The 144,179-nt window shown below is 42.8% G+C and overlaps 2 protein-coding genes across 2 annotated transcripts; one reads left to right on the forward strand and one right to left on the reverse strand.

Annotated features, from left to right (window-relative positions):
* The first annotated feature begins 1,044 nt into the window (after nucleotides 1-1,044).
* Nucleotides 1,045-39,750, forward strand: LOC137380405 (interactor of HORMAD1 protein 1). The gene is made up of 8 exons (XM_068052336.1): nucleotides 1,045-1,307; nucleotides 5,896-5,965; nucleotides 9,546-9,714; nucleotides 11,477-11,637; nucleotides 11,732-11,780; nucleotides 15,469-15,556; nucleotides 19,179-19,279; nucleotides 38,368-39,750. The coding sequence occupies exons 1-8, from the start codon at nucleotides 1,298-1,300 to the stop codon at nucleotides 39,706-39,708; spliced, it is 1,989 nt and encodes a 662-aa protein (XP_067908437.1). The 5' UTR covers nucleotides 1,045-1,297; the 3' UTR covers nucleotides 39,709-39,750.
* Nucleotides 39,751-52,874: 13,124 nt separating this feature from the next.
* LOC137380180 (NUAK family SNF1-like kinase 1) lies at nucleotides 52,875-85,994 on the reverse strand. The gene is made up of 7 exons (XM_068051944.1): nucleotides 85,106-85,994; nucleotides 64,818-64,938; nucleotides 63,177-63,328; nucleotides 61,088-61,153; nucleotides 57,874-57,993; nucleotides 57,174-57,306; nucleotides 52,875-55,345 (listed from the first exon to the last, which is right to left on the reverse strand). The coding sequence occupies exons 1-7, from the start codon at nucleotides 85,358-85,360 to the stop codon at nucleotides 54,207-54,209; spliced, it is 1,986 nt and encodes a 661-aa protein (XP_067908045.1). The 5' UTR covers nucleotides 85,361-85,994; the 3' UTR covers nucleotides 52,875-54,206.
* Between the last annotated feature and the right edge of the window lie 58,185 nt (nucleotides 85,995-144,179).

A 144,179-nucleotide genomic window follows, 5' to 3' on the forward strand; every position in this document is an offset into this window, starting at 1 on the left:
TGAAGCCATGTAAAAAATGGGACCTTTAATAAATGATACTTCTCAGAGTAATATAGAATTCTTATAGAAACAGTAGGCATAAAACAGACTCACAGAAAAGCTGTTTTCTCTCTCTCTCAAAAGGGAAAAGAATGATTAAATCTGATCATTGAAATTGATAATTTAAATCTTTATATTTTATGTTTGGGGAGCGTGTATATTGTGGCAAACACAGTATTGTAATTGGTGAACCAGGTTGGATGGACCAGAGGGTCTTTATCTGTCAGTTATTGTCCATATGTTTGTATTCATGGCCACTGTCATATTTTGAATAACTCAGATTTGTTGGTGATAATATTTACTCCCCTGATCTACTTTTAATGTACGAATGCACATGGGACATATTGGTTAGGTTTCATCCTAGAAAAGGGGCAGCTGTTTCAGCCGATAGTGTCTGTGATGGGAGGGTGAATCCTTCTTTAACACATCAGGGGACCACAGGAAGGATTTTGTCCAGACGTTTTTTTGAAAAGCGTTTGAGATGCAGTTTCTTTGTTGTAAAGAGCTCTGACCTGTTAGAGGTTAAATAACCCACTGTACCAAATGTCTTGATCTTAGGAGTTTGTCTCTTGGTTTATGAGACAGTGAGGTTGGCACGTCTGGCACAGTTATGCAAGAACGTAGTCAGACTTGTAGAAAAACACCAAAGCATGGGAAATAATGGCAGATGGCAAAGTATACACGTGGAAAAGCCTTTTCCTCCTTGCACACCCGGGGAGCTGCAGCTCACCGTTGCAGAAGGTGAGCAACACCATCTCCATTCAGAAAAGACGGCACGTCCACACGCAGCACCCGTGCGCCTGCCTATCACACGCACCGCGCACGCGCAGCCTCCCCCCACCACCCACTGGGGGGCTCGCGCTGAGGACCAGTTCCCGCCGTTGCCGGGGCAGCGCGGTGTCGTTGCAGCTGATTTCCCGCCTCATCACTTGTGAGCAGCGATTGGTAAAATATTGCAGGCGAAAGGACGCTAAACTTGCAGCTTCGAACACAGGCCGCGTCAGACCAGAAGAAATAGTACAGATGGAAGCTAAATATTAAATCGGCTTCGAGTGCGGCTGGGGCGGAGATTACCTCAGAGCCGCCAGCCTGCCGGGGGAGAGGAGGCTGTAAACTCATTAAACACACGTGCTTGGTTCTAACACATACACCCGGGAACAGGTTACCTCTTTAAAGCAAAGTAGGTGACTTGTGAAGAGTGGCACTTGTCAATTCTGAGAGAAGAGGCATAACAGTCAGTATTCTGAGGCACCATGTTATGGTGGAAGGTAATTGGCACCTCGTGATTCCCAACAGTTCCAGCTCTCATTTTGCTATTCTGGTGAAATATGAGAGGAGATGAAGGAGAAGGGCAAGGATCTCTGGATGACCCATTACCCTGCCTTGTGTGTACTCCCTAACCAAGGCTGGGTAAAAATAACCATGGGCAGAGGTTTGGGGGGAGGTCACTTGTTCATTCTCAGTCAGGAAATGGTGTCCCAGAACCAAGAAGTAAGTTCTTTTTTAAAAATCAGCCTTCTGCACATGTTAATAACATTCTCTGGATATTGTTTCATGGGAAACTGGCTAAAATGAAAGGGAAACGATTAAAATATTGAAAATTGAGCAGCTAAGATGGTAGGTAGTTTCGGGAATGATGGACATTTGGGAGTGTTTAAAAAAAACAGCAATCAAGGGGATGTGGAATTTAAAAATTATGTGTGATGATCATATAGCCCTGAAATTCCTCTAGGAGCTTTATTACTTAGAATAGTACTGTTAACGTTTAATGAGGGTGTTTACTCCATTTTGTCCAGTTTAGTGTACCTGTGGCAGCCGTCAGTGCAAATACCACCAGTCAGCATTTTCTGATTTTCTTGTTAAATTTAGACAAGAGAGTTACCAATTGTAAAGTTATTACTGTACATTTATTAAGATATAACCTGCAATGGATTGTGGTAAAATTGCATGTCCAATATAGATTATGTGTAAACATAATGAAGGAGATGGAGAATATATAAATAATTTCTGTACCAGTGTTAGCTCAGGGAGAAAAAAAAGAGATAACTTTTATTTTTATCGTGCCTTTCATGACCTCCAGCAATCCCAATGTGCTTTACAGCCATTAAATACTTTTGAAGCGTTTTGTAAGGAAACATGGCAGTTAGTTTCCACATAATAAGGTCCTGCTAACAGCAGTGAGATAAATGACCATTTAATCAGTTCTGGTGGCATTGATTGACTGGCACAACAAGACCTTTCTCTTTGAAGATGTGCCATGGGATTTTTCAGATCCAGCTGAGCAGACAAATGTGGCCTTATCAAAAGACAGCATCTTCAACATTGCAACGTTCCCTCGGTACTACACAGAAGCATAAAACTAGTTTTTGTGGTCAGGTTCTGCAGCAGAACTTGAACCCACAGTCTTGCTTTCGAGGTGAGTGTGCTACCATCACTGAGCCAAGCTGACATTTAATATTACCTAATATCAGTATAAACAAACACAGTAACTATAGTGCTGTGTGAAAAAATTACTTTTGAAAGTGAAACAAGACAAATGAGAAATAAATTTCAAGAAAATATCAATAAATATTGCTGAAAAGATAGTGACCTTTTGTTATTTCATACTTTTTATGTTCTTATAAGCCTAGAAGTTACCATGAGTCATGCTATTGTACAGACACTTCATAAGCTCATATCAAATTTTTGTATCCACTGTCTTAATAGAGGCATTAACTCATTTAAAATAAAAAGGTTAATGCCTCCATTAAAATATTGGAGAGAAGAATTTAATATAAGCATGTTTGACATTCATAGACTACTATCAATCACAGTAATTTCCACACTATAGAACAGATTGTATGTGGTAGGGCACTTAACCTGTCCCCTGGTTGACATGCAGTCTCTAAACACTGGTAATGTGACTCTCAATACTATATTGTGCGTTACGTGGGCCTGGAGGTTTCAAAAAGGCTGCTTGAAACATCATCTCTCAACCCCTCACTGCTTCTGTATTGTCAAACTGTTTACTTGACATCCAATCTTGGATGAGGCACAATTTCTTCCAGTTAGACGTTGGGAAGGCCAATGCCATTGTCTTTGGCTTCAGCTACAAACTTCAGCTGATTCCAGATCCCATCTTGCCTCCTATCTGTGACTGATCCATATTGTTCGCAACATCAGCATCCTATTTGATCCTGAGTTGAAGTTCTGACCCGACACAATATCCTACCGATGATAAAGACTGCCCCTTTCACCTCTGTAACATTGCTTGCCCCTTCCCTTGCCTTAACTCGTCTGCTGTTGAAAACCATATCCATACCTTTGTCCAAACTTAACTATTCCACTGTTCCCCTGGCTGGCGCCTCATACACCGTTCTGTAAACATTAGCTCATCCAAAACTCTGCTTCTCATATCCTATTCTACACTTGGTCCCACTCACCTATCTGACCTACATTGGTTCCTGGTCCCCAATGCCTCAATTTAAAATTCTCATCTTGATGTTTAAATCCATTCATAATTTTGCCTCTCTCTATCTTTAAACATCTTCAAGCCTACATTCCCTTGAACTCTCTGTTTTTTCCGACTCTGGCCTTTTGTACGTCCCTCCTTCCCTTCATTCCACCATTGGTGATTGTGCCTTTAGTAGCCCTGATTCCGATGCTCTGGAGTTTTCTGCTTAAACCCTTCCACCTTTCTCTTCTGCTTTAAGAAGGCAATGGCAAAGAGCTATTTAAAGTTCTGTGCTTTTCATATCTGTAAAAATATCAGCCTGGAAGCAACTTGGACTACTAAGGCCCCAATACAACAGGAGAAAAGAATTTGTATTTATGCAGCACCTTTCAGGACATCAGGATGTCTTAAAGTGCTTCACAGCCATGTTGTCTGAAGTGTACATACATTTCTGGCTGTTCGGGTGTCGCCTGACACATTGGATAAGATATCCTGGCATTAGGCGCTTTTGTTACGACTGAGGTGGAAAGAGTGCACTGTTAATTCAGTCCCACTTCTCCACAGGTCGCAGCATATCAATAAATTTTCCCACATACTGAAACAGCCAATTAGATACTCTTGTTTGTCCCCAGGATAAAGTACACCAAACAGGTCTTTAATAAACAACAAAATTATCTGTTTATTATAAACCAGTTCTTAACCAATAATGAAGTAAATATATATATAAATTGAGATAGTAAAGCCTTGTATTTTTATCCTAGCCCTCATGCACATGCACATACATCCAAAAACTAGTTAACTGGGAAAAAAGGGATTTTTGTTTACAGCTTTTACAAAGGAATAGAAGGAATAAAAAAAAACTTAGACTGCAAAGATTTGGAAGGAAGTCCTTTGTTTTGGCGAGGTGTTCCAAAGTTGAATAGTTGGTTGCCATTAGGAACCTTTCCAGATGAGGTGATTGATCAGTTTGTTTGGGTAGGCGTTCAAAGAAATTCAACTGCAGAAGGCTTCATATAGGTTTTGCAGCAGGTGTGCAGCAACAGAGGTTTCTGTACTTACTCAATGCAAAGTTCTTTTTAAAGATGCAAGGTTTCTGCAAATATTCAGGGTTGCTTCAAAATGCAGGAGGCAACAGTACAACTTCATACACGCTTTTGCTTTTCAATAGCAGGGATTTTTCAAAGAGAGGTAACAGTGTCCTGGAGATTCTTCTGATCTCCAACAACTCCCTGTAGTCCAAAAAAGAAGCTGGCTTCTTAGAGAACAAAGTGAAACCAAAACTGTTCCCAGGTTCAGTCCCATGATAATCATAAATTCTGTCTTGTCACAACTCAGAATAGCTCTTATGTCAAACCCCTTGTGGTGTTTACTTGAAATCACCTGTTTTCCAGTACTTGTTTACTAGCCAAAACCAGAAACCTCTTGTTAATCTTCCTTTTTATTTAAAAGCATCCATAAAGTTCAGCTATCTCCAGATGTTTCAATATCCATGAAATCCTTTTCAGTTTTTAAAAATATAGATTCTCGTGTTTTAACACAAAAATGGAAACTCTTGTAACACTTCACATATGTAAGTAAAGGATCTAAAGCCTGCTTGAGGCCCACTCTCAGTGATTGGTTTTCCCTGAGGGCACCATCACTGGCTGTACTCAAGGAAACCTACTAGGACCAATCAAGAAGGTAAGTAAGTTACCTGAATATGAAACTGCTCCTTCCGGCCCCACATCAGAGAACTGATCAACGCTACCCATCACCCACTCCCCACCAAATCAGTGTATGCAAAGGGCCCCGGATGCCTGAAAATTGTCTATAACCAATATAGCCTTGGACATTTTCAGTCGCCCTTGTAAAGTAGGTGCAACAATGACCAATTTATACTCCATAACGTCTGTTACAGGAAGATAAAATATATTAACAAAATCATAATTCTGCAGCGTTAATCAGAGGGGTGAGTAAGGTCTTTATTTTTTCATAATAATATTGAATAAGGATGAATAAAATTTTTAGTGCCACTCTAATCTAAGAACGGGAGTTCGGAAGGGTAGAAATTTGGCTCGGGCAGTGGTGCAAAATGGGGGGTATCAGATCGACCGTCCATTATACCCAGTGCCTGAAATGCAGTTCCATTGCAGTCAAGAGAATGTCAAAATAGAATACCGCAGTGCAGCAGAAGCTTTAATAATGTAAATTAGAGTCAGAAACAAAGATGAGATAGAAATAAATGCAAATTTGAAGTTATAACATCTCTCAGAGCCAAGATAAGAATGTGAAGCCATGAGATATGTTTCAGATTCACTGTTATGGTTCATATGTGTCATCTTAACTTGATTCACAAATGCTGTATAACACCACTTAACTGTGAGCATTCAAACGCATAAGCAACAGTAGTATAGGAGCATTTATTCAGTTTTATTCTCTTCCAGCAAATATTGCAGAGATGAACTCAAACCTATGGAATATTAGAGAGATGCTAAGCATCCCCACAGGACCTGGGTATGTAGCAATTATAGAATAAAATTGTCACTTTAGGTACTTTTTATATTAGTACTGGGCTGATAATTCTGGATACATCACTGTCGCGGAGTGAATGGTAGTGTACAAGAATTGGCAGCCGAGTGCAGTGAAAATCCAGTTTTTGCTGCATTCCCAAATCTATTGATAGTGCTGCCTTCCACCCTGCATTCGTAAATATGAATCGCCAGATCAATATTCTTCTATTGTAGCGTAAAAGTATATCCGAAGGCAAGCTACACTAGACCATCTTAGATCTTTATACTTGCCATGGTTCTTCTCATTAAATTTTTTAATAGTTCTTGCCCTCCAATGGACCTGTCAAAAGAGGTTGATTTGCAAAAAACTTGGTCCTAGATTCTCGTCTGAATTACCATCCATTTTGCAGTGGATTTAGGTTGGTAATCAGACAAAATTGTTCTTCAAGGCAACACACCATCTGCAATTCCCTTCTGAATAAGTATGCTAGTTCCCTCTATGGTCTTCCAGAAATTAAGTAGAGTCAAGGCATCCCAGTCTCCTTCATTTTCACTCCAAATAATAACTGTCACGATATCAATAGTGGTGCGAACTGTAGCAATATTACTTCAAGGAGGCCATTTTCTGTGCTGCTCCTGCAAATTGATTTACTTTGCATGCGTAGTGATCATTTTTGTACTTCGGGTATTCAGTCAGGACCTTTACTGCTATTTTTGCTCAGCTGTGCTTGAAATACTGTTTTACATTCTGGATTTGGACTTATTAAAAATCATTCATTCATAGGTTGTGGGCATCGCTGGCAAGGCCAGCATTTATTGTTTAACCCTAATTGTCATTGAGAATATGGTGGTGAGCTGCTTTCATGAAATGCTGCAGTCTGTGTGATGTAGTAACTCCAGGATTTTGATCTAGTGAGAAAGAAGGAATGGCAATATGCTTCTAAGTCATGATGGTGTGTGACATGAAGGGGGGACTTGCAGCTGGCAGTGTTCCCATGAGCTTGCTGCCCTTGCTTTCTAGGCAGTAGAGGTCATGAAAGTGCTGTTGAAGAAGCCTTGATGAGTTGCTGCAATGCATCTTGTAGATGGTACACACTACTGCCACTGTGTGCAGGTGGTGGAGGAAGTGAATGTTTAAGGTGTTGAATGTGCTTCTTTGTCCTGGATGGTGTTGAGTTTCTTGAGTGTTGGAGTTGCACTCAGCCAGGCAAGTGGGGAGTATTCCATCACACTCTTGACGTGCCCTGTAGATGATGGAAATGCTTTGGGGAATAAGAAGCATTGGCTTCTCTAGATTTTTTTTGATGTGGTTCGCCTGTTCATTTCAATGCATGGTATCTTGGCAGCAACTGCGCCTATGCAACATCTTAAAGGGGACAACATGTGAGCAGCCTGCATTGTAGCTTCCAGTTTCTGCGCGTGCATGCAGCTTAGAGAGAACATTGGTCAGGAGGTGAGTTATTCGCTGCATAATACCCAGCCTCTGACCTGTAGCCACAGTATTTATGTGACTTATTCAGTTAAGTTTCTGATTAATGGTGAGCCCCAGGATATTGATGGTGGGGGATTTAGTGATGGTAATACTATTGGATATAAAGGGGAGGTGGTTAGACTTTCTTTTGTTGGAGATAGTTACTGCCCGGCACTTGTGTGGTGCAGATGTTACTTGCCACTTATCATCCCAAGCCTGAATGTTGTTCAGGTCTTGCTGCATGCAGGCACAAATTGCTTCATTATATTTGTTTTGATATGATGATGTTATGGAGGTGAGCCAGGTATCATGAAAGGTATCTCTTCTCTACATGTAGATTCTCACTCACCAGGGTCTATTTGCTAAGCAGGAAGTGGAGCCAAAGCAAGGAAAGCACAACTGACAGCCAAGAACTCATTAAATAAAGATTGACTCACCAAATAAAGTCACTTCATGCATGTCTTTCCCCTCCCCCACATACCCCCACAAAGTCCCTCATTTACCAAGTCCTGTGCCAAGGTTCCCTCACGAGATAGAAGTCTGCATTTCCCCAACCACCATCGAACATCCAAAAGTCCAAAGCATACACAGGAATGAAGTCACAACTCTATGATTAATTTGTTTTTGCTTTAAAAAAACATTCACCAGAAAATGCTAACAAAAAGAAATCTTCCTTTCTACAATTACTACTTAACACAATGGCTATCCTTCGTGCTGGGTAACTATTTCCAGCTATTTCCTCAACCCACTCACAAATCATTAATGGGAAACTAGATGAGAGGGAAAGAAATAGCAGGTTATGCTGATGGGATTAGATGGAGAGTTGAGAGGAGGCTTGTGTGAAGCATAAACACCAGCTTAGACCTGTTGGGCCAAATGGCTTGTTTCTGTGCTCTACATTCTATGTAATTCTATAGGCTGTACAAATCAAGAATTGAACATTTTAAGGGAAACTCACCTGCTTTCAGCCAAAAAGGTTTAAGAAGTATTTTGCTTTCATTGATAATTTTTTGTTAGATTAATAAATGCTTGTGGTAGATGTACAATCTTCTGAACTTTTAAGGGGCATCTGATATTGCACATTTTTCTACATTGGTGGCAATCTGATAACTCCACTTGGGTTAGAGCAATAAGAGGAAGAGCAGCCACAACAACAGGTGGAAGGAAGCAATAGAGCTGCAGATCAGGTCAGATAGAAGAAGGCTTGCTCACAAAAATCTTCCCAACAGAATGTATAGGCCCAGGACCACATAGCTGCACTTATCTAAGGATAAGTGCATAAGGAGGCTGGATTTCTCTAGGGAGGCTGTTACAGAGTTGTGTTGCCTCATGCAACAAGATCTGTAACCAACTGCCACAGCTAGCACGGAATTGCTTGTTTAGCTCAAGGTCATGGTAGCATCAACACTTTTGTCTCCAGCTCCTTCCAACCAGCCGCAGAGGATATCAGTAACGAGTGAGTCTGCAGTTCATGCTTGCTTTAAGACTGATGTCATGTTTGTTCAAGTGAGCAATTTACCACTTCTCTCATGGACAATCAAAAACAGCAGAATAGGATTCTGGGTTTGCACAGATTGCAGACTTATTGCCTTATGAGCTCCTTCGGGTGGCTCCTTTTATGAATTGAAAGGCCCTCCACTGCAGTAATGTGGTGTGATCATTAGTTGCACCTCCTGTAGGTTTGTGTTTACTTTCCTAGCAGATGCCATGACACATTTATATTGCAGCAACGCTCCAACCCCTCACTCATTGCCCTGCACAGAAAGCTGTCTCATTGGGGACAAGGGCTATTCCTTTCACAGTTGGCTTATGACTCTTCTCTGGAACCTACTCATGACTCAAACTATAGTATGGTCAGATCCATGTCTCAGTTAGAGCCTTCATTGAGCAGACAATTGGACTTTTCAAGCAATGATTCTGCTGCCTGGACAGGTCTGTTAGTTTCCTCCAATACAGCCCAGAAAGCATATCCCATATGATAATTTGCTGTAAGCTGCATAATATTACATTGCAACGGTGGCACATGATCACAGAATTATCCTCATATTAATGGATTTCCACTCATCTTGGTTATCTATGTAATGTTTGATTATTGCGGATTCTTTCGATACAGGATGACTAAAGCTTCTACTCGGAATAGTGCTCCCAGTGACTACTCCAGCTTGACCGATTCTCAATTTCTTTTTGGATCACAATTCTGTCCTGACAATTCAGAGTCGCAGGATTTAAACTTGCCTTCAAGAACGCAGAAGAATTCCCTGCAGAACTCACAACAGACTGATGTAAGACCACTCTGGACTGTTAAAGTTGGTGTCTGAATCTTGTTCTTCTGATTTATGAGGTGTAATTAAAATAAAACTCATAGCATTCACACACAGTCATTATCGAACAAGAATATAACATTTTGGTTGGAAATTTTATGTCTGTGCAACATGAGTTGTGTTAAGAAAAGTAACAGGAGAGAATCTCAAGTGGCTCCCTAATCAACAACACATTGAAATTAAAATCCTTGTTCATGTCTTCAAATCCTTACACAGTCTCATCCATCATACAACTGCAACCTTCTCTAGCCTTCTATCTGCCTTCTGCATCCTTGGATCCTCCTTCACCTGCCTGCCTCTGGAACTCCCTCCCTCAACTCTTCTGCCTCTCCAGTTCTCTCTTCACCTATTAAAATCAAAAATCTTCTCCAGAACCATCTTTTAAGCCAAGCTTTCAGTCATTTCCAATTCTGTCACCAACTCTCGGCATCAGTTCCTTCATTCCTTTCATTTTTTCTCTCCACTTTTCTGTATTGAATTGCTTTTTTGTCATGATGGCACAAATAATGCACTTCACTGAAATTTGAGGATTAAGTTAAATCGGAAATTTACTAATTGAGTAACAAGATACTGGGTGAGGGTATATAGGAAAGTCCTATTGCTGGGTTCAAAAAAAGAACTCTGACTTTAAGTATATTATCAGACTATTCCGACTCTGCCCTTATTTATCTGTCTAATACGGTACTTAACTTTTGGAAATTGGTTTTAGCTATGGTTTAATGTGTTGGAGCTCCCATACATTCTGCATTGATAGAACACAAGCTTTGCATCTGATGTCCTGTAAAATGAGATTTCGGTCTGCACTGAGTGCTGCTGGAGGGCACAGAGTGTTAAAGGAACAAAAACAAAAAGTGCTGGGAATACTCAGCAGGTCTGGCAGCATCTGGAAAGAGAAGCAAAGTTAACGTTTCAGGTCTGTGACCTTTCATCAGAACTGGCAAAGGTTAGAAAAGAATTAAGTTTTAAGCAAGTGAAGGAGAGGGGGGTGGGGGAGAGAATAAAGGGGAAGGTGTTTGATAAGGCAGGAGAGATTAAATAACAAAGCTGTCCTGGGACAAAGGCAAAGCATGTGTTAATGCTTGTGAAATCAAAGCATTTCCGCTTTTAACAGTCTCTCTGGATTTATGCTTTGTCTTTCACCATTTATAACACAGGAAGATCATAGAAAGGAAAGAGAAGGAATTAATCAATAACTTAATTTTTTATCAATAGATGGAAAATAGATTGTGTAGTTCAGAAATGTCCTCAGATACTTAAACGGCAAATAAACAATTTGATAGCAGCTGCGAAGCAAGACATTTGATGATCGTATACAATTTTTACACAACAAATTTATGAAAAGCACGGAATGGAATTTGGCACATCAATAGTAAATGATTTTTCATGTTAGAAGATAAATATTTCATAGTTGAGTAAAATAAACAGACTTCAAAGCAAGGATGCATTCCAAAATGTAAGGATATGAGCCAGGATTGCTCATGTAATTCATAAGTGCCAATATCCATAATTTGAACATATGACAAATCTGCTGGAATTTCAGAGTAAAGATTTTGTCACTTGTTGCTGAGTGCCCATTTCACAAGAGTTTATATGATTTAGATAGTGATTCGAGGTTTTGGGACTTACAAGAGCAAGCTGTATTCATTTGTTTTGGTTTAGAGAGAAAAATTAAAATCCATGAGAAATACCAAGCTAAGCTTTATTTATTTCTGTTACCTTATAGAGTGAATTGAAGTTCTATGAGAAATATCAGGCTAAGCCATACTTATTTGCTGCAGAAAGCAAAGAGACTCGCTCAGTGACTCAATTTTGTGCTGGGAAACCCAAAGGCTTTCTGGAGCAGTTTGAGATTAGCAGGAGAAAAGCGAAAGACAAAGAAGAGAGGTAGTTATTGCAGGAAAAATGGCTAACATACATTTTGATTTTTCCTGATAATATGTTTGATTACAAAATTGTGTTTGGTTTCCTATTGTTTTAGTGAGCTCTTTAATAACTGGATTTCTAAGCTCCAGGACAGCATTGAAGGGGTATGTATTTGTCAAATCATTACATTTTCTCTGAATACTAATTTTATGCTTTCAAAATTCACTCCAACTGTATCAGTCATATGTAGATACCATGGTGTAATAAGCAGTAGATCTGGCTATCATTCTAATCACTTTGGGATTGGATCCATTACAATGTATTTTAAATCTGGAGGAAAAATAAAGGCTGATTTTCCTGTTGGGTAGCTGCCCAATGTGACGCAGCTCAGTTCGGCTACACTTATAAAAGAGCAGCATGGAACCTTCTTGCTTCAGGCCATTTTCCTGACTGGGCCCTGCGCCAGTAAATCAGGCAGGACATAGGAGTGCAGCTATAGGACTGAGAGACCTATAATTGCATTTCTGGTTGCACCATTGGGAAGTAACAGCTAGAAGGCTTAAAAGTCATTCTAATAGGATGCGAGGAAGTAGTGGGGCGGAGGCTCGTGTGGATCATAAACACTGGCGTAGACCTGTTGGGTGGACTTGCCTGTTTCTGTGCTAAGAGCATATCAGAAATAGGAGCAGTAGTAGGCCATTCGGCCCCTCGAGCCTGCTCCGCCATTCAGTAAGGTCATGGCTGATCTAATCATGGCCTTAACTCCACTATCTTGCCTGCCCGCCATAACCCTTGACTTCCTTGTCAGTCAAAAATCTGTCTAATTCAGCCTTGAATATATTCAATGACTCAGCCTCCACTGCTCACTGGAGAAGAGAATTCCAAACATTAATGACCCTCTGAGAGAAGAAATTTCTCCTCATCTCTGTCTTATATAGGAGACCCCTTAATTTGAAACTGTGCCCCTTAGTTCTAGATTCCCCCATGAGTGGAAACATCCTCCCAGTATCTACCCTGTCAAGCCCCCTCAGAATCTTAAATGTTTCAATAATATTGCCTCTCAATCTTCTAACTCCAATGAGTATAGGCCCAACCTGCTCATCCTTTCCTCATAAGGCAAACCCCCTTATCTCAGGAATCAGCCTAGTGAACTTTCTCTGAACTGCTCCCAATGCAAGTATGTCCCTCCTTAAATAAGGTGACCAAAACTGTACACAGTACTCTAGATGTGGTCTCAACAATGCCCTGTATAGTTGTAGCAAGACTTCCCTACTTTTATACTCCATCCCCCTTGCAATAAATGCCAACATTTGCCTTCCTAATTACTTGCTGTACCTGCATGCTGACTTTTTGTGATTCATGTACGAGGACACCCAGGTCCCTCTGTATTGCAGCATTCGGCAGTCTCTCTCCGTTTAAATAATCTTCTGCTTTTCTATTCTTCCTCCCAAAGTGGACAACCTTGCATTTTCCCATATTATACTCCATCTGCCACATTTTTGCCCGCTCACTTGACCTATCTATATCCCTTTGCAGACTCTTTGTATCCTCCTCACAACTTGCTTTCTTATCTTTGTATCATCAGCAAATTTGGCTACAATCCAGTCGGTCCCTTCATTCAAGTCATTAATATAGATCATAAATAGTTGAGGTCCCAGCACTGATCCATGCTATAAAATATTTATAATTCTAGGGAGTGGAGAAAGGTATCCCCTCATTATTCCTCCAGACTTTGGCCGTCTCCAGGAGTCCCCCAGAACCTCTGGTCCCCAGGAGACTCAGCGCAAGCCCTTTTGGCAGGATTCTCCAGGCATCCTCCTACTGGTACTCAAAACAAAATGAAGAGGGAGACCGTGAATGCTTCCTCTCATCTTACTAACATTATTAGACTGATCCAGTCCCTCCTACAATTGTTATCCCATTGGCATACCAGGAAATCCCAAGACAGCACCTTGGAGGCAGAGATCTAATGTTATAGGTTTCTGTCTTGTTGTCCCCTTCAGTATGGCTGGGAAACACCAATTCCTATAGCACAGCAAAGAGGAAAATCTTCCCTATAGTATCAAGTGATTTTTCAGGTAGTAAAAGATTTTTAAAACTCATGAGGCTGATTTTCTTGTATCCCTCCAAGGCACCTGGCAAAAAAGGAAAACCGGGTTGGAGACCAATTACACTGACTCTCTGACCCCATTATCTTGATTTCCAAAGCCTCCTTTAAGGAGCAAATCAAAACATGCATTTGCTCTAGGCACAGACCAAATGCTGTCATGGTAATGAGCCAGAGGGGGCATTCCATGCTCTTCGGCCTCAATTTCCTCTGGTTACATTCAAAGTGCGCCCATTTCCAGTGGAACCCCAAGATTCTGGTGCCTTTTCTCCAGACTCCCTCACATTGCAGAGTCTGAGGGGACTGAGCAGCAAAGCAAGACTGACAGCATAAGCCGCCTACATTTTTTTTCAGGAACCCAACAGATTTTTGGCCCCGAGGCTTTCTAGTTGCTGTTGGAGAACAGCAGCCAGAAATCCCTATGGCAAGTAGCCAGGCCCATACTTCCTTTGAACATAACACCCCACTCGGAACATAAAATTGGTGAATTTACAGTAAAGTAACAATCTTTGTTTTTTTAAAAATCTGTTTTCTCTTCAGACACCAGTAATAAATATTGGTTGTTAAAGTGCCCTCTTTCCCCAAAATAGAATTTCCAATTAAGCATAATAGCAGGTTTAAGGAAGATGTCCTTCAAAAAAAAAGCCTGTTGAACCTGAATTGTTTCATGTCATGCTGCTCTGCTTCTGTTGCCTCCTTATTATCCTTCTGTGTTATGGATTGATTGTTGATGCTCCTTGTCTATAGCTGGGCATGCACCTCTCTCAGTAGGTGTATGGTGTAGCATGCAGCACACCATACCATATTATGCCAACTGTTTTTAGGGCATATAGTTGTAAACTCTTTCCCCCTGTTTCAACAGCAACATTATTATTTTAACAGAAAAAAAGCCTGCCTGATAAGGTTCTTACCCCTCACATGTACCTAGTTATAGGCTGTTTGCTGAGGGATGCAAGAGTTGCATATTGGCATTAAGGACCATGGTTCAAGTTGGTTAAAAAGTCTGAAAAGTCAATTGTGTGCACTCACTAGGAACCCTGCATTGATATGCAGAAATCTTTGCTAGTGATTGTAGAACATTCGGGCTTCCATAGAGCATAATTCTTTTCTGTTGGTGAGCAGATACTCAGGGTTGTACAAATGCTCAGTGGGCCACAAATTCTGGATGATGGTGCCTTATGAATGCCATATCTTTTGTGCAGGTCTGACATTTCTCCTGCTGCATCCTTGGGCTGAGCTTAATGTCACCAATATGTCAAAACGGGGCATTTGTGCCTAGGGTAATGTTTGTCCAAATTGCATATTATACCTTGCTAGTGGTCAATGGGTGCCAATCATTTGAAGAATGACTGAGTTTACTACTATAGTTGTGGAACACATATAACATGGAATTTACTCACTCAGCCATAATATTGACTGTGGTAACGTGCAACTGTCTTGATAATTTGGTTATGACCTGATTGTTGCATTTATAAATGCCACTATTTGCATGTAACATTTAGAATGTGATCGAGAACTTAATATTGGTGCTAATAGCAGACAATTGTTCAATGCATTTTGTGCACTATTTAAGCAAGGAAATTTTAATGGGTTAACTAACAGGATAATGCCTACATTATAAGATTGGACAGATGAAAGTCAAATTAAATTGTTCTGCATTTATCTGCTAATATTGCCAATAGCAATTTCTTGCTAATGCATTCAAGAGGTAGTCTATGCCCATTAATTACTTTTTTATTTTAAAGATTAAACTATGTTTTAATAATCTTGAAAAGAAAGCAGAACTACACAACAGATCGGTTCTGGAGGGATTGGAAAGTATGTCAAAAACAAGTAAGTTTGCTCTGTTAAAAGGTTTTTCAAATAACAGTTTGTAGACAGTGCTGAGAAGAATGATCACCACTAAGACAAACATAGATCCCCTGACATGTAATAAACACAACAGCATAATCCAGGATGAGTATTTCAAAATCACTAGGCTGGGTGGAATGGCCACCCCTCATTAATCTCAGGAGTAATTTTTAACTTGGTCAGTAATCTGATGAAATTAATCATCTCATTGTCGAACCTGTCTGGTTTTCATTACATTGAAATTTAAAACAAATGGAAAGCACCAATGAAACCCCAAACAAGCCAATTTAAAAAAAATAGCTAGACTAACACAAATCAGAAACTGAAGTCATGGGCTGAATTTTATGTTTGCGGCGCGGTCCTGATGACGGACCGGAAAGCCAGTGGCGACCACGCCTCAGCTGTTTGTGTGACCCCTGGCCACATTTTAAAGGATGGTCACCTGCTCCCAGGAGCTGCCAATCAATCGGAGAACCAGCAGCTCAACATTGCCACTGGGAATGGTGGTCACTGCTGGAACTGCATGTCGAAGAATAGGAAGCCATGGAAGGATGGCGTAGCCCCCAGCCAGATAAGTGGGGTCTGGGGGTGCTAGGGCCAGTCAGGCAGACCTTGGCGGTGGGGTTGGGAGTGCTGGTGAGGACAGGCAGTGCCGTTGCTGCGGGGGCAGCCATTACCGCCAGGGTGCTCCTCTGTGGGCCTAGGAGGGACCCGTCTCCTGACCCCCACTCCCACCCTGAACCCTCAAGGAGGCTGCCAAAGTTCACTTGGCAGTCTCCCCAAATGGTGGAGGACCCACCTGCTGCTGGTAAAATGCCAGCAGCGAAGCGAGGAGGCCTTTAATTGGCCACTTAAGTGGCTCAGTTGGCCTCTGGGTGGGAGGGCCGTCCTCGACGTTCCCTGCCGCTGGCAAAATGACATAGTGGGAGGCCACCAACAGCATTCCACCCTCCCCCACCTTCCCTCGCAATTGTGCAGGCACCCAACCTCCCAGCCCATCCCCAGGGCCCTATAAGTCACATAGATAGTGTTTAAATAAGCACAGTATACTGGATTTTAAAGTCCTGGTTCTGACGAACCATACATCAAATGTAGCCTTTAAATAAGGCACAACCATAGCAATAGAGTATGGAAGACAGACAGATTTGATTGTAATCCCTGTTGTAACAAACAAACCACCTTTTCAAAGACAAGCACAACCGAGTTTTTATTTAATGCCAACTGACATGTTATATGTTCCAAACATGCAACACTTTTCTAACTAACCATAGAAACTAACACCTGACACTCAGGTGAATTTTTTGGTGTCAAATTCTATCGAAGGAAAATCATCAGGGAACCATTCATCTGCTACCATCCACTTTACTGCTGAAGGTGAAAATTTGTGATCTATTTAGAGTTAAAATATGTAAACAGATGACGCAAAAAGCAACAAATGAATTCTATATGTCTCTAAAATAGGAATAGGGAGGGCTGTAACTCATTGGCCCACTCATTGCACTAAAATTAGTTTCCAGTTTGTTTTATGCTTATATGGGATATTGACTTCCAAAAGTTAAATTCAAAAATGCCGAACAAAATAATTATTTTATGAAAATTTAATCTGTTTTTATCAAAAAAAATACCAACAATTTAGGTAAATTTTCAGGAATGGCTTATTTGGTTGATTGTAGTTGAGTTTTACTTATGATTACATAGCCACTAGGTGGAGCTCTGTACAGTCAACAAAGTCATAGAGTTGTGCAGCATAGAAATAGGCCCTTCGGCCCACCGCGCTCATGCCAACCATAATGCCTATCTATACTAATCCCACCTGCCTGCATTAATTCCATATCCCTCTATGCCTTGCTCATTCAAGTACTTGTCCAGATGCCTTTTAAATGTTGCTACTGTTCCTGCCTCCACCACCTCCTCAGGCAGCTCATTCCAGATACCCACTATTCTTTGTGTGAAAAATTTACCGCTTTGATCCCCTTTAAACCTCCTCCCTCTCACCATAAATCTATGCCCTCTAGTTTTAGTCACCCCTACCATGGGAAACAGACTCTGGCTATCTACCCTATCTATGCCTCTCATAATTTTATATACCTCTATCATGTCCCCTCTCAGCCTCCTTCGCTCCAGGGAAAACATACCCAGCCTATCCAATCTCTCTTTATAACTCAAGCCCTCCAAACCAGGCAACATCCTTGTGAATCTTTTCTGCACCCTCTCTAGCTTAATCACATCTTTCCTGTAGTGCGGCGACCAGAACTGCACACAGTACTCCAAATGCGGCCTAACCAACGTTATGTACAACTGTAACATGACGTCCCAACTCTTGTACTCAATGCCTCGGCTGATGAAGGCAAGCATGCCATACGCCTTCTTCACCACCCTGTCTACCTGTGTTGCCACTTTCAGGAAACTATTTATTGCCTGTACAGGTTAAATAAAACAAGTCAGTTAATGAACAATAATATAGCCGTTTACAAATACAGAACTTGAGTGTTGCTGAAAATAGAGATGTTGTTGAAGCTTTTCGTCTTGCACTCATCAGGGCAATCGCAAGAATAACCAATGTAAGGGAAAACAACTTATACTGCATGAGAAAAGAGTGCTGATTGGTTGGCAAGTGAACTCTGGTAGAGGCGTTGCCATGGCGAATGCACCAGTATATGGTGACTGACAGTTAACTGCCAAGTTTTGTTTGAAATTTAAACCAGACAGCTTGACTCTGATTGGTCAAGGCATTATGAACCAGCGAATGACTGTCACTTATTTTGTTCAGCTGAAACAGGCACAATGTTTGTACATATTCTTTCTGTCTGCAAAGAACAGGGCCCTGTGTATTAATATATGTAGCTTCCAGTACATGCAAATACGCCACACTGCGAGTCCTACTGACAATCTTAAATTGGTTGTTAGCTTAATTCTTTGCACACTGTGGATTATTTAGCAAATGTTGTCCAATCGCAGAAGCACATCTGTTGTTGGACACTGTGTTTTGCGTTTTGCAAGCACGGGCTGGTTGGGTACGGCCCGTACTTGCCCGTTGCGAACAGCAGAAGGGAGACCTTGTTTGATACGATCTGCCAGTCTTTGGGATGTACAGCCTATATACCTAGCATCACACTGGCATTGAAATTCATATATCACATTACTCATTTGTGTGATAGGAAGGACGTCTTTTTACTTGACGGCAGCATCCTGTTAGTGGCGAACACCACACGTGTTGCTACTGCATAGTAGCAGCGTGAAACAGCCAGCTTTACCTGTTGCTCAAATTTTTGGGATACATTGGACAACATTTGCTAAATTCCTGTAATATTTTCTTGCTGCTTCTAACATATATTGATACATAGAAAGATGATCACATTATTCAGAGAAATATTTTCTTGGCAACACTTGAAATCCTACTTAGATTGCATTAACCCAACAGTATTTTCCCACTCTCAGTAACCCAGAACTGATGGTCATTTCCAACATCTCCCCCTCATCAACTCAGCATGTATTTCCAAGTTCTAATACCTCACCCCCAGAATATCTTACCTAAAGAATTATGACTATTCCACAATTTTATGCATTGTTACACATTCACAGAATATTTTTCCCCTTTGTTCAGTGCAGGAGAACATAAACACACACTATGAATCAATAGTGAGTGCTTTGGAGGCTCAAAGCAGTACTGAACAAATTCTAGAAATGGACAAGAGACTTGTAGCTGTAAGTTAATTTTTTATTCATAATGTAAAGAAATATACTGTGGATTAAAACAAATGAAGTTTTTTTTATCTCTTACACATTATTTTATGTTCAGTGGATATTCTTGGTATGCAATTCTAAATTGAACTAATGACTTTCCACTATTCTTTAAAATCCAATTAGTGTTTTTTCTGTGTTTGAGCCTTGTCTTTAACATTGCCTTTTGAGAATTGGAGAACAGCAAGATTTATTTCTGCTGCCAACAGAAGAATCCAGCCATACTTATTGTGACAAACGTGCATCTGTCAAAAATTAAATAGACCAAAGAAACTAATTTATGTGACATTTTTGTGATCATTTTGTTCTTGTAAAAAGTATGCGTAATTATTTAAATAAATTGGGAATGTTTATAATTACGCAGCTTAAATTGTATATGAAGGGGTAATTGCCTATTGTTCTAATCATGTTTTGAGTATTTTTTTTTCTTTCTATGTTAAGGCCATAAATTTCAGCCAAAGCTTGATGTAAATGAGGGGACCTGGCACAATATGCATCAAACACTTTATTCATATTTTAGTTCAACAAAGACAATCCTCAGAATTACTAATTAGAATGAAAAGGAATTGAAAATATATTGCTGACTTGTGATATCCACTTTTATAGATCTATGGTATATTTAATTTATCTGTTTTATTTTTTATTCATAAAAAGTAATCATTTTCATTCTCATTTCATTGTTGGCACACTATTCACCAACTAAGAGTAGGCAATACCTTTATTTGTGAACCTTTACTAATCCCTCTGATAGTCAGCAATTAACAAGTGCAGTACAGTGTACTAGATTGACTTGTCCTTCATTATTCCATCCTTTTTGCGGATCAGGTTGTTTGGATTTGCCACTTTATCTCTAAAGCCTTGGAAGAGATCAGAACTGGTGTATTGGGGACAGCTGGAATAAACCTACCAGTCTGTGATTTAGAAATTGGTGTGTGCCCAGCACACAGAGCAATACAGGGGGCTGAATTTTACCAGCTCCTCGATGCCATGGGTTACGGTGGGGGTGGGGTGGTGGCCCGTAAAATTCAGTGGGGAAAGGCCCACCTCAAGCCCCGACGTCGAGAAGGACCTGCCGCATATTACCGGCGGCGGGGGAGTTTTGACGCGGCCCACTGCCAAGCGGCGGGGCATTCATCTCAATATGTAAAAGATTTAAATTAATTTACCTGCCGGCAGTGGTCGTATGGAGTTCCGAGGCGAGAACCTTGTGGGAAGGCGGGAAAGAATAAGATTTTTAGGGTGGGAGGGGTGGGGGAGCGGGGAAGACAATTTTTATTGGCTGTGGGGATGGTGGGAAGGAGTTGAAGGGCAAATGTTAAAAAGGTTGGAGTGGAAGGTTCGGGTAGGGAATAAAGTAAGTTTTGTTAATAACAGGCAACGAAAAGACCATGGGGGTGGGGGGGGTGTGGTTGGGGAATTGCCTCCATATTCAAATTTTTTTAAAATCACTACTGTAACTTAAAAAACTTAAAAGCAAAATACTGCAGATGCTGGAAATCTGAAATAAAAACAAGAAATAATGGAAATACTCAGCAGGTCTGGCAGTATCTGTAGAGAGAGAAGCAGAGTTAATGTTTCAGGTCATTGACCCTTCATCAGAACAGTTCTGATGAAGGGTCACTGACCTGAAACGTTAACTCTGCTTCTCTCGCCACAGATGCTGCCAAACCTGCTCAGTATTTCCAGCATTTCTTCTTTTCATTTAAAAATTTAAATCTCTGCTAAGGGCTTAAAGCCTTTTAAAAATGGCACCGGCGCTTCTGCATTTGTGCTGGACGCCATTACTGGGGACATGGCAGCAGCCCCCTCTACGTCATCCGGGGCAGCCACCCGCCCCCTCTATTTAAATTAGCCCCCGCACGTATTATCCATGTTGGAAGGCCACCGCTCTCACAGCGTGCTGCCGCAGAGCGTGGCGCGCTAATAAAATCCAGCTCAGGGTGTTACGACCACGCCAGGAGCAACGCTCCTGTCACTCCACAGGTCGCAGCATATTATTTAAAGTTCTTTTTTCCACCCAACTGGAAAACAGTCAAATTAAACACTCCAGTAACTACTTAATGGAGCAGCCACAGTACTAAAATTCCGTACAAATTTCCTGTAAAAAAAACCCCACATCCCTAAAAACCTCATTATTTCCCATTTAGATTTAGGGATAGGGAACTCTACTAAGGCTTGTACCTTTTGTTGTTTTTGGCAATACCTGTCCTTGCCCCACAATGTGTCCAAGGTAGGTTACTCTTGCTTTTCCGAATTTCCTTTTTTCCAGTTTTATCACTAAGTCCACAGCTTGTAACTTTTAAAGAGAATTTTTAGCTGGTTTAAGTGTTCTTGCCAAGTGTTACTGTATATTAGTACATCACTGAGATACACTACATAGTTGGGAACACTGGCTACCATCTGACTCATTAATCTTTGAAAAGTGGCTGGGGCATTTTTTAGCCCGAATGGCATCACCCGGCATGATAAAGACCATCAGGTGTTACAAAAACTGATATCTGTTTGGCTCAAGGAGTCAAAGGAACTTGCCAGTATCCCTTTAACAAGTCGATCTTGGTAAGAAACCTAGCACTGCCCACATTGTCGATGCAGTTTTCTAAACGCAGAATTGGGCAGGAGTCTGCCTTTGATACTGCATTGACTTTATACAAAACCGGGTTAACCCTTCAAGTTTAGGTACTAGAACTATTGGTGAACTGCAGCTACTTTGACTAGGTTAGGTCTTCACGTTGTTTTGCCTCAAGTGCAAAAGCATGTTGTCCAATTTTCCTAGACATTCTGTATTCTCTATTCTGATAGTTGGAGGTTCAATCTGAGAATTTTCTAGGCCTCCTTTTGCCTTATCCTCACTATCATTTTCCTTATCAACAATCCCGATTACCTGACGTACCTGTACTGGCTTATCCTCCTCCCTGTGATAATATTGCTTTTAATATATTGATGTGACACAACCGGTTCTTCTTCAGGAAGTCAGGGAAGTCAAGCAATCTACCTTGCCCACTCTTCTCATCACTCTATGCAGGCCACTTTTAATGGTTCTCCCTGTAACGGTAACAACACCAATGATTCATACCCTGGTTGAAAATCACGGGCTTTTGCATTCTTGTCTGCCCATTTTTTTATATTGGCTTGGGATGCTTGGGAGCCCTACAAAATTGCTTTATGTCCTTTGTAAGGCCTGGCCAGTAATAATGTTGGCTTATATGTGATTTGGTGTTCTGAATTCCCCTATGTCCTGCAAAAGGAGTGTCACATGCTAACCTTAATAATCCCTGGCGATATTTAGGTGGTACCACTAACTGTTCAACAACTGCCCAGTCTTCGTCCGCAGGTCTATGAGACGGTCTCCGTTTCCACCTCTAAACCCAGTTTGTCATTTAATAGCCTTCCGGAACTCCTTTCGCCTTAGTTTCTGTCAGAGCCATCTCTGCTATTCGGTATATCTCTGGATCAGCTTGCTGTGCTGCAATGAAAGAAGATCTGTTAAACATCTCATTTGGATTACCTAAAACCCCAAATAAGGTTTCAGATACTTGGCTATCTGTAGTGTCACTTTTACCTCCAACAATGAATCCTGTTTAGCCATTGCTTGGGTAAGTACACACGCAGGAAAATTCCTGGAACTTGTTCCTGTAATTGCTTTGGTTCCTCTGTAATTATGGGAAAAACTGATACTTTTGATCTTGCCAAATTATTTCCTCGGAGTAGATCAATTCCCTCCACTGGCAAACTGGACAACTCCTACAGTTACCATCCCAGATACTAAGTCACTCTCTAGGTGTACTTTATGTAAAGGTACGGGTATATACTCCCTGCCAATTCCATTAACTAAAATCTAGCGTTCAAGTCGCTCTCTGGAAATGTTATATCTTTCCCCAGCAAGAGTGTTTGGGTTGCGCCTCTATCCCTGAGTATAATAGGTTTTCCTGCCTCACTTAAAGGATATGGAGTTACTTTCCCCTTTGACAAAAATTCATTATAACTTTTGGGTATCTTATTCTTAACCGCTACACTCTAGTTTTTGTAGCTGGTTTAACAGCTGCCGTTAAAGCCATAGCCTGGTCTGCTATACTCTAAGTCAGAGTCTCTTCCTCTGCATTAGCTTTGCATGCCCCAATAAGTCATATGGGTTTACCTCGCAATTTCCAGCATTCTGAACGAAGATGACAAGTTTTGTGGCAATGATAACACTTCGGCTTGCGAACCTCACTTCTACCCTCAGCACCTTCCTCTCTGGCCTGAGGAGGTGATCCTGGGGCATTCCCTGCTGTTACTTTTTGTCCTCGTTTACTTGCCTTCCTATCATTCTCCCACTTTCTATCCTTCTTGGGTTTATGGGGGTGAAGGACAAAAAGTTTTGGCTTATTCACAAGCTCAAAATCATCATCTTTAATGCCCATATCCATTGGTCAAAATTAATTTGCTTCACCCTTTCAAATTCCACATACATCTGCCCAGCCAATCTCTAAGTTCCGAAACTTCTGACGGTAAGCTTCAGGGACTAACTCATACACAGCGAGAATAGCCTTTTTAACCATCTCATAATTTGCAGAAGCCTCTTCAGGAAGCATGGCATAAACTTCATGAGCTCTGTCTACCAACCTGCTTTGCGTAAGCAGTATCCCTTTCCTCAAACTTAGGAAGAGCTTGCATAAATTTAAACAACTTTTTGCTGGGTCCTGGGCTGAATTCAGATTCTTCCTGACCCGAATTTTCCCTGGAGTCAAGACCACCCCTTTGTCTTAGTTCCATCTCTTTTAGCCTAAATTCCCTCTCTTCTCTTTCACTTTCTCACTGAAGTTCATGTTTTCTTATTGCTATTGCTTTTTTCTTTTTCCCTTTCCTGTTTCCCCAATTCAAGTTTTTTTTCATTTCTAACTGAATTTTGGCTAATTCCACTGCATCACTCTCTGACTGACTACCGTCTTGATCCTTGTCTTCTAATTCCAGATGTTGGGCTATTGGGTCCATTATCATTGCTTTTTTGGCACCTGATTTCAATTCTAACCCCAATTTTGCTGCCAATTAAAGAACAAAGAACAGTACAGCACAGGAACAGGCCCTTCGGCCCTCCAAGCCTGCGCCGATCTTGATGCCTGCCTAAACTAACACCTTCTGCACTTCCGGGGTCCGTATTCCTCTATTCCCATTCTATTCATGTATTTGTCAAGATGCCTCTTATGGTACCCGCTTCCACCACCTCCCCCGGCAACAAGTTCCAGGCACTCACCACCCTCTGTGTAAAGAACTTGCCTCGCACATCCCCTCTAAACTTTGCCCCTCTCACCTTAAACCTATGTCCCCTAGTAACTGACTCTTCCACCCTGGGAAAAAGCTTCTGACTATCCACTCTGTCCATGCCGCTTATAACTTTGTAAACCTCTATCATGTCGCCCCTCCACCTCCGTCGTTCCAGTGAAAACAACCCGAGTTTATCCAACCTCTCCTCATAGCTAATGCCCTCCAGACCAGGCAACATCCTGGTAACCCTCTTCTGTACCCTCTCCAAAGCCTCCACGTCCTTCTGGTAGTGTGGCGACCAGAATTGCACGCAATATTCTAAGTGTTACCTAACTAAGGTTCTGTACAGCTGCAGCATGGCTTGCCTATTTTTATACTCTGTGCCCCGACGGATGAAGGCAAGCATGCCGTATGCCTTCTTGACTACCTTATCCACCTGCATTGCCACTTTCAGTGACCTGTGGACCTGTACGCCCAGATCTCTCTGCCTGTCAATACTCCTAAGGGTTCTGCCATTTACTGTATACTTCCCACCTGCATTAGACCTTCCAAAATGCATTACCTCACATTTGTCCGAATTAAACTCCATCTGCCATTTCTCCGCCCGTCTCCAACCGATCTATATCCTGCTGTATCCTCTGACAATCTTCATCACTGTCCGCAACTCCACCAACCTTTGTGTCGTCCGCAAACTTACTAATCAGACCAGCTACATTTTCCTCCAAATCATTTATATATACTACAAACAGCAAAGGTCCCAGCACTGGTCCCTGCGGAACAGCACTAGTCCCATCCCTCCATTCAGAAAAACACCCTTCCACTGCTACCCTCTGTCTTCTATGACCGAGCCAGTTCTGTATCCATCTTGCCAGCTCCCCTCTGATCCCATGTGACTTCACCTTTTGTATCAGTCTGCCATGAGGGACCTTGTCAAAGGCTTTACTAAAGTCCATATAGATAACATCCACTGCCCTTCCTTCATCAATCATCTTTGTCACTTCCTCAAAAAACTCAATCAAATTAGTGAGATACGACCTCCCCTTCACAAAACCATGCTGCCTCTTGCTAATAAGTCCATTTGTTTCCAAATGGGAGTAAATCCTGTCCCGAAGAATCCTCTCTAATAATTTCCCTACCACTGACGTAAGGCTCACCGGCCTATAATTTCCTGGATTATCCTTGCTACCCTTCTTAAACAAAGGAACAACATTGGCTATTCTCCAGTCCTCTGGGACCTCGCCTGTAGCCAATGAGGATGCAAAGATTTCTGTCAAGGCCCCAGCAATTTCTTCCCTTGCCTCCCTCAGTATTCTAGGGTAGATCCCATCAGACCCTGGGGGCTTGTCTACCTTAATGCTTTGCAAGACACCCAATACCTCCTCCTTTTTGATACTGAGATGATTGAGACTATCTACACTCCCTTCCCTATGCTCATCATCCACCAAGTCCTTCTCCTTGGTGAATACTGATGCAAAGTACTCATTTAGTACCTCGCCCATTTCCTGTGGCTCCACACATAGATTCCCTTCTCTGTCCTTGAGTGGGCCAACCCTTTCCCTGGTTACCCTCTTGCTCTTTATATTCGTATAAAAAGCCTTGGGATTTTCCTTAATCCTGTTTGCTAATTACTTCTCATAACCCCTTTTGGCCCTCCTGACTCCTTTCTTAAGTTCCTTCCTACTGTCTTTATATTCCTCAAGGGATTCGTCTGTTCCTCGCCTTCCAGCCCTTACGAATGCTTGCGTTTTCTTTTTGACGAGGCTCACAATATCCCGCGTTATCCAAGGTTCCCGAAACTTGCCAAACTTATCCTTCTTCCTCACAGGAACATGCTGGTCCTGGATGCTAATCAACTGACATTTGATAGACTCCCACATGTCAGATGTTGATTTACCCTTAAACAGCCGTCCCCAATCCAAATTCTTCAGTACCTGCCTAATATTGTTATAATTAGCCTTCCCCCAATTTAGCACCTTCACCCGAGGACTACTCTTATCCTTATCCACAAGTACCTTAAAACTTATGGAATTATGGTCACTGTTCCCGAAATGCACCCCTACTGAAACTTCGACCACCTGCCCGGGCTCATTCCCCAATACCAGGTCCAGTACGGCCCCATCCCTAGTTGGCCTATCTACGTATTGTTTCAAGAAGCCCACCTGGATGCTCCTTACAAATTCTGTCCCATCCAAGCCCCTAGCACTAAGTGAGTCCCAGTCAATATAGGGGAAGTTAAAATCACCCACCACTACAACCCTGTTACCTTTACATCTTTCCAAAATCTGTCTACATATCTGCTCCTCTACCTCCCGCTGGCTGTTGGGAGGCCTGTAGTAAACCCCCAACATCGTGACTGCACCCTTCCTATTCCTGAGCTCCACCCATATTGCCTCGCTGCATGACCCCTCCGAGGTGTCCTCCCGCAGTACAGCTGTGATATTCTCCTTAACCAGTAATGCAACTCCCCCACCTCTTTTACATCTCCCTCTATCCCGCCTGAAGTTTCTAAATCCTGGAACATTTAGCTGCCAATCCTGTCCTTCCCTCAACCAAGTCTCTGTAATAGCAACAACATCATAGTTCCAAGTACTAATCCAAGCTCTAAGTTCATCTGCCTTACCTGTTATACTTCTTGCATTGAAACAAATGCACTTCAGACCACCAGTCCCGCTGTTCTCCACAACATCTCCCTGCCTGCTCTCCCTCTTAGTCTTACTGGCCTTATTTACTAGTTCCCCTTCATTTATTTCACTTGCTGTCCTACTGCTCTGGTTCCCACCCCCCTGCCACACTAGTTTAAACCCTCCCAAGTGACGCTAGCAAACCTCGCAGCCAGGATATTTGTGCCCCTCCAGTTTAGATGCAACCCGTCCTTCTTGTACAGGTCCCATCTGGCCCTGAAGAGGTCCCAATGGTCCAGATATCTGAAACCCTCCCTTCTACACCAGCTGTTCAGCCACGTGTTTAGCTGCATTATCTTCCTATTTCTAGCCTCACTGGCACGTGGCACAGGGAGTAATCCCGAGATTACAACCCTAGAGGTCCTGTTTTTTTAACTTTCTACCTAACTCCCTAAATTCCCCCTGCAGGACGTCATCACTCTTCCTGCCTATGTCGTTGGTACTGATGTGTACCACAACCTCTGGCTGTTCACCCTCCCCCTTCAGAATGCCCCCTGTCCGTTCAGAGACATCCTTGACGCTGGCACCAGGGTGGCAACATACCATCCTGGAGTCTCTTTTATGTCCACAGAAGCGCCTATCTGTGCCCCTGACTATAGAGTCCCCTATAACTATTGCTCTTCTGCGCTTTGTCCCTCCCTGCTGAACAACAGTGCCAGCCGTGGTGCCACTGCTCTGGCTGCTGCTGTTTTTCACTGATAGGCCATCCCCCCCCAACAGTATCCAAAACGGTATACCAATTAGAGAGGGGAATAGCCACAAGGGATTCCTGCACTGACTGCCTGCCCCTTCTAGCGGTCACCCATCTATCTGCCTGCACCTTGGGTGTAACCACGTCTCTCAAACTCCTGTCTGTGACGCTTTCTGCCACCTGCCTGCTCCAAAGTGCATCCAGTTGCCGCTCCAACCGCTCCATGCGGTCTGTGAGGAGCTGCAACTGGGTACACTTCCTGCAGATGTAGTCCTCTGGAACGCTGGAAGCGTCACGGACTTCCCACATCTCACAGGTGAAGCACTTTATCCCTCTAACTGTCATTTCTAGCACTAATTAGTTAATTAATATAAAATAAATAAATACTTATTAAATCCTTACTAAATTGTTATAATTAACTATATGGTCCCTGGTGCTAGATTTCTACTATCAATATTAAATGCTAACTAAATACAGTAATCTCCTCCCTCTGGTTTAGTTACTCTACTTATTAATTAGTTAATTAGTGTTTTAATCAATTTTTATCAGTTTTATTTTCAAATTCGGTACGGATTCCCTACCAGCCAATCAGGTCATAGCTTTCCTGTGACGTCACTTTTTCAGTTTATTTTTCCCACCCGAGGTAACTTACCGCTCTGGAACTCCGCCCTCCGAGTCTGCTCCGAGAATACCCCAGGTAAGTTTTTTATACTGACAGGTCTGGAACTCCGCCCTCCGAGTCTGCTCCGAGAATCCTCGTGGTAAGTTTTTTACACTTACCAGTCCGGAACTCCGCCCTCCGAGTCTGCTCCGAGAATCCCCGAGGTAAGTTTTTTTTATACTTACCGCTCTGGAACTCCGCCCTCCGAGTCTGCCTTTTAGTTTATTCTTAGTTAAAGTTATCAAGTCACTGAGGGAAACATTCTCCTTTCCCAGAAACTCTGCTGCAACTGCTAATGTCATTCTGATGGTATAGACTGTACCTTATTACACAAGAAATCTGGTTCCTTTTTTTTTATAATTGACGTTAGATTTGGATCCCGCCAATCGAGTTTCCAATTAATATAAGCCCAGACGCAAGAGCAATTAATATGATGCCAGACGCAAGACCCTAATTTATATGTTATCCCAGAGACGAGTAATTAATATGATTCCAAATGCGAGGGCCCCAATTAATCTGATTCTGATCCCCGGATGAGCTGCCCAATTAAATATGTTACAATCGCGGCAGGAGAAAAGCACTGTCATTTCAGTCCCGTCACTCCACAGGTCGCAACATATGATTTAAAGTCCTTTTTCTCCACCCAACCGCAAAACAGTCAAATTAAACAGTCTAGTAACCTCCGGAATAAAACAGACCAAACCAGGTATCTTTGGACAACAACAAATTAACTATTTATTAAATATCTAAATCTTAAACACTTGTCATACAGGCGCCCACCTGCCAAGAATGAGGCATATTAATTTTGTCATATGAACATTGATTTTAAACTGTTGCTGGAGAGAAGAAAGGATTTGTTAAAAAAAAATCACCAGACACTTGGCTGGAAGGACATTTGCATACTAATAGACAGTGCTTGTGGAGACAAAGGGCTATTCCCTGGTCCACTTAACCCACAATGAATTTTGATCACCAGACATTGAAGGTGTAGTTTAGTTTAGTTTAGTTTAGAGATACAGCACTTTAACAGGCCCTTCGGCCCACCGAGTCTGTGCCGAACATCAACCACCCATTTATACTAATCCTACACTAATCCCGTATTCCTATCACATCCCCACCTGTCCCTATATATTTCCCTACCACCTACCTATACTAGGGGCAATTTATGATGGCCAATTAACCTATCAACCTGCAAGTCTTTGGCATGTGGGAGGAAACCGGAGCACCCGGAGGAAACCCACGCAGACACAGGGAGAACTTGCAAACTCCGCACAGGCAGTACCCAGAATCGAACCCGGGTCCCTGGAGCTGTGAGGCTGCAGTGCTAACCACTGCGCCACTGTGCAGAGCATTCCAGAGACTGCTAAGGTGATACAATCCACAAAAGCCAGGACTAGTTAAACCAGCTGGTCACATGACTGACTGACTGACTGATCCAGGGTTTTTTGAACTAGCCACAGAGAGTTTGAACGCAGTTAGACTGTTTGCTCCTAGACTGAGAAGACCTTTCCTGTCTGCTCCATCTTTTTCTTACGGAACTCCAAATTCACTGAAGACACATGAACTCCAAGAGAGAAACGTCTCCTATATCGAACAAGGTTTAAGAAGAATACTGGGCCCCAACGAAAAGCAATATCTACCTACAATCAAGGACTCTACAGCGAGCTTGAAGAACAGTAACCAAAACCATCTTCAGATATTACCTCAAACTTTTCCACTTTATTTCTTCTGCTCTTTTCTGTCTCTATCTGCATGTGTGTTTATCGCGTATGCATGCTAGCGTGGGCGTGTTGTGTATCCATAGACATTAACTGAATTAGAAATTTAATAAAGTTCAACCTTTCTTCTTTAAACCTAATAAAACCTGTTTGGCTGGTTTCTTTGCCTTATAATTGGAAAGCAGTGAACAAGGATTCACCAAGTGGAAGCTAAAAACACGGTGTGTTTAAAATTAAACCATGTTACGGTAAGACCAAGTGAAGGCCGAGAGGGAACCCTAGACCCTTCCTTACCTGGTTGTAACAAGCTATTAAGATAAACATATGTCTAAAGACCTTATAACTTCTTATTTTAATCAAACTCCCCCGTTCACACACATACACTCAAAAATAACAGCAGTTAACTGGTTTTTAAAAGTGGAGTTTTTAAAATTAGCTGTCTCTTAAGAATAAATAGAATAAGTAAGCCTTTGTGGATTACGTTCCTGGTGGGTGAAGTATTCTAATGTGGAAATAATCAGAGGCCACTCGAAGTCTTCACATGGATTTGATGCAGTAGTCGATTCTTAATAGGCATTCAACTCTTCGGCTGCAGTAGGCATCAACAGTTTCTTAGCAATACAAACGGTCTCTTAAAAAAGAAGGCTTTTCTTCTTTAGGCAATTAAATCTGCCCTGTAGCTCCCTGTAGAATTTCTGCTGAGAGAGAATAACAGCTCCTTTCGCTTCAGAACACCTCGCTGGTGAGTCTGGTTTCAGCCGTTTTTTGCCAGTTTTACACAGTCAAGTGGAAACATACCATGTGACCTCTCTCTCTCCTGCTGTTGCCCAGGGTAACAAAAATGCAGCTGAGGCACTCTGTCTCCAGAAACTTCTCTTCCTGTTTTAAAGGTGCACTGTTTAACAGAGTCTTAAAGACACACACTTTTTAATCCGAGGAGAAAAAAGATACAAGTCCTTGACAAGGATGCAATAGAAAGAAACATCAGATGTCTAAAAGCACTTTACAGCCAATGTAGTACTTTTGAAGGATAGTCACTATTGTAATGTAGAAAATGCAGTAGCCAATTTGTGCACAGCAAGCTCCCACAAACATCTTTGTGATAATGACCAGCTAATCTGTTTTTTGTGATGTTGACTGAGGGATAAATATTGGCTGAGACACTGGGGATAACTGCACTGCTGTTCTTCAAAATAGTGCCATGAAATCTTTTATATTCACTTGAGCAGGCAGTTGGGGCCTCGGTTTAATGTCTCATCCAAAAGACGACATTTACAACAGTGCAGCACTCCCCCAATACTGCATTGGATTAGCAGTCTTGATTTTTGTGCTCAAGCGCTGGAGTGGGACTTTAACCTGGCGACTCGGAGGCGAGAGTGCTACTAACTGAGCCATGGCTGATATTTGACACAATCCCTACACCTGAATGGTGAGGCCTGTGGTGCCCTCGATATAGGGCCTCTGGCCTCATTACCATGAAGGGGGTAAGCTTCGATGATTTTTAAAAAATTCATTCATGGGATGTGGGCGTCGCTGGCTAGGCCAGCATTTATTGCCCATCCCTAATTGCCCTTGAGAAGGTGGTGGTGAGCTGCCTTCTTGAACCGCTGCAGTCCATGTGAGTTAGGTACACCCACAGTGCTGTTAGGAAGGGAATTTCAGGATTTTGACCCAGCGACAGTGAAGGAACGGCATTATAGTTCCAAGTCGGGATGGTGTGTGACTTGGAGGGGAACTTGCAGGTGGTGGTGTTCCCATGCATTTGCTGCCCTTGTCCTTCTAGTTGGTAGAGGTCGTGGGTTTGGAAGGTGCTGTCTAGGGACCCTTGGTGCATTGCTGCAGTGCATCTTGTAGATGGTACACACTGCTGCCACTATGCATCGATGGTGGAGGGAGTGAATGTTTGTGGATGGGGTGCCAATCAAGCAGGCTGCTTTTTCCTGGATGCTGTCGAGCTTCTTGAGTGTTGTTGGAACGGCAGCCAGCCAGGCAAGTGGAGAATATTCCATCACACTCCTGACTTGAGCCTTGTAGATGGTGGACAGGCTTTGGGGAGTCAGGAAGTGAGTTACTCGCCGCAGGATTCCTAACCTCTGACCTGCTCTTGTAGCCAAGGTATTTATATGGCTGCTCCAGTTCAGTTTCTGGTCAATGGTAGCCCCTAGGCTGTTGATAGTGGGGGATTCAGCGATGATAATGCCATTGAATGTCAAAGGGAGATCGTTTGATTCTCTCTTGTTGGAGATGGTCATTGCCTGGCACTTGTGTGGCGCGAATGTTACTTGCCACTTATCAGCCCAAGCCTGGATTATGAGGCAGCTTGCCAGCAAAGCGTTGTTGAAGAGCAGGCTGTTGTGACACTAACAGCGGTTGTTGTAAGTAAGGAAGAGGGACCATCGGTGGCCAGGTCCGGGCAATCAAAAACTGGCGGGGGAGGAAGTGCTTCCCATGTTATTTTAGTATGCCTTTGGAGCTTATGCTCCTTCTGGCTTCATATTCAGGGGACCTTCATACCTGCTGTGCGAGTTCAGCCTATGGCCCCTCAGCGCTGGGCATTTAAAAAATTGAGAATGGGTTTTGCAAGAAGCGCAGGACCCAATCTAAATAAATTATTTCCATCTTCAAATGTTCCTGATATGCACTCTTACCATCTTAACCAATATGGAAGCTTAGGAGGCTGCACTGACCCAAAAAAGCAGAAGTTTCTGGGAGTGTGATGCAGTGTATTGATACATCAATACAGTAATTGTATCAAATTTTTCATATTGTGTGAATTATGAAAAAATTTTGATAGAAAATATGATCTTTCACACGTCTGCTAGCAGTCAGCCTGAATGTTATTGGTGGAGGCTTGGAAGTGGGAACAGACATATTGTTGGCCAAAAATGATGTGTGTTACAAAGTATTTCATAATTTTGTGGTGAACCATCGAAGTCAGTCTTTACTAATAGGCAGATTTATGTTCTATTTCCTTAATGTTACATTGTTTTTCCTGCTATTCTCAGGAGTTATTCTCAATAGTTAATTTCTCTAATGACCAAACAATGTGAAAATTACACAACATAAATTCTAGAAGGCTTATTACACATTCATTGTACTTCGTAGTTTGCATAGATGTCGAATGTATCATCTATTATTCACTCTGCTTCTCATTTCCTCTTTTGGGACTCAGACTGACAGCAAGTCAAGGGATATGGATTAACTGTCTATAAAACGATAATGCTTTAAAGTCACAGTTTTGTGATCATATTTTTTGAGTGTGAAAGCCAGCATTTCTCAAAGTTGCTGTACTTCGAACAGTTTCAGTACAAATGATGGGACTAGTGTGATGTATCTTACTTATAGTCCAAACAGATTTAATTGTGTTGGTTAGGGATTTTTTTTCAGTTTTGCATGTCTAATAAGAGGTAGACATGGTTATGCTAGTGCACATAAAATAGCCATCTATCTGCAGCCTATGACATGGTTGACCACACCATCCTCCCTGAATGCTGCTCCAATGTCGTCCAGCTGGATGGGACTGCACTGGCCTGGTTCCATTCTTTCTGTCTATTCATAGCCAGAGTATTACTTGCAGTAGCTTCTCTTCCCGCTCTTGCACTGTTACCTCTGATGTGCCCCAAGAATCTACCCTTGGCCCACTCCTATTTCTCATCTACATGTTACCCTGGGCGACATTTCTAAAAATATATTGTTAGTTTTCACATGTATGAGCTGACGACACCCAGCTCAACCTCACCACCGCCTCTCTTGTCTCCTCCACTATTGCTAAATTATCTTCGGTCCTTGCCACAAACTCTCTTCCCTGGTTACTGACTCCATCCCTCTCCCTGGCAACTGTCTGAGGCTGAACCAGACAGTTCATAATCTTGGTACCATATTTGACATCGAGATGAGCTTCTGACCACATACGCCATCACTAAGACCACCTACTTCTATCTCAGTAACATTGGCCAACTATCTCAGCTCATTTGCTGCTGAAACCCTCATCCATGCGGTTGTTACTTCTAGACTTGACTATTCTGACGCACTTCTGACCCATCTCCCACTTCCTACCCTCGGTAAACTTGAGGTCATCCAAAACTCTGCTGCTCATGTCCTAACTCGCACCAAGTCCCATTCGACCATCAGCCCTATACTCACTGACCTACATTGGCATCCACTCAAACAACTTCTCAATTTTAAAATTCTCATCCCTGTTTTCAAATCCCTCCTTGGGCTCACCCTCCTATCTCTGTAATCTCCTTCAGCCCCACAACTCGCCGAGATATCTGTATTCATCTATTTCTGACTCTTTGAGCATCCCCAATTTTAATTGTTCCACAATTGGTGGCTGTGCCTTCAGCTGCCTAGGCCCTAAGCTCTGGAATTCCCTCCATAAACCTCTCCACCTCTCTTTCCTCCTTTAAGATGCTGCTTAAAAGCTGTCCCTTTGAGCAAGCTTTTGGCCATCTGCCCTAATATTGCCTTATGTGACTTGGTGTCAAATTTTGCTTTATAGTGATCCTGTGACATGTTATTGCATTAATAGTGCTATGTAAATACAAATTCTTGTAAATTGTGATAATTTTGAATTAGACTACTTTGGTGGTTTCTGTAGCAAGGAGAATGATTGAACTTGGTTTAGTGGCTCTTACTCATAAGATGAGCTGTGCTTTTATGGAGAAGAACTTCACAGAATGCTTGTGCTGACTCTTTGGAAGAGCTATTCATTAGTCCCATTTCCTTGTTCTTTCCCCATAGTCTCGGAATTTTTTCCACTCAAGTATTTGTCCAATTCCTTTTTAAAATGTTGCTCCCTTTCAGGCAGTGCATTCCAGATCATAACAATTCTCTGCGTAAAATTTATTTTCCTAATGTCACCTCTGGTACTTATGCCCATTACCTTAAATCTGTGTCATCTGGTCATCGACTCTTCTGCCACTGGAAAGAGTTTCTCCTTATTTATTCTATCAAAACCGTTCATGATTTTGAACACCTCTATCAAATCTCCCTTAGCCTTCTTTGCTCTAAGACGAACAATCCTAGTTTCTCTGGTCTCTCCATTTAACTAAACTCTTTAATTTCTGATACCATATTTGTAAATCTCCTCTGAACCTTCTTCCCTTGACATCCTTCCTAAAGTGTGTGCCGGAATTGTCCATAATACTCCTGCAAAGGCCTAACAAGTGTTTTATAAAGGTTCAGCATAACGTCCTTGCCTTTGTACTCTATGCCTTTATTTATAGAGCCAAGTTGCCTTTTTAACAACCTTCGCGACTTGTCCTGTCACCTTCCAAAACTGGTGTACGTACACCCCCTGGTCTCTGTTCTTGCACTGTCTTTAAAATTGTACCAAAATGAATCATTTCCACAGGAAAAAGGGGAAAAACTGAAGAGTAGCTTACCTTGGACTACTCTCACACATCTAGAATTCAGCCCCAGTGGTATTGATGGTGATTTGAAAGTGGGTAACAAATACAAAAAAATGGCAGCAGTCCACCCTGATAAAGTGGCAAGTTGCCACTCTGAAATTCCTGATCCGCACTTGGCATGCAGCCAGGGAATGTTGGAATATTTATTCAAATGGCCCCTGAATTTCCAGAAGCACAGAAAGGCTCCAGGAACTTCAGGTCCAGTATGTCTAGCACACACAGTCTCATATTTATGATTTCAGTTACAGATGCAAAACAGTCTTAAAATGCTGAATATTTCTGAGCTGTAATCTGAAACTGCAATTTGCAAAGTTGCAAAAAATAATTAAAACTTGATTTCAGCCCTTAATCAACAAAGGTAAGAATCTTTTGGCTTGATAGGAACAATAGTAGCTTAGCAGAACAATACTAAATTATCAGACTGCTTGTCCGATATCCAGTACAGGCTGAGCAGAAATTTCCTCCAATTATATATTGGGAAGCCATTTTCACAGAATTACAGAATCGTTACAGTGCAGAAGGAGGCCATTCGGCCCATCGTGTCCGCATTGACTCTACGAAAGAGCAATTCCCTCAGTTCCATTCCCCTGTCTTCTCCCCATAACCCTGCACATTCTTCCGTTTCATATAACTGTCTAATTCCCTTTTGAATGCTTCAATTGAACCTGCCTCCACCACATAGTCAGGCAGCGCATTCCAGACCTTATTTACTCACTGTCACTTTTGCTTCTCTTACCAAATATTTTAAATCTGTGCCCTCTCGTTCTCGATCTTTTCACGAGTGGGAACAGTTTCTCTCTATCTACTCTGTCCAGATCCCTCATGATCTTGAATACCTCTATCAAATCACCTCTCAACCTTCTCTTCTCCAAGGAAAACACTTCTCCAATCTATCTTCATAACTGAAATTCTTCATCCCTGAAACCATTCTCATGAATCTTTTCTGTACTCTTTCCAATGCCCTCACGTCTTTCCTAAAGTGCAGTGCCCAGAACTGAACGCAATACTCCAGCTGAGGCCGAACTAGTGTCTTATACAAGTTCAACATAACTTCCTTCCTGTTGTACTCAATGCCCCTATTAATAAAGATCAGGATACTGTATGCTTTATTAACTGCTCTCTCAACCTGTCCTGCCACCTTCATTGACTTATGCACACATACATCTAGGTCCCTCTGCTCCTGCACGCCCTTTAGAATAGTACCCCTTATTCTATATTGTCTCTCCATGTTCTTCCTACCAAAATGAATCACTTCACATTTTCTTTGGTCCCCACTCAGTTCTCTAGTTATCAACTCTATCCCTCTCCCTGGCAACCGTCTGCGGCTAGAATAGACTGTTTGCAACCTTGGTGTCATATTTGACCTCAAGATGAGCTTCCAAACACACATCTGCGGCATCATCAAGACCGCCCATTTCCATCTTTGTAACATTGAACTCCAGCCTGTCTCAGCGCATTTTGTATGGAGGTAGTTTTTCAGAAGCTTCTGAAAGGAGGAAAGAAAGGTAGAGAAGCAGAGAAGTTTAGGGAGGGAATTCCAGAGCTTGAGGCTTAAACAGCTGAAGGCATGGCCTGCAATGGCGGAACAATTAAAATTGGTGATGCTCTAGAGGCTAGAATTAGATGAGCACAGGTATCTTGGAGAGTTGTGGGGCTGGAGGAGATTACAGAGGTGGGGAGGGGCAAGGCTAAGGAAGGATTTGAAAACAAGGATGAGAATTTTAAAATGGAGGTATTGTTTGAGCGGTAGCCATTGTAGGTTAGAGAGCACAAGGGTGATGGTTGAACGGGATGGAAGAGTCGAGAGTGGTGCTCTGGTACAGCTGGATGTCAGCAGATGTGTGAAAACTAACATTATGTTTTCAGATGATTTTGCTGAGGAGTAACATGTAGATGAGAAATAGGAAAGGCCAAGGATAGATTCTTGGGGGACACCAGAGGTAACAGTGTGGGAGTGGAAAGATAAGCCATTGCAAATGATACTCTGGCTATAATTATATAAATATTATTTATTACCTTTAATATTTTTTTCCTATTGTAGACACTACCGTGTGTCTGCCTTCACCCAAGTATAAAAATTATCCTTGTTGTTTTCAATTTATTTTCCATCACTTAGCAAAGATAATGTGAATGCCCAGTGCTAGTTGAAATACAGGAAGTTAGGAATTGTACCTATGACATCTATGAGTTAGTACACAGATAGTCACAGTAGAATTTTATTGTTTGAAAACTAATTTATCATCTGAAGGATTTGACTGGGTGGAGCAGTGGTTAGCACCGCAGCCTCACAGCTTCAGCGACCCGGGTTTGGTTCTGGGTACTGCAAGTTCTCCCTGTGACCGTGTGGGTTTCCTCCGGGTGCTCTGGTTTCCTCCCACATGCCAAAGACTTGCGGGTTGATAGGTAAATTGGCCATTGTAAAAATTGCTCCTTGTGTAGGTAGGTGGTAGGAGAATTGAGGAAAGGTGGGGATGTGAGAGGGAAAAATGGGATTAATGTAGGATTAGCATAAATGGGTGGTTGATGGTCCGTGCGGACTCGGTGGGCTGAAGGGCCTGTTTCGGTGCTGTATCTCTCTCTGTATTGAGCTTTTAGGATTGTGAAGAGCATAGTTTCATGAGCACCATGGGTTGTTTTCTCTTACAGAAGGAGATGGAAGTGAGTAATCTTAGAGCTCAATTACAGATAATGCAGGAATGCCTGGATGGGATAAAACATTCACAATGTCAACAGCATGAGAAAATGAGTGAACAGCTCAGTTGGTTTAAAGACCACTTTCAGGTTACAGAAATCCTGTCAGAACTCCATAAACTCACTTCTAATACAAGCCCCATCATCCAGGTGCAGAACAATATGACACAAACAACTCCCAGTTCAAATGAAGATCTCTGCATTGTTAGTAAGAAGGCTTATTATGAAAGTACAAAAGTTTGCAGAACATCATTCCAGCCTCAACCAGCACCAGTGGACAACTGCCAGCTTTGTGACACCAAAGCTGTAGATACAGAAATATTACCTAATGATAGTAGCAGTATTCATCTGAATGTTTACCAGAAAACTTTACCAGAGGCTGCCAGGACCGGACAGCATGCTCCCATTCATGAAAATAATGCCATGTCTTCATGTTGTAGAGGAAAGACTGAAGACACATCTTCCTGTTCGACTGCGACAAACTCAAACCACATAAGTAGGTTATTTTCTCGAGCACTTTCCCATGGTGATGTCAAGTTGGCTGAATGCCAGAATGGCTCAAAGAGTAAATCTCCCTGTGCTTTCAATGCACCTGAACAGTATGGTATTCAGAAAATACACCACAATAACAAAGAAAACAAATGGGGTCCTGTTCCCTTCAATCCAAGTGTAAAATATAACTTTGGTCAGAATATGTGGCAAGACACAAGTATGAAGAATAACAATATGAGGAGAGGTTGTAGTGCACGCAGAAAGATGGCAACCAGAAGATGCTGCACTAATAGAAGAACCACCAACACTACACACAGTAAGAAAAAGGAAAGCGTCACCAAAGCACCAGATAAATCAAAGACCATTAATGTCAGCATGAAACAAATTGCTTTGGCTAAACCGAAGATTAAGGCAGTCACCCAGAGACAAACAAATATTAGTGAGAAGAAAGTATTTGGCAATCCTTCTTGTGAAAGGCGAAGGCACCCTCTTGAAGGACTGTATGTGAGAGATGGGAGCTGGCAGGGCCACGTAAAGAAGAGAAATCACCCTCAACAGCAGAGTGGCAGGAAAGAGATTCCTAAAGCGGCTAAGAGAAATCTTTCACAGCAGCCTCTTAACTCTTTACAAGAGAATTATTTTCAGAATGGTTTGGAATCTGAACATCTGCTTCAATCATGGTTTAGTCCTTTAACTCTAACTCAAGAGAGCTCCTATGATAATCTACCAAACCCTTCACTTGGAAAGGAAGCCCAAAACAAAACGCAGCTTAACTTTTTTGACAGCAGTGATGACTCTGATTAGGATGCATATAGCTTTTACTACATCTAATCTCCTTTTTCAAAATATTAGGTAAGAATGAATGACAAATATTAAATAAATTCATTTTACTGTGAAATTTACATTATTTTACAGATCATATTTTGTTCACATTAATTTATGCTAAATATACTGCATCCCTGCAATTTAACATCTGCATTAGCTTCTTATTGTAACTAATATAAATTGTTTGTCGTTGGGAACAGCTGTAACTTTAATAACATTCAAAGTGTTTTTAGTTTCTTTAAAATACTGATAGTTAATGAAATCCTGTGCATTACAAGCAAATTATTTTTCTGAATTTTGTCATCTAAGTGGTTTGACTTTTAAGACAACAGCACTTTTTTGTATTCAGTGTTTTATTTATTAGCTATCACAATTTGCCAGTGTCTTCTTGACCTGTGCAGTTCTGCACCAACCACTTGGTTCATTGCTGGTCTGTACTGTGGCCTTTATATTGCACAGGTACTTAGATATTTTACAATTGTCAAACTACTGCTGAAAACTACTTTCATTATAACCAGTAATAGTCCATTAAAGGAAGACAAAGGCTATTATTTTCTACTCTTGTACATGAAATGTAAACAAATGTATATGTATGTGATCATTTTATGTTTAAATCATAATAAACTTCAACCTGTATTAAGCAAAGGAATTAGGGAAATTGGGTTATCTGATACATCAAATAGCTGATAGACTTCTTTAGTCAAAAGTTATTCTTACTGCCTGGGACAGGGTCTGTTTTTTCTTTTCTGATCACAGTTTTAGCTACTATATAACCTTGTCCTGACAACCTTTTTCAGCTTTCAAAAATTGTTCCCTGGGCATAGAGAATAGTTAATAATGCTCCATCGTTGCAAATGCACTGGAGGATAAAGTGCATGATAGATTAAATTTTACATGGCCTGTAGAAAGCTTAATGGAATGAATAGTGTTTTCTCCTTCCAAGCTTTCCTATGTAAATAAAATATGTCTGCCAAAGGAAAAGAACTGTCAAGCAATATAGAAGGTAGAGTATGCTGGACATGAATCAAGAAAAAGGTTAATTAATATCAAAGGTTCACACAAGCACAGATGAGTGGGCAGAGGTTCCCTCAAACCTTGGCCGCCTTCCTGTTTCTCATTTACATGTTGCCCCTCGGTGACGTTATCTGAAAACACAATATCGGTTTTTACATGTATACTGACGACACCCAGCTCTACCTCACCACCACACCTCTTGACTCCTCTACTGTTGCTAAATTACCAGACTGCTTGTCCAACATTCAGTACTGTATAAGCAGACATTTTCTCCAGTTAAATCTTGGGAAGATCAAAGTCATTGACCAGGATTTTATGAGTCCTGCAAGGTTTGAGATGGCGGAACTGGAAGTTGGCGGAACTTCCGCTTCCGCCCTTTTTCCTGTTTCGCAGGCAATTTTACATGCAAGTTAATGGTGCAGCAGTGGGCACGGGAGACACGTACAATCAGCTGCGGGACAAACTTTCATTGGTGGCACCTGCTGTTACATGAGCCATACGTCAATAAATCATTCTGTGTTGCATGCCATGAGGATCAGCAGCCTACGGAAGCATATGCTGATTGCAGCCACAGAATAAGCTTACTATAATTTGGACTTGGTTTACCTTCATTTTCAGTTTGTACCCAAGCACCACCTCCCCCTCATAATATTGTTTTACTTGATCAACCAACATTATGTCAGGCAATAGGCAGTGTCCCACCCACGGTTCAGTGATACTTCCCTGCAGGTTTTCCTCCAGGCAGTCAGGGAAAGGCGGGAGCTTCTCTTCCCTGCTGAAAGCATCAGAAGACCCTCCCGCCTAACCAAGGCATCCTGGATGGAGGTGGCAGAGGAGGTGTCAAACTGTGGTATGATACGCAGAACCTGGGTACAGTGTCGGAAATGTATAAATGACCTGCTCAGATCAGCTTGAGTAAGTGATGTTCCCAAAGCTTTCTCCTTGGTTCCGTGTGCGTAACACTGTGGACAGACAATGCTTGATCAGCCTTGGTGCCAGACGCCAAATGATTGTGCAGAATCTTGACGTCTGGATTTTGGATGTATGGTGTCAAAGCCACTCTAGAATGAAGGAATGATGCCAATGCATGTGTACAATGTGTGTGATGCATCTTTTGACATGTCATTGAATCTTCACTGTATACTGCAGGATAAACGCCCCCATAACCAGCAGGAGCAGGCAAGGACAGGTGGAGGAGTGCCAGATATCAGACCCCTGTCAATAGCTGAGGAGGAAGCTGCTGAAATTGCATGAGAGCAGCCTTGTAATGCTCTTCAGCTGCGCTTTGGGGACGCCGCACTGGTGTCATGTACTAAGGGGGTCATCCTTGTCACTCAGTGCCCAGCCATCGACGTCAGCTGATTCGTCCAAAATTCCTGGCAGCTGTGAGTTCCACAAAATGTATGAGTCGTGGCAGCTTCCTGGGAAACAAACGCAAACCTGCAGGATTCTTCTGTGATTGCATAGCAGTTGTACGTTCAAAAAATGGAAGCCTTTGTGATTCACAAATGCTGCAGGCTGGTCCCAGGGAGCTCTAATGGCCATGAGTGCAGACGATCACCCCTTGCGCTCTAGGGAAGCCAACGATGCCGCTGAAGGCTGCAGAGCTTGCTGTTTGGCAATCATCATCTACATGGAGGTAGATTAAATTATTGGCACGACAAAATAGGGCATTGGTCACCTCTTTGATGCACCTATGGGTTGCAGACTGTGATATGGTACATATGTCGACTGTTGAACCCTGGAAGGCACCGCTAGCAAAAAAAAGTGACTGCAGCAGTAACCTTGAGGGCAACTGGCATGGGATTCCCACCAAGCCCATGCGGTTGTAGGTCATGCTAACTAGAAATATCAAGGTAGATAGTTAAGAGTTTCATTAGATATTTAAAAAAGAAAAGAGTTAACAAAGTGAGTGTTGGTCCTATAAAAAGTGAGTCTGGGGAATTAATAATGGGTAATAAGGAGATGGCAGATGAATTGAACACATATTTTGCGTCGCTCTTTACTATTGACTATACAAATAATATCCCAGTATTAGCTGTAAGTCAGGAAATGGAAGGGAGGGAGGAACTCAAGAAAATTACAATCACCAGGGAAGTGGTACTGAACAAATTGTTGGAGCTGAGGGCTGACAAGTCCCCGGGTCCTGATGGACTTCATCTTAGGGTGTTAAAAGAAGTGGCTAGTGGGATAGTTGATGCGTTAGTTTTAATTTTCCAAAATTCCCTAGATTCAGGGAGGGTTCCGTTAGATTGGAAAATAGTGAATGTAGCTCCTTTATTCAAAAAGGGAGGGAGACAGAAAGCAGGAAACTACAGGCCAATTAACATCGGTCTTGGGGAAAATGTTAGAAGCTATTATTAATGATGTCATAGCAGGGCATTTAGAAAAATTCAAGGTAATCAGGTAGAGCCAACATGGTTTTGTGAAAGGGAAATCATGTTTAGCCAATTTATTGGAGTCCTTTGAGGGAGTTACATGTGCTATGGATAAAGGGGAACTGGTGGATGTACTGTACTTAGATTTCCAAGAGGCATTTGGTAAGTGCCACATCAAAGGTTATTGCAGACAATAAAAGCTCATGGTGTACGGGGTAACATATTGGCACGGATAGAAGATTGGCTAGCTAACAGGAAACAGAGAGTGGCCGTAAATGGATCATTTTCTGGTTGGCAAGATGTAACGAGTGGTGTGCCACAGGGATCTGTCGCTGGTGCCTCAACTTTTTACAATTTTTATAAATGATTTAGATGAAGGGACTGAAGGTAAGGTTGCTAAATTTGCTGATGCCACAAAGATAGGCAGGAAAGTAACTTGTGAAGAGGACATAAGGGGGCTACAAAGGGATGTAGATAGATTTGAGTGGGCAAAGATCTGACGAATGGAGTATAATGTGGGAAAATGTGAAATTGTCTACTTTGGCAAGAAGAATAAAAAAGCATATTATCTAAATGGTGAGAGATTGCAGAGCTCTGAGATGCAGAGGGATCTGGGCATCCTAGTGCATGAATTGCAAAAGGTTAGTATGCAGGTAGAGCACATAATTAGGAAAGCTAATAGAATGTTATCATTTATTGCGAGGGGAATTGAATACAAAAGTAGAGAGGTTCAGCTATACAGGGCATTGGTGAGACCACATCTGGAATACCGTGTACAATACTGGTCTCCTTATTTAGGAAGGATATAAATGCGTTGGAGACAGTACAGAGAAGGTTTACTAGACTAATACCTGGAATGGGCAGGCTGTCTTACGAGGAAAGATTGGACAAGCTAGGTTTGTATCCGCTGAAATTTAGAAGAGGTGGCTTGATTGAAACACATAAGATCCTGAGGGGTCTTGACAGGTTGGATGTGGAAAGGATGTTTCCCCTTGTAGGAGAATCTAGAACTAGGGGTCACTGATAAAAATAAGGGGTCACCCATTTAAGACAGAAATGAGGAGAAATATTTTCTCTCAGAGCATCGTGAGGCTTTGGAATTCTCTTCTTCAAAAGGTGGAGGAAGCAGAGTCTTTGAATATTTTTAAGGCAGAGGTAGATAGATTCTTGATAAGCAAGGAGCTGAAAGGTAATTGGAGGTAGGTGGAAATGTGGAGTAATCAGTTCAGCCATGAACTTATTGAATGGCGAAGCAGGCTTGAAGGGCCAAGTGGCCTACTCCTCCTAATTCGTATGTTTGTATTATGTATCTTTAGGCATCTCTGACATTTGAAGGTACTTTGTCCTTATCCTGAGGATGTGATGACACGCCATCGCCCATCTTCAATAATGTATTTTCTGGATGGCATAATTCTGTGCATCCTCACCTTGCTCTGCCTGCTGCTGCCATTCAGGCATCACCTGTTGAGGGAATAGAGCCCTAATCATTCGCTCCCTCTGCTCTTCTTCCCGTGGTGGGAAACAAGTTGGGTGTATGAGACCCATGTCTTTGCAGCTTTGCTAATATTGAAATGAGCAGAGTGTTCCAATTCAGCCTTCTGTTACCAGCAAGCTGAACCATTGAGATAATAGGCAGATTGCTTTTATGTGCCTTAAAAATGCACCCAGCAGGAAATCGCACCCACCATCATTGGCCTGCTCCCACTCGACTTGCAATCCTTGAGTAGCTATATGGTTAGTATTATCCTCCGAGGAAATGTTGCATTTGTGCTACCAGGCAAGTTTCCCCACCTTCCATCATCCTCCTGCCACCTTGCATCCAAAGTAACGTTACACCTTCCCTCTGTTATTATTGAACCTCCCCCCCATTACCTTGGAACGGATCATCATCAATTTATTCATGTCATCCCTCCCCACTGTTCCGTGACCATCCAACTGCCAACTCTGACCCTTGTCCTCCTAAAATCCACCTTGATGTAGTTGCTGAATCCCATTTCCCTCCTCTATGATGCCATAGAATACCCAAGCCTAAGTCTCGACCTTCCCCCCCCCCACCAATGAAATCTGATTTCCCCCTGTGACTGTGACCGTTCCCTCTGCTAGCCAGTACCCTGATTTTGCCTCACCGGACCCCGACGCTAACAACACTCATTTCTCCCTTTAGGCCCCATCTGTTTACTGTCATGCACACATCAACCCACCATCCCTTGCAACTGCCCACAGCCAGTTTCAGCATCAATAATAACCACTACACACCTTGAACACTGCCCTCCTCCCTCGTCTGCTCCTCCATGCATCCGAGACCACACCCAGCCCTGCCCGAGTACCCTCCCCTGCTCCTTCATGCACCCGATAATCCCACCCTGTGCCTCCATAAAGCCCCCCCCCCCCCCCCCATGCCTTCCCCGCCATCGCCTGAGAAGAATCACTCCTGCTAATGCCGAGCCTGGAGCAATGTATCCATTCCAATGTTGGCCTTCTTTATGCCAATGAGTGCAAGGCTTGAAACCACTGACCTCAGACACAACAGTACAAAGCCGACTGGTGTATGCCACCTTTAAACAAACATGAACCGGGTGGCACAAAAATACCATTGGCTGCCAGCCTAATCTGGCAGGTAGGACATGATTTGAAATAAGTGTAGGTTAATGAGTATTCATGGTATGGAAATGCAGGCAAAACTGCAATCCACCAGGGTGTGGGGGGAGCCCCGGACCACTGCAAACACGCCACTGACTTAATTGCAATATGAAATCTCGCCGTCGGAAATCCAAAAAAACAAATCAAGCCTAATTATCTCACCCCACCTGCCACCAAAGCCCCTTTTACAATGCCCATATAATTCCCCCCATTGTCTTCAGTCCCTATTACAAACTCTGTTCGTTAGCCACTGACTCCATTCGTCTACCTGGCAACTGTCTGAGCCTGAATCAAACTGTTCGCAACTTAGGTGTCATATTTGACCCTGAGATGAGCTTCTGACCACTTAAACAGTGCCATCACGAAGACTGCCTATTTCCAACTCCGTAACATCGCCCGACTCCATCCCTGCCTCTGCTCATCTGCTGGCAAAACCCTCATCAATGCCTTTGCTACCTCTACATTGAACTATTCTAATGCACTCCTGGCTGGTCTCTCATATTCTACCCTTTGTAAACTTGACGTCGTCCTAAACTTTGCTGCCTATGTCCTTACTTAGAATCATCGAGTTATACAGCACAGAAACAGACCCTTTGGCCCATCGTGTCCGTGCCGGCCATCAAGCACCTATCTAATCCCATTTTCTAGCACTTGGCCCATAGCCTTGTATGCTGTGGCATTTCAAGTGCTCTTCTAAATACTTCTTAAATGTTGTGAGGGTTCCTGCCTCTACTACCCCTTCAGGCAGTGCGTTCCAGATTCCAACCACCCTGTGGGTGAAGTTTTTTTTCCTCAAATCCCCACTAAACCTCCTGCCCCTTATCTTAAATCTATGCCCTCTGGTTATTGACACCTCCGCTAAGGGAAAAAGTTTCTTCCCATCTACCCTATCTTTGTCCCTCATAATTTTGAATACCTCAATCAGGTCCCCCCTCAGCCTTCTTTGCTCTAAGGAAAACCACCCTAGCCTATCCAGTCTCTCTTCATAGCTGAAATGCTCCAGCCCAGGCAACATCCAGGTAAATCTCTGCACCCTCCAGTGCAATCACATCCTTCCTATAGTGTGATGCCCAGAACTGTACACAGTATTCCAGCTGTGGCCTAACTATCGTTTTATACAGCTCCAACATAACCTCCCTGCTGTTAAATTCTATGCCTTGGCTAATAAAGGCAAGTATCCCATATGCCTTCCTAACCATCTTATCTACCTATGCTGCTGCCTTCAGTCATCTTTGGACAAGTGCACCAAGGTCCCTCTGACCCTCTGTACTTCCTCAGGTCCAACCATCCATTGTATATTCCCTTGCCTTGTTAGTCGTCCCAAAATGCATCACCTCACACTTCTCAGGATTATATTCCATTTGCCACTGCTCTGCCCATCTTACCAGCCCATCTATATCGTCCTGTAATCTAAGACTTTCTTCCTCACTATTTACGACACCATCAATTTTTGTGTCATCTGCGAACTTACTGATCATACCTCCTATATTCACGTCTAAATCATTACTGTACACTACAAACAAGCACTGGTCCCAGCACCAATCCCTGTGGTACACCACTGGTCACAGGCTTCCAATCGCAAAAACAACCCTCGACCATTACCCTCTGCATGCTGCCACTAAGCCAATTTTGGATCCAATTTTCCAAATTGCCCTGGATCCCATGGGTTCTTACCTTCTTGACCAATCTCCCATGCGGGACCTTATCAAAAGTCTTACTGATGTCCATGTAGACTACATCAACTGCTTTACCCTCATCTACACACCTAGTCACCTAATCGAAAAATTCAATCAAATTTGTTAGACATGATCTCCCCCTGACAAAGCCATGTTGACTATCTTTGATTAATCCCTGCCTCTCCAAGTGGAGATTAATCCTGTCCCTCAGAATTTTTTCCAATAATTTCCATACCACTGCGTTAGACTCACTGGCCTATAATTACCTGGTTTATCCCTACTACCCTTCTTCAATAATGGTACCACATTCGCTGTCCTCCAGTCCTCTGGCACCTCTCCTGTGGCCAGAGAGGATTTGAAAATTTGTGTCAAGAGCCCCTGCAATCTCCTTCCTTTCCTCACATAGCAGCCTGGGATACAGCTCATCTGGGCCTGGGGATTTATCCACTTTTAAACCCACTAATACCTCCTCCTTTTCAATGCTAATTTGTTCAAGTATATCATAATCCCCCTCCCTGATCTCTACACCTACATTGCCCTTCTCCATAGTGAACACAGATTGCACCAAGTCCCGTTCACCCATCAGCCCTGGGCTCATTGACCTAAATTAGCTTGCAGTTAAGCAACGCCTCAATTTTAAAATTCTCATCCTTGTTTTCAAATCCTTTCATAGCCTCTCCCCTATTTCTAATCTCCTCCAGTCCCACAATCCTCTGAGATATCAATGCTGCTCTAATTCTGGTCTCTTGAGCATGCCCGATTTTAATTGTCCACCACTGCTAGCTTTGCCTTCAGCTGCCAAAGCCCTAAGCTCTGGAATTCCCTCCCTAAACCTCTGCGCTTCTCTACCTCTATTTCCTCCTTTAAGACGCTCCTTAAAACCTACTCTTTGAGCAAGCTTTTGGCCATCTTCTCTAATATTGTCTTATGTGGCTTGGTACCAAATTTTGATTTATAACACCCTTGTAATGTTCCTTGGGACATTTTATTACACTAAAAGTGCTTTATAAATACAGATTTTTGTAGTTGAATATCTGATGCCAGCTGAAGAGACTACTGCCCAGGTTAACCGCTTAGAGATTATTTTGAGTAATGAGGATTTGAACAGTTTTACACCTGGGGCATCTTAGGGAGATTTTCTGCTTCAGTGCCTGCGTGCCATGATTTTGATCCATTAATCTGAGCAGACAAAAAAAAATTCACAGGCTGAAGTGTGCAATTTCCCACTGATGCTGGAAGTATCAAAGTGGAAAATCTCCCCTCCAGAGTCAACATTAAGTAGTCCTCTGGCAATGTATGGTATTGTCTCTCAACTTCTCTCCTCCTTTAAGACAGTCCTTAAAATCTCCCTCTTTGACTAAGCTTTTGGTCATCTGCCCTAATATCTCCTTATGTGGCTCGGTGTTGAATTTTGTTTGATAATGCTCCTTTGAAGCACCTTGGAATGTTTTACTACAGTAAAGACACTATATAAATACAAATTATTGTTGTTGTAAGGCCATGCTCATGTTTTGAGGTTCTGGTGAAGGCACCACCAAATTGTTTGTCAGGTAAGTTTCTCAAATAAGTTTCTCAAATTAAGCAGAAATAGACCACGCAGCAGCATTTTGTTTATAAGTATGTCATGCCAACTAGACATCCAACACAGCAGCTTTTGGAGCTTTACAGAAACCATTATGTTCTTTGGATTCCTCAGGAAATTAAGATGATGTTCTCTATAGTTTGAAAGAACATCCTTCAATCAATTCATTGTGATTTTTTCAAAGCTGAAAAGGAATTTTGCCACAGGTTTCGCCGAAGCTCATGATGCTACTGTGGAAGATGCCTGATAGTTAAGAAAAAAAACACAATCTTACTACTCCCTTATGCTTTTTATTCCATAATATTGACAGATCTGGGGAGCAAACATAATCATTGACTTGTGAATAGATTGTCATAACCAAATAAAGATATCTATGATCACTGTAGACTGACTTGTGAAGAGAAAGTTCTCATAAGTAAATAAAAGATGGAGTAATACAGTGATTTTTTTTTACAAACATTTGTCAGTCACAATTCCAAAATTTGCCAGTTAATTTTACGATTTTATGATCTTTGTTGTTTTTGTCATTAGGCACACAGCATTGAAAGTAATCAATAATTTCCTATTTTTCTCCCCATAAAAAAGAAAGACTTACATTTACATAGGACCTTTCATGACCACTGGATGTCTCAAAGCAATTTGCAGCTAATGAAGTATTTTTGAAGTGTAGTCACTGTTGTAATGTCAGAAATGCAGCAGCCAATCTGCACACACAAGCTTCCACAAACAACAATGCGATAATGACCTGATAATTTGTTTTCTTGTGATGCCAGGACACCAGAGATAACTGGTGATGCTGCTGGGCCTGCTGAGTATTACCAGCACTTTTTGTTTTTGCACCAGAGATAACTCCTCTGGTCTTCTTTGAAAAAGCGCCATGGGATCTTTTATGCCCACCTGAGGGAGCAGATGCGGCCTCAACTTAACATCCCATCCAAAAGACAGCATCTCCGGCAATGCAGCATTCCCCCACTACTGCACTGGAGTGTCAGCCTTGACATTTTGTGCTCCAGTCCTGGAGTGGGACTTGAACCTCGGATCTTCTAACTCATAGGTAAGAGAGCTACCAACTCAGCCACAGCTGACACTTCAATGTACTTCCATTTCCAAAGCATTCAGATTTTTTTAATGGATTTGTTTCTGTTTTAAATTACAAAATCATTAGCTACAGATGTGGTGCAAACATTCTATCATTAGTTACTAAGATTTATCATCCAAGAGATGGCTATGTTGAAACAAATAGAATTCACTGAATGTCTAACTGATGAGGACACCATAAAACTAAAAGGGTGTTGGTATTTATTTACCTTTGGGATAATAACCATGCTCAGCAGTTTGCACCAGCTAAAACATGCTAAGTAATGGTACATGGAAACAGTCACTAATTAAATTACACATAATAGTTAGACAATTGACTATTACATAGTGTGGGAGTCATTCTTAGTATCTTTCCTTACCAAAAATATATATCTACTGGAGTTATAACTAACTCCATTTTGTTCATCATACAAATATAAAAAATCATAAAAAGCAGGGAATTGTAACACTCAGAAAAATGTGTGTGCAAAAATGGTGTTCATTTGATTATTGAGAAATCAGTCCTGACTACAAATAAAATAACAGCACAGCAATAATAGTAACAATTATAGTAGAAATTGTTCGGACAATTGAGGTGCAATTAATTCTAATTTATGAACATATTTCTTATACATCTGAGCCTCATAAAATTGTCAGATTAGTGTTGCAAAGGTTCCCTCCCACACAGTGGTCAACAACTGCCATGAATAAAGCAGCTAACGGATGATTAATTACTTTGAAATGTAATTGTTTTGTTGGCAGTTTGCGCACAGGAAGTTTTGCAAGCTGCAAAGAACATAAACGAATTGATAATTTTTAGTGGTGGGGGTGGTGTTGCACAGAACATCAGGAGAATTCCCAGCTCTTTAAATACTGTCTTGCGTTTTGTTATGTCTGAAAAGGCAAACAGGGTATTAGTTTAACATCTCATCAGGATGGTATCTCTGACAATGCAGTACTCCATCAGTCAACCTAGATCATGTACTCACAGGTAATAACTTTTTCTGGAACCATTCTCCTAGCCGTCCCAAACTTGGTAAACATGAGTTGAAAATGTGATTCATTTGTTTGTGAAATGTAATTGACTACTTGCAGACATCATGTTATAGAATATAACAATCCAACATCACATCAGTTGATAATCAGTTATTGGTGTAAGAACCCTATCTCCCTGGTCTAAATCTGTAACTATACTCTTGATACTGGAACTGCTACGGCAAATATAATTTGAACATTAATTGATTTTCAGTGACTATTCTGAGTATAATGCAAATAGAGTCTATAATAAGCTCAGCGAATGTTTTATTGCTCTATTTATGTAGGACAGCTTTCTGCTTACTCCTTTGGGAATTGGCCATTATTCTTCCAATTTTGCAAGCCATGATTCAGTTTGGAAAGTGGTCAAGTATTTTTTTATTCATTCATGGGATGTGGGCGTCGCTGGCTAGGCCAACTTTTATTGCCCATCCCTAATTGCCCTTGAGAAGGGCGATGAAGGTGGTGAGCTGCCTTCTTGAACTGCTGCAGTCCGTGTTGGGGTAGGTACACCAACAGTGCTGTTAGGAAGGGAGCTCCAGGATTTTGACCCAGCGACAGTGAAGGAACAGCGATATAGTTCCAAGTCAGGATGGTGTGTGACTTGGAGGGGAACTTGCAGGTGGTGGTGTTCCCATGCATCGGCTGCCCTTGTCCTAGGTGGTAGAGGGCGCAGGTTTGGAAAGTGCTGTTGAAGAAGCCTGGTGAATTGCTGCGGTGCATCTTGTAGATGGTACACACTGCTGCCACTGTGCGTCAGTGGTGGAAGGAGTGAATGTTTGTGGATGGGGTGCCAATCAAGCGGGCTGCTTTGTCCTGGATGCTTTCGAGCTTCTTGAGTGTTGTTGGAACTGCACCCATCCAGGCAAGTGGAGGGTATTCCATCACGCTCCTGATTTTTGCCTTGTAGATGGTGGACAGGCTTTGGGGATGTGAGTTACTCGCCACAGGATTCCTAGCCTCTGACCTGCTGTTGCAGCCACAGTATTTATATGGCTACTCCAGTTCAGTTTCTGGTCAGTGATAACCTCCAGGATGTTGATAGTGGGGGATTCCGTGATCGTAATGCCATTGAATGCCAAGGGGAGATGGTTAGATTCTCTCTTGTTGGAGATGGTCATTGCCTGGCATTTTTGTGGCGTGAATGCTATTTGCCACTTATTAGTCCAAGTTTGGATACTGTCCAGGTCTTGCTGCATTTCGACACAGACTGCTTCAGTATCTGAGGAGTCGCGAATGGTGCTGAACATTGTGCAATCATCAGCAAACATCCCCACTTCTGACTTTATTATTGAAGGAAGGTCATTGATGAAACAGCTGAAGATGGTTGGGCCTAGGACACTACCCTGAGGAACTCCTGCAGTGATGTCCTGGAGATGAGATGATTGACCTCCAACAACCATAACCATCTTCCTTTGTGCTAGATATGACTGCAGCCTGCGGAGAGTTTTCCCTGATTCCCATTGCCTCCAGTTTTGCTAAGGCTCCATACTCAGTCAAATGCTGCCTTGATGTCAAGGGCAGTCATTCACCTCACCGCTGGAGTTCAGCTCTTTTGTCCATGTTTGGACCAAGGCTGTAATGAGGTCAGGAGCTGAATGGCCCTGGCAGAACCCAAACTGAGCATCACTGAGCAGGTTATTGCTAAGTAAGTGCCGCTTGATAGCACTATTGATGACACCTTCCATCTCTTTACTGTATAGCCTACAAAATATTGTATTTTAATAATTTTTCACAGGTCTATTTAAAATTTCAAGCTCCACAATTTATTGGTACACACCATAGCTTTACAGGTAAGCACGGGTGAAAGTGGTATGTTTTGTATTCATTTTCTGCGTTCACTTTTTTCCATGGCATATGTGAGGAACTTGTGAGTAGTGCTTTACATTTGTGCATATTAAATTTCATAAACTATAGTGTCTGCCCACTTACATATTTTGCCCAATTCATTAGCTGAATTATGAGAATCAGTTGTTTCTCCTAGTTTGGTCAAACTTTCAAAAGATACCAATTTCTCTTTGAGTTTCTGAGTGCAGATGATTAATGCAAATGAGAAACAGGAGGCGTCCCAGCACTGATCCCCGAAGTATCCCACTCCACACACTTCCCACCCCTCCCCTGCCTTTAACAAATAATCCAGTACTTTCTAGCCTTCAGCCAATATTTTATCTATTCCCAAATTCTCAATCATCACTGCTTTGACTTTGACTCGCAGTGCTTCAAGTACAACTTTATCAAATCTTTTTAGAAGCCTAGATGCACCAAATTATAGGGCTTTCTACAGTCCGCTTGGAATGTTACTTTGCTAAAAAAAAAATCAAGGAGTTTGTTGGTAGGCTCTTCCCATTCTGAATCTATGTTTGCTCCTGCTTACTAGGTTATTATCATGGAGGTAATGCCCCAGTTTACTCTTGAAAATGAGTCCATTATATGACCCAGTATTGAAGTGAGAATAATGGATTAATAGTTGCCTCCTTCTGCTTTGTTACCTGTCATACCTGGCCAGTTGTTAGAATGCAGTCAGGCTCCATGCTACATTGCTAAATCATATCCAGGCCTAATAGTCCTATTTTGAAGCCCAATAATAGAGTTTCTTGTTCCACTGTTACAAGACGGCTATATTTTATGTGCAGGTAATCCTTGCCAATTTCTCAGTCTGATCATTTGTATCTCGGATTCTCTGCTGTAGCACTGACTCAGGCACATATATGTAAATTATGAGCCAGCTTATGTAATACAATTGTATACTCAGCACTTTGCTATGGTTTTGGAAAATCGCTGATTTGGTCTGATTCTCAAAATTTACGAACCAACCCCTCCCTTCCATTCAGTGAATAATAACAGCCAGCATTGTGAATCCAATTTTAGAAAAATATGCATGTAAATGACTCACAGAACTATTTAACATTTTAACCTTGTCACGAATATAAACAGGTTTCTGGTAGCAAATCCCCTTATTCTCAAGGCATAGTGACAATACATTACTTTGAACCTCATGGATGACATCTTCCATAAGTTGGTTCAGTAGAAATAATTTTTGGCTACAGTTTATGGAGAGTTATATCCACATCCCATTCATTTTTCCTTTACATTATTACAGATCTCTTGGGCCTTATAAACATCTTGTGTATCTTCAAGTTCCATTATTGAGAAAATTCTCCCTATATTATCTTTTCCAGAGTTTCCATTCCTTCTGGCAGTTTGTGATTCTACTTCTGTCTTATTAAGCTCCAACAAGTCTTCCTCTGAAGCTGACCTATAAATGCTACCATGTTTACTTTGAGTGAAGAATCTCTTTTTGCCCTCTGCTGTGAGATCTAGAATGTCAAATGAGTCACTAGAAAGTATACTGTCATCACTAATTACACTAGAGGGGCGGCTCACACTTCTCTGATGTTTCCCATTGGATAAGATCAGGTCCTTCAAAGAAGCAGAAAGTTTTAGTGAAGAACAATCATCAGGCAGATCTAGACTAATGGAAAACTTTCCATTGCGTTTTAGAATTCCCTTTTTCCGGTATATAACCTCTCCTGATGATGGCATTTCTGACAGTTGGCCACATATTTTGGAGGAAATGGCAGCTGTATCCTTGCCTATAGATTCACTGCGTTCTGGAGAAGAAGAATAGCCAGACTCTCTTTGGTAAGAGTTCTTTAGGATCCCTTTCTTTGGTGTGCTAATGAAGACTGTAGTTTGCAGTGTGTGCACTTTGTGAAAGGTGTTTCCAGGTTTTGTAATGGTTGTGTTGGTTTCAGTCCAATGTGATTGCATATCCATGACTGCAGATGAAAGAAGATCATTGTCAAAGCTGCTCCTGGTTTTTAGAATTCCCTTTGGTTTTCTCTTTGTGTCTTTGGAAGTTGTTTTCTGCAGTCTCACATCTTGTTGTGGTTGTGTCATATCATTTCCTTTCTTTGACTTCTTTAAACAAGCCTTTTGCCTGTCCTCTGATATATGGGTAGGAATCTCATGTCCCGAATTCTCCACTCCTTCTACATTTTCAGTTTCTTTCATCCCTTGATTTGCATACCCTGCCCTATTTTGCCAGTCAATATAACGGGCCAGTAGTGGTGAGTGACAGTCCTTATCAGAATTACAGTCACAAATTGGTGTATCATAACCCCAGTTGATCCACCAATGGTTTGCAATGTCTTCAATTGTTGCACGTTTCTCTGAGTTCACTGATAACATCCAGTCAATGAGGCCACAGGCATCTATTGGTGAAAACATGCCATCATTTTATAATGAATCAACAAAAGATTTTCCAGTTCTTACATTTTTAACTAGGAAAATGAAAAAAAAAGTAGCCATCGGTATCCATCAGTAAAAGCATTCCTTGTATCAGAATGAATCGCATATTTTCTCCCAATTCTTCCATTGTCTATTTAGGAAAATCTAAGCAGACTAGAATGACCTCCTTCTGTCCTGTAAACACTCTTATGATTCTATGACAATAGGGACAAGAGCTTTAAGGGAAGGCAAGCACAATGATGTTTATTTTAATTGTTCAGTGTTTTATTATATCACATTTCTTAAGTCTTTTTCTTTCTCCCTATCGCTTTCTTTTCCCCTCCAACGTCAGTATATTGTAACTAATCTACTATAAAATTCACAAACCATAGGCTATAATCAATTTAACTGCCAGCAAAAACATTTGCATGTAATTCTACTCCCTAAGTGAACTTGGCCCTAGTTATACAGAAAACAAATAGTAACATCAGCTGTGATTAAAACAACTGATCTGTAGATCTGGTGTATTTGTTCTTGCACAAAACAGTTAAATGTCAGCTTGGCTCAGCAGATACATTTGAGATAGAGGATTCTGAGTTCAAACCCAATCCAGGCCTTGAGCACATAATCTAAATTGACACTTTAATACAGTAAAGGATGTGAAACCAAGGTTTCAACTGGCAAATGAGATTGAAGTTAAAAATCCCATGATGTTCTTCAAAAAGAGTGGCATTCTCATGGTGTCTAAGCTGACATTCCTCTCTCAACCAATACCATCATAAGCAGATTAGTTGGCCATTTATTTAATTTGCTGTTTGTGGAACCTTGCTGTATGCAAATTGGCTGTTGTTATGTTGACTACATAACAAAATGTGGTTACACTTCAAAAGTAATGCATTGGTTGTGAAGTGTTTTGGGATATCCTATATCCCATAAATATCCTATATTGTTATATAAATGCAAGTTCATTATCACTCCAGAGCTTGATATATATATTTTTTTTAATTTCATTTGCCCAGTTAAGATTTGAACTCAAGGGTTCCAGTTTACAATGCAGAAATCTGCAGATACTTTGAGAAATGCGGGGCTGAATTTTCACAACGGAGTCGGGAATCTGACGCCTGAATGATTTCAAGGTCCTGAGCCCGCACCTGAACTGCATCGCTAACGCAGCACGATCTTCAAATGTTAATGCTCCAATTGGGCAGGGGGTGAGCTCAGAGCCCAGTTAGTGATGCCGAGCATCTTGCAGGAACTGCCTGCATAGCGTGAGGGGCAAAGGCAGGCGGCAGCCGTGATCAGGCCTGCCACTGCTTTGCAGATGAAAGCAGCAAGCTTTGTGGAGGGCAGCAGGATAAAGAAGTGAGGCAGCGCTACCAGAATTTTTAAAAAAATGTCCTGTGTTTGACCAATTGCAAGATCCCCATGGGCCCAAAAACATTTCATTGTGCAACAATAAAAAGTTTGCCCCCTGTCCGCTGTGAGCCCGACAGCTGTGCACAATCGTGCACCAGACTGGTCGGACTCACCGGAATTGTAATTGAAAATTACAGTGTGGACCAGTGACTCCCCACCCGGGCCTTTAATATGTTCCTCTATGAGCTTAATGGGCCCCTAATTGGAGGGCAGCGGCTTCCCCGTTCCCTCACCTCTCCTCCCCCACCCCACCCCCTGCATTGCAAATTGCAGATTGTCCCCAGAGGCAACGGGTCCGAGAGATGATCTTCAACACTGCAATTTTCAAATCGCGTCCGCACCGCAGCCCTTTGAAGATCCGGCCCGTCGATTTACTGAAATCTCTATAATTCATACCAGAAGTCTGGGGAGGTTTCCTGTATTCTCCACGACTGATCTGCTGTGTTAAAGTTTTGTAACTCCTACTATCAAATGGCATTGTTCCATACACCAGTGTGTATAGCAGAACTCCCAAGGCCCAGCAATCAACCTAACACACAACAAAATATGTGATAATCAATCAAATGAACAGAGTAAACAGAAGATTGTCTAAAATACTACCAGTTAATTTCACTTCAGCGAGAATCTGACATGTGTTCCTTCATGTTAACTAAACAACATTAATGGATTCAGTTTTTAATTAAATAAGTGTTAAAGTTTAAATCGCCTGCCATTTTTCAATACTGTCAACTTTTTAGCTGACTTATGCTGTGGTTGCACAGTAAACCCCCTCTCCCCATCTGAGACAGGTGCCCTGCTGTACTGTAAAAAAAAATCCCAGTGCCAAGCCAAAATATTAAATCCCCCTAACCCAGGGAAGTGTAATGGGAACAGACAATAAAAAGCCAGGAGACTTGACTTACCACACTTACCCACAAAAAGTGGGTCCAGTAGAAATATATGGATATATTCTGTTCTGAGACTGCATTCAGTCATAATTAGAACTGTTTTCTGGAGTTGTGTAGTGTTGTGTTTTGTAGCATCTTTGGGTTGTGAAAAAAGCTTGTTAAATAGCTGATTATTCGTACCTAATTGACAGCCCAGTCATCTTTCTTACCTCAGGTCCCTTGTATGGCAATCCATTCACTATTTCAGGTGAGGCATAAAGAGGGCTTCCACAGTATGTCTCCAGCAGCCCATCTTTGTGATACAAATTCGACAAGCCAAAGTCAGCAAGCTGAAAAATTACCCACAAGAAATGAGGAAATAAGATTATGTGATGGGCCTGTGCTGCTCAACTGCTCATTCACATTTGAGGTTCACAGAGAAGGGGTTGTTTGATATCTTATTGACTGTCCAAAGAAAGATTCTATACTATGACCAAATTTTAATATATTTTGCAGTGTGTACCTTGAATTCGAGGTTCCATGATTATGAAGCCGACTGTCACGCTGATCAAACTGCATCAGGTTTCTACAGAGCTTTAGTGAAAATGCAGCTGTATAAACCTGAGGTGCAGTACATAATGAAAAAGTCTGCAATATTTCCAGCAACGTTCCATCACTTCTATTTAAGACTCATGAACAATGCTGTACAGTATTTGCACCAGTGAGTTAGGATTTGTCTAACATCCAAGTAACATTCAAAATGGCATGGAATTTGAGGGCCAGTTTATAAAAATGTTTTACTCATCTCTCATCTGGGTATCACAGGGACACTTAAATGTTTTTGTATAAGTGAATGAGACTGTTGTGTAAGTAAAGTTAGAAACATTCTTATTGATGAGGTGCACATTGTGAATTTTAATAGGAGAAAGGATATTTGCAAGATTGGCATTCTTTGAATTCCACTTACTTATTTTAGTCCCAAAGTTCTTGCCAAATAAGGCAGTGTGTACTTAGCTATTTTCAAATTATTTAGAGAAGTCTAGAAGCTAACTTACAATTTTTTGTACATGTTTCAATCAGTTAAACTCATTGAAGAAAATTAGAGATTAAATATTGGCCAAATTTGAATTGAATCCTCTTCCAAATACCTTCTATGCAGAAATACATTAAACATTCTCCCACCATTTACAATTTAAATAAAATGTTTATTCTTCAAGGTAAAATACCAATATTGTGTATAACATATGCTTATATTTTCCAACAATTATTGTTTGCATCCTTTGGACTGCCCTCAAAATATTAAGGATTAATCTTCCAGTTTGTGTAGATTTTCACCCAGTTTTGAGTATTAAATTCACTTGGTGTTCTTTTGCGAATTATCCATCTTTTTTTATGATAGAAATTTTATGTCAGTGGAAATTTTTTTCTGCCATCCGCATTTAAAATATATAATCATATAATAGTATCATTCATTGTATTTGACTTTCACTGCGATTTGCAAGTTATATCCTGGTCTCTCCCTCCCCTCCATAGAGATTCCTAAAAGATCTCCACTAGTAATCTGGTTGGAAAATTGGATTGAAATATTAAACAATGAAACCATGGGCTGAATTTTATAAGCCATCGGCGGCAGGCGAGAGAAATGGCTGCCCGCATGCCAAAGAGCTGCCGCGATTACAGGCGCGGCGGCTCATTTAAATAGACGGTGCGGGCCACACCCTGAACACGTGGAGGGGGCGGATTCTCCATTCCTAGCAATGGCAGCAGCTGTCTGTGCGCAGGCGCTGACACCATTTTTAAACGGCTGTCAGCCCTACCGAGACATTTAAATATTTAAAGTGACATTGAATTAAAATAAATAAATACAATTCTTCTGCCCCCTCCCATCCCCAATATCAATTAAATTAATTATTAGCCCTTTCCCCCTGCAAAACACTTATCTTCATAATCTGACCTTCCCCCTGCCAAACTGCACAAACTTTAAACTATAACCCTTCCCACCATCCCCTACACTCATGACACTAATTTGACCCCGTGCCCCCTCCCTCCACACTAATAAACTTACCTCCTCCCCCCTCCCCACCAGTGATGCACCGAATTTCCCCGGACAAGGATCCGAAGGCGCGGGAGTGCCTGCCACCAGGGTGAAGATCGCGGCGGGACTTCAGGAGGTGATGGGAGACTCATTTATTCAGGTAAGTTAATTTTTTAAAATATTTAAATGGCGGTCCCATCTCCAAGTGGTGGGGGGAGGGGGGCCGCCACGTGGCCTCGCTGCCGCTGGCAATATCGAGCCGGGCCCTGCCAGCGTTGAGGTCCGTGGCGGGCCTCATCCGGGGCAATATTCATGCCCCCCACCCGCCACAGATCCCGACATGAGGGCTCTATAAATGCCAGCCCCACATCTTACAGAAAGGGAACTGAATGCACTCACGGAGGAGGCAGCAAATGGTAGCCAGAAAGTCAGTAATAATTTGATCAACCTATTCGTATAAATAGGATAAACATATAAGAGGCAATAGCTCAATGATTAAATGCTATAACCTCCTCTAAAAAGATCCTGCCAAAATTACCTACAAATGTTTTAATTATCTCAAAGAACTGAAGCAAAGAATTAATTTCAGTGAACAGATTCAAAGTGGTTTGATAAACAACTATAGACCAAAAAATATCAACAATGAAAGAAGCCAAAATCATCCAATTCTTTGCTGCTGAAACCATACAAGATTTTGGAACATTTAGATAGCAATTAGCTGGTATATATTTAACAGTGAGAGTGAAAACTAGATTTGCCAGATGCAGTGACTACACTAGGGAAGCATTTACTTATTATTGATCAATGCACAATTTAATTTTCTGTGGTTTGTGAAGAGTCTGTGACCGTGTATTTAACCCATTAGATTTTTTTACTGCTGACAGTTATGGCTATATGAAGTCACTGTGACCTCACAGCTCTCCTCCTCTTGTGGCTTTGTCTTTATTTAACGTTGAAACTGAACTCATGGAGAGTGTATTTGCAATGGTGCTGTATGGCTTCAATGACATGGTAGTATCCATGATTATTTCTCAGGAAGCTGGTTCAGTGAGAGTTAGTTAATGCTAGATAGATATTAACTTGCTAGGGTCCCTGATTAGAATATTGCCATTCAAAACTTAGAATTTCAAATTACTTTAGGCAACAGGAATGAATTAATCTACTTATTGCTCTTTCTGCAATGTGCTGCAACATTGTCCTTTCACTTGGATTCAAAATCAGCCTGGACACAGGAATAAAGTCTCCTCTATAATAAGAGATTTGTACAGTGTCATAGGTGTCTTCACCTCTGAGAGTAAAAGTCAATAATTCTCTGTAATGAATACTGGCAAGTCACAATCCAATACATGTACAAAAATGTGTTTTGAAGGGTTTTCAATCAACAACACAAAAAGGGAAAAAAATCCAACCTTCACATTAAAGTCCTCATCCAGGAGAATGTTCTCTAGTTTCAAGTCACGGTGCACAATTCCTTTCTGTGTGGAAAAAGACAAACGTCCGAGTCAATGAATAGAAATGAGTTGGTTTGGGTTGCGTTGGACATAAATATTCTCAAGATCTCAAACCCGAACACAACTCACCTCAAAGCCGGCCCTTCCAATTTTAACAGAAAGGAAGGGGCTGGGCAACCAACCCACTCTCAGGAATTGGGCTGGTCATTTAAATATTATAATGAGGTTGCATGTCTCAGATTTTATCTGCCTTCCAGGTTTAACCCTGGCCGGCCGCGTTTACTGGGCCTTGGAAAACCCAGCAGCTGAAAGGAGGCGGAAACTTGCGTGGAACAGGTATGTGCCTTTCCAGCACTGCTTGTGCTTCAGGAGGAGCTGGAGTGCTTCCGGAAGCTTATCCGCTTCCCGCCCCCCTCCAGATTCGTCAACCTGCCCCCCAGGATCAGACACCCCTCCAAGAACCTGACCTGTTTTTGTATCCAAAAAAAGAAACAGAACCTTAAGGATATAAGGAAGCGCAAAATGTGACAGAACACCCTCAAACCAAAAGTGGTGGGCACAGTCCTTTGTGTAAATTGTACAAAATCAGAAATTCATTTTAGTAAAATTTCTGAGATTTTTTCTGAGGAATGGTCATATAGATCAGAGTTTAATAATCTTAAATCATATTTATTTCCATATTGTCTATTTAAATTCAGGATATTGGTCTGAAAACAACACTTTTTAAAAGTGAAATAAAGAGCTTCAGTGATCACAGTAATTTTGTTAAACCAATACCTGACTTCTTTGAGACAAATTTGTTATCCAATAAAGCTCTTCCATGTGGAACAATGATTTTTAATGTAAATCCAACGTTAGTCAATCTGTGAAACTTTATTTTCTAATGCAGTTGAACACCTCTATGTATCTATGTAGGTATCTGTTATAAAACATTTGGAAGAGCACTGCAGAGAAACAAATGGCAAGCACAAATATAGGGACAATTTTATGAATGTTCACCGCTGTCAAGAAGCTTCAACTATTGGCTGCACGTATTGGAAGGTCACAGACACAGTGCCCACAATTAGCTTACATAGATTTAGTTGCATAACTTCACAAGTGCTTCCTTGCTGTGAAATGCTTTGCAAGGTCCTGAGGATGGTAAAGCACCATCTAAATGCAAGTTTTTTTTTCATTATCATTAATAATACCAGCAGCAGGTATTCAGAAAACTGGCACCGCAGTGTCAATGTATTGTAGTAAAAATAGTTTGAGCACAGGAGCATAGTAAATAAATGGTGCCGTCACTGCTGTTTGATCAGAGTTTTTGCAGTTTCAAGAGTCTGATCAGTATTCGTATCACTGACATTTAGAGCAGTTGCAGCTTCAAACCTTTGATCAACACTAATGTTACTGACATTTTCACATTCTGATTGGAAATCTTGTTTATTTCTGTTGCTGTATTTACAATTTACAGTGCTGTGTGTATGTGTTTATAATTCTACATATTACTATGTGCATTTATTATACAATTGCAGTGTGTATTGACAATTTATACTGCTCTGTGTGTGTGTTTATGGTTGTATGCATTGCTGTGTGCTGTTTACGGCTGTACACACTGCTGCTGAAGGATCTGATAGCTGTATGTATTGCTATGGGTGTAATTACATTGTTGTGTTGAACACTACACCCATTGCTGTTTATGGTGACTGCAGAATTTGATGTGGGTGTGTTAATTGTTGCCCAGATTGCAGTGTCTGTATTTATGGCTGTACATAAAGACCAAGGTGTGCTTGTATGTATAGGTGGGATGCTATTATGTGGAACACTGTGTAGATGCCTCTGTTCTGGAGATGAGAGGGGAGGGAACTATTGCTACTGAGTAATCCTATAGCAATTTAGAATTTATATACAGTCAGTTTCCATCACCCCCAGCTCTCATCAATCCTTCGTGGCAGCAATATTATTAATATGTAATGATTTATTAATATGGTGGCATTGGTAAGTGATATGTGCGGGCACGACACCCAGAAAGTTCCTACCAAAGATAGGGTTAATTTTTTTTTACCTTATGACAGTAGTGAATTGCTGAGACGATTTGCCTGAAAGCTTTGCGTGCTTCATGCTCAGACAGCCTATGATGTTCGTTCACATAATCATACAGTTCACCATTACTGCAGTAGTCCATTACAATGATAATCTTATCCTTATTTTCAAACACTGCAGAAAAAAACGCACAAAATGATCACTAAATTTGGAACATATTACCTAATTTATCACCTATTATTACTAATCATAGGAAGAAAAGCCGTGGGCTAGATCTTGAATTTGAGCTTTGTGTTCATTTCTACAGGCATGCGCAATAAGCACAACAAAAGGATTTAAGCTCATAACTGTGAACCAAGAAATTATTTCTTCAAGAAGAAAATCAACATGTTCTAATTCCCATAGGTCGAGAGTTACACAGTATCTCTCCATGCCATACAGTAAGAATTATTTATCTACCTCACAAGTAGAAATAATGTTATAGCTCTCCATCCCATTAGTATAGAGAAATACTATGGGCTGGATTTTACCTTAGGTGAACGGGAATTCGCCACCGACATAAAAGTTGGTGGCGAACCCGCTTCCGCCTAGTCCGGGGATCCGTCACGCATTTTACGGGTCCCCGGGCTTTAATTGTCCCGAGGTGGGACTTCCACTGCTTGAGGGAGGAGATCCTGCCTCAGTGAGCTGCCGCCCAATCAGCGGGCCAGCAGCACTTAGTCCCAGCAGTGGCACTGAGAGCGGTGGCCACTGCTGGAACTGCAGCCCAGCCAACGATATGGAGCCAGGAGGGAAGGTAAGTTCCCTGTTGAGGCTAGGGTGGTCGTTTGGGGGGAGGGAGGGGGCATCTTGGGTCCCGGGGGTGGCCCTCAATCGGGCACACTGTGCCCCACTGCCATGGCCCCACCTGGCGCGCAGAAAGGCCGGCAGCTATCGCTGGGCGGCCTTTCACGTCCCCAGCACACCCACCTGCCACGGGTAAAATATCCGTGGATACGGGCGAGGGCCCTTAAGTGGCCGTTAAGTGGCCTGACCGCCGTAAATTTGACCAGAGGTGAGAACGGGGCGGGAATGCCTCCCAGAGCCTCGCGCTGAATTTTACACCACCCTCATCCGCCCCCACGCCACCATCCAACCCGCTGGGGCGGCATAAAGTTCAGCCCTTTATCTCTACACCCACAGGTATAGAGTAATACTGTATCTCCCTAGTTCCTAGGTAGAGGGTAACATTGCATCTTTCAGTCTCATAGGTAGAGAGTAATGATGTGGCGCAGCCCACATGTTGACAGTAATATCTCTCAGTCCTGCAGACATGTGCTAACACTATGAGGCTAATTTTAACTCTTGATGGTGTGGAAGATGGGCAGTGGGCAGAATAGCTGCCCATCATTCACTTTGCCTGTGATTTTCTGTTCTGAGGTCTATAACAAGCAGTCGACCTGCCACCATCTGTTTTGCATACCAGCCAATAGTTAAAATTTACACTGTTATTTCTTTCAGGCCCACTGACAGATGCTCATACTCAGGGAATAATGATCCCTTTCACAGCCTGGGTGGTAATATTTCAGACTATAGGTTGAATAATACCCATTGTGTATAATATGTTGCCTTTGAGCACATGTGTGGCACTTTCATCACCTTCATAAGTTATGGTGACACTCACCTTCATAAATGCGTATGATATTAGGGTGGTTAAGAGTCGACATGATCTCCATTTCTCGCATGATGTGGATCCGATCCAGTTCCTCTTGAACCTTATCCTTTCGGACAGACTTAATAGCGACCTGTGAACAAGAATTTGAAGCCAAATCAGGTGTAGATAAAAAATTTCAGTTCAAAATCATCACAGGGAAATTAGAGCACGGACTTTTGAAGGATAGTGCTTGGATTAATGTAAACATTTATTTCAGACCCTCCAAATAAGCAAAGCTTGTACATGAAGATGGAATTATTGGTTTAGAATTGCTCCTGCTCTGCTCTGTACACCTATTAGAGGAGATTTTGTGATCACATTGTTCCAGTAGAGAGGAAGTGCAGTTTGGAGAATTGGGACGTCAGTGTTGCTTGATCTCTGACCCATGCTAAATGTGAGCATGGATCTTTGCTAAGGATCACCCTTTATAGGCTCACGTTTTCACCGTGCACAGCTGGCATGTTAATATTTCTGAGACCCCAGCATGTTGGTGTTTTCACTGGTAAACTATGTCAATACTTACACACCTATGCACACTTGTGCAGATGAGATCTTCTGGTCAGTGTTGTGTCGCATCATAAGCAAATTTTTGAATATTTCCTCTGATTTGATACTTCCAGTGAAATTTTTTAATGCCTTTATGAATTTGTTTGGAATAGCAAGGAGAGGAAATCTTGCTGAATTTTTTTTTATACAACAAGCAGTGGAAATCAACCTTACTGATGTGTCAAGAGAGTTAGTTCTTTATACCCCAAGCACAAAAGTTTCTGCTTTATTCTCGGTTGCTATGTAGCACTGCAATTCACTTTTATTCAGCAACACTCTACAGTGATGTGTCTCTTTGGGATGCTGTTCACTTCGAAATGTCAGCTCCTCCTTACCTATCTGACAGAGCTGAAGCATCCCAAATTCAAATTTGGTGTCGTCATTCTGAATTTTTTCTCTGGTCCAATCAGGTTTCAATGAAGGAGATAAAAAAAAGACCTAGACAGTCATCACTATCAGACACAATTCATGTTCTCAAGCAAGATAACATTGTTTTCAATAGGACTGCACATACTTTCTGATAACAGTTTTGTCAGACAGTTCATGGTGTTAGACCAGTCCAGTTTATTTTTATACTGTTATCTACTGGGCAAAGGGCAAAGCATGTAACTGCACAATTCCAGAAATGTACAAGGATTATTTCAAGAATACCTCACTCCAGGAATGTTCACAGATACCACTACTGAATTTCAGTTCTTGACATTTTGTGGACTCCAGGAATGTTCGCAGATAGCACTGCTGAATTTCAGTTCTTCACATTTTGTGGCTGTTGGAGGTTGTGAACACTGCACGTTCAACATTGTTACTAAGAAAAACTAAAATAGATCTTCACTAATGGTGAAAACTAACTAAATATACTTGTTATTGACTTCATGAATGTTTCTATAATTACTCTGCCCTCAATCTGCTTGACAATCAGTTAATGAATGTTTCTACAATTACTATGTCAACAGTGCCCTCAGACACTTATATTTTTAATCTTTTGCTCTTTAGGGACATTCTGACCCTGTTTCCTTGAAGGTACCTTTAATCTGGTGCCTTGCCACCTTAGATTCCTCCTGTAAAGCATTTTTCCCCAATCAGCTTGTAGTGTGCAAAAAGAAATCTAAAAGTTAAATTCTCGAGCTATTGTAAATAATGGCTCTGCGTCTTGGTATTTCTAACTTATTTTCTCATCTTACCTCTGCCTTTCCTGTCTAACCTTCCCTTAAAAACACAACTTGCAGCTCGTCATTACCTCTGCATATCTTGCCTGTTTCTTCAGTTTCCTTATTTCATTTCAACTTTCCTTCCTTTTCTCCCTTTGATTCACCTATTTATCTCTTTTTATCTTGCTTTTTCACTCCACTCCATATATATCTCTCTGGGATAAAATACATAATTGACATACGAGTCCAAAAATTACTGTTGGTTTTATTAATGGTCAAGTACTTAATGGGCTGGATTTTATGGGCCTCCCTGAGGCAGGGTCAGAGTAGGAGGGGGCCCATAGAATCGTGACTGGTGGCGGGGAGTGGAGGGCCTGTCACCACCCCGTCGCCAAGCAATTTTGCCGGGGGCAGGATAGGCTGTCGGCAGTCTTTCCGCTCAGAAGCCAATTGAGGCCCTTTAGTGGCCTGCTAACATTTTCTTAAGGGCCTCTTCCCTCCGCCGCTAGGATCAGTGGCGGTGGGAAAGGGGGGTGTGCCTGCACCAGGTGGGGATGGTGCCTTGCAATCTGTGGCCTACAGAGGATGCCCACTAGCAAAACCTACAAATCCATGGACCCCCACCCCCCCATCCCCCTGAACCTCACGTCCGCCCTCCCACCACCCCCTTGCTGGGGTCTTCTGGACTGGCCCTGGCAACCCCGCCTTACTTACCTGATGTCGGGGCTTCCACCGCTGGTCCAAGGCCTGTGCAGTACTGGTAGTGGCCAATGCTGCCAGTGGCGCTGCCGATACTGCTGAACTGCCAGCCCTCTGATTGACCGGTAGCTCTTTGAGATGGGATCCTCATCTTTAAAGGCACGGAGATCTTGGCACTGATCACTTAGGCTTGAAAACACTGGAGGATCACTCCAGGGGTGGGGCACGAAAAGGCCGTGGCAGGGTTCTCCCCACCTTTTTGGCCCAGTGCCGGGAGCCCCGCCTCCTTCACAAAATCCAGCTCAATACGTCTTAATTAAATCCTTCTATTTGCTACTTTAATGAGACAATAACTGATTTAAAATAAACAAGTTGCAATTTTCACAAACATTGCACACTTTGAGGATGAAATTGGTAACTGCCAGTGCAGTATGGGCTGGTAGCGAATCAGCTGTCCGTTTTACAGTATGAAGTTTCTTTTCCATTGAAATTAACCAATTCCAACCCAATCTGCTTAAAATATAACCAAATTCTTTGCCTTTTCCTGTATATTAATGTGTCCTTTATTTCACTGTAGATCACATTTGTTTTGTGATTCAATTGTTATGTTTCCAAGCAGTTAGAGATGGGTGAGCCTATAGAGGGATTTAAACAGAAGGATGTGAATTTTAATTTGTGGTGTTGGGAACCAGGAGCTAGTCTAGGCCAATGAGGACAGGGTGATGAGTGAGTAAGATTTGGTGTGGGATAGGATGTGAACAATAGAGCTTTGAATGAGTGAGTGTGTGTAGAGGATTGGAACCAGCCAGGAGAGCATTGTAATAAAAAGACTTGCATTTATATCGTGCCTTTCCTGACCGCAGGACCTCCCAATCTGTTTTAATGCCACTGAAGGACTTTTGAAGTTTAGTCACTATTGTAATGTCATGATCGTTGTGTCTGGAGACCTCTCGACTTAACTATTACTGCATTACAACATTGACAACAACGACATCAACTTGACTATACTTCAACCAGGGTAAGGATGAGCGTTTTTGTAGCAGATGAGCCCAGATAGAAGTGGAGGCGGATGATGTTGTGGGAACGGAAGTAGACAAACTTGGTTATGGAGGACATATTAGGAAGCACAACTCATAGTTGGAAATGCACCTTGGAGTATAACAGGTCAGACAGATGTTTCAGACAGCCTGATTTAGCCTATGAGGTTGCCTGGAGACTGGCTGGGGTGCAGAGTTGTGATGCGGTCCTGAAGTCAACACCTTTGCTCTTGTTAATGTTTAGCTGGAGGAAATTACAACTCATTCAAGAATAGATGCGCGACAAGTAATCTTTTTTTTTCATTTTTTGGGATGTGGTCATCACTGGCAAGGCTGGTATTTATTACTCATCCCAGTTGCCCTTGAGAAAGTGGTCTGATAGTACAAGTGCAGTTTGGTTGAGCCAGATCTGGTGATGGATGGCTAAACCAGTTGTGTGCCACTTATGTTCAAGTTTGTGCCATTTGGACTTGAAGGAACAAAGATGGGGAAATGACAGAGATGGGAGATGGTGAAAATTTTGCTGGGCAATGAGAGCACCAAAGGTAGAGGTAAGGGTTTGTTGAACAAACCAACAGTTGCAGAGGTGTCATGGCTAATGGAAGGCCAAAATGTAGGCAGTTGGGTATTACAGTGCAGTTGTAAGTGTGAATTTTCCAACACCAGATGCCGAAACAAGTGTGGTTGAAAGAAGCTAGGAGGTCGGTGGTAAATGATGCAAAGAAGTGGTCAGTGATGCTGATGTCATTAATGGTACCATGGGAGTAGAGAGGCCATGGGGAAATGGCAGGGCAAGCGGATGGTCATTTCTACGAGAAGAAATGTTTATATGAAAACCTTGTTTTAAGGAGGACAGCAGCGCAGTGAATTTGTAGGAGAGATTATAAGGTGATTTGAGATGAAGACTGAAAATGCTGTGATGAGGAGTTGCTTGGCGTAGAGGCTCAGGGAAGGAAGAATAGGAAAAACTCTGGGTGGTATGTTGGAGAAAGTAGATAAGGATTTTAAAGGAAATGCAAGAGGGCTTGAAACAGGGTGAGGGGTTTGAAGGAATATAAGATGTCAAAGGAAAAATTTGAGAGACCAAGATGTGACTTGGTGTTGAAAGGCAGTTGGAAACTTTTGGGGGCGGGGGGAAGTTGTTTTTGACAGAAGGGTATGCTAGATGGGCCAAATGGGCTTTTTCATCTGTATTCATCTTTGTGATCATGCACAATAACAGTCCTATCCAAACATTACCAAGACACCATCCTCAGAATACACAACTGAGCCATTACCATTGCAAAGTTCTGTTCCGGCCATTCAGATTTACTTGTATTCAAAACGTATGGCCTATTATCAATGTGTAGTCATATTATATATTTTTTTCTGGCCTTATAGTTTTGCCCAGAGTCATACTGCATGGCATCATTGTGTTTCCAAGGGATCTGTAGTTTAATTTAATTTGGCAGCATTTGACTTCACAGAACGTGTGAAGCATTAAAGGCTTTGTGTATTTATTCCAATGGAAATCTTCTGCTTGACATCTTGTTTAGATAATTTAATCCATTTCTTTATCGGAAGTTCCTCATCGTTCGCACATTTCTCCACACCACCCTCAGAACACGCAAGCCACAGATTAACCATTTTCAGAAGTAGTTTCTCGCTTCAATGCAACCAATGTTCTTGTTCTAATTCCTGAGTCGAGCCACGCGCCTCAAACTGGTGGAAGATTAATGACAGTAGACAGATTGAGGGTGAGTACTGGGGGGAGGTCTCAGCACTAATAAATCCTCTCATTCTCGTGCTTATGCAGATGGTTTTTCTCTGCACATCAACAATGGCTACAGGCAAAAATTAGCACAAGGATCATCAGAACTTTTATCTAAGGGCAGCAGTTTAGAATAATTTGTCCAACAGTATTCAGTGCTACTTCCAATAGCCATGGTTTCAACGTTTCATTATCTTGAGTTACACAAGTGGTTAGTTGCTAAGAACATTTCACTTATATCAGTAAAGATTTACCTAAGCTAGTACTTGTAAGCAATATTAAAAATAGGGAATTTTGACCAAAGATTAGAAATCAGGGTACATCCCAATTGAGACTTTGCTGAAAGAGCACTGTCTGTCCTTTTTAATAATAAAATACTTCCAGTGGCCAATCAAACATTTTATTCCTTGGGAAATGGATTTTATCCTCTTGGACAGATATATTGCTATTTTTATTGTGTCTCCTTCCGCATGCTGGGTATTGATAGCTGGGACTGGGTGCAAGTGTTTGTCTTTTTTTTTTAACTCTATCTGATTATCAGGTTGGTCATGTGATAGGTAAGCACCTGATGACCAAAGCAGGGCAGTTGGATTGTATCGTAACGGCCTTGTGGTGACCATACATCTAGTATTCAGAATGAACTTGTAGGGCTTTCAAATCTAAATTGATCAATGCCAGGGTTGTTTCTCTCTGTTCCCTGTTTGTGTGTGTATGGGGGGAGATTTTCTCTGTGCTTTATGTGTAATGAAATGGTGGTCCTGATATTGACAGGGGTTGGGGGGAGTTTGGAGACAGGATTTTGGAACAGTGGGGAAAAGCTATGGTCAGGAAACCCAGAAGGGCTGGTTTCCCAGAACGCCATGGAGTTTTAATTCCACAGCGGCATGTTTTTTGAAATCAGATTCCACGCCCGGAACCTAGCATGGTTGTCAGACTTGGCTGCCTGTCAGGCGGTGAAGTTCTCTGCGGCTGAGGCTTAGGTAAGTTTTGTGGTTGTTGTGGATAGAGATTGCAAGGGGGAATGGGTAGAGCGTGTTTGGGGAGCTCAGGTGATTGTGGAGGTGAGTCAGAGAGAGAACGTATGAAACAAATAAGATTCTCAAGGGGCTGGATAGGGTAGACACAGAGATTATTTTTGCTCGTTGGGGAATCTAAAACATGGGGGCACAGTCTCAGGATAAGGGGCTGATCATTTAGGACTGAGATGAGGAGAAATTACTTCACTCAAAGGGTTGTGAATCTTTGGAATTCTCTACCCCAGAGGGTTGGGGATGCTCCATTGTTGAATGTATTTAAGGTGGGGATAGACACATTTATGGTCTTTCAGGGTATCAAGGGATATGGTGAGCGGGCAGGAAAGTGGAGTTGAATCAGCCATGATAGTTTTGAATGGCAGAGCAGGCTTGGTGGGCCATATGGTCTGCTCCTGCTCCTATTTCTTGCATTCTTGTGGGAGATTGGGGTATCGTGGTTGGGGGTCAGTGATCACAAGGTTTGGTGAATGCATGTCAAGGGAGATCATGGAGCTGGGCAGGACATTTACAGGTAAGGAACACTCTTTCTTTTGCTGTAAAGGCACTTACTTTATGGATCCTGCCTTTCTTGCCTTTTTTTGCTGCAGGTTTTCCGAGACCCAGGAAACTCACCAACTTGGGTTAAAAATAGAAACACTGTAAAGATAGAAGCCTCCTTACAAGGTTTCAATGACTGACCCATCTCCTATGAGTGGATTGATCACCCCTCCACAACATCACCACCAACAACCCCCCCCTCCCCACCTCATCGAGTCTCCATAAAACCAGCAGGTGGGTAGATTCGAGGCAGGTTGGGCTCCTGTTTCAGTTTTTTAACATTTTAACTTCCTCTTTAACAAGCTTATAATTCTTTGCACATTGTACATACTAGAAATTGACTCGTGACTAACAATTTTTCAACTGTATGGCAGTCAATTAGATTAGATTAGATTAGATTAGATTTTTTTTTTAGATTAGAGATACAGCACTGAAACAGGCCCTTCGGCCCACCGAGTCTGTGCCGAACATCAACCACCCATTTATACTAATCCTACACTAATCCCATATTCCTACCAAACATCCCCACCTGTCCCTATATTTCCCTACCACCTACCTATACTAGTGACAATTTATAATGGCCAATTTACCTATCAACCTGCAAGTCTTTTGTCTTGTGGGAGGAAACCGGAGCACCCGGAGAAAACCCACGCAGACACAGGGAGAACTTGCAAACTCCACACAGGCAGTACCCGGAATCGAACCCGGATCCCTGGAGCTGTGAGGCTGCGGTGCTAACCACTGCGCCACTGTGCCATCTCTCAAACTATTTTATGGCTGCGCATTAGTTAACATTTCAAACTAGTTCAAGATTGTAATTTCTGGTTTTAGTTTTCTGTTATATCTTTTAGTTTCCATGACATGCTTACATTACCTCTGAGATGCAGAAAATTAGAACAAATATGTCACTGAGTGAGATGCTCGTACTTTGGGCATGTTTCGTGTAACTATTCATCTCCCACTGGAACCAGTTTCCCTAACATTATGGCATAAACCTGCATTTACCCTTGAGGCAACAATAAAATGAAATGAACAGGCCTTTTGTCAGCATCAGGACAACTGCTGTGTAAAGGATGTGATGCTGGATCCAGTTTGAGTTGGTGTTAATATCAGAACTTTGGCACCAGATAAATCGTAGAAAATGATGGAATCCAGAAAAATCCTCCTGAGTCTTAGCCTACAGCTGTTGTAAAATGGAGTTAATAATCAGTGACATGGTTCATTCTCCACACTTACATTTAGCTGCTAGATGCCAAGAGCATTTTTGCCACAATATGGCATAAATTCTGGATAGATCTCAGATCCATCAGGAAAATATGTGAATAGTTATGTTGCTAACTCAGAAGGAAAAGGAAATGATTTAACAAAGTGCAAGGCGAGAGATTAGCCAGCTCTGGTCTCAAGTTTAATTCTTCCCTACTGAAGTTATTAGCAGTTCACCTTCATATCTAAATAGAACTGCCCAATCGTAAATCTACAACTAATAAAGACAAATAATAGAACAGAAGGCGCCAATTTCTGGCAAAATGTGGTAAACCTTATAATAAATGATAAACTATTGCATGTGTATCAAACATTCACCATTCCTTTACTTCAAAGTAAAAGTTGCCAAAGTAATCATTGGCCCTTATGCCAAAACAGCTTGATAGTTGGTACATAAATTAACATTTCAAGCCATGCATTTTTATCTTTAATTCTCATGTTTATTCTGAAAAAGTAAAGAAAATGTGCTATTTTTGAAGTTTTCAAGATTATGAAAAGATTTGATAAAATTGCTCAGCATGGTGTATGGTTCAAACAGCAGGGGATACCTGTTAAACATTTGGAAAGTTACATGTCAAAATGTGGAACATTTTCATCCAGTAGGCAACAGATGAATTGAAAAGTTACCAGAGAATGTAATCAAAACAGACAGAACAAATGGATCCAAAACACAATTGGATGCATTTCTAGAAAAAGGGATTGAGTGATATGATAAGAAGGTTGCCAGGTGCGGCTGATCTATTAAAAAGGGTGGACTTTTTTTGGCTCTAGTTGGATATTCTCTTCCTAAATATTTTTATGTTCTTAGGTTGGGTTGATGGAAATGCAATATATTTATTATTGTAATCATCATATAGCCCATGGAATTTCTCAACTGTAAAAGGATGCACATTGTTTTTGTGACGACAGTCACCAAAAAATATTGGCACCTGCAAAGGAATTCAAGGAACAATGTTGACATAGATCCTGGGTCGTGAAGTTATGAAGAGATGCTGAAGCAACTCAATTTTATATCATCTTAAACTCATAAGAGTTATTGATAAAAATGAAAATTTCTGTGCAGAATCAACAGAAAAGAAGCAAGGAAATAATTACAATCTAAGAAAATTGTGCACCAATTTCGATTTCAGAATTCTTCAAGCCATGAATTTGCAGAATAAACTCACCAGGTTCAATAAATTTTGACTTAAACCATTCAAAAATTAGTTAAATGGATTTCTAATCATTATCAGTGAAAATATAAAGCTACAAGGCAAATAAGTCAATTTGTGTCACCAGACCATTGATTTGATTAATGGCACAAACTGGATGGTTTTTTCACTTTAAAAAACATCATTCTCAGGGTGTGGGCATTGTTGGCAAGGCCATGAATTGATTGCCCATCTCTAGTTGTCCTGAGAAGATAGTGATGGACCTTCTTGTTGAACCTTGGCACTTCATATGACAATGTGCTTAGAAGTTGATACAACCTTGCGTCTTGCTAAGTCTGTTCCGGTTGCAGTTAAGAATCAACCACATTTGTGTGGGACTGGAGTCACATATAGGCCAGACTGAGTAAGCGCAGCAGATTTCCTTCCCTAATTAGTAAATTGGTTGGGTTTTTACCGCAATCTGATAGCTTCATGGTCACTTTTACTGATAACAGCAATTTATTTACAGATTTAAAAAAGAATTAATTCAAATTCTCAAACTGTCAGGGAGCAATTTAATTCAGAGGCCGGAATTTTTCGTTGGGCATGAGGCCTCATTCCACCAGCCGAAAAGTGGATGGTGAGCCCACCTCAGCTGGCCCTGGGAAGCCAGTCCAGGATTTTATGCTCCCCAGGCCCTTAATTAGTCTTGGGTGGGACTTCCAACTCCTTGAGGCAGGAAGTCCCGCCTAATGGAGCTGTCGGCCAATCAATGGGCCGGCAGCTCTTAGTCCCAGCAGTGCCACTGGGAGCAGTGGCCACAGCTGGGACTACACCCAGCCATCGCAAGCAAGATGAAGGATGGCCCCGGAAGACGTAAGTTTTTAGGGCTTTGGCGGGGACAATCGGTCGGGCCTCGGCGAGGCATGGGGGGGTTGGTCAAGGGGGAAGGGTGAGTGTTATGCATTGGGAGTGGTTGAGGCTTGGGGGGCTGCCCTCCATGGGTGCCTGATCAGGAGGGCCCCCCACCAGTCCGCAAGAAGGCCGCCTGGTTTCACCGGGTGTGGTTTTTGAGGCTTCTGCCGTTCGGCCGCCGAGGGTAAAATACCCGCAATGGCAGGAGGAGGCCCTTAAGTGCCAGTTAGTTGGCCACTTTCAGGGCCTTGATTGGCCTGGGGCAGGCGGGCCATTTCTTACTGCCGCCGTCCCACATAAAATTGCAGCGGGGGGCGGGAGGGGGTCAGGAACGGCCCCCCCGCCTCCTACTCAAATTTACAGCCACCACCTCTCCCCCTCCTACCCCCCTGCTCGTTGGGGGATGGTGGGGCGGGGGGAGGCGTAAAATTCCAGCCATATTCTCTGGATTATTAGTCCAGGCCTCTGGATTACTAGTCCAGTAACACAAAAACTATTCTAGTGTGCTTTTAAACACTTAATTATATTGTCATCAAACACAGAAGGCTACAAGCATCAGATACAGCTGTATGTGAATCATTTTCAAAATTAACTAAAATATGTAACTCTTTATCAGAGCCTAAGTAACTGGTGTTTCCGCCATAACTAACCACATTCTTACCACACTCAATGTAAGATATGCGCTGACAGGGACCTTTGCTGCAGTTACAAGGAAAATAAGTAAAATTAGTCTGCTAATAAGCCATGGTCATGCAATTTCAACATCTGTTTAGAACAGTCTGTTGATGATATGATCTTTTGCTACTTTTCAGTTTACAATTACTTTTACAAACTGAGTGCCTAGAAATTTGATTGCATGATGCCGACAAAGGGAAAGGAGTCACACAAGAGGTTGGAATCAGAGGAATGAAGCATGGGTTAGCGGGGGAAGGGCTGGATGACTACACAAGAACTACAACTGCAGTAAAACATGGCCAAAATGACTATCATGGTCATGATTTTCTCCCATCACTTTTCCCATGGTCAAAGCAGAAAGACCGATTTTATAAGCTGACGGAGTCTACTATGAAACAAAACCTCGGTTTTTACACATTATTTTATTGTATATAAGCCCTGATTTTCTGATAATGGGAGAAATGGGGTGAGCTGGTCCAATATGTGGGCTTGCCACACCTGTAGCACAGAGGGCTAGCCTGGCTCAATTTCCCAATGGAGTCCATTCTTGTAGTTTCAATAGGTTACAGGTACAGGCCAAACATTCTTCAGGATGAGAGGGATGAGATTCACTGTTGTTATTGGCTTAATTTAGAGTATTCTATACTATAGGAAAGAAATGCACTCAAGTCAATACACTTCATATAATGACAATAATATTTTTGTGTTATACTTTTGTCACTTCAAATTTCTCCCATCACTGCCAGCTTCTGAAACCCTGACTCTTGCTGGTGTCCTAACTTGAAACTAAATGCCAAAGATGTAAATTCTACTAGGGAATGAATATCCAGATTACAACTATTTATCATACTGGATCAAGAGACCATAGTCTGTGAAAAATCAATTTAAAATATTTAAATGCATGCTAGCTGGCTTATTCAAAACTAAGGCCCAACTCCTGCTGATCTCCCAACTCCCATGAAAATTCTCGTGAAAAATTTCAGTGTGAATAATGGGACCGCAGATAATTGAGGTTCCTTTGTAACAGTACAAATTTCACATATCCACCATTATGCTTCACCAGCAACAGTGCTACACATGATTGATCCCAGGCTGTGTGGTAACCGGGCAATGGAACCCAGATGGAGAATAAGGAAAAGGTCTGTCTCTAGCCTGGGAAAGCACTAAATGGCTCACTGAAAACTAAGAGAGATTGCTATGCTCTCATGTTTGAGGTTTTAGACAATGCAAAGCTGAAGATAAGGCTAGGAGAGGATGGGAAGTGAAGCTGAGAATCGGGATCAGAAGCCAGGGGTTGAGGGAGGGCTGCGAGGAGAATAGGAGGCTGGAGGTCAGATGATCAGCAGTCAGGTGGGAAGGATAGGAGGTTGGGGATCAAGACAAGAGGTAGGGGTGTGTTGGGGGTGCCGTTGGTTGAAGAACGGGTACTGTGCGGCCGAATTTATAGGCCCATTACTCTAGTAAATGAGGTTAAAGAGCCACCAGCCTTTAAGGCAGGCTTGGGAGACATATCAGCTATGATGACTGAGCCTTCTAGGGATTTTCCATCCTGGGGAATTAAGTTGCAAATGATACCAGCCAGGCAAACAGGGTTGGAAGCATTACTAGCCACAAGGACTGAGGGTGTTAGACAAACTAACACTGAGCTGGAGGAAATATCAGTCCCTGAGGATTGAAGCTGCAAGAGATAATCATCCCTGATACAGGCTGGCAGCTTGGAGACATTGGCTTCAATCCAAAGCCATTAAAGCAAATCTGGAAATATTCCCATCTCTGATCCATTTTTAGCAAATTTTACTGGAATAGTTTCCAAAAATAACGCAATATTGTTTGAGGAAATGTGAGGAATGCAGGTCCTGTGTAAATTAACCTTGTATAGAAATATGAAGACTGACAGAGGCCAGAAATATTGACTGGTGTTATTGTCTCCGTTGAAAGCACCAATGTACTGAGACAGCCTGGGACTAGAAACATAGCTGAGTTCTAACATGGGAGGTCTTATAATTTTAAGGTGCTGCTAAACATGTTCATTATGACTGTTCAAAGAAGTCTGTGATCATGTTGAATATACTTGCCTCACTTACTGAGGCTAAGGTAATAGTGTTCTCCATTCTTGTTCAGTCCAGTCAAAAGGTCAACAGAAATATCTCATATGCACATACCTGAATAAATACAGCAATACAAGGAAAAACATTTTTACGTAGCGAGTGGTTAGGATCTGGAATGCACTACCTGAGAGTGTGGTGGAGGCAGAGTCAATTGAGGCCTTCAAAAGAGAACTGGATAACTATCTAAAGAGAAAAAAAAATGCAGGGCTACAGGGAAAAGGTGGGGGAGTAGGACTAGGTGAGTTGCACTTGCAGAGAGCTGGCATGGACACAACAGGGTGAATGGCCTCCTTCTGTGCTGTAGCCATTCTATGATTCTATGAACATCAATTCCAATTGTTTGACTATGTCTGATTAATGAACAATATTTTGAAGCAAAATGGTAGACTGTTAACATAAATTGGCTTGATGTAGAGATCTTATGCAATTAAAAGAATTGAGAATTTCTTGAGACTTTGGAACTTTTGCTGCAGGTGTTTAATTAAAGGTAAACAGTGGTGGTCCAGGGATGAACAGCAGGTAAGATGGATAGGGCTCAATTTATTTATTTAGAGATACAGCATTGAAACAGGCCCTTCGGCCCACCAAGTCTGTGCCGACCATCAACCACCCATTTATACTAATGCTACATTAATCCCATATTCCTACTACATCCCACCTTCCCTCAATTCCCCTACCACCTACCTATACTAGGGGCAATTTACAATGGCCAATTTACCTATCAACCTGCAAGTCTTTGGCTGTGGGAGGAAACCGGAGCACCCGGTGAAAACCCACGCAGTCACAGCGAGAACTTGCAAACTCCACACAGGCAGTACCCAGAATTGAACCCGGGTCGCTGGAGCTGTGAGTCTGTGGTGCTAACCACTGCGCCGCCCCATGAGTAAGATAAATACATAACTTCCTATCCCAACACTGCAGTAATAACAGGAACTAGCCTTGCTGTTCATTCAGGTTCATCTCCTCCACCCCATTTGAAATGGGCGACTGTAAAATCAGTATTTGATGGAAGATGTCACCAAGGAGCCCTAGCAAAACTGAGGTCAATGAGGGTCCACGGGTAACCCCTTCAGAGACTGGAGTTAGAACTGACAAAAAAGATGGTCAAGGCTGTTGAGGATGAATCATATCAGCCTCAGGACATTACTGCAGGAATTCCTCAGAGAAGTGTCCGTGGCCCAACCATCATCAGTTGATTTATTAATGGTCTTCCCTCCATCATAATGTCAGAATTAGGTTGTTTGCTGCTTACTCTACAGTGTTCAGCTCCATTTACAACTCCAGTGACCTAGCGATGTTGAAGGAGCGGCAATATATTTCCAAGTCAGGATGGTGTGTTACTTGGAGGAGAACTTACAATTGGCGGCGTTCCCATGCCCCTCCTGCCCTTGCTCTTCTAGGCGATAGAGGTTGCGGGTTGGGAAGGTGCTGTCGAAAAAGCCTTGGTTAGATGCTGCAGTGCATCTTGTAGAGGGCACACACCACAGCCACTGTGCACCAGTGGTGAAGGAAGTGAATGTTTAAGGTGATGGATGAGGTGTTGATCAAGTGGACAGCTCTGTCCTGGATGGTATTGAGCTTCTTGAGGGTTGTGGGAGCTGCATTCATCCAGGCAAGTGGAGAATATTCCATCACATTCCTGACTTGTGCCTTTTAGATGGTGGACAGGCATTGGGGAGTCAGGAGGTGTGTTACTTGTCGCTGAATTCCCAGCTTCTGATCTGCTCTTGTAGCCACAGCATTTATGTGGCTGGTCCAGTTAAGTTTCTGGTTGATGGTAACTCCTAAGGATGTTGACAGTGGAGATAGGCAATGGTAATGCAGTTGAATTTCAAGGGGAACTCGTTCGATTCTCTTGTTGTAGATGATCATAGCTTGGTTCTTGTGTCATGCAAATGTTATTTGCCACTTAACAGACCAAGCCTGAATATTATCCAGCTCTTGCATGGACTGCTTCATTATCTGAGGAGTTGTGTATAGAGCTGAATATTGTGCATTCAATAACGAATATCCCCACTGATGAAATTATGATGGCGGGAAGGTCATTGAAGCAGTTGAAGATGGTTGGGCCTAGTACACTGCCATGAGGAATTCCTGCAGGGATCTCCAGAAGCTGAGATGATTTGCCTCCAACAACCGCAACCATCTTCTTTTGTGCTGGGTATGACTCCAGCCAGTCAAGAGTTCCTCCCTGATTGTCATTACTAGGGCTGCTTGATGACGCACTTGATCAAATGCTGCCTTGGTGACCAGGGCAGTCACTCTGTCCTCATGGAATTCAGCTCTTTTGTCCATGTTTGGGGCAAGGATGTAATGAGGTATGGAGTCAAGTGGTCCTGATGGAACTCAAGTGGTGAGCAAGTGCTGATTGATAGCACTGCCGACAGCACCTTCGTCACTTTGCTGATGATTGAGATTTGACTGATGGGGTGGTAATTGGTTGGATTGGATCTGTCCTGCTTTTTGTGGACAGGACATACCTGGGCAATTTTCCACTTTGTCGGGTAGATGTCAGTTTTGTATCGGCACTGGAACAGCTTGGCTAGAGATGTGGCTAATTCTGGAGCACAAGTTTTCTGCAGTACAGCCCAGATGTTGCCAAGGCCCAAAGCCTTTGCTGTATCCAGTTCCGTCAGCTGTTTCTTGATATCATGTGGAGTGAATCAAATTGGCTGAAGACTGGCTTCTGTGACGATGGGGTCTCAGGAAGAGGCTGAGATGGACCATCCACATGGCTTCAAAGAGATATAGACGGGTTAAGTGACTGGGCAGCAAATTGGCAGTTGGAGTATACTGAGGGGAAGTGTGAGGTTATTCACTTTGATAGTAAGAATAGAAAAGCAGAATATTTTTTAAACAGCATGAAACTTCTAAATGTTGATGTTCAGAGGGACTTGTGTTTACTTGTACAAGAAACACAGAAAGTTAGCATGCAGGTACAGCAAGCAATTAGGACGGCAAATGGCATGTTGGTCTTTATTGCAAGGTGATTGGAGCACAAGAATAAGGAAGTCTTGCTACAATTGTATAAGGCTTTGGTGAGACTACAACTAGAGCACTGTGTACCAATTTGGTCTCCATATTTAAGGAAGAATATATTTGCATTGGAGACGGTAAAGTGAAGGTTCATTCTATTGGTTCCTGGGATGAGAGGGTTGCCCTTTGATGAATTAATTGGTCCTCTGCTCTCTGGAGTTTAGAAGAATGAGGGGTGATCTCATTGAAACATACAGGATTCTGAACAGGCTTGACAGGGTAGACACTGAGAGGTTGTTTCCCCTCTTTGGGGAATCTAGCACAGTCTCAAGATAAGGGGTCGATCATTTAGGACTGAGATGAGGGCTGTGAATCTTTGGAATTCTGTACCCCAGAGGGTTGTGGATGCTTCATCTTTGAGTATATTTAAGGCTGCGATGAACAGATTTTTGGTTTCTCAGGGAATCAAGGGATATGGGGAGCAGGTGAGAAAGTGGAGTTGAGGCAGAAGATCAGCCATGATCATATTGAGTGGCAGAGCAGGCTCGAGGGGTCATGTGGTCTACTCCTCCTATTTCTTATGTTCATATGAAGCCTCCTGCTCCCATTGATCATTTAATCGTCCACCACCATTCGTGACTGGATATGGCAGTACTGTAGAGCTTCGATCTCATCCATTAGTTGTGGGATCATTTAGCTCTGTCACTTTAGCACGCCACTTCTGCTATTTAGCACATGTGTGCTCCTGTGTTGTAGCTTCACAGGTTGGCACCTCACTTTTAGGTATGCCTGGTGTTGCCATGGCATGCTCTTCTACAGTCCTCATTGAACCAGGGTTTGTCCCCTGGCTTGATGGTAATGGTAGGGTGAGGGATATGCTGGGCCATGAGGTTACAGATTGTGGTGGAATACAATTCTGCTGCTGCTGATGGCTCACACCACCTCACTGATCCTGGAATTTTGAGCTGCTAGATCTGTTCTGAAGCTATCTCATTTAGCATGGTGGTAGTGCCACACAGCACGATGGAGGGTATCCTTAGTGTAACGACGGGATGCCATCCCCACAAGGACTGCCAGTCGTCACTCCTACCACTGGACAGATGGCGAGGATGAGAGCAAATAGGTTTCTCCCTCATGTTGGTACTCAAATCACCTGCTGCAAGCCCAGTCTGGCAGCTATGTCCTTCAGAACCCAGGCAACTCAGTCAGTGATGGTGCTACTGAGCCACTCTTGGTATCCCCCATCCAGAGTACACTCTATGCCCTTGACAACATTTAGGACAGAGCAGTCAGCTTGATCAGTGACCCTGCCACTGCATTCAATATTCTCCCCCTTCATCATGAGTGCACTGTGGCTGCAGTATATATTGTCTGTTTTGCCACGCTTACTTCCACAGCACCACCCAGTCCTGCAACCTTGACCATCAAGAAGGACAAGAGAAACAAGGTTATGGGATTATCATCATCTCCAACTTCCCCTTCGAGTCACTCCTCATCCTTACTTGAACATATACACCATTCCTTCATTATTGCTGGGTCAAGATCTTGAAAATCACTATCTATCACCCTTGTGAGACCACCATCAGCATAAGTACAGCAGCAGTTCAAGGAAAGACTTCATCACTGCCTTCTCAGAGAAACTAGGATTTAGTAAAATGTTCCGTTGCCAATATTGCCCACATCCTGCGAATAAATGAGAAAAGTATCTAATAGATCAGGCAAGGCCAGAGGAAACTACAAATTTTGCTACTATATTGGAGTATCGGGCAGTTCTGGGACGTGGGATGTGGCATCACTGGGAATGATGATACTGCTTACTATCTGAAACATGGCAGTGTCTGAAATCACTGAGACTGAAAGAAAACTCATATGTAGATTCAAAAATCAAACTTATTTGAAAAGAAGCATTTTTCCATATACCTTTTTATTATCTTTTTAAATCCTCAATTTTAAAAATAATACTCACCTGCTGAAGTAGAAACTTCATTTGATATGTTGATACAATGAACAAGATACTGAATTGTGTTCATTGTATTGATTGGCAACGAATCAATCATATTGACGAATATGTGACTGAATTGATTTGTACCCAATTCTACTGATTGGATTGTCTTCTGATTATGGTGATTAATATTGGAGTCTTTTGAGTAATTATTGAACCCCCTCATAACTTCATGAGATTTCAAGCTTGCAACTGAAATGCTCACATCTAGAATTTGTGGAATGCTGACACTTGATTAATGCATGATTGTACATGAATACAGAATTGGTTTCCAGTGTTTTCATGGTTGTTAGTTCCAAAAATATACATTGATGTACTTAGAAAGAGTGGTAGAAAAACAGATTGAGCTTCTCTTTTACTTACTTCAGGTTAACGTTTGTTTTTCATCCTCCTATCACCACACTGGTGCATTCCTTTCTAGCTCTCCAAACCAGAGCTATTTTAAAACCCCATAATCCACCCTAATTTAGATAAGCTGAAATGCAACCTATCTGTGCTAAATTAGCTGTATTCAGCTGAGATGGCAGCCAGGGCATTGCAAGTGGTCCCAGTAATGCTAGAATAGGGTCGGCATAATTGGCTTGAATTCTAGCTCCTGATCATAATCCTCACGGTGTGGTTGAAATCGGGATTGGTCTCAGTTGTAATGCCCATGTGGTAAAATAGTCTGTAGACATTAACAGGTAGAAATTGGTATGTGTTGTGCACATTTATTGGGCATACAACAGGCGCAATGCTGACAAGTTTGCAATGGGGCAGTCCGTGCCTAGTCTGTGTTTGCGAATGGGCCACTGCTAAATTCATAGGGCCATCTTTATTCTTCAGCTGCCAACAAAAAGAGCTAGGAAGAGCAGGAATTCTCTCCAACTCGACAGTCACCTCTCTTCCCCCTCCACCACGATACTGTCTGCTTCAAGCCCATCTCAGAACATATCTTCGAAGCCAGTGGCCCTACATTTGGTATTTTCAATGTGCAAAGTGCCTGTGGTGGGGTGGCAGGCATCCACAACTCGCACAAAAAAGGAGGCCCAATTTTGAACTGACCTCTGGCCTCCTAGTTGACCTGTGCAGTGCTGAGCCTATAATGGGCCTGACTGAATTTCTATCTTTAAATGCACTAATGTAACAAGTATCCGAGAATACTCAGCACCTGTGACACTGTACTCCAGCAAGCTGCCTTCGGGAGGAAGGAGCGGATTGATAAGAAACAGATAAAATATACATAAATGCAAACAGAGCTACAAATGTGGGGTTGTTTGGGGTCTTGTTCACTTTGGGACATTAAGAAGTCAGGAGTGTGATGGAATACTCTCCACTTGCCTGGATGGGTGCAGCTCCAAAACACTCAAGCTTGACACCATCCAGGACAAAGCAGCCCACTTGACTGGCACCCCATCCACAAACATTTACTCCCTCCACCACCGACGCAGAGTAGCAGCAGTATGTACCATCTACTAGATGCAATGCACCAAGGCTCCTTAGACAGCACCCTCCAAACCCGCGACCTCTACCAACTAGAAGGACAAGGGCAGCAAATGCATGGGAACAACACCACCTGCAAGTTCCCCTCCAAGTCACACACCGTCCTGACTTGGAACTATATCGTCGTTCCTTCACTGTCGCTGGGTCAAACTCCTGGAACTCCCTTCCTAACAGCACTGTGGGTGTACCTACCTCACATGGACTGCAGTGGTTCAAGCAGGCAGCTCACCACCACCTTCTCAAGGGCAATTAGGGATGGGCAATAAATGATGGCCTAGCCAGCAACGCCCACATTCCATGAATGAATAAAGAAAAAAAATCTGGCTATAGATTTCTGGCTAACAAGAGCATGGATGCAAATTACAATAATGATCCCACACTGACTACCCAACATTAATATAACCTGCAGTTACATAAAGCCTTTATTTAGAATAATGTCCCAAGGCGCTTCACAGAGGTGTAATCAGAAAAAAAATTGTTTACAGAATAACATCCTTGGAATATCATCTACACCCAGATATCTATCTCGAATTCTGATCCCTTATCTTGCTGCAGCACCCCAGTTCATGTAAATTGCACGAAAGCTTTAGGAAATGGATTATACAAATGTACATACCTATTTGGAAACTATTTACATCTCCTGTGTTTAAAATGTTACCTTATAGTTTCTTTTTGCATTTGGTTGTCCCTCCTTAAAAAGTGTATTCTTAACTTTTAGCACTTGAACTGGCGTGGCAGGTTTTTGGGATTCCAGCAAACACAGTACTTTCACAGAAACTGGAACCCCTCTCTTCCCAAAACTTCACAGTTGCAGTATCTGCACCTTCTCCAATCCCACAAAAAAAAACAGCACAGCTGTTTATAACTCACCCCATCTAAGGCAGTTTACAAGTAAGAGATTTTAATTTACCCAAAGGTTATTTTGGTGCGATTACGAGACACCCAGTTCTACTTACTGTCCTGCCAGTGGCTGTCTCCTGTGCTTTTTTGACTTTGCCATAGGCTCCCCTGCCCAGGGTCTGCAGGATCTGGTATCTGTGTTTCAGGTTGTGTTTGTGCTGATGTTTCTTTACAGTTTGACAGAATTTGCTGCCGGGAGTCTCTTGCCAGTCCTGCTTCTCCGGGCAGTCGTATCTCTCCCTGGTTATCATCTTGCCTTCCTGACACTTTTTCTTCATCCTTTCCTTATCGCTCCCTCCATCTGCTCTCATCAACCTTTCCGGGTCAGGGGAATCAATCGGTTAAAGGTTCAGAGGCTCTTCCTCAGGGATCAGACTGGTTCTCCCCTCGGGGACACAACCGAGTGCAACCAACCTAACGCTTGTAGGGTGAAGAAGAACTCAAAGCCATGAAGATTGAAACAAGTCTAAGCCTGAATTCCGAATGTGCACAGTAGGATCGGGTGAAATGCTCCAGTCTTGTGATTATATGAAGTCAAAGTGCCTTCCGCAAACGCCCGGGACGAAACGTAACTTTCAAACAGTCGCAGTAAAATAGAAACTGACTTCAGCCATCACCTCTAAGTTTATCTCTCGCCCAGTCAGGAATCAGCGCTTAGACAGGTCTGCAATTGCCAGCACTCCAATGAATCAGCATTCAGACACTCCAGCATTCCAGATCGGTCGATCACAGCTCCTGTGCAATATCTGCGCTCCCACAATCTCTCCAACTAGACAATGCCACACGATATCGTCTGTCTCTGCCTCTTTCATCCTGCCCTTTATCTTTGCCTTGTGTCTGCCTCATGATCCGTGTCCCCGCCTCTTTATCTGTTTCAGCCTCGCCACCTCATTCTAACGCCATCTGTTTGCCGGCTTTGCTGCTGGTCAGTGTCTACCATCGTTTACGTCCCAGTCACACAACCTGCTACATGTGAACCGCATTCTCCCTATATTTGACAACAGCTTCCCAAGTATCCTCTAGTCTGCAGCTCTCCTGTCTCTTTCTCTGAATCTCCTTTCCAGATATTTAATTTTCAGTTATAACACCCCCCATCCCATAACTTTTTCTGTTTTTTTAATAACTTTCGGTTCTATTCAATATATTTTATATCTTTGCTCAAAAAGAGTGAATTATCCTTGGTCATATTTAATTTCTTCCCAGTCGGGTGCTCCTGATTTTTATTTTTATCAGTTTGGTCCATGAAAATGGGGGTCACAGAAAATCGACCAACCATAACGCTTCTAAAACAAGCCAAATTCAAATGTAACTGGGATGATCAGTGCATATTTCATTTAACCCACTTGAGCAAAATCTAATTGAAAGTTGGCCCACCAAAAATTTGGCAAAGCCTGTTTCACTGGCCCAAGCATAGAAGTCTCGTTAGATAGCTTAACACCTTGAAACTACTTGGGTTGCTTCTCCCTGTGACAAAATACAGTACATTTTCCACGTTGGGTTGTTTCCCCTTGTTTTGCCTCTTTTTAAAAATTAATTCAATGCTGAAATCAGATTCAGGTAATAAAAAAGCCCAGTCTGTTTATTACTCAATAGCTCAGGGAAAAGAACATACATCTCTTGCAGGTATCAGGGAAATATTAATATGCAAATGCCATATGCTATTTAAACTGCTTGATTTATTTGTTCATTTCAAGAGAGGCTGCCGATTGGTTTGATCCAGCAGCAGTTAGGTAGGTGGTTGTCTATCTTGGCATTTTGATGGGGTTTACTTGCATACATTCCCAGTAAGCTACTTACACAGGGATTTAAATGGAGCAGACTCCTATGTTATCATCTTGAAGACAGTATCTGGGAAGCTCAGGCATTTTCTGACATCCTGAGGATATTTGACAGCCTGATACATATTTGGTTTCTTTTGTTCACTGGTTGAACTTCAAGGGACATGAAAAGTATAATTTCGAACAATTTTTATCCCAATTCAGCAATCTTTCTGAAGCCATCAAAGACAGAGGCAGGATATTCCCAAGGAGGAGCTGCAGGGTGGGGTGGGGGCGCGGGGCAGTAAAACCCATGTAACGTTATAGTCCAGGACCTAAGCCCAGATTTTACCCACTTACATCCAAGAAGACCGGGACGTGCAGGAGTTAAAATATCAGCAGTACGGCAGTCACCTTGCTCATGTTGCACTCCTACTCTGCGCCATTTTAACAGGCCTGTTTTCAAATGCAAATGTCGGCGTCTGATGAGGTCATTTAGACCCTGATGCCATTTTTTTTTGTTTTCAGCAAGGTTAGCCTGGTGCAGCAGGCCTAGAGGAGGCCATCCTAGACTGGGTATTGTGTAATGAGAAAGCATTAGTTAACAATCTTGTTGTGCGGGGTCCCTTGGGGAAGAGCGACCATAATATGATAGAAGTCATCATTGAGATGGTGAGTGAGAGAGTTGATTCCGAGTCTAGGGTCCTGAATCTAAATAAAGGAAACTATGAAGGTATGAGGAGCAAGTTGGCTATGATAGATTGGGGAACGTTACTTAAAGGGTTGACAGTGGATAGGCAATGGCAAGCATTTAAAGAGCGATTGGATGAATTAAAACAATTGTTCATTCCTGCCTGGTGCAAAAATAGAACAGGAAGGGTGGCTCAACCGTGGCTTACAAAAGAAATTAGGGATAGTATTAAATCCAAGGAGGAGAAATATAAAATGGCCAGAACAAGCAGCAAACCTGAGGATTGGGAGTCGTTTAGAATTCAGCAAAGGAGGACAAAGGGATTGATTAAGAAGGGGAAAACAGTAAGCTTGCAGAGAACATAAAAACTGACTGTAAAAGCTTCTATAGCTATGTGAAGAGAAAAATGTTAGTGAAGACAAATGTGGATCCCTTACAGTCAGAAACGGGGGAATTTATAATGGGGAACAAAGAAATGGCAGACCAATTAAATACATACTTTGGTTCTGTCTTCACAAAGGAGGACACAAATTACCTCCCAGAAATGTTGGGGAACATAGGGTCTAGTGAGAAGGAGGAACTGTATGAAATCAGTATTAGTAGGGAAATGGTGTTAGGGAAATTGATGAGATTGAAGGCCAATAAATCCCCAGGGCCTGATAATCGACATCCCAGAGTACTTAAGGAAGTGGCCCTTGAAATAGTAGATGCATTGCTGGTGATATTTCAAAATTCTATAGACTTTGGAACAGTTCCAATGGATTGGAGGGTGGCTAATGCAACCCCACTATTTTAAAAAGGAGGCTTTAAACTAAATAGTGGGGGGGAGGGTTCAGTTACATGGAAAAACAGGAAGTTAAATGAGAAGGTAGGTGCAGGTTAGTGGTGAGGCTGATTGTTACCAAACTGCAAGAAGTATACTGGTTAAACCAGAAGAGAGAAGTAATAAACAGGCGAATAAAGCATCAGTACTGAGGGACAGATTAGGGGGTATAGCCCAAATAAGAGTTCTATATACAAATGCACAGAGTGTAAGAAATAAACTAGATGAACTGCAGGCGCAAATTCAAATGGAAAATTATGATGTGGTGGCCATTGCGGAGACGTGGCTGCAGGATGGTCGGGTCTGGGAACTAAATATACCTGGTTATAAAGTTTACAGGAGGGACAGGGAAAATGGCAGAGGGAGTGGAGTAGCCTTACTGATTAGAAATAATATCATTTCATTGGTGAGGGAGGATATAATGAGGGGAAAGCATCCAGTGGAGACCTTATGGGTGGAATTGAGGAACAGAAAAGGATCTAAAACTGTAATGGGTGTTGTGTATAGACCCCCTGATAGCAGGCGACAGAGTGGGGATAATGGGTAAGTACTCCAATTGGCAGGATGTAACTAGTGGTGTCCCACAGGGATCTGTGTTGGGGCCTCAATTATTCACATTATTCATTAACGATTTGGATGATGGCATAGTAAGTCATATATCCAAATTTGCTGATGATACAAAGTTAGGCGGCATTGTAGACAGTCTAGATGATAGCAAAAAATTGCAAAGAGATATTGACAGACTAGGTGAGTGGGCAAAACTGTGGCAGGTGGATTTCAATGCGGGCAAGTGAGCGGCACAGTGGCGCAGTGGTTAGCACCGCAGCCTCACAGCTCCAGCGACCTGGGTTCAACTCTGGGTACTGCCTGTGTGGAGTTTGCAAGTTCTCCCTGTGTCTGCGTGGGTTTTCTCCGGGTGCTCCGGTTTCCTCCCACAAGGCAAAAGACTTGCAGGTTGGTAGGTAAATTGGCCATTATAAATTGCCCCTAGTATAGGTAGGTGGTAGGGAAATGTAGAGACAGGTGGGGATGTGGTAGGAATATGGGATTAGTGTAGGATTAGTATATATGGGTGGTTGATGGTCGGCACAGACTCGGTGGGCCGAAGGGCCTGTTTCAGTGCTGTATCTCTAAAACTAAAAAAAAACTAAGTGTGAGGTTCTCCATTTTGGACCAAAAAAGGATAGAGCAGGGTACTTTCTAAATGGGAAGAGGTTAAGTACAGTGGATGTCCAAAGAGACTTGGGGGTTCAGGTGCATAGATCTTTAAAATGCCACGAGCAAGTGCAGAAAATAATCAAAAATGCTAATGGAATGTTAGCCTTTATATCTAGAGGATTGGAGTATAAAGACACAGAGGTTATGCTGCAGCTGTACAAAACCCTGGTTAGACCCCACTTGGAGTACTGTGAGCAGTTCTGGGCACCACACCTCTGGAAGGATATATTGGCCTTGGAGGGAGTGCAACGTAGGTTTACAAGAATGATACCTGGACTACAGGGGTTAAGTTACAAGGAGAGATTACACAAATTAGGCCTGTTTTCGCTCAAATTTAGAAGGTTAAGGGGTGATCTGATTGAAGTCTTCAAGATATTAACAGGAAAAGACAGGCTAGATAAAGATAAACTATTTCCACTGGTTGGAGATTCAAAAACAAGGGGGCATAGTCTAAAAATTAGGAGCAGACCATTCAGGAGAGACGTTAGGAAGCACTTCTTCACGCAAAGAGTGGTAGAGATTTGGAACTCTCTCCCACAAACAGCAGTTGAAGCTAGAACAGTTGTGAATTTTAAATCTGAGATAGATAGATTTTTGTTAAGCAAAGATATGAAGGGATATGGGCCAAAGGCAGGTATATGGAGTTAGACCGCGGATCAGCCATGATCTCATTGAATGGCAGGACAGGCTCGAGGGGCTGAATGGCCGACTCCTGTTCCTATCTTCCGATGTTCCGAGGCAGAGAGAAAACAGGGAATTATAGACCGGTTAGCCTGACATCAGTAGTGGGGAATATGTTAGAGTCCATTATCAAAGATGTAATAGCAGAGCACTTGGAAAACAATGACATGATCGGACAAAGTCAACATGGATTTACAAAAGGGAAATCACGCTTGACAAATCTACTGGAATTTCTTGAGGATGTAACTAGTAGAATAGATAAGGGAGAAGCAGTGGATGTGGTATATTTGGACTTTTAGAACGCTTTTGATTAGGTCCCACATAAGAGATTAGCATGCAAAATTAAAGCACATGGGATTGGGGGTAAGGTACTGACATGGATAGAGAACTGGTTGGCAAACAGGAAACAAAGAGTAGGAATAAATGGGTCTTTTTCCGAGTGGCAAGCTGTGACTAGTGGGGTACCGCAGGGATAAGTGCTAGGACCCCAGCTATTCACAATATATATTAATGATATAGATGAGGGAATTAAATGTAATATATCCAAGTTTGCAGATGACACAAAGCTGGTTGGGAGTGTGAGCTGTGAGGAGGATGCAGAGAAGCTCCAGTGTGATTTGGACAGGTTATTGAGTGGGCAAATACATGGCAAATGCAGTATAATGTGGATAAATGTGAGGTTATCCACTTTGGTGGCAAAAACAAAAAGGCAGATTATTATCTGAACGGCAATAGATTGGGAAAGGGGGAGGTGCAGTGAGACCTGGATGTCCTTGTGCACCAGTTGCTGAAAGGAAACATGCAGGTGCAACAGGCAGTTAAGAAGGCAAATGGCATGTTGGCCTTCATAGCGAGGGGATTCGAGTACAGGAGCAAGGATGTCTTGCTGCAATTATACAAGGCCTTGGTGAGACCACATCTGGAGTATTGTGTGCAGTTTTGGTCTCCTTATCTGAGGAAGGATGTTCTTGCTATGGAGGGAGTGCAGCGAAGATTCACCAGACTGATTCCTGGGATGACAGGACTGATGTATGAGAAGAGATTGGGTCAATGAGGCGTGTATTCGCTAGAGTTAAGAAGAATGAGAGGGGATCTCATAGAAACCTACAAAATTCTAACAGGGCTGGACAGACTAGATGCAGGAAGGATGTTCCTGATGGCAGGAGAGTCCAGGACCAGGGGTCACAATCTAAGGATAAGGGGTAAGCCATTTAGGACTGAGATGAGGAGGGATTCCTTCACCCAGCGAGTGGTGAACCTGTGGAATTCTCTACCACAGAAATCATTAAGGCTGCGTTTGCTGACAACGCTACCACTAGGTGGTGCTGCAGTGGCACATGCACAAATGCAGCCTGTGCCACTAAAACGTCACAGTCTGTGACGTCAGGCAGCTGCCAGGACTAAAGATGGTGCTGCTCAAATAATCACACGAAGGCAACCTGACCTAAACACATGGCAGCACACAATGGTGGGAGGGAGAAAGCGAGCGAGTGAGTGGGCCGGGGACGGGGAGGAGTGGAGCGGAGCAGGCTGGGGGGAAGCGGAGCGGGCCGAGGAGGGGGCGAGCGAGTGGGCCGGTGGGGGAGTGGAGCGGCCGGAGAGAGCAACGAGGGGGGGAGCGGAGCGGCTGAAAGAACAAAGAACAGTACAGCACAGGAACAGGCCATTCGGCCCTCCAAGCCTGCGCCGATCTTGATGCCTGCCTAAACTAAAACCTTCTGCGCTTCCGGGGTCCGTATCCTTCTATTCCCATCCTATTCATGTATTTGTCAAGATGCCTCTTAAACGTCTCTATGGTACCTGCTTCCACCACCTCCCCTGGCAACAAGTTCCAGGCACTCACCACCCTCTGTGTAAAGAACTTGCCTCGCACATCCCCTCTAAACTTTGCCCCTCTCACCTTAAACCTATGTCCCCTAGTAACTGACTCTTCCACCCTGGGAAAAAGCTTCTGACTATCCACTCTGTCCATGCCGCTTATAACTTTGTAAACCTCTATCATGTCGCCCCTCCACCTCCATCGTTCCAGTGAAAACAATCCGAGTTTATCCAACCTCTCCTCATAGCTAATGCCCTCCAGACCAGGCAACATCCTGGTGAACCTCTTCTGTACCCTCTCCAAAGCCTCCACGTCCTTCTGGTAGTGTGGCGACCAGAATTGCACGCGATATTCTAAGTGTGGCCTAACTAAAGTTCTGTACAGCTGCAGCATGACTTGCCTATTTTATACTCTATGCCCCGACCGAAAGAGCGGAGCGGCCAGAGAGAGCAGCGAGGGGGGAGTGGAGCGGCCAAAAGAGCGGAGCAGCGAGGGGGCGAGCGGAGCTTGACGCATGGGTGAATATGTTAGCGTTGCATTGCTGTACGCGTAAAGCGCATGCGCGGAGGCTGACCAGGCGCATTGCCCGAAGATGCACACGTCACGCGATGATGTCATCGGCGCATGCGCTAACCAGTCCTGGCAAGTCAGCACGCAGCGCACGTGCAGAGAGCAGGAGCCCGTCTGCGCAAGTGCACACCTTGGTGCAGCCTGATGACGTCAGTGGCCGGCTGCAGTGTCAGGAATCACTTTGAATCATTAAATATATTCAAGAAAGAGTTCGACATGGTTCTTAGGGCTAAAGGAATCAAGGGATACGGGGAGAAAGCGGGAACAGGGTACTGAGTTTGGACGATCAGCTATGATCGTATTGAATGGTGGTGATGGCTTGAAGGGCCGAATGGCCTGCTCCTGCTCCTATTTTCTATGTCCCTGAGAGTGTGCTTTTATTTATTACATTGTGGGTTGAGAAGGAGCACTTCAGCTCTTCCTGGGTTTCCCCTCTCTTCCCGGACGACAATTGCCTCCGAACCCTCCTCCCCAATCCACTTACCTTAGTTCTGAACAATGCTCCTGGGATCTCTGGAGCACCTCCTGCCAATGCTTGCATTGCACCTGCCCACCAGCTTCACACCTTTGGCGCCAGGTTCAGGTGAAAATCAGGACTGGCGTATTTAAATGAAGCCATAGTGTTAAAATGGCTTGGGCCTTATCCACGTGATTTAGGGCGAGCCTGATGATTGCCGCACTGCCCCTCGCTCATTACTCACACAGAGTTAAAATTGGGGCTGTAGATTCGAGTCCAATTTTTCTGTGAGACATAATTGGTTAATATTTTCTATATTTTGAGGAGGCTTGGTTATGTTCTCTATATTTCTGTAAATTTACAGTCCGTCTTTGCTTTTGTTTTCTTACCCATTTATTGCTCATTCTGTAGTTTATAGCCTAAGACACAGCCCGAGAGAGCTTTTATTCTACAGCTTTCCAAAGTCAAAAAGATCAAGTTTTATGTAATATATCCAATAAAATGAATACAGTGACAAAGGTTTGTGCTCAATGTCTGACCCTACTAAAATAATCCAGATATTGAGTGTGTAAAGGCACATTTTGGGTTTGTGGGGAGGGATCACTTGCTTATCGTCATTGTTGCTAAGCATGAGTAAAATATCTTAAGTAAAACTCCAAAGGGCAGGAGATTTCTCCCAATATCCGGCCAACATTTATCCCTCAACCAACAACATATATTTATATAGCACCTTTAATGTAATAAAACGTCCCAAGGTGCTTCACAGGGGCATTGTAAACCCAAGTATGACACTGAGCCACAAAAGGAGGTATGAGGTCAGATGTCCAAAAGCTTGGTCAAAGAGGTTGGTTTTAAAGAGTGTCATAAAGGAGGAAAGCGAGGTGGACAGGTGGAGATCTGTAGAGAGGGTATTCCAGAGCTTGGAGCCTAGGCAACCGAAGGCACAACCCCAATGGTGGAGTGATTAAAATCAGGTACCACTAAAACAGATTATGTGGCCATTTATCACATTGCTGTTTGAGGGACTTTGCTATCCAAAAGTTGGCTATTGCGTTTACCCATATTACAGTGACTACCAGTGTTCCCTGTAAGTTACACATGCAGCAACTTGAAAGTTCCCACGCAGGCCTCACATAAGTCGGCCCCTTTATATTGCGCATGGGTGCCGCCACAAAAAAATTTTAAGGGGCTGTGCACTTAAATAAAGCACCCGCGCACTCCAAAAAATAAATTAGAGGGTACGTTAGTGACTACACTTCAAAATTAAACTATTGCATTGGCTGTGAAGTAAACGCCCTGAAGGTGTGAAAGGTGCTATGGAAATGCATGTTCTTCCATTATACCTCACACATTCAAAAGCTGACACGTCAGCCATATTTAATATAACTTCATCCATGTATGTCCATCAGTTTTAGAAGGCTTACTGTTTAAATATATGAACAAAATAAAATGAATTGAAATGAGTACATTTATGACTGATAGTCTCTGGCTGGCAAATGAGTCATTTCCTATTTCCTGCCAGTGAAGTCTAAATTCTTACTGTTAGAAATTGTGGAATTCTTCCTCTCAACCAGCTATCCAAAATCATTTCACTTCACTTCAACAATCTCCCAGAAGTTACTATATAAAATGGTAGTCTCTCAGTCTTTACATGTCATTGGACACACGTCATTGGATTTTTTTTACTCTTTGAATAATTTGGACCTTTTAATTTCTTGATATTTGAAGGTTGGAGGATGACGAAAAAGATTGTGATATTAAAAGGCTGGTAACTAAACCACAGATTTCAGGAATGGGCTAAACAAGGCTTGATTATTGCAACCCTCATAGCTTTGTAAAATGGTAATCTATTCACTAAGTGTGTAAGCGTATTCACTAAGGGTATTCCCTTTCAATAACTCTGCACACAATCTTTGGACAGTTAAATCCGAATGATGTAGGCAGAAATGTTTTCAAGCGATGAGTGTAACTGTAATTCATTTCTATGAAGAGAGAGCAAATTGAAAAAATATTTTGAAGTACATTAAAAATTGATACTTCAAATATGTTGATTTAAAAAAAAATAGATTTCCATTCCTAGATCTCCTTCTAAATCTGTATGCAAAAAGTAAATCTGCTTCCAAAATATGTTTTCTATAGTTTTTAGAACATAATGTATTTATGTATTAACCCAATATTTGAAACAGTTGAATGTGCATTCCCATTGAGAAAGTGACAAGAATGAGTCACCCTGTCACTTATACTTTGGTTGGGTAAGTTTTATCAGAACAAGTCCCAGGGCTACTTGCCTTTAACATCTGCTTGCTTCGGCTGAGTGGGTTTTATTACTGGTAGTCCCAGGGGTCCTTTTCACATTCATGGACTTAAGTAAACTTAAGACCATGAGTCTTTGGACTACTTGTTACTCTTCCCATGCCTCAGTGGGATATGTTCTGTTAGGTCTCAGTCAAGTCACCAGATAGATTATCACTTAAATAACATTTCATCATGGGGTGGGGAAAGAGAAAACAAGGCCACCTGGCTTTCTCTGTTTGAATCTCACTACAAGATAATCTATTTCCCATCTGAAGTAGAAATCTGTCAAGAAACACTGACAGCCATGTTGTACATCCATCTCTGCTGTTTACGTTTACTCTTCAGTTTCAAGCACTCAGCTCCTCAGCTTGGTATTCAAATCTAAACTACACCAAAATAAACAATTGGTAAAAGTGACCGGAAAAACAGATGAAAAATAATTAGAATCCTCAAGTAAGCTTGGCTTTCTTGTCACGGTCAATACGTTGAATTTTATGCACATTCACATGGCGCGGTGAATAATCCTATTGCTGCACCCAGGCCTATTTCATGATCTGGCCACAGCACATGGAGGATAATTGGACAGGGAGCATCACATGCTCATAAGGAAGCCCACCTGATTTTATGTACATTAATGTAAATGGACTGATAATTGAATGTGCTCCCTTACAGATATACAGCCTTCCCACCCGATTTCCCTCCTGCAATTTGCCCAAACACAGGATAGAAAAATCTGCCCAATAATATTCTAATCCTGTTTATGGACAGAGAAAATGTTCCTTGTTCCTGTTTCCAGCTGAAAACCATACAGACCAATGGATTCAAAATAAGGGTGGTCAACACCAGGGGTACTCGCTAACTATTGGTCAAGGGCCATAGTCCTCAACAGTGACTTGTCCAAAGGCTGCCGGCAAAAATCAAGATATTGGTGCAATGGAATGTCCTTGAGTTCTTTTTAAAATAGAGCCATTTTAAGTCATTTGCTGTCTTTCTTCCAGATAGAATAGCAAACCCTCCTCGTGAATTATCTACTTTGCCAAAGCTAGTTTAATTTATCATAGCTCACTTAGATAAGCATTCAAGGGAAAGAAAGGAAGCAGGTAAGGAAATACATTCTGTCAATAAATAAGAAGGACAATTCAATTCAAAAGCTCAAAAATAAACTAATGCAGAAACAGTTAACGCAGAGGAGATACAAGAAAGAATCAAGATAGAGGATGATGCTGTTCTAATAGGGGAAGGAAACAGATGAAGATAAAGGAAAAATGAAACGAGAAACATGGATGCTTTGATCTGAAAAGTACAAAGACTGGGGAAGGGAAGACATAGTAAAAAGATGAAGATGTTTTAAAAGACAAAATACAATAATAAGATGATGAGTAGCAACCAAAGACATTTATTTACTGAAAGAAAATAGCCCAGGAGAAGAAAACAACTGTTTGAATAAAAGAATAGTGAGAATAAAGGGAACCAAAAATAGTTGATCCTCATCCAGATCATAATAGTTTCTAGGGCTACAGAAATAGTTTCAGACTCCTGACATGTGGCCACAATTGTGTGTAGTGTTTTTTCTAAAATGCTTAGATTTGATGAACAAATTTTAATTCAGTTTCCTCTCTTTGCCCATGAGCTAAGTTAAACTAGTTTTTTCAAGATCTCTAGTGGCCACCAATGAAATAATTCTCCTTCATATTAGGAAGGTGCCCCTGAGTTCCCTTGCGGATCCCCAGCAGGATCCAACCCCATCTGCTGCCTTTGAGGGTGCCGTTGCTGCTGCTGCTGATAACTCTAAAGTGCAATGACAGCACTTTATCCCTCCATTCGTTTTGGCAGTGGGACTGGCAGCATCAACACAGCAGGTGGGACCAAGCCTTGCTGAGTAGCACAACAGAGGCTAGTTAGGGCCCCATTTGTCCAAGAGCCATGTAATGAATACCCCGTCCTACTATCCAACATTGGAGAGATGTGGTTGGACAGTCAGCCTTCAAAATGGTTCTAACTGGATCAGCACCACAGATGTCCCCAGTCTTTGTACTTGTCAGATCAAAGCATCTGTATTTCTAGTTTCATTTTTCATTTATCTTCATCTGTTTCCTTCCCCTATTTGAACAGCATCATCCTCAATCTTGAATTTTTCTTCTATCTCCTCTGCTTTAACTGCTTCTTCATTATTTTATTTTCGAGCTTTTGAATTGAATTGTCCTTTTTATTTATTGACAGAATTTATTTCCTCACCTGCTCTCTTTCTTTCCATTGAATGACCTCCATGTTTACGTCAGAAACTCAACAATTGCTGCATTTACACTTAAACATTACAGGCTAGAAATTACTTTTGGTGATGTTATACTGATGCATAATTACCCGGATGAAATCACTCTGTTTTTTAAAAGTGGCATTTAGAATAAACTGCCTTCATTAAAATAGCAGAGAGAAGAATTTGATGCTAGCATGTTGAGCGTTTTTACATAACATTGGTTTATATATTAAACCGAAACATTGGTATAGCATACCAGTGTCAAAGCTTTGCACATTGCTTCTCTTGCCTGCCTAATTCTCTTGCAGACAGTTTAATCTGCAACTCTGTCGCTTATATATGGCAGTTTAAATACCACCTGCGGAATCAGAGCTGTGGTATAACCATTAATGTTATTCAAATTGCCTTATTGTATGGTAGTCTGATAAGAGTCTCTGTTCCTTCGTCTAAGTCATTTGTAAATGTAGTGAAAAGTTGAGGCCCCAGTACAGAACACTGGGAACACCATTAGTCACATCCTGCCAATTTGAGTACATACTTATTATCCCTACTCTCAGGGAGGAATTTTCTGAACTTAGTCCCTGCCGAAATGACGGGACCATTTGTGGGCCGGGAACCTGTTGACAGCTGGAGTTGGCTATTCTAAGACTCTTTAATTGAGTCATAGCATTGCAACCCCCTCAGGGTTCCCCAGCCAATCAGAGAGGGTGCATGAGATGACGCGCTGGATATGTCAAACAAAGGATTTCTAATTAAAGGGACCACGGCATGGATTACAAGGGCTCACCAGAACCTCAATTTTTGAAGTTGCAGCAACCCCACAGGAATGGAGTGGAGACCTGGGAAGGCTGTCCACCCCACCTCCCTCAACCTCGGATCTCTCACTCTTACCTGGAGGTCCTGCTGCAGGATCTGAGGGGCTACAGTGAGGTGGGCTCTCCCAAGGACGGGAGAAAGAAGACAACCTCTCCAACCAAATAGGGTTAGATGCCCAAGGAAGTTAGCAGCAGAAGTGTGGTCCCACATGTCGTGTTCCTTTGTTTGCTGTACACGAATATACCAATCATACCGAACCAATTGGTATGAACAAGATAGTGTAATATACTGCTTACTGTTAAACTAGTACAGGATATCTGAAGAATCAAATGTGTTAAAAAAAAACAGGAGCTTTATTAAATATATCTTACGACTATGGTTTACATTCTCCAAGCCTGTGCACGAGGGTTCCACACATGTGGTGTTCCATCACTTCATGTGATGAAGTATACAGCATGATTAGCATATTTAACCTAGTAACAACCCAGTGTCCAGTATACCACATTATACTGCATCTCCCCCCAAATCTTTGTCTTCCGTTTTTTACATGATCACTGTGGCGCTTTCACAAGTCTCCCATAATGAGTCCTCTTTTCCTTTGAAGGGAACTGAGGTTTTGAGTCCTCTGAGTGGTCTCTCTGACTCTGCTGTACAAGAGTGGAATTAGTAAATGACTCAGGTTCACCGTTTGAGTTGTCCTCTGGATTGGTGGATGAATACAGCATCTCTGGTCTATTAGATTTTGGAGATAACTGTTTTCCTTGGATAGGAGGCTGCCACCAATGCATGCCTATTTCATCTCACCATACCATGCTCTGTCTGGACAATGTAGGAACTTGGATGTGGCGTCTGCTCTACAACTTCTCCATACCCATTTTGGTCTCTGATCCAAACTGGCTGTTCTGGTTGGATGTCTGGTAGATTTTGCACTTAGTGACATCTGTCGTGATTCCACCTCTGATTGGAATGATCTCTATCCTCTCCCTCCCTCACTTTTTCCAAGTCATCCTCTCTTACTTGTGGCATGAATGTGTGTTTGAGAGTAGGTAGTTGGGTTTTCAGTCTTCTTCCATTAGGAGTTCACATGGCGTTAACTCATTTTATAGTGGGGTTGAACCATAGCTCAGAAATGCAATTTGAACATCCTCGTTCTTCATCAGCAATGCTTTTACCGTACGCACTCCTCTATCAGCTTTACCATTGGCTTGAGGGTGAGCCAGTGGTATGAATGAATCCATGTGATACCGTGAACTCTTTGAAGTATTCATAGGCAAACTGCAGTCCATTGCCCGAAATTACAAGGTCTGAGATTCCATGTGTTGTGAATATCTCCTTCATTGATGTAATCACTGCTTCAAAAGTTTGACCCTGCAGTTGCTTGACTTCTATCCACCTTGAGTAATAATCCATTACAATCAAGAACGTTTTACCTCAGTATTCAAAAAGATCCATCCCAAGATGTTCCCAAGATGATGGAAAGGAAGATGATATCAGTGGCTCTTTTGTCTCCTGACGATGAATAGAACAAGTGATACATCTTGATATCATTTCTTGCAGTGATTGTGAAAGACCTGGCCATCAAACAGAATTTCTTCCTCTGGCTTGACATTTTGTGATGCCCAAATGTCCTTGGTGCAATCTTTGTAGTATGTATAGTCTCAGAACTCTTGGAATGATCAATCTCTCATCATAAATGAGTAAATCAACAACTACACTGAGATGTCCTCTCTGTTCATAGTACTGTCTGAGAATGGGATTGTGTGGTATGTATGCTGGCCATCCTTTGATGCAGTACTCGCTGACTTGAGCACATTCTTCATCAGATTTCTGCGCACCTTTGATTTCATTCAGTTTCTGAGTTGTTTCTGGTAGAGTTGTGGTTGTTGTTGGTTTCTAGGTTTCTACCTCTTCAATAAGGGATATATCATCTTGTTTAGGTCTTGTAACTGGGATACAAGACAATGCATCTGCTGTGATCTGCTGCTTTCCTGGAACGTTCTCCGTCTTTGCATTATCACTATCTTCAGTCTGAATCTGTACTCGTGGAGGAATCTTTGCTAACTCCTTTGCATTTAGGAGAGTTACCAATGGTTTGTGGTCTGTCTCTATCTTGAAGTTAAGACATAACATAATCTGCAAACCTTTCACTATCCCACGTAGCCACAAATGTTTCTTTCTCATTACTGCATATCTCTGTTCAGTCTCTGTCAGTGAATGGGATGCATAGTAAACTGGTCTGCGCTTTCCATCTGTCTGTATCTGAAACAGTACGGCTCCATGTCCTGTAGAAGATGCATCTGCAGCGATGATAGTGGGTAGCTCAGGGTCATAGTGAGCTATCAAATCCGTGACATCAGCATTTCTTTGATTCTCTCAAACGACCTCTGTTGAGCTTCCTCCAAACCCCCATGTATTGTCTTGTCTTAACAATTGATGTAGTGGATAATTGACTACAGCCACGTTGGGCAAAAACTTGCCCACTTGATTCACCAGTCCTGTAAATCTCTGTAGCTCGGTCACATTCTAGGTGCTGGAAATTCCTTGATTAAGCTTGTTTTCTGTGGATCAACTTACACCAGATCCATCAGTAATATGTCCAAGGAATTTGACAATTGATTGTGACAACTCACATTTGTTATTGAGTGTAAGTCCTGCTTTCTCTGAGCATTGCATTACTGCTCTCACTCTAGTGTCATGTTCTGTCTGAGTGGATCTATGGATCAGGACATCATCCATATGACATCTGACTCCATCTAGTCTTTTTAGAATGCTTGATATTGTCCTTTGGAAAATTTCAGGTGCTGACATGATACCAAAGGGTAGTCTGTTGAAACAAAAACAAGAAATGCTGGAATCACTCAGCAGGTCTGGCAGCATCTGTGGAAAGAGAAGCAGAGTTAACGTTTCGGGTCAGTGACCCTTCTTCGGTAGTCTGTTGAAGGTTGGGAGAAACTTAAACTCCTCATCTAGGGGTAGTTGCCAAAAACATTATTTGCATCCAGCTTCGTGAAGATTGAGCTCTTCCCAAGTTTAGCCAAGCTCTCATCTACAGATGACATTGGATGGATTTTGTGTTCCACTGCTTTGTTCAGCTGTGTGAGATCACCACAAATTCTAATCGATCCATCTGGTTTTTGTATTGGGACCACACCTGAACACCAGCTTGTAGGCTCTGTCACAGGTGAAATAACTCCTTGCTTCACCACAGAGTCAATTTCTTTCCTTACCTTTGGCAAGAGTGGGTGAGGAACTTTCCTAAGTATAAGCAAGCACACTGGCTTTGCTTCTAGCCATAGGGTTATATGGTATGCTGTCTTCAGCTTCCCTAGTCCTGTGAACAGCTTTTGGGAATTCAGCTCTAAAATTTCTGGGCTGATCTTCTCTGCTTTCCAGTTTCTCCACTCTGCAGATTAAATGCAAGTCGGTGCAAGCTTTCCTGCTCAGTAGTGAACAATACTTATTTTAAATCACATATAATGTTTCTGTGATTTCTTTTTCCCAGTATTTGAGGATTACTTTTAGTTCCCCTATGACTTTAAGCTCTACTCCTCCTGGATCGTATAATTTCTTGCCTGATGGTTGAAGAATGTTCTTCTCTAACCACGGTTCGGCATCGGAAAGAACCAAAACTGCTGCTTCACGATCCAATTTAAAGTGTACCTTGTTTCCCTCTACAAGAATTTCTGCACTCCGAAAACTTTCACTTGGTTCCTGAATCTCTCCCAGAAAAGGTATCATAACATCTAGAATATCTTCCACTTCGTGGATTTTTCCACTTTTCAAAGGGTTCCCTTTCTGTATGTTCTGTACCAGCTTTTTGCTATGGCACGCTGCCCGGAAGTGGACCCTTTCTTGCATGAATGGCATTCGGCCTCTTTGGCAGGACAGTTTTTCTACCTGTGTCTTTCTCGGTCACACCTACTGCAGTTAACCTGGGTTGCCGCTAGACGCTCCTCTTGTCTCCCTTGCTTTTTACTGCCATCTTTCCCTTTCTTATGCCTAACAAATTCTTCTGAATTGGTTGTCCTTGAGACGAACTCTCCCTGTCACCTCGGATCACAGACCGATTCTGTTTTCTGACTTCCGCTTGTCTGCTCAGTTGGATTGCTTTTGCTAGGGTTAGATCATCTCTTGACGACACGTGGTCTGTCAAGGCATCATCAAACACTCCAACAACAATTCTATCCCTGATCAACTCGTCCTTCAAGCCACCATACTCATATACGAATTAGGAGCAGAAGTAGGCCATTCGGCCCCTCGAGCCTGTTCTGCCATTCACTAAGATCATGGCTGATCTGTTTGTCTCGAATTCCACACTCCCATCTACCCCAATAACCTTTAATTACCTTGCCTGACAAGAATCTATCTACCTCTGCCTTAAAAATATTCAATGACCCCGCCTCCACCATCTTCTGAGGCAGAATGTTCCAAAGTCGCACAACCCTCTGAGAGAGAAAATTTCTCCTCATCTCTGTGCTGAAAGGGCGACCCCTAATTTTAAAACAGTGCCCCCTAGTTCTGGACTCACCCACAAGAGGAAACATCCTTTCCACATCACCTTGTCAAGACTGTTTAGGATCTTATATACTTCAATCAAGTCTCCGCTCACACTTCTAAACTCCAGTGAAAACAAACCCAATCTGTGCAACCTTTCCTCATAAGACAACCCGCTCATTCCAGGTATCAATCTAGTAAACGTCCTCTGAACCACCTCCAATGCATTTACATCCTTCCTTAAATAAGGAGATAAAACTGCACACAGTATTCAAGATGTGGTCTCACCAGTGCCCTGTATAACTGAAGCAAAACATCCTTACTTTTATTTTCAATTCCTCTCGTAATAGAAGATAGCGTTCCATTAGGCTTCTTTATTACTTGCTGTACCTGCATACTAACTTAAAAGCAAAATACTGCGGATGCTGGAAATCTGAAATAAAAACAAAAAATGCTGGAACCACTCAGCAGGTCTGGCAGCATCTGTGGAAAGAGAAGCAGAGTTAACGTTTCAGGTCAGTGACCCTTCTTCAGAACTGACAAATATTAAAAATGTCACAGGTTATAAGCAAGTGAGGTGGGGTGGGGCAAGAGATAACAAAGGAGGTGTAGATTGGACAAGGCCACATAGCTGACCAAAAGGTCATGGAGCAAAGGCAAACAATATGTTAATGGTGTGTTGAAAGACAAAGCATTAGTACAGAAAAGGTGTTAACAGACTGAATATTGAGCAGCAGCAAGTGCAAACATGAAAAAAAACAGTGGGTAAGCAAACTGAACAAACTAAGATGAAATGAAATAAATGCAAAAAAAGGTTGTAAAAAATGTAAAAAAGAACAAAAGAAAAAAGAAAAAACAATTTAAAATGAAAGTAAAATGGGGGGCTGTCATGCTCTGAAATTATTGAACTCAATGTTCAGTCCGGCAGGCTGTAGTGTGCCTAATCGGTAGATGAGATGCTGTTCCTCGAGCTTGCGTTGATGTTCACTGGAACACTGCAGCAATTCCAGGACAGAGATGTGAGCATGAGAGCAGAGGGGAGTGTTGAAATGGCAAGCAACTGGAAGCTCAGGGTTCTGCTTGCGGACTGAGCGGAGGTGTTCCGCAAAGCGGTCACCCAGTCTGCGCTTGGTCTCCCCAATGTAGAGGAGACCACATTGTGAGCAGCGAATACAGTATACTACATTGAAAGAAGTATAAGTAAATCGCTGCTTCACCTGAAAGGAGTGTTTGGGACCTGGGATAGTGAGGAGAGAGGAGGTAAATGGGCAGGTATTACACCTCCTGTGATTGCAGGGGAAGGTGCCATGGGACGGGGACGAGGTGGTGGGGGTAATGGAGGAGTGGACCAGGGTGTCGCGGAGGGAATTATCCCTTCGGAATGCTGACAGGGGAAGGGAGGGGAAGATGCGTTTGGTAGTGGCATCACGCTGGAGGTGGCGGAAATGGCGGAGGATGATCCTTTGGATATGGAGGCTGATGGGGTGGAAAGTGAGGACAAGGGGAACCCTGTCACGGTTCTGGGAGGGAGGGGAAGGGTTGAGGGCAGAGGTACGGGAAATGCATACTAACTTTTTGTGACGCATGCACTAGAACACCTAGATCCCTCTGCACCCTGGAATTCTGTAGTCATTCTCCATTTAAGTAATGATCTGCTTTTTTATTCTTCCTGCCAAAGTGAACAACTTCACATTTTCCCACATTATACTCCATCTGTCAGATTTTTGCCCACTCACTCAACATATCTATATCGATTTGCAACCTCCTTATGCCCTCTTACTTACCTTTGTGCCATCTTCAAATTTAGCTACCATGCCATCGCTCCCCTCATCTAAGTCACAGGTCTTCTGCAAGTTTGTATAAGTCATTCCAAACTTTCCCCTTAATGTTTTGTGCGTTTGTTAAATTTAGCACGCTCCACGATGATATTTTTTCTCAAATTAAAATATGAATCGAGTGCTTTGATTACTTCGTCGTACATGCCGTTCTGCTTGTCGATAGTTTGCGGTATGAAAATATCATCCACACAGTCAAACATCGTATACAACAGCGTTCTGACCTGCTCACTGCGCGGTGCAATACCTGGCCCTGCCTCGGCTTGATTCAGCCCCACATCTTTTTCGAAGCTTTCTGGTAAAGATAGGGACTTTTCCATCATTCTTGTTTACTGTTGTCACAATATAGTATTCTGCTTACTGTTAAACCAGTACAGAATATCTGAAGGGTCAGATGGGTTAAAAGAAACGGGAGCTTTATTAAACACGTCTTACTGCTGAGGTTTACATCTTCTCAGCCTGAGGGTTCCACACACGTAGTGTTACATCGCTTCCTGTGGTGAGGTATACAGTATAATTAGCATATTTAACCCCGTTACAACCCAAGTCCAGTATATCACATTATACTACAGTTAATTTTATTTGAGAACGCAGAGAGTTACAGATATATTACAACTATTTTACAGAGAGCTTACTAGGCACGTCTAGCCTTGGGATCCACACCTCACAATTGGCATGGTTGCATGCTGTGTGAGATCTCTTCCCTTCGTGATGATCATGCCCACGCTCTATACATGTCTTTAAAGCGACATATTACAACATCACCAACCTGGAGACAGTGTACCAAGAGTATCTAGGGCTCAGGAGGGCATGCAGGGAGCGACGTGACAGTTTTGTGTGACAAGCCCCACACCCTGACTTTTCCAGCTTCTCCTGCACAGGACTCTTCAGAGCAACACACCATGCAGCTCCGCTCATTCCTCTCTCTCCAGGCGCCTCACATTCCCATCTGAACAACCAACCCTCACACTCACCCTCATCCTATTGCCCTCTCGCACCCATGCTTCACAGTTACCCTCCACAAATGTTGTCCTTTCCTTCTATTCATACAAGCTAATCCTAACACGCGTAACTCTCTGCTTTCTCTCGTTGCAGGAGAAGAGAGCACACAACCTTGGAGAAAGGCAGAGACCCCGGTGGGTGGTGGCCCTCCAGTGGCAGGCGCCTTGTCAGCTATTGGCAATATGTGCCCACCCACTCCACTGGGAAGGAGGTCTTGTTCCAGGGGGTTGCAGATGTCAGCAAGGACCTGCCGTGAAAGCCTGAGCCTCCTGAGGCACTACTGCTCTCTCATGGCGAGGGAGCTGATCCTCAACCTGTAGACCCTGTGTTGGGGATCTCACCTCCTTCCAGCTTGATCTTTGTGACCATCCTCTCTGCCATGTGATGTGGCATGTGGCTGAGAAGAAGGAAGCTGGTGGTGGTGGTGGTGGTGGTGGTGGCATTGGTGTTGCTTTTCATCTTGCCCTCAGCAGAGGTGCAAGGTAGAGCTGCATAAGCTGCCCTGGTGAAGGCTGGCAGTAGGGAAATGCAGCTGAAGGTCAGTGAAGTGCTAGACAGACAAAGTGCCTTCCAAGAAGTTGGCGATTGTTTGTCAAGCAGTGAAAGCACTCTCTCAGAGAAGTGCTAGGAACAGCAGCCTCTTACCTGGTCATGGCTGACTCGCCGCTGTGCACTTGCTTTGCTTACCTTGGCAAGCAGCTGACAGGTCGGGAAACAGGTGCTCTGACTGTTAATTCCAAAATTGGAGGTTAAAACAGCTCTTAATTACCTATTATATTTAAATACATTACCCAAAAGCTGCTTGCCTTCAATCCTGTCTGGGTGCAACCCAGAAACTGGCAGGATGATGTCGGGATCTAGACCCGACATCAATTTTTGGGGACTTAGCTCCCTGCATGCATCCAAACCTGCCTCCCTTTGCATGTGAAAATTCTCCCCTCTATCTTCTGCCTCTGAACCAATTCTATACCCATTTCGATAGGTTACTTCCAATGCCATCTGCTGTCTTGTGTGGAACTTTGTTGAATGCCTGCTGGAAGTCTAGATAAATAACATCCATAGACACTCGCTTATGTATCACATCTACAAAAAATTCAACTAGATTCGTTAGATGTGACTTTTTTTTTAGAGATACATCACTGAAACAGGCCCTTCGGCCCACCGAGTCTGTGCCGAACATTAACCACCCATTTATACTAATCCTACACTAATCCCATATTCCTACCACATCCTCACCTGTCCCTATATTCCCCTACCACCTACCTATACTAGGGGCAATTTATAATGGCCAATTTACCTATCAACCTGCAAGTCTTTTGGCTGTGGGAGGAAACCGGAGCACCCGGAGGAAACCCACGCAGACACAGGGAGAACTTGCAAACTCCACACAGGCAGTACCCAGAATTGAACCCGGGTGGCTGGAGCTGTGAGGCTGCGGTGCTAACCACTGTGCCACTGTGCCGCCCCGAGGACCACCAACAAACGAAAAGAATCGAATCCACATATGACAGCAATAAGGAATCCAAAAACCAAACAGACAAGATTTCACTTTTATAAATTTTACTTTAATACTCAAACGAAAACATAAATTAAACATGAACGAACAGTTAAACCACCATTAATGTATACATCTTAAAGGTTACACGTTAATTAATAGATGCAATAAAGAAAGTCCTTACAGTCTGGTCCTCCAGGACGCGGAAATGGAAGTAAAGATGTCCTGTCAATAGCGAGCGATGCAATCTTCCCTTTAAATGATTGGTCTTGTTGCCACTCAAACCAATGCAACCTTGCCCACTACCATCCTCATGGTTTGGCTCTGCTGATAACTTTTCAATCACTGAAGACAATGGTAGCAACTTTTATTTTCCAAAGGTCAGCTACCAGGAAACAGGTTCTAATTCAAAGAGCCCGTCCTTTTAGAATCAACAGCTCCCAGCTTTTTCCAGTTCAGCAGCCCTGGGAGACTCCTTTAAAGCCAACAACATCCAGCTCTACCACTGGCTTCTTGTGAAAACCACACAGCCTTTTTCGTGGCTTAATACACTTAATACACAAAACAGTGTTTTGACAAACTCACACAGTTTTTCTCTTTGCTGGCGTAACACCCTGCAGAGACAGCTTGACAAACTGAAACTAAAAAATTCTAGTCACATGCTTTTGGTAAATGAAACAAGCTGTTTGTTTTCTCTCAGTCGCAAGACCATTTGTTGGTCAAACCTGGGTTTAACTTGGAAATCCCCAGCTTCAAATCAGGGACCGTCGTAAAAACACAAACTGTACAGAACTCAGTTTACACATGAAGGGCTGGAGTTTGTTTTCCCTCAGGTGTCGGGTTCTGTGATGGGTGAGGGGGGGGGGGGCCTGAAGATGGCTCCGGATGATTTCCACCATGGAAATGCCAGAAAGACCCGTCCTGATCCTCCCGGTGGCGGTGATGCTCCATGGTGGCCCCCCGCTGGCGGGCAATGGGACAATTAACATATTCATATAAATAAAATTATCAAATTTCAACAGACTTACCTGCGATCTTGTGGGCCCGCCATGATCTTCGGCATGGCAGCCGGCACTCCCGCGCCTTCAGACCCCCATCCAGAGAAAAGCAGCACCATACTGATGGGGAGGAGGGAGGAGGTAAGTTTGTTAGTGCAGGAGAGGGGGATGGAGCATGGTCAAATATATGTAATGGGTGTAGGGGATGGTAGGAAGCGTTGAATCTTAAACTTGTGCAGTTTGGGGGGTGCTGAAGGTCAGATCTAAAAGGTAAGTGTTTTCGGGGGAAAGGCAAGTAGTTATTGTAATTGTTGTTGGGGGGTGGGAAAGCGGCATTAGAAATTTATTTATTTAATTTTGGAGGGTAGGACTTTAAATATTTAAATTGCGCGCAAGGCTGGCTGCCCTTTAAAAAGGGCGCCAGCAATTGTGCACAGGCAGCTGATGCCATTGCCGGGAACAGACAGCCTGCCCCCTCCACGAGATTGGGGAGCGTGGGCTGCCCCGCATAGGCGGGCCGCCATTTTCTGAGCTCACCACCGAGATCTTGAGGGGTCTTGACAGGGTGGATGCTGAGAGATGTTTCCCCTTATGAGAGAGACTAGGACTGGGGACACAGTTTAAAAATAAGGGATCTCCCATTTAAGATGGAGATGAGGAGAATTTTTCTTCTCTCAGAGGGTCATTCTCTTCCCCATAGAGCAGTGGAGGCAGGGTCATTGAATATTTTTAAGGCTGGTTTAGATAGATTCTTGATTGACAAGGGAGTCAAACGATATAGCGGATATAATAAGAAGCTAGCCCACCACTGCCACCATGTAATGACAAGCTTTTTATGTTGTCTGATGCAACATAAATGAGATGAGTGGAGTTCAGTTGATTGAAGATCTCAATTAATAGCTAACAAGTATATACAGTACAGAGCTACCTATTTACAGAACTTGCCTCTTGGTGTTACTGTTACAGAATGAGACTGGCATGTAGTCACATGACCATGTCCTGGCACTTATCTTATTAGCAATGAATCACAGAATTGTTACAGTGCAGAAGGGGGCCATTCGGGCCATCATGTCTGTACCAGCTCTCCAAAAGAACAATTCACTCAGTTCCATTCCCCGCCTTCTCCCCACAACCCTGCACATTCTTCCTTTTCATAAAACAGTTTAATTCCCTTTCGAATGCTTCAATTGAACATGCCTACACCACACTCTCAGGCAGTGCATTCCAGAACTTAACCACTCGCTACGTGAAAAAGTTTTTCCTCATGTCACTTTTGCTTCTCTTAAATCTGTGCCCTCTCGTTCTAGATCCTTTCATGAGTGGGAACAGTTTCTCTCTGTCTACTCTGTGCAGACCACTGATGATTTTGAATACCTCTATCAAATCACCTCTCAACCTTCTCGTCTCCAAGGAAAACAGTCCTAACTTCTCCAATCTACCTTCATAACTGAAGATCTTCATCCCTGGAACCATTCTCGTGAACCTTTTCTGTACTCTGTCCAATGCCCTCATGTCTTTCCTAAAGTGCAGCACCCAGAACTGAATGCAATGCTCCAGCTGAGGCTGAACTAGTGTCTTATACAAGTTCAACATAACTTCCTTGCTCTTGTACTCTCTGCCCCTATTAATAAAGCCCAGGATACTGTATGCTTTATTAACCACTCTCTCAACCTGTCCTGCCACCTTCAATGACCTATGCACATATTTAGTTTAGTTTAGAGATACAGCACTAAAACAGGCCCTTCGGCCCACCGAGTCTGTGCCGACCATCAACCACCCATTTATACTAATCCTACACTAATCCCATATTCCTACCACATCCCCACCTGTCCCTATATTTCCCTACCACCTACCTATACTAGGGGCAATTCATAATGGCCAATTTACCTACCAACCTGCAAGTCTTTTGGCTTGTGGGAGGAAACCGGAGCACCCGGAGAAAACCCACGCAGACACAGGGAGAACTTGCAAACTCCACACAGGCAGTACCCAGAATTGAACCCGGGCCGCTGGAGCTGTGAGGCTGCGGTGCTAACCACTGCGCCACTGTGCCGCCCCCTTTAGAATTGTACACTTTATTTTATATTGTCTCTCCATGTTCTTCCTACCAAAATGAATCACTTCACATTCTCTGCATTTCATCTGCCACCTGTCTGCCCATTCCACTAACTTATCTATGTCCTTTTGAAGTTCTACACTATCCTCCTCACAGTTCACAATGTTTCCAAGCTTTGTATCATCTGAAAACTTTGAAACTGTGCCCTGTACACCAACATCAAGGTCATTAATATATATCAGGAAAAGCAAGGGCCGCAACACTGATCCCTGGGAACTCCGCTACAAACCTTCCTCCAGCCCGATAAACATCCATTAACCACTACTCTTTGCTTACTGTCACTCAGACAATTTTGTATCCATGTTGCTACCATCCCTTTTATTCCATGAGCTGTACGTTTGCTCACAAGCCTGTTGTGTGGCACTGTATCAAATGCCTTTTGAAAGTCCATGTACACCACATCAACATCATTTCCCTCATCAACCCTCTCTGTTACCTCCTCAAAAAACTCCAGCAAGTTAGTTAAACATGATTTTCCATGCTGGTTTTCATTAATTAACCCGCATTTGTCCAAGTGACAATTAATTTTGTCCTGAATAATTTTTTCTAGAGGTTTTCCCACCACCGAAGTTAAACTAACTGGCCTGTAGTTGCTGGGCTTATCTTTACACCCTTTTGTGAACAAGAGTGTAACATTTGCAATTCTCCCGTCCTCTGGCACCACACCTGAGTCTAAGGAAGACTGAAAAATTATGGCCAGTGTCTCCGTGATTTCTACCCTCACTTCCCTCAGTATCCTTGGATGCATCTCATCCAGTCCTGGTGCCTTATCCACTTTAAGTACAGACAGCCTATCTAATACATCCTCTTTATCAATTTTAAACCCCTCTAGTGTCTGAATTACCTCCTCTTTCACCATTGCCTGGGTTGCATCTTCTTCCTTGGTAAAATATTAATTTAATACCTCAGCTATGCCCTCTGCCTCCATGTGTAAATCCCCTTGTTGGTCCCTAATTGGCTCCAATCCTCCTTTTACCATCTTTTTACTATTTATATGTCTATAGAAAACTTCGAGATTTCCTTTAATACTAGCTGCCAATCTCTTTTCATGTTCTCTCTTTGCTTCTCTTATTTTCCCCTCTGGACCGTCTATATTCAGCCTGGTTCTCAATAGACCTGGCATCTGTCATAAGTACACTTTTTCTTGTTTATCTTAATCTCTACCTCTTTTGTCATCCAGGGAGCTCTGGATTTGTTTGCTCTACTTTTCCCCTTTGAGGGAACATACCTAGACTCTGCCCGAAATATCTCTTCTTTGAAGGTAGCCCATTGTTCAGCTATCGGTTTTCCTGCCAACTTTTGACTCCAATTTATTCACCCCAGCTCCATTCTTACCCCATTGAAGTTGGCTTTCCCCCAGTTAATTATTCTTACTCCAGATTGTTCTTTGTCCTTTTCTATAATCAGCCTAAACCTTATGATACAATGCTCACTGTCCCCTAAATGCTCTCCTACTGATACTTGATCCAGCATACTAAGATCTTAAAGGGACATCACTCTTAAAGGCAATCACACAACAGGGGATAGACAAGAAAGTAGAGTTAAGGCCGCAATCAGATCAGCCATGATCTTAGCAAATGGCGGAACAGGCTTGAGGGGCTGAATGACCTGCTCCTGCTCCCAATTCGTATGTACGTATGTATGATTTTGGGGAGAGATCTTTCCAGGGCAGACATAGAAGGAAGTGGGGTTGCAAAAAGGTAACAAGATGTCGGTAATTACATATACTGAGACTTTATACTCTGGCACAGTTCTCATCTACACGACAATGCTGCCACCACCATCAGCCTGATTTAAGCAGTACTGTTTGGTAAATGAGGCAGCATTACAGCCTTTGACAATGCGAAAAACCGCTTCAAAATCTGTTCTTTTCCTGAATTTCCAGAGATAGTAATATCAGTCCAGCAATCTTAGCAGCTGCTATCAGTGATACCACCCACTACTGTTTTATTGGCTGTGGACAAACTAAATGTTTAGCCCATTTGTACAAACCTGAATGGTGTTTTAAGATTGCTAGCTTAAATGGTGCTGTATCACATAAACTCAACATCAACTGATTAAGCAAGCTGTCAGCTTCAAAATGTTACCAGTACAAAAATTCCATCCCAGGACAGAACGTTGCTATAATACCAGTTTAAATGCATTTAGATTGTTGCAGTCGTCAAGTGGGCTATCCACAAAGCATTAGTGATGATGGCACAAATCATAATCTTGCACACTAGTGCAGAATGGTGTATATTATGTCAGAACCTTAGAAGAGTTTTACTTAGGAACACCATTTAGTTAGAGCAATTCCATATTCAATTTGGAAAGTTTGTTTATAATAGTCACATTGCACCAACATTTGCTACAAAGAATTTTGTAAATCTATATCTGGCCATTTTGACAGAAGTGTAGGATTTTAGTCCATAGTTTACAGGTTTTCTCTCTGTGCTGGATTTCTTAGCTTAAAAGTAGGTTCTTTTAAAGAAGGATGCCATCCTCACAATGGATTCTACAACTGCTTGCTTTTGCATCCAGATGAAGTAGATAAACAAAAGCCAGTCAGCTTAATACAGTTGATTACTAACAGCTGTATGCATTTTGATACATAATCGCTAAGGAAACCAAGGTGCTGGGAATATTTAACATTCATCACCATGCTATTAATCAATGATATAGGATACATTTTAGGAATTAACACTCCTGGGACTTCATGTAACAGAAGCACAAATCAGGAATTTCAGCTGTGGGGATAGGTGTGTCCAGTATGGGTCTTGGTTGATTTAAAGTCTAATTAAGTTGCATGCATGGATAACTGAGTGGGTCACAAATTGGGCACTTTGACCTCTGCGTCTAATATTCTGACAAATCTTTCTATGCGCAAAGCTTTGTGCAGGGACTACTAAATCAAATAAAATCTACCACATGCTTTGGACCTAGCCACAATAAATGCTGAGCACTGCGGCACAGTGTCGCAGTGGTTAGCACCGCAGCCTCATAGCTCCAGCGACCCGGGTTCAATTCCGGGTACTGCCTGTGTGGAGTTTGCAAGTTCTCCCTGTGTCTGCGTGGGTTTCCTCCGGGTGCTCCGGTTTCCTCCCACATGCCAAAGACTTGCAGGTTGATAGGTAAATTGGCCATTAGAAATTGCCCCTAGTATAGGTAGGTGGTAGGGAAAATATAGGGACAGGTGGGGATGTGGTAGGAATATGGGATTAGTGTAGGATTAGTATAAATGGGTGGTTGATGGTCGGCACAGACCCGTTGGGCCGAAGGGCCTGTTTCAGTGCTGTATCTCTAAACTAAACTAAACTAAGCAAGAAGCAGCTCCATGAGGAAAGTGCCCATGTAATCCTGAGAAAGACTGTGACAGGTAGGAACTGGGCAGTTACCCCAAGAATCATTTACTTACGTCTTTTAAAAAATTCATCAAAATTAACGGAACTTAACTGAGGGCATTTTCTGTTTAACTCTTTTGTGCTTTGGTTCAAAAGCTTTGTGTTATTTGGACTGACTTCAAGAACTCACTGTTTCTGCTTTCTTCTATAAACAACACCTTATGAGTAAAGTTGCTAGCTGGTTATGAAAATGATAGCGTGACTAATATTAATAACTTTCTGAAATGATATGGGTGTGTACAAGAAAATCAACATGTAACACCAGAGAGAATATGTGGCTCTATTGTTCACTGAGAATATCCTGTCCTAATTTACTTTGTGCAAAATGTCTCACTTGAATTCATTGAAGATATCAGTTTGCCTGTGAGGGTTGGTTTTTTGTTGGGTACATAAGAACATATGAAACAGGAGCAGAAATAGGCCATATGGCTCCTCGAGCTTGCCCTGCCATGCAATAAGATCATGGCTGATCTTTGACCTCAAATCCCCTTTACTGCCTGATCAACATGTCCCTTGAATCTCTTCTAGTATAAGAAGTTCAGCCATTAACATACTCAACAACTGAGCAACCACAGCACTCTGAGGTAGAGAATACCAATGATTCACAATTCCTCATCAGTCCTAAATGGCCAACCCCCTACCCTGAGACTATGTCTCCTAGTTCTAGAATCTCCAGCCAGGGGAAACAGCCTCTCAGCATCTACCCTGCCAAACCTTCTCAGAATTTTATATATTTCAATGAGATCACTTTTCATTCTTCTAAACTCCAGAGAGAATAGGCCCATTCTCAATATTTCATTATAGGGCAACCCTCTCATCCCAGGAATCAATCTAGTGAATCTTTGTCGCACCCCCACTAGGGCAAGTATATCCATCCTTAGATATGAAGACCAGAACTGTACACCGTACTCTAGCTGTGGTCTCACCAAAGTCCTGGACAATTTCAGCAAGACATTCTTACTTTTGTATTCCAACCCCTACAATATTTTTTTAATTCGTTCGGGGGATGTGGGCATTACTGGCTATGCCAGCATTTATTGCCCATCCCTAATTGCCCTTGAGAAAGTGGTAGTGAGTTGGCTTCTTGAACCGCTGCAGTCCTTGGGGTGTAGGTACACCCACAGTGCTGTTAGGAAGGGAGTACCAGCATTTTGATCCAGGGACAGTGCAAGAATGGCGATATAGTTCCTACTCAGGATGGTGTGTGGCTTGGAGGGGAGCTTGCAGGTGGTGGCGTTCCCATGCCTCTGCTGCCCTTGTCCTTCTAGGTGTGGTAGAAGTCATGGGTTTAGAGGTGCTGTCTAAGGAGTCTTGGTGAGCTGCTGCAATGCATCTTGTAGATGGCACACACTGCTGCAACTGTGTGTCGGTGGTGAAGGGAGTAAATGTTGAAAGTGATGGATGGGGTGCCAATCAAGTGGGCTGCTTGTCCTGGATGGTGTCAAGCTTCTTGAGTGTTATTGGAGCTGCATTCATCCAGGCAAGTGGACAGTATTTCATCACACTCCTGTCTTGTGCCTTGTAGATGGTGGACAGGCATTGGGGAGTCAGGAGGTGAGTTACTCGCTGCAGAATTCCTAGTCTTGTAGCCACAGCGTTTATGTGGCTGGTCCAGTTCTGTATCTGGTGAATGGTGACTCCCAGAATGTTGATAGTGGAGGATTCAGCGGTGGTAAAGACATTGAACGTCAAGGGAACATGATTAGATTCTCTCTTGTTGGAGATGGTCATTGCCTGGCACTTGTGTGGTGCGAATGTTACTTGCCACTTATCAGCCCAAGCGTGGATATTGTCCAGGTCTTGCTGCATTTCTACATGGATTGCTTCAGTATCTGGGGAGTCGCGAATGGTGCTGAACATTGCGCAATCATCAGCGAACATCCCCACTTCTGATCGTATGATCATTGATGAAGCAGCTGAAGATGGTTGGGCCTAGGACATTACCCTGAGGAACTCCTGCAGTAATGTCCTGGGACTGAGATGATTGACCTCAAACAACCACAACTATCTTCCTTTGTGATCGGTGTGACTCCAACCAGCGGAGAGTTTTTCCACTGATTCCCATTGACTCCAGTTTTGCTAGGGGTCCTTGATGCCATACTCGGACAAATGCTGCCTTGGTGTCAAGGGCAATCACTCTCACCTCACCTCTGGAGTTCAGATCTTTTGTCCATGTTCGGACCAAGGCTGTAATGAGGTCAGGAGCTGAGTGACCCTGGCAGAACCCAAACTGACTGTCAAAAAGCAGGTTATTGCTAAGCAAGTGCCACTTGATAGCACTGTCAACGACCTCTTCCATCACTTTGCTGATGATCGGGAGTAGACTGATAGGGCGGTAATTGGCCGAGTCGGATTTGTCCTGCTTTTTGTGTACAGGACATACCTGGGCAATTTTCCATGTTGCCAGGTCGATGCCAGTGTTGTAGCTGTACTGGAACAGTTTGGCTAGGGATGCGGCTAGTTCTGGAGCACAAGCCTTTAATACTATTGTCGGAATATTGTCAGGGCTCATAGCCTTTGTAGTATCCAGTGCCTTCAGCCATTTCTTGATATCACGCGGAGTGAATCAGATTGGCTGAAGACTGGTATCTGTGATGCTGGAGACCTCAGGAGGACGCCGAGATGAATCATCCACTCGGCACTTCTGGCTGAAGATGGATGCAAATGCAAACCCAGTCTAGCAGCTATGTACTTTAGGACTCGGCCAGCTTAGTCAGCAGTGGTGCTAACGAGCCACTCTTGGTGATGGACATTGAAGCCCTTGCTGCCCTCAATGCTTCTTCCAGTTGGTGTTCAACATGGAGAAGCACTGATTCATCAGCCGAGAGGTGATAATCAGCTGGAAGTTTCCTTGCCCATGTTTGACTTAATGCCATGAGACTTCATGGAGCCTGGAGTCAATGTTGAGGACTCCCAGGGCAACTCCCTTCCAACTATATACCACTGTGCCGCCATCTCTGGTGGGTATGGCCTGCCAGTGGGACAGGATATACCCAGGGTTGGTGATGGTGGTGTCTGGGACATTGTCTGCAAGGTATGATTCCATGAGTATGACTATGTCAGGCTGTTGCTTGACTAGTCTGTGGGACAGCTCTCCCAATTTTGGCACAAGCTCCTGATTTTCGTAAGGAGGACTTTGCAGGGTCAACATGTCTGGGTTTGCTGTTGTTGTTTCCGGTGCCTAGGTCGATGCCGGGTGGTTCGTCTGGTTTCATGCCTTTTCTTAGACTTTGTAACAGTTAGATACAACTGCGTGGCTTGCTGGGCAATTTCAGAGGGCATTTAAGAGTCAACCACATTCCACAATGTTAACATACCATTTGACACCCAAATCCCTTTGAACATGAATATTTAATAGCTTCTCACCATTTAAAAAAAATTGTAAACGTACCTGAAAAACAACAAATCATAACAGTGATATCAGGTTTTCATTCACAGATTCACTCTCAGAATCATTACAGCTTGTGGTTCAACAACAGCCTCTGATCATATGTTCTTTTAAAATTGTTACAGATCGGTAGTGACAACATGGTTCTCAGTTATAGTCCTGTTTTGTGTACATAAAAATGTCCTAGTTTTTCTATATACATTTGTATGTTCACCTACTTAGCAGGCAGTGACTGTACTTCAAAATAATTCATTGTATATGAAGCTCTCTGGTAGATTTCTAAGATACATGTTAAGGAACTATATAAATGTAAGTTCTTTCTTTTGTGAGGTAAATTTTTGGAGGTTTATCAAATCACTGATCTTGGTACTGGACACAATTGAATACCTTTGCACCTTTGCTACTCTATATCAACATTGAGCACTTCCAGGGCAGGTTACAGCACAAGTTAGATAAAGAGCAAAGTTACCACTGCTCTATCTGATCAATGTTTCTTCATACCCAGCCTCAGGAAACCACCCGTGCGATATTTCCATTACTTGGACTAGTCATCAATATGTCCTTTTTGAATGAGATTGACAATATAGTGCTAACTTATGTTGATTTACAGGCAGATTTTTTGCCATAGTCTCCTACAGTACAATGTGAGTTGATAGCATCCAAATTGAGATCAATTAGCATTCTTACAGCCAATAGAAAACTGCCTTTCATCCATGGTTGGATTCAAATTTAAGTCGTTGAGAGGAAAGGACAGTCCAGAACACAGAGTGTGGTTGGTACCTTCACTTTGCATTCTCAATGCATAAAGTGAGGGGAAGGTTCTGTATATCCTGTGTCCTCTACAAGTAAAGAGTTGTATGCTTTCTGTATGAGTGTATGCTTGATTTATTTGGTCGCACTCTTGCCTGTGAGTTAAAAGGTTTATGGGTTCAAGCCTCCCTTCAACAGTTGAGTAACTAATATTTTCTGATACTGCAGTGCAGCACTGAGGAAGTGCTGTATTTTCAGAGGTGGTTAATTAAGCTGAGGCCCATCTGTCTGTCTAGGTGGATGTAAAAGATCCTATAGCACCGTTTGAAGAACACCAAGTTTTCTATCTTGTACCAAACATTTCTCCTTCAACCAACATCATAATCACTGATTATTTATCTCATTGCTGTTTGAGTTACCTTGGTGTGTGCCATTTAGCTACAGTATTTACCTACATGGTAATAATGCTTGCATTTCCAAAATAGTTTATTGGCTAGGAAATCTTTGTGATATAAGGTGCTCATAAATGCAATTTCTTTCTTTCTATAAAAGGTCAATGGGATCTCTATCTAAGGGACTCAATGTATGCAAATAGATCATGTGTATGGAATGGAGTCTCTATGTGTTATATGTAAATACATTGGTGTGTATATAAAAGGTCTGTCTGTAATAGGGCTAAAAATACTCCTGCATCCTTTCTGTGAGTAAGAGTAGCTGTATTCTCTGTATGTGAACAGGTCTTATTGTTCTGAGCATGAAAATGTTTCTGTGGCTTCTCTAGGTCTGGGATGTTGAAACTGTGACCCACAACCTCTGACAGGGCAACTGAGCACTCTTTGTATTTATATATTTCTTACTCATTTGTTTGATTTGCTTGAATTTTGTGCACTGGAAGATTAGAGAGGGCTGTTTCTAACCTCACTAGTCAACCATCTTAACTCTGAACATCAAGATCTGTTAATATTGCCCAATTGGGATATATGCAAGTGAATGTGAACATTAATTGAAACTTTCTAAGTGATCTGTAAGTCTCCATGGTGCACACCTTCATGTCTCATAAGCTTTGATGGCCTGGTGCTAAAGAAAAAGCTCTGTATTCTGTGCAGATAAATCTCAGTCGAGTGAACATCTTACCCCAGTACCTAAATCCAGGACTGTTTGCTTTCTTCATATCTACACTACAACAGTGGCTATAATTCCAAAGTACCTAATTGGCTGTAAAGCACTATAGGATGTGCTGAGGTTGTGAAAGGCACTATATAAGTTCTTTCTTTATGTAAAGACTGCAATCTCTGTAAAAGAGGTCTGTACGTAAAGATATTTATTCTAGCTGAGCATCTGTGTTATCCTACAAGCTGATGGCTGGCTGATCACTGTTGGTTTTTGTGGGTGTGCAATTGCAACATGGAGCTGTGAGCTTTTGAGTGTGAAACTAAGCAAGGTTCAAGATCGCTACCAAGGGACTGGGTGAGAGAGACTAAAGCATTCCAGCGAGTATAATGAAGTATAACATCATAATTGTTAAAACTCTGATCTGATATTATAATGCACATAGAGGTCTGGGAAATAAAATAACATCTTAGTGCAGTCCATCTGCATAGTTCTATAGGGATCATCAACTTGAATAATTTGCACTATTAAAGTCTGATAATTAGAACATTTTCAGCAATGAACTGGGGAATTTTAAATATTTTGAAATTTGTTGGGCCATTACAATTGACTTCAGTAATTCTGGGCTAGAAAAAGAAAAACAAATCAACATGAATTCCTGCTCTTGATCACTTTTTAACCCACTGGAGAATGTGCATGTCTGTATGGAGGTCAGGGAGGATCTGATCGACTCAGCAGTGATGAACTCTACTGTTGAATAACCTTTGACACGGGTTGAAAGTGCGTATGCAGTCAATAGAACTGAATTAGCACAGAGAAACTTCATCTGCTTGTATACTGACTCTTTGTTCTGATTCCCATTTGGGCTGACTAACATCTGTGAGCTCACATTTACATTACTTATTGCTGCTGCCTTATCCTGTTCAACTTATGCCTGGCTTTTATGTTGTGGGCTGCCCCATCATAACATCAGTAATCAGGTAGCCAGTTGATGGAAGTGGGTGGGAGTTGTATCCTACCGGAACCTGGTCCATATTGTGCCATGATGTAATTTTCGAGAGCTGGGGACTTCATCTGAATATGCATTTAGAGGTGGGTAATCCTATTAGTCATTTCCCACTATTCAAATGTGCAGGATATTAATTATAAAGGATACTCAGGGTTGACATGGCATCTGTTGTGATGGTAGCTGATTTAAAGAGCTAAGGTAAATATCTATAATTTCAGTCACTTTTAATTATTTGTGGCTTCAGGTTTATTTTCCTCTTGCTTACATTTAGATAGTCTTGAACTTTTCTGCCAACTGTTAAAGTTCAATCCACTCCCCACCCACAGCACAATTATTGTTATCATTGAGATTTCCTGTGTGAATTCCCCTATCTGTAGTGTTTGAAGGAAGAGGAGGATTTACGGAGGGATTCCAGGCTGGCCAGGCTGCGTGGGAGGTTCTCTGTGCTCACCTGCCAATACCCACATTGGCAGACAAGAGCTCCTCACACCTTGCTTTTGCAGATGATTGGTGCAGGCAGGGGTTTCTCTTCCCAAAGAAAGCTGGGACTGCAGACCCAATAGTAGCACTTTGATATGTGATTGCCTGTTTAACCATTATATTAAATGGAAACAGCCCTATTGCAGTAGTCATGTCATCGTAATGATCAGCTGCATAGCCTGATTCACTGCACAAGCCAAGATGCCACCACCCATATCTGCAGAACCTGGTACACCTAGCTGCCAATGATTTATCTTCACAGGGTCCAGACCAGCAGAAAGCTAGATGCAGAGCAATGCCATCTGCTGAAAGAACAGACATAGCTTACGATTGGCAAACTTAGTGACAGTAATTATCAATTCCATCTCTTTGCAGATATGCTGCAATCCTGGCCTACGGAAATATTGCTGCTGAGTGACACAGATGGCCACCCTTCTCTCGAGCACCTCATGTGGCACCCCAGTCACCTTAACAACTGATAAATAGGGGGTCAGATGCCAAGCTGCTCAACCAGCTGCCTGCAGATATGGTTTGCATTTTGGCTTTCCTTTCCCTTTGCTGTTACATGTCACTTTTCAGTTCTCTCCCATTTCAGCCTTGGCGGCAGTCCAGTTTATGCACAGGCACTGAGGTAGCACATTAATATGAAATCTATCCTGTTTAATGTTGTTGAAATTTCTATGCCCATTTGATGCTGAAACCCACATTCATGCCTTTGCCACCTCTTCCAGACTCGATGGTCTCCTGGCTGGCCTCCCTTCCTTTACTCTGTAAACCTCAGCACATGAATCAACTTTGTTTCCTGTTCCCTATCACCTTTCCTAATCTTTTATTTTTGTGGGTCATTTTTCCTGACACATTGTACAAAGCTTTGATATGTTTTCTGCATTAAAGGTGCTACATAAATGCCAGTTATTGTTGCATAAAGCCACAATTGACTGGGGAGTGAGGGATCTTGCACAACCCAAAAACTCTAACAGTCACTATACACCATCTTACTGACTGACACAATATACCAGCTTATTGAAGGGCAGTGAGTCACAATATACCAGCTTACTGAGTGGCAGCAAGTCACTATAAACCAGCTTATCGAATGGCACTTGAGTCACAATACATCAGATATCAAATACACCAAGTCACGATACACCAGCTGACTGAATAACACAGACTCACAATATACCAGTTTATCAAAGGACACTGAGTCACAATACAGCAGCTTACTGAGTGGCAATGAGTCTTAAAACACCAGTTTACTCACAATGCACCACTTTACTTAATGCACCTGCTCACTTGCTGGTATTGATTCACAATGCATTAGTATACTGAGTGGCACTGAAAAACAATATAGTAGCTTCTGGCTCAATCCAAAATACACTGGGCAAAACTATTCAATTAAACCTATCCTGATGGTTTTATAAAAAGACACATTATGGGCTGCGTTTTCCCTTCAGAGGCTGGAGACAGAGGTCAGGACTTTCCAGGTCCCAAACCCTCTCAAGGCGAAATCAGTCACTCTTTGGGATTTTCACTGAGGAGCCCCCTTAACTGGCATGGAGACAGTGGTGCAGTGGTTAGCACCGCAGCCTCACAGCTCCAGCGACCTGGGTTCAATTCTGGGTACTGCCTGAAATGGAGTTTGCAAGTTCTCCCTGTGTCTGCGTGGGTTTCCTCCGGGTGCTCCGGTTTCCTCCCACATGCCAAAGACTTGCAGGTTGATAGGTTAATTGGCCATTATAAATTGCCCCTAGTATAGGTAGGTGGTAGGGAAATATAGAGACAGGTGGGGATGTGGTAGGGATATGGGGTTAGTGTAGGATTTGTATAAATGGGTGGTTGATGGTCGGCACAGACTTGGTGGGCCGAAGGGCCTGTTTCAGTGCTGTATCTCTAAACTAAAAACTAAACAGGTTCCCGGTCCAATTAAGGGTGGTGGTGGAGGGAGAGGGGGGTGGCGCTTTTGAAGCAGAAGCCAATCAGAAGCCTTTCAGCTTGAGAGAAGCAGCAGAATGAATGAATGGTAAATAACTGAGAGGACGCCTCAACATGGAGGTGCCCTCTCACCAACATTTTTAAAGGTTTAAATAAAAAACAGATACAGCAATCAGGCCACCACTGTGCTAGGGGGGTGGGGGGATTCCCTCTACAGGGCAGCCTTTGGCTACACCACACCCAGGCAGGCAGGGAGGGCCTCGAGGCCTGCCTGGAGCACTGGCCCCACCAGCCTGCCGCTGGGTGTCTGCCTCCAGGTAGTTAAATTGACCCCCGTTGGATTGAGTAACTGGAGGCCGACTGGAAAATCCCAGTTGGCCTCCTTTAAGTGTGCTTAACAATGTTCTTAATGATCCTAATTGGCACACACCTCATGGGAGCGGGTAGCCCTGCTGGCCCCAAACCCACCTCGGCAAAAATAGCCGATGCTGGGAACGAGGTCAGGAAACCGGTCTGCCAGCCAGCGCCGAGTATTTTCAGTCTCCTGTCTGCCTCCGTTCTGCCATTGGCAGGGCCCGAAAATTAAGCCTTATATATCTTCGTCCACCAGTGACAGGTCAAACAATGAAACAAATCTGTTTTAGGTGGAAACAATTTTTCAATACATTTCAATATATTTGTATTGCTGTCCCTTTCCCACACTGATGCTCATCTATCCCAAATTAATATTCATAGTCTTATGGTAATCCTCAAAATTACTGGAACAATGTTTTGAGTGTTTTTGATTTATAGCTAAAACTTGTCTATGGTAACTTCCTACGTGCTGTTATTAGAAAATGGAAAGGAGCATTACACTTCCATTATGTGAACATGACTGTATAGACCCTGACCTCTTATTACTACTTCACAACTTTCACCATGATGCTCAATGAGGTGAAGGCACTAGTCATATTTATTAAACATCTTGTGTCATGATAATGTACTTGGTAGATTGTGAACAACATATTGTGCCACTGATTATCACAGGAGTCACATTTGCTAACAGCTGCAACGTAGAAATAAACTAGACTAGCCGTGACATTCCTATCAAAGCATGTCACAAGTAACCATGGCAATTGTTTTCTGGACCATTACTTTTAAATTTGTTGCAATATTCTTTTATTTCTGTCTTGTGGAACAGCGCTGAGAAAATCCACACCTCTAACTTTTTTCATAGATCTTATCCCTCTCCCTTCAATGTTCAGTAATTGTGTTGGTATATCTGTCATTCGTGCACTAATGACTGCACTTATTAGGATGTGGCTCTGACTTTGAATGTAACAAGATATTGTATACAGAATATGAACCAGCCATTTAATGATTTCAAGAATCTTGTGACCTGAAATGTCTGTATTGGTGTGATGACAGCAAAGGTCATGTACCACTTCTAATAATAGTTTTCATTGACGTTATTCAGCTGCTGAATGGCAGCTGAGCAGATTTCTGCTATAGATTTATAGCGCGGTTTGAGGATGTACACTTCTGTGTAATTGTACTCTTATGAAAGGTCTGACAGGAAGAATGTGGTTGGCACAACCCTTCCTTCCTCTGTGCTGGTGAGTGTCTCTGACAGCTGGGGTTAGGCGGTGATGATGAGTGCAAACATATTGTGGTAGAAGGAAGTTAGCAACACAAAATATCCTCCAACGTGTATGCTTGATTTCTACAGAAGCTAAGATAAAAAATTGAACAAAAAGCAAAATACTACAGATGCTGGAAATTTGAAGTATAAACCCAAAACGCAAGAAACATTCAGCAGGTCAGGCAGCATCTGTGGAGAGGAGAAAACATTGATGTTTCAGGTAGACCTGTCCTAAGAATTAGAAGCTATTACAGATGAACAGCATTTGAAAAAGAACAGAATAAGGGAAAGGGAATAAAATACAATGGCCACACCTGCAGGAAAAGAAACAAAATGGCCTGCAAAATGCACAGGATGGTTAAATGGCAAAAGTGAGATTTGCATGAGACAAAAAGAGACATGTTAGGCTGGATTCTATAGAAGCCTCGACGTTGGGATCCGTGATTGGGTGGGGGGGGGGGGGACATGAAGATGGCCCCGATGAGGCCCACCATGGACCCCAACGCCGACAGGGCCCGGCCCGATATTGCTGGTGGCAGCGAGGCCTCGTGGCGCCCCCCACCCCCCCCGCCACTTGGCAACAGGACCGCCATTTAAATATTTAAATAAATTAAATTACTTGAATTAGTGAGTTTCCTGTCGCCTCCTGAAGTCCCGCCGCAGGTTCACCGCAGCGGTCGGCACTGTCACGCCTACGGATCCCTGTCTGGGGAAACGAGGCACAACACTGGTGGGGAGGTGGGAGGAGGTAAGTTTCTCAGAGTGGGAGGTGGGGGGGGGGAGGACGGGGTCAAATTGCCGTCATGGTTGCAGGGGATTGTGGGAAGGGTTATAGTTTAAAGTTTGTTCAGCTTGTGGTGGGAGGGAGGTCACATTGTGAAGGTAAGTGTTTTGTGGGGGGGGGGGTGGGTAGGGCAAATAATTTATTTAATTGATATTGGGGGGTTGGGACAGAGGCAAAAGAAATGTATTTATTTATTTTAATTCAATTTCTTTTTAAATATTTAAATATCTCCATAGGGCTGACAGCCTTTTAAACATGGCGCCAGCACCTGCGCACAGGCAGCTGACACCATTGCCAGGGACGGACAGCCCGCCCCCTCCATGTGATCAGGGCGGGGGGAGGGGCTTCCACCCCTGCTATTTAAGTGAGCTGCCACGCTTGGAATTGCGGTAGCTCTTTGAAATCGTTGGCAGGCTTGTAGAATTCAGCCCAATGAGAGAAATAAAAGACTTGTTTAAGACATAGAGAGAGAATGAATAATTAAAGGAGTTAGCTGAGTGCTACTGTGTAGTTAGGCAGAAAGGGAAACATAAAAAACACTCAAAGAGGAGCTGTTCCCAGTTGTTCAGGAGTCTGCTGGAAGAAAAAAGCAGGTCAACACCAAAGATACAGACCACCCCATCGCAGTTTTCCAACTGAGGATTTCCACCCGAAGCACCAACTAGCATTTTCCATTCCCCAGAATCACCAGCACACTCATCCTACACCAACTGCCAGAGAGAAAATTGGAGCTAATCTAAAGGTTGGAATTCATTAAAGTGAACACAATGGTCAATTAGTTGCAAAGTGCCTAGTAGAAAGATGAAGTACGGTTCCTCGCACGTGTTGAGCTTCATTGCAGCAGTGCAACAGGAGTAGACCATTTAGCCTCTGGAGCCTGTTCCGCATTCAACGAGATCATGAAGAACAAAAGGGAAAGTCATCGTTGCCATCGTTTGAGAAGAGTGAATTACCAGATGAGTGAGCGTTTGGGTACTTGTTTGGACTGTGAGGCTGATGGCCCTCTGCTCTCATGCCTGCTCCATTCTGCTAGGCAATGGCAAGCCCAGCCATGGTTGCCATTTGCCTTTGGGAATCGTCCTCCAGAGCCAGTTTTTGCCTCCAGGCAGTGCCCAGCACCACTAATTGGATGCCGAACCTGCCTCCAGCTCAATTAGGGCCTTTGTGTATCAAAATAGCGTTGCGTCAGTGATGTTGATGCAGCATGGGTTTGGATTATGGAAATGATCCAAGTGTTGGCTTCTGAACTCTGGATTGAAAATCCATCCCCAGGTATCAATTCTGGTAAAGTAAGCTGCACTATCTTCAAAGGCCAATATTTCCTCCCTACGGTGTGGTGCCCAAGAACTGCTCACAGTATTGCAGATGTGGTCTAACCAGGGTTTTGTATACCTGAAATATGACTTCTACCCTCTTGTATTCCATTCCTCTTGATATAAAGGCCAATGTTCCATTAGCCTTTTTGATTATTTTCTGTACCTGTTCATGCCATTTTAATGATCCATGTACCTAGACCCCCACCCCCCCCCCCCCCCAGTTGCTTTGGACCTCCTGGCCTCTAGCTTTTCACCATTTAGAAAGTACTCTGTTCTATCCTTTTTAGGTCCAAATGGATAACCTCACATTTGCCTACATTATAATCCATTTGCCATAGTTTTGCCAATTCACTTAATCTATCAATATCTCTTTGTAATTTTATCCTTCCATCTACACTGCTTACATTGCCATCCATCCTTGTGTCATCACTAAATCTGGATACGTGGCGTCCTATCCCATCATCTAAGTTGTTAATAAATCGGATGAATAGTTGAGACCCCAACACACATCCTTGCAGCACACCACTAGTCACGTCCTGTCAATTAGGGTACTTGCCCATTATCTCTTTTCTCTGTTTCCTGCTGCTCATCCATTTTCCTAACCCGGTCAATAATTTGCCTTCAATTCCATGGGCTTCAACTTTAGCTAATGGTCTCTTGTGAAGGAAAGTGGTGTAAAAAGCTAATTTGATTGATAATTCTTTCACTGCAATAAATATTTCACAGATTAAGCTTGGTTAATTGTGAATATTATCTTGTCTTTTTTGTGCGAACCTGGACAAGAGGGATTCAAGAGTTACAAATGGTGGGCAGTACTTACAAGGATTTCTTTCCCAATGTACTGCTATTACGGGCTGAATGCTAATGAAGGACTTGGTAGGTTACTTTTTCTATGTAAAGCTTTTCATCAAGAGCATATGGTCCAATGCTACTGAGGAGAATTGCTAAAGGTTTGTGACTTGTTGTGGAACTGAGTCGAAGTACTGATCAGGAATCATGCTGCTGAAAATTAATTAGTAGCTTTCAGCATAAGTCATGTGGTCATGTGGAATTACATTTCCACTGATTTTGGAGAGGGTAGGAATTACAGAGAAATGGGCTGGATTTTACAGGACCCTCGACGTCAGGCTCCGTGGTGAGGTGACGGGGGGCCGGAAGATCGTTCTGGCAGAGGCCCACCACAGAGTCCAATGCCCGGAGGGTCGGGCCCAATCCTCCCGCCATGGTGAGGCTACGTGGTGGCCACCACCCTGCCCCCTGCCCCCCGCCCCCCCCCCATCCACTGGGTGACGGACCTGAATTTAAATATGTAAATCAATAAAAATGAATTCATCAACATCCACTTATCTTGGATCTTACGGGCCCACTGCAATCTTCGGATCAGCAGCTCGGCGGCATGTGCGGGTCGCCATTCTTTTCACCCACTGCCGGGACTGGTGGCGGGCACTTAAAATCCAGCCCATTGTATATTGTTTCTACCATATGTACCAATGATTAAACTGATTAATTGTTCAACATCATTGTTCAACACACTACATCAAAGATACAGTACACAAAAGGACACATTTCAGTTTATAGGTTACACAAGCTTGCCTGTGGAAGTGGGCATGAGTAGAAACTATCAGGAAAGTACTATTTCAAGACAGTGAACAAAATGCTAGCGAGCAACTGACTTTTGAAATAGACACAAATTGTGCATATTGTAAATTTGATATTTTCCTAATAGTATTGTTGGTATAAATTAGTTAATTATAAATACATTTGATTGGTTGTTTTAGTCTGTACAGAGCTGGTTTTGCATGTGCTATTTGCTGTCATCCAAGAGACGTAAGATGAAGTGAAAAACCAATGCAAATTGCGGTAAGCATTTTATTACAAATTATTGATTAGATCCAGGTTATTTATACTAGTTCTGCAAGACAGAAAAAAGAATAACATAGATTTTAGATCATAATGAACACTGTTCATCTACAAAAATTCTCATCAAAAGCAAGAAAATGCTGTTTAAAAAACTTTACCTGTAATAAGGCTACAGTTCTGTGCGAGAGAGAGAGCAGCATGCCTCAGTAATGAGAAACAAAGGAAAAGAAAGAAAAAATTAGCATTATATAGCACCTTTCACATCCCCAAGACATTCAAAGTACTTCAGAAAGAAAAAAATGGATGGCTTGCATATACAGCACCTTACATGACCGTAAGATGTCCCATAGCACTTTATAGCTAATGAAGTGCTTTTGAACTGTAATGAATACTGTTTCTGCACAGCAAAGTCCCAAAAGAGTGTGATATAAATGACTAGATAACCTGTTCCTGGTGATAGTGGATGAGGGATATATGTTGGCCAGCACACCAGGAGAACTCCACAGATGCTGCCAGACCTGCTGAGTATTTCCAGCATTTCTTGTTTTTATTACACCAGGAGAACTTCCCTACTTTTCATTGGACAGTGCCACGGGATCTTTTATGTCCACTTGAGAGGGAAGAGGGAACTTCGATTTAATGTATCATCCAAAAGCTAGCACCTCATCCAGTGCAGTAGTCCCTCAGAGTTAGTGTTTGTTTAGCACACTGGTAATGATGCTTATGGAGGGTACTTAGAATCTGGGTCTATATTCCCCTAACGCTGATGCTGTGTTCAGTTTGAACTGGACATGCAAAGAATGTTCTTAAGTGAGCAAGGTCGCATTGTGAGTAGTTTGAGAGTCACAACAGTCACACATATCTAATGTTACTGAAGTACTGTCCCCTGCTCAAAAGAAATGCTAGTCAAGTATGGCTAAGCGTGTGATAACTGTAAGATCACACAAGGCTTATAAATCTAGTCCATGGTTCTCCATTTTATACAACTACAAGGTGAATTCCTATGAGGGATTCTCCTACTCATCCTCTGTAGCTTTGGTGGAGCCACAGAAACCTTGGAAAAATGGCGTTTAAGCTAATCCCTTGGGGGCTTCTGCAAAAATACCAGCGGACAAGCAGGAGAGCCTGCATGGAAATTCGTCCCCCAAAGCCCAATTATTCTGATTACACCTGCTCCTATTCAGCCCAGATTGGACACTTTCTTAGTGTCAATAAAAATGATATAACTTGAATACTAAAGTAAAAACAGAAAATGCTGCTAACACACAGCAGGTCTCTGCAAAGAACAGATGTAAATGCTTCAGGTAGATGGACCTTCATCAGAACTGAAAAAATGGTAAATAAGCATTGTAATGGAAACAGAACGAAGGGAAAGTAAAAAGAAAGCAGTTCTCAAAGTCATAGAATCATTACAGCACAGAAGGAGGCCTTTTGACCCATTGTGTCCATGCCAATTCTCTGTACAGCAATTCAATCAGTCCCATTTTCCCGCTCTATTATCATGGCCCTGCAAATTTATTTCTCTCAAGTGCCCATCAAATTTCCTTTTGGAATCATTAATTGTCTCCGCTTCCACCACCCTCGTAGGCAGCGAGTTCCAGGTCATTACCACTCGCTGCGTAAAAATGTTCTTTCTCACAACCCCCTGCATCTCTTACCCAAAACCTTAAATCTGTGTTCCCCAGTCCTTGTACCATCAGCTAATGGAAACAGCTTTTCTCTGTCTACCTTATTTAAACCTGTCATATTCTTGTACACCTCTATCAAATCTCCCCTCAATCTCCTTTGCTCCAAGGAGAACAACCCCAGGTTCTCCAACCTAACCTTGTATCTAAAATCCCTCATCCCTGCAACCATTCTGGTAAATGTCCTCTGCACCATCTCGAGGACCCTCACATCCTTCCTAAAGTGTGGTGACCGGAACTGGATGCAATACTCTAGTTGTAGCCTAACCAGAGCTTTATAAAGGTTCAGCATAACTACCCTGCATTTGTACTCAATATCTCTATTTATGAAGCCTAAGATTCCATATGCTTTGCTAACTACTCTCTCAACATGTTCTGTCACCTTCAAAGATCTGTGAACATGAACCCCCAGCTCCCTCTGTCCCTGTACATTCTTTAGAACTGTGCCATTTAGTCTATATTGCCTCTCCCTATTCCTTCTGCCAAAAGGCACCATCTCACAGTTCTTGTATTAAATTTCATTTGCCACTTGTCTGCCCATTCTGCTGGCCTATCTATGTCCTGTTGCAGTTGATTGGTATCATCTTCGCAGTCTACCACACTTCCAAGCTTAGTATCATCAGCAAAGTTTGACATTTTACTTTGTATTCCAATATCCAAGTCATTTATATATATCAAATTAAGCAGTGGCCCTAGCACTGAACCTTGGGAAAAACCACTGTCTACCATCTTCCAGTCTGAAAAACAACCATTTGCCACGATTCTCTGTTTTCTGTCCTTATGCCAATTTTTACCCAAGCTGACACCGACCCTCCTATTATAAGAGTCGCAATTTTGTTAACCAGCCTTTCATGTAGTACTGTTAAACACTTTGTAAAATTCATGTAGACAGCATCCATTGCTTTCCCTTCTTCAACCTTCTCTGTGACATCATCAAAAAGCTGACCATTCGTGACTCCTCAGATACTCAAGCAGTCCGTGTAGAAATGTAGCAAGACCTGGACAATATCCAGGCTTGGGCTGATAAATGGCAAGTAACATTTGCGCCACACAAGTGCCAGGCAATGACCATCTCCAACTGACATTCAATGGCATTACCATCACTGAATCCCCCACGATCAACATCCTAGGGGTTACCATTGACCAGAAACTGAACTGGAGTAGCCATATAAATACCGTGACTACAAGAGCAGGTCAGAGGCTAGGAATCCTGCGGCGAGTAACTCACCTCCTGACTCCCCAAAGCCTGTCCACCATCTACAAGGCACAAGTCAGGAGTGTGATGGAATACTCTGTTGTTTCTTCCAAACCCGTGACCTCTACCACCTTGAAGGACAAAAGCAGTAGATGTATGGGAGCATCACCACCTGCAAGTTCCCATCCAAATTACACACCATCCTGACTTGGAACTATATCGCCGTTCCTTCACTGTCGCTGGGTCAAAATCCTGGAACTCCCATCCTAAAGCACTGTGGGTGTACCTACCTCACATGGACTGCAGCGGTTCAAGAAGGCAGCTCACCACCACCTTCTCAAGGGCAATTAGGGATGGACAATAAATGCTGGCATAGCCAGTGGCGCCCACATTCCATGAATGAATAAAAATAAAAATAATTAGATTAGTCAAGCATGATCTGCCTTTTACAAATTCGTTCTGGCTCTGGTTAATTAACTCAGGCCTCTCCAAGGGCCTGTTGATTTTTTTTTCCTGATTAATGTTTCTAAAACCTTACCCCCAACTGATGTTAAACTGATCAGCCTGTAGTTACTAGGAATGTCCTTACACCCTTTCTTGAATAAGGGCATCACATTCGCCACTCTCCAATACTCTGGCACCTCCCCCATATCTAGGGAAGATTATGGCAAGCCTTTCTGCTAGCTTCACTCCCAGTTCCTTTAGGAACCTAGAATGCAAGCCATCCAGATCAGGTGACTTATCCACTCGAAGCATAACCAGCCTTTCCAGTACATGCTGCCTATCAATTTTCACCCCATCCATTACCTCTACCATCTCTGCTTCTACCGATATTTTGTCAGCATCCTCTTCCTTCGTAAACACCAATATTAAGTACTCATTAGGTATTCTAGCCTTGCCCTGCACCTCTAAGCATATATCACCCTCTTAATGGGCCCCACCCTACCTCTTACTACCCACATACAATTTATAGGTTGGTCAAAAATTTCTGGGGTTCCCTTTCATGTTAACTGCCATTCTATTCACATCCTATCTTTGCCAGTCTTATTTTCCTCTTCTCTTCCCCTCTCAACTTATTGTATATGGCCAGGTTCTCCCTTGAAGAATTCACCTGACATGCATCATACACCCTCTTTTTTTTGCTCCATCCCTGTCATCCAAGGAGCCCTAGATTTTGATCCTTTACCTTTCGTCCTTGTTGAATATATCTATCCTGTACCTGAAACATCTCCTCCTTAAAGATCACCCATTGTTCTATTACAGTTTTTCATGTGAATCTTTGATTCCATTTTAGCCTGGCTAGATCCCCTCTCATCCCATTGACGTTAGCGCTCTTCCAGTTTAGAAATTCTACTTTAGATTGTTCCTTGCTCTTCTCCATTGCTGTCTAAATCTGATGATCACTCTTACCCAAGTGCTCCCCCACAGACACTTGGTCCACTTGGCTCACCTCATTCCCCAGCACCAGATCCAGCAATGCCTCCTTTCTAGTTACAGCAAGAACATACTGGTCAAGGAAGTTCTCCTGAACGCATTTCAGAAATTCCTCCCCCTCCATACCCTTTACTCTAAAAGTATCCCAATATTTGGGTAATTAAAGTCCTCCATATCAGCACGCTACAGTTCTTGCACATCTCTGTGATTTCCCTGCAGATTTAACCCTCTATCTCTCTCTCCCTATTTGGAGGCCTATAGAATACCCTAGTAGCATGATCATCCCCTTTTTGCTTCTCAACTCTAACCAAATGGATTCTGTCTTTACTCCCTCAAAGGACATCCTTCCTTTCGAACACTACATGTCTTCCCTAATCAGTACTGCCACTCCATCTCATTTTTTTCCTTCCCTATCTTTTCTGAATACTTTATATCCTTGAACATTAAGCACCAATCCTCACCATTTTTAAGCCATGTTTCCGTTATTGCCACTACATCATATTCCCACACGGATGCTTGTGCTTATAACTCATCAACTTTATTCATCACACTTTGTGCGTTTACATACACTCATTTGTAAACCTGTCTTTGTATTCATAGAGTCATAGAGTCGTAAAGCATAGTAACAGGCCCTTTGGCCCCACCACGTCCATGCCGACCATAATGCCTATCTATACTAATCCCACCTGCCTGCATTAATTCCATATCCCTCTGTGCCTTGCTCATTCAAGTACCTGTCCAGATGCCTCTGAAATGTTGCTACTGTTCCTGCCTCCACCACCTCCTCAGGCAGCTCATTCCAGATACCCACTATTCTTTGTGTGAAAAATTTACCCCTTTGATCCCCTTTAAACCTCCTCCCTCTCACCTTAAATCTATGCCCTCTAGTTTTAGTCACCCCTACCATGGGAAACAGACTCTGGCTATCTACCCTATCTATGCCTCTCATAATTTTATATACCTCTATCATGTCCCCTCTCAGCCTCCTTCGCTCCAGGGAAAACAGACCCAGCCTATCCAATCTCTCTTTATAACTCAAACCCTCCACAACATCCTTGTGAATCTTTTCTGCACCCTCTCTAGTTTAATCACATCTTTCCTGTAGTGCGGCGACCAGAACTGCACACAGTACTCCAAATGCGGCCTCACCAACGTTATGTACAACTGTAACATGACATCCCAAATCTTGTACTCAATGCCTCGGCCAAGGAAGGCAAGCATGCCATGCGCCTTCTTCACCACCCTGCCTACCTGTGTTGCCACTTTCAGGGAACTATGTACTTGCGCCCCAAGGTCTCTCTGCTCAACAACACTCCCCAGGGCCCTGCCATTCACTGTATATGTCCTGCCCTGGTTTAACTTCCCAAAATGCATCACTTCACACTTGTCTGCATTAAATTCCATTTGCCAATCCCTTGCCCACTTTTCCAGTTTATCTATATCCTGTTGTAACCTTAGACAATCTTCTTCACTGTCCACTATACCACCAATTTTGGTGTCATCTGCAAACTTACGAATCATGCCCCCTACATTCACATCCAAGTCATTAATATATATGTCAAACAACAGAGGGCCCAGCACCAATCCCTGCGGCACACCACTGGTCACCAGCCTCTAATCTGAAAAGCAACCTTCCACTACCACCCTCTGCCTCCTGTCACCAAGCCAATTTTGTATCCAATTGGCTAGCTCACTCTGGATCCCATGTGTTCCTTGTAGTCCTTCTTAGTGTGCTCCCATCTAATATGGTGCTACTTCCTTTTCTAGTACTATCCAACATTCTCACTCCCTTATGCACCTTATTCCTCTTTTCTGCTTCTAAATGCTGGTGCCCATCCCTGCCCATTTAGTTTAAATCCTCCCCAACCATACTAGTGAAACTCCCCGTAAGCATATTCGTCCCAGTCCTGCCTTTCTACTCTTTGTTCTTCCCTCCTGTGCAGGCCCTTGCTCATTGGAACCATGGTCTAGACTACACTTCTTCAAGGTGTCATCACTGCCAGCAGTCTCCAAAGATGAGTGCTGGTTTGAGAGTGACATACACCCTGAAGACTCCTGCACCTCCTACCTCTTCCTACTCTTCAAGATGGCCACCCATCTACTATCCTGAACTCTCACTGCCTGTGGGGTGACCACCTCCTGGAATGTATGATTCAGGAAACTCTCATCCTCCTTGTTGCTTCACAGTGGCTCCAGCTGCCCCTCAAGCTTGAAAATCCTGAGCTTAAGCAGCCGGAGGCACTTCCTACACAGGTGGTCTCCCAAGACGTTCCCACATGGCATCGGAATTGCAAGCAACATGTCTCAGCTGCCCATCCATGATCGAAGAAAGAAATCTCTATTCCCTTTTTTATAATCTAGTTAGTACTTTATATAAGATATTAATTTTAATTAATGCCTCTAGATCTGATCTATGTTAATACTCTTATTAATTCACTTAATGTTATACTTACCCCGAGTGAAATTTTATTAATTAAGTTAAGCTGTAAATTTGACACTGTATTTTATAGTTTTACAGTCCTAGTTTAAATCACTGACCTCATTTAGAGAGAAAATAAAATATTTTAAAACTAAACAACCAAACACCTACCTCCTGTCCCCTGGGGTCACTCCTTGTTTTTATTTGGGAAACGCTGTGGAAGGTCCGCACTCTTCTCCCACTCTAATTTATCATCTGCCACCGCTGCTGCTGCCTCCAATCAGTAAAATAGACTGCATGCAGCTGAAAAAAACAGGGGAATGTTAGATGACTGAGATGATTGTTGACATCAGAAAATAGAAAGAAGAATTAAAGTCATTAGAGAAATGAACATGCTAATAGCTACGACAGTGGGAGGCAACCCCAGGAAGAGACAAGAAGATTGGAGACATTGAAAGTATATGAGGTCTGACATTACAACAGGAGGTGTGAGCAAATAGATTGGGTCCACGAGCCCCGAGAAGAGAAAAAAGGCCGGTCAACAACAAGGACACAGACTGGCCCCGCTGTATTGATGAAGAGTCTCCAACGCAAACATTAATCCCTTCCCAGTTCCCTGGATACTGAAAGACCCATCCCAGATTGCCAGCGTCTACTACTAGGAAAACAGAGGCTATAATTAAAGGCCGCAGTAACTAAAGTTAAAGTAGAGGCTAGAGTCTGCAAAAGCAAAATAAAGTTGTTCCAGGGTCTGTGTTAAGTTTCATTTTAAATAGTGTCCCTAGCTATTGTAACTCCTTGTTGTGCATTTACTGCCGTTGTCTCCATTTGTCTGCCTCTTACCTTTGCCCATTTCTGCCCTGACTGGGAGATAAGTTTATTTTCTCCCATTTTGTTTTAATTCAGCTTTGGCTCTTAGCTAATAAATGGTTAATTTTTACACATTATTCAGTCCCAGCATTTCACACATTCACACAGCTTTCACCCACATTATCTGAACAGCTGGTCCCACTAGGGTCTCCTAGCAACCATGAACATGAAGATGCAATCGTCAGATCTTGACAGGTTGGGGCTGGCGGCTGCTACAAGCCCACTGAAATGGAGCTGAAATCAATCAATGGAACCCAGAGGAAAACTCTTAAAAAGCTAATGATAACGTGCAGTCCTATCGCTACACAACAGAAAGGTGCTGTTCCTGAATTAAACTCATTGTTTTCTCTGCAGGATTGACTGCATTGTGGAGTCTATCATTCTAGCTATTTATTTTTGTGATCAGTAAAGCAACACATTGAGACCACATTAAATCAGACCTTCTGAATTATCATTCTGGTTTACCCTTTACGTCCAGTACACCATTGTGCTTTACAGATCCAACTCAGAAATGTTAGCTTCCTGACACATTACAGCCACAATATTTGTGTAAGATCTGTGTAAGATTTCTTAACAAATTTGTCACTTAAGAGTCAAAGTATGAATAAAGTCCTTCCAATTGCAAACACCGTGAAACCCTACTAAAATAAGAGGTTCACTGACACCAGCATTTGTCAGAGACATCTGCAACAAAAGACAAAGAATCCGACAGTAACAGGTGGACGCTGTGACACAGAACCCAGAAATAACAGGCAAGACCATTGGATCTGTGTCAGTGGGTTTGCCTGTTATTTCTGGGTTCTGTGTGAGTATGCCTGATTGATATTGCTGGGTTCTGTGTCAGTGCATCTGGTTGATATTGCTGGGTTACGTGTCAGTGCATCTGGTTGATATTGCTGGGTTCTGTGTCAGTATGTCTGGTTGATATTGCTGGGTTCTATTTATTTATTTTTTTATTTATTTAGAGATACAGCACTGAAACAGGCCCTTTGGCCCACCGAGTCTGTGCCGACCAACAACCACCCATTTATACTAACCCTACAGTAATCCCATATTTCCTATCACCTTCCTACACTAGGGGCAATTTACAACGGCCAATTTACCTATCACCTGCAAGTCTTTTGGATGTGGGAGGAAACCGGAGCACCCGGTGAAAACCCACGCAGACACAGGGAGAACTTGCAAACTCCGCACAGGCAGTACCCAGAATCGAACCCGTGTCCCTGGAGCTGTGAGGCTGCGGTGCTAACCATTGTGCCAATTTGCCGCCATGTGTCAGTATGTCTGGTTGATGTTGCTGGGTTCTGTGTCAGTGTGTCTGGTTGATATTGCTGGGTTCTGTGTCAGTGTGTCTGGTTGATATTGCTGTGTCTGTGTCAGTGCATCTGATTGATATTGGCGGGTTCTGTGTCAGTGCGTCTGGTTGATATTGCTGGGTTCTGTCAATGCATCTGGTTGATATTGCTGGGTTCTGTGTCAGTATGTCTGGTTGATATTGCTGTATCTGTATCAGTGCGTCTGGTTGATATTGCTGGGATCTGTGTCAGTATGTCTGGTTGATATTGCTGGGTTCTGTGTCAGTGCATCTGGTTGATATTGCTGGGTTCTGTGTCAGTATGTCTGGTTGATATTGCTGTATCTGTATCAGTGCGTCTGGTTGATATTGCTGGGATCTGTGTCAGTATGTCTGGTTGATATTGCTGGGTTCTGTGTCAGTGCATCTGGTTGATATTGCTGGGTTCTGTGTCAGTGTGTCTGGTTGATATTGCTGTGTCTCTGTCGAGCGTCTGGTTGATATTGCTGGGTTCTGTGTCAGTGCATCTGGTTGATATTGCTGGGTTCTGTGTCAGTATGTCTGGTTGAAATTGCTGTGTCTGTGTCAGTGCGTCTGGTTGATATTGCTGTGTCTCTGTCAAGCGTCTGGTTGATATTGCTATGTCTGTGTCAGTGTGTCTGGTTGATATTGCTGTGTCTGTGTTAGCGTGTCTGTTTGATATTGCTGTGTCTGTGTCAGTGCGTCTGGTTGATATTGCTGGGTTCTGTGTCAGTATGTCTGGTTGATATTGCTGTGGTTCTGTGTCAGTGCATCTGGTTGATGTTGTTGGGTTCTGTGTCAGTATGTCTGGTTGACATTGCTGGGTTCTGTGTCAATATGTCTGGTTGATGTTGCTGGGTTCTGTGTCAGTGCATCTGGTTGATATTGCTGGGATCTGTGTCAGTGTGTCTGGTTGATATTGCTGTGGTTCTGTGTCAGTGCATCTGGTTGATGTTGTTGGGTTCTGTGTCAGTATGTCTGGTTGACATTGCTGGGTTCTGTGTCAGTGTATCTGGATGATATTGCTGGGCTCTGTGTCGGTATGTCTGGTTGATATTGCTGGGTTCTGTGTCAGTATGTCTGGTTGATATTGCTGGGTTTTGTGTCAGTGCGTCTGATTGATATTGCTGGGTTTTCTATCAGTATGTCAGCTTGCTATCTCTGGGTTCTGTATCTCTGACTGTTAGTTATCCCTAGTTATCCCTAGTGGTGAAAGTGAACTTCTTGTTTCAATAGGGTTTCATACCAATCTAACGGGACTTTATTCTTTGACACTTACATGACAAATTGGTTAAGAAATCGTCATGATTATACTCAAAGTGCACTTTTGCTATTGCATGCCAGGAAAGTGATATATCTAAGTTGACTCTGTAAAGCACAATGTCGTACTGGAAATAAAGTGTAAACCAGAATTAGAATTAGGCAGACCTGATTTAATGTGGTATCAGTGTTTTCCTTTACTTATCACAAAAATAACTAAGGACAGAGCCAGTGACATAAATCCAGCAACAACCGACCAACTTATTGTCAGGGAGTCTCAGTGAAGGTTGAACTCAGCCTGACGAGCTTTAGCATATTTAGCTCTGTGGTACTGTGAGCATGCTTTTTATTTTTCTGCCTTCAGAGAGCACTTGCTGCCTTCTGCAAAGCAAATAAACACTTGCTGCAACTTCACATTAATCAAATAATCCTTTTAATGTTCACCTGAGTTGAAGTACGTGGAACAGGCAGACAGGCCATTGCTGCAACATCTCAGCTGAAAACACCTTTAACAATACAGCCCAGCCTCACTAGTGCACCAAAGTGTCAGTCAAAGTTATATGCCCAAGTTGTAGAGTGTGGCTTGAACCTATGAATTTCTCAAGAGTGCTACCAGCTAAACCAAACTGATTTAGGATCTTTTGTATTTAAAAGCCAGTCGAGAAGTGTGAACTTTGTGGTTGGAGTTTTGTTAACAGGCTGTCATCCTGCTGTCCTCATAGTTTGCACATGACTAAGATGTCAATAGACCTGGTCATGAGCATCTACTGGAGTCTTCCTTCATTGAACTGGCCATTGTTTACATTTGCTGTACACCTTGTCTCAGTGGTATTACTCTGACTTCTAGATCAGAAGATTGTGGATTCAAGCCCTATTCAAGAATTTTATAGGCCCTCTTTGGATGGAAATGGAGGTAGAGGGGCCTGGGAAGGCAGGGGACGGAGTGCCCGTTGACTTCCCGATGCCTTGGGATGCCAATTAATGGCAACTTAAGAGCCTCTTCCCGCCAGGTGAGAGTCCTGCCATGCAGGAAGGTCGCCCAGTAAAACAATGTGGCCTTCATGCGGTCTTGGGTGGGGGGGCCTCCTCTGTGGGCAATCTGCGGCCCACAGAGGGCCCCTGGCGGCAAAGGCCGGCCCTCCACTAACAACCACACCCCGCTCTCAAAGGACCACCCTCCCCCCAATCCTTACCAGGGCCTGCTGGACTGGCCCCGACAACCCTGCCACACTAACCTGGGGTCTGGGCCTCTTGAAGTACCTGCGGTGGCCACCGCTCTTGGTGGCACGACCGATACTACTGAGTTGCTGGCCCTCTGATTGGCCAGCAGCTGTTGGAGGCGAATTCCCCGTCCTTAAAGGGACGGGGACCACAGTGCTGGGCAGTTAATTGCTTGAATGCCACTAAATAGAGCCAGGAGGGGTTCTCCAAAAGGCCAAGACGGGGCTCCCCTCACCATTTGGGCCTGGTGTCAGGACCCCTGCCAGGTCCATAAAATCCAGCCCGCTGTGTGCACATAATCTCAGCTGATACTTCAGTGCAGTACTGAGGGGGCGCAATAAATGTGTTTGTGTAACTGGTGAAATCATAAGTGCATTCTTTTAAAAAGTGTTTGTGATGTTATAAATTTGATAAGGATCTGAAGTGTTGGCTTTTGGATGAGACATTAAACCGCTGCTCTGTCTACCCTCTCAGGTGAAGGTAAAAGATCCCAGGGGACTTTTCAAAGAAGAGCAGGGTCTACCTGGCTATAATTTATCCCTCAACCATCAGATGATCTAGCCATTATTTCATTGCTATTTGTGGGACCTTGCTGAGTGCAAATTGTCTGCTGTGTTTCATACATTTACAACAGTGCCTATGTTTTAAAAGTACTTCATTGGCTGTGAAGCATTTTGGTCCTGAAGTCATGAAAGGCTCTAAAGAAATGCAAGTCTTTCTTTCTTAGTTACATTACATGCATACATAGGATTACATAGGATATATGGCACAAAAACAGCCCATTCTGCCCAACCAGTCTGTGCCAACGTTTATGCTCCACTCAAGCCTCCTCCCATCTTTCCTCACCTAATTCTATCATTCATAACCCTCTATTCCCTTCTCTCTTATATGCTTGTCTAGCTTGCTTCTAAATGCATCTGTACTATTCACTTCATATTTGGTAGTGAGTTCCACATTCTCATCATTCTTTGGTAAAGAAGTTTCTTCTGAATTCCCTGTTGGATATCTTAGTGACTATCTTATATTGATAGCCTCTAGTTATGCTCTTTCCCCACAAGTGGAAACACTGGGCTAAATTGTTTTGTCACTTAAGTGGCCAAATAGTGCCACTTCCTGCGTCGGAAGAGCTCGCAGCCTCATGGGGAGACCACCCAGTGAAACCTGGCGGTCTCCTAACGGGCTCCAGGCGTGGGGGGGGGGGGGTGGTGGGGGGACCCTTCTTTATGGCCACTCTGTGACCCCCAGCGGCAATGGCTGCCCCTCACAGCAATGGTGCTGCCAGTACTCCATGACCCCATTCCCCACCCTAGCCACCCCCCGCCACCCCGTCCCGCTAATCGCTGGGGCCTGGCAGCTTCCCCCAAGCTAACTCAACTCTCTTCGAAGGCACTCCTCCATTGAGGCGCCCTCTCCCTGGAGCTGTAACCTCAGCAATGGCCACTGCTAGCAATGGCGCTGCTGAGGCTGTTGAGCTGCCGGCCCTCTGATTGGGCCTGTAGATTTTGGGGGAGGACCGCTGTCCTTAATTGTTAATTGGCTGCTGCCAGCAACATGACCGCCCTCAGGTCCCACTGCCCACTGAAGCAGGTCACCTCCTGCTTTCAACCCCGGTGGTGGAACCTGCCGGCACACGGCAAAATCTAGCCCACCCATTCTCTCTGTATCCATTCTGTCAAAACCTTTCATAATATTAGGTCACCCCTCAGCCTTCTTTTTTCAAGAGGAAAGAATCCCAGCCTGCTCATCTTTTCTTGATAAATATACCCATGCATTTCTGGTATCATTCTTGTAAATCTTCTCTGTACCTGATCCAGTGTCTCCATATCCTGTTTATAATATGGTGACCAGAACTGCATGCAGTACTCTAACCAAAGTTCAATACTAGTTTAGCATATCTTCCCTACTTTTCAATTCTATCCCTCTAGAAGTAAAGCCTAATGTTTGATTTGCTTATTTTAGGCCTTGCTAACCTGTGGTGCAACTTTTAGTGATCGGTGTATTTGTTCTCTGACATCCTTTGTTCCTCTATCCCACGTAGTCTTACACCTTCCAAATGACCTTCCTATTCCTCCTCCCAAAGTGTACTACCTCACATTTATCTGTGTTCAACTTCATTTACCAATTATTTGTCTATTCTGCAAATTTATTAATGTCCTCCTGTAACTTGTTGGAGTCCTCCTCAGTATTGACCATCCCGCCAAATTGGTATCACCTGCAAATTTAGAAATTGTGTTTTTGATTTCAAAGTTCAAATCGTTAATGTAAATTGTGAACAGCAGTGGTCCCAGCACTGATCCTTGTGGAACACCACTTCCCACCTTCTGCCACTCTGAATAATTACCCTTTACTCCACTCTACTTTCTGTCTTGAAGCTAGCTAGTAATCCATTCTGCCACTTGTCCCCTGACTCCATATTCTCTGACCTTATTCATTAGTCGATTATGGGGCACCTTATCAAAGGCATTTTGAAAATGCAGATAAAATACATCTACTACATTACCATCATCTACTCTCTCTGTTACCTCCTCAAAAAATTCAATAAGGTTGATCAAGCAAGATTTTCCCTTTTGAAATCTATGCTGACTATTCATTATTATATTTTTCTTTTATCGATTCCATTATTCTTCCTACCACCGATGTTAAGCTGACTGATCTATAATTCCTGGGCATGTTCTATCCCCCTTCTTATTTCCTTTTTTTATTCTTTCACGGGATTTAGGCATCACTGGCAAGGCCAGCATTTGTTGCCCATCCCTAATTGCCCTTGACAATTGAGTGGCTTGCTAGGCCATTTCAGAGGGCATTTAAGAGTCAACCACATTGCTGTGGGTCTGGAGTCAGATGTCGGTCAGACCAGGTAAGGATGGCAGATTTCCTTCCCTAAAGAACCTTAGTGAACCAGATGGGATTTTACGACAATCGACAATGGTTTCATGGTCACCGCTAGAATAGTTTTTAATTCCAGATTTTTTTTTTAAATTAATTGAATTCAAATTCCACCAGCTTCCATGGTGGGATTTGAACCCTTGACCCCAGAGCATTAGCCTGGGACTCTGGGTTACTAGTCTGGTGACATTGCCACTACGCCACTGCCTCCCTATAAATATAGGAATTACATTAGCTATCCACCAGTCTTCTGGCACTACACCTTTTTCTCATGAATTATTAAATATATGTAGTAATGTCTCTGTTATCTCTTCCCGAGGTTCTTTTAAAATGCGTGGATGCAATCCATCCAGACCAGAGGCTTTATCCTCTTTGAGTTTGATTAGTTTGATTATCATGCATTCCTCTGCTATCTATGTACTTAATATATTCCTTTCTCCCAACCCTCAATTATTCCCATATGTCTTTATTCATTCACGGAGCCTCAGTTGTGTTTAGTTTGTTCTTTCCTCTTAGCTCTGTTGAACACCGTATTAAAAGTTGCCCATTTTTGTTCCACATCGTTGTTTGCCAAAATTGTTACCCATTTTATATTCCCAAGTTCTATTCTCAGCCTCTCAAAATCAGCTTTTCTCCAATCTATTAACCTGGTTTTTGTTGTACATATGTCCTTCTCTATCATCATCTTAAAGCGTATAATATTATGGTCATTACTGCCTGGATGTTCCCCTACTTTTACTTCTCTTATCTGCTCTGGTTCATTCCCCATTAATAGATCTAATCGTGAATCTTCCCTTGTTGGGCTTTCTATATATTGCATTAGAAAGAAGTCCTGTACACATTGTAGGAACCCCATGCCTTTTCCCCTTTACCTACCTCTTCAATCCAATTAATACCAGGGTAGTTGAAATCCCCCATGATTATTAATCAATGTTTTTTACTCAATTCCCTAATTTGTCTACATAGTTCTTCCTCCACCTCTCTTACACTATTAGGTGGTCTGTCGACCACAACCTATTAGTGAGATTGATCCTTTATCATCTTTTATCTCTATCCAAATAGATTCTATTTTGGTCTTGCTAATAGCTGTGTCCCTTTTTTCTACTGCCATTATGTTATCCCTAATAAGTACAGATACTCTATGGCTGAAATTTTACTGTATAAAAACAGAAGTCCTCCAAGGCGGCCAAGGCGTAAAATGGCGGGCGATGACGTCGGATCGGGTCCCCAACGTCATGACGCCAAATGCCAGTTTTCGCTGGTCGGATGGTGGGTGAGATCGAGGCGTCGCTCGCCGTCCGCTTAGAGTCAATTAAAGGCCAATTGAGGTCATTAAAAAAGCACTTGACAGCCATTTTATGTCAGTTGTCAAACTTTTCGGCAGTAAAACGAGTTGAAGGAGGTGTCGGGAACCCAACAGCTTTAAAAGAGTGGAATGCAGTGTCTCTATGAAGGAGTTGGTGGTACTTTTTTTTGGTATTTCTTTGAGGGACTTTTAAGTTTGGGGTAGTTTCTGTTGGGTGAAGGTGAGGGGGTTGTGTGTGCCTGTCCTTACAGCAGGCTGGTAATACCTGAACTAATTGCATCTCTGGAACACTGCTTCAATGGGAATTGCCCACTCTGGAGGCTGCTCATCTAATGAGGAGGACTATGAGGGGCGGCGCAGTGGTTAGCACCGCAGTCTCACAGCTCCAGCGACCCGGGTTCAATTCTGGGTACTGCCTGTGTGGAGTTTGCAAGTTCTCCCTGTGTCTGCGTGGGTTTTCTCCGGGTGCTCCGGTTTCCTCCCACAAGCCAAAAGACTTGCAGGTTGGTAGGTAAATTGGCCATTATAAATTGCCACTAGTATAGGTAGGTGGTAGGGAAATGTAGGGACAGGTGGGGATGTGGTAGGAAT

The sequence above is a fragment of the Heterodontus francisci genome, chromosome 19 (assembly GCF_036365525.1).
Source record: "Heterodontus francisci isolate sHetFra1 chromosome 19, sHetFra1.hap1, whole genome shotgun sequence".
Taxonomy (NCBI): Eukaryota; Metazoa; Chordata; class Chondrichthyes; order Heterodontiformes; family Heterodontidae; genus Heterodontus; species Heterodontus francisci.

Bases quoted from the DNA above. Each gene is read 5' to 3' on its own strand.
- LOC137380180 (XM_068051944.1), bottom strand. From the start codon at position 85,360: ATGAGAGCAGATGGAGGGAGCGATAAGGAAAGGATGAAGAAAAAGTGT. The intron at 63,329-64,817 runs GTGAGTGTCACC...TTTTTTCTGCAG, and splicing joins TATCATACGCATTTATGAAG to TGTTTGAAAATAAGGATAAG. The intron at 61,154-63,176 runs GTAAAAAAAAAT...TTTTCCACACAG, and splicing joins CAATTCACTACTGTCATAAG to AAAGGAATTGTGCACCGTGA.
- LOC137380405 (XM_068052336.1), top strand. The intron at 11,781-15,468 runs GTATGTATTTGT...TTTATTTTAAAG, and splicing joins TCCAGGACAGCATTGAAGGG to ATTAAACTATGTTTTAATAA. The intron at 15,557-19,178 runs GTAAGTTTGCTC...CCCTTTGTTCAG, and splicing joins GGAAAGTATGTCAAAAACAA to TGCAGGAGAACATAAACACA.